Here is a 144,179-nt window from a genome sequence, read left to right on the forward strand (position 1 = left end):
AAACGATAGAGCAACAGAGAAAAAGAAGAAAGACTTGAAAGAGAGGGTGATGATTGCACAACTGCAAGGGGTGACTATAGGACGAGACCAATACAAGGGAAACTATCAGACGAACGTCCCTAGGACTGCACCTCCCAAGGACCGCACTTCGACTCCCCACATTGGACGTACAGACATTAGAGAGGACCAGTGTGCTTTCTGTAAAGGAACCGGTCATTGGAAATCCCAGTGCCCGGTTCTTTTGGAACTAATCAGAAGTAAAGACCCCAAGGACATAGCAAGTGGACCGAGAAATAGGGGACAGCAGCGAGGGCCCACAAATGACACGACTAACGATAGATTAAGCAGACCAAATACATTTGATCGACCCAGACAGAACCAGTGCCAGCAATCTGACTACGATGATGCCCACGACTTTGCATAGGACTGCCAAGGGCAAGGGAGGGATCCAGTCAAGCTCTATGTTGACCAGCAAGGCCCTTATGTCACTGCTAAGGTCTTGGGTACAAAGTCTCCATTTCTGGTAGACACTGGCGCAACACGTAGTGCGTTATCTAAACGACTGATTCCAAGGGCACCCTTGTCTGGCTCACTTATAACATCGACAGGTTTCGATGGAACGCCCTCCACTAACCCTTTGTCCGCTCCGATCCTCTTCGACTTAGAAAACAACACCACTGACACCACGTTTTTGCTTTCCTCCAATAGCCCTGACGCCATTATGGGGCTTGACTTATTGAAACACTTCCGAGCGACAATTAGATGTTCTCAAGACGGAGTTCGAGTTTTCCTTTACGACAACCCCGTTCTGCTTAGACATTGCCCTCCCCGACGCATGTTTTCCATCACTGACGCTGACACATCCCTGCTTGACACTCTGCCTCCGTATCTGTGGGCCAAGACAGATTCGGACGTAGGGCGCATGTTGATTGACCCAGTGCACATTACTGTCCGACCGGACGCGATACTCCCAAAACTCCCACAATATCGGATATCGCCCGAGGGCGAGAAGGCATTGGTAAAGATTATTCAGTCACTGATAGACGCAGGAGTGGTAGAGGAAGTGGTAAGCAACGTTTGCAACAGCCCTATCTTGCCCATCATCAAGAAACAAGGAGAGGGAGATGAGAAAGCATACCACTTTATCATTGACCTTCGAGAGATCAACAAAGTGGTTGTACCCCAGTACCCCGTGGTCTCAGACATCACCACCATCCTGACTTTGATTCCTTCTACTGCCACCACCTTCACTGTCATTGACCTCAAGAATGCATTTTTCTCTATCCCCATCCACCCAGACAGCCGATATCTCTTCGGCTTCACCCTAAAAGCCCGCTCATATAGGTTCTGCCGAGCACCCCAAGGCTACACGGAAAGCCCCAGCATCTACAGCGAGGCCTTCAAGAGACAGCTGGATCAAGTCCAGTTACCCGATGGAGTGGTGTTGGTGCAATACGTCGATGACATCCTTTTGGCGGCTGACACCACTCCGCTAGCAGTCACAACCACCATTCAACTCCTGCACTTCCTTGCGGAAAATGGCCACAAGGTTTCCAAGAAAAAGTTGCAATTCTGCCAACCCCAGGTCACTTACTTAGGCCACCTCCTGTCCAAAGACGGAAGGAAACTCACGCCCGACCGAATCCAAACCATTCTCGACACCACTGTCCCTAAGACTCAGAAACAGGTTCGCTCCCTACTAGGCCTCACCTCCTTCTGTCGACAGTGGTTACCAAACTTCAGTCTCATTGTAAAACCGTTGCTTTCTCTGCTTGCCAAAGATGTCCCTTCCCCCCTCCCTTGGACTACTGAATGCCAATCCTCCTTCACGGAATTACGAGATGCCCTTTGTTCAGCCCCTGTCCTAGGTACCCCCGATTACCTCTACACTCACGAAAGGGAGGGGTGCGCTTTATCTGTCCTGACCCAGTCCATTGGCCCAAAGCAACGACCTTGCGCTTACTTCTCTGCCACTCTTGACCCTGTAGCCAGAGCCTTACCTGCCTGCCTTCGAGCTGTAGCTGCCGCTGCTATCTCTATCCGACAGAGTGAGGGGATCGTACTCTCGAATTCCCTCACGGTACTAGTACCCCATGCAGTTGACACCCTCCTGAACCAGACCAAGACACAACACCTGACGAGTGCACGACTGACTGGATACGAACTGACTCTGCTTGCACCCCATATCACTCTGAAAAGATGCACCACTCTGAACCCAGCAACTCTGTTACCTCTACCAGAGAATGATCCCGATACGCCCCCTGTGCATGACTGTGTGACCCTTACGGACGAACAGACTAGAAGTAGAATTGACCTCAGAGACACGGCTTTTCCTGACCCCGACGGAGAGCTGTGGGTGGACGGCTCTTGCATCAAACTCCCCGATGGCACCACTTCAGCTGCCTATGCAGTCACCACAACTCGAACTGTAGTCGAGACAGCCCGCATCACGCAACGATCTGCTCAGGCAGCGGAACTGATTGCCATGACACGAGCCTGCATTCTAGCAGCAGGAACCACAGCGAACATTTACACCGATAGCCAGTACGCCTTCGGGGTGGTTCACCATTTTGGGCTCCTTTGGAGGGAAAGGGGATTCTTGACCTCAGACGGCACCCCCATCTTACATGGAGATCTAGTCTCCGCCTTGATCGAAGCTGTCCTTCTCCCCAAAAGACTTGCGGTCATCAAATGCCAGGCACACAAGAAAGTGACAGACATTATTGGACAGGGAAATGCACTAGCCGACATCACTGCTCGAACGACAGCTGAAAATAGGACGACAACACGTATGTACGTGACTAGGTCACAAGCAGAAAAATGGACTGACGCTAGGGACACTATTAGAGACATTCAAATGGCTAGCACACAACACGAATTGACTGAATGGGCACGGGTGGGACTAAAAGACGACAAAGGCTGCTGGCGGACAAAAGACACAAACAAATGGTTGCTACCTGACTCATACCTGATTCCCATACTGACTATGGCACACTCCCCTGCCCACATAGGATCAGCCCCCATGATTGAACTTGTCTCCAGAGTTTGGCACAATGATAAAATCGCAGACTCCGCCAAACGTCTGGTCCAACAATGCTTGATATGCCTGCAACACAACCCCGGGAAAGGAACTGTAGTACCCCGGGGAGGGTTTGGGGTCCCAAATCACCCGGTTGAAGTCCTGCAGATGGACTACATCCAGCTAGACAGATGTCAAGGCCTGAAATACGTACTTGTTGTGGTGTGTGCATTTAGCAAGTGGGTGGAGGCATACCCAACCCGTGACAACACTGCTATGGCCACAGCGAAAGTACTGTTAAAGGAATTCTTCCCTCGCTACGGCCTTTGTCGAATTTTATGGAGCGACAATGGCCCCCACTTCATAGCCGAAGTCATCCAGCTCATCTTAAAGGGGCTGGGTATCAAGCAGAAGTTCCACGCAGTCTTCCACCCCCAGTCTGCCGGACTTGTCGAACGACACAATGCCACATTAAAATTAAAATTAGCCAAGATAGTAGCTACCACGGGACTGAAATGGCCAGACGCTCTCCCCCTGGCATTGCTATCGATGCGTTCCACTCCCACCAAGCACCACTTGACACCTTACGAGGTCGTTTTCGGCCGACCCATGAGCGTCTGGTCTGCACCAAAACCGACTTCCATTCATGACGTCCCAGACGTCCTAATGTCTGATTATCTGTATAAATTGACTGAAAATCTGTCTGTCATTCATCAGCAGGTGCAGCAGGCCATCCCCGATGCTTCCAGGGGTCCGGGCCACAACATCCAACCGGGGGATCATGTTTTGATCCGGAATTTTCAGCGGGCGAAGAGTCTGGAACCCCGGTGGACGGGCCCCTGGCAAGTGCTGATCACCACCCGGACGGCTCTTCGAGTGGAGGGGAAACGGCACTGGCTGCACACACACCACTGCAAAAAGGTCTCCTCGACCTTGGCCACAACAGAAAGCATCGACAACCAAGAAGAGCTCCTGAACAAGGACCGACCGTCACTAACCTGCTATCCTGATACCGAGGCACTTCAACTTACAATATTCTCTGATCCCACTGTGCCATCCAGAGAAGGGTATTTCCTGCGTCGAAAGGAGGGAGCTTCGGCTAAGTAGACCACAGACTAAGTTAAATCTCAGAACGGTGACCTAAACACTACCAAGGGTCACCCGGAGAGAAGCTAAACGAAGTCTGTGGCTCTGCCCGCTACCGAGCACCTTGAAGATGATGGAAGCGCCAGATAAGAAGATGATGGAAGCGCCAAATGAGAAGATGATGGAAGCAACAGGAAATACCCACTACAGAAACCCAAAAACAGACAGACTCCACAGCTCAAAGACAATTGCACTTTTCATCACAACCCTTTTCTGCTTTCTCCTCATGACCACACTTTGGATTGTGGAAGAAAATGCACCTGCTCATGAAACATTCCTGACCACTGCTCAGCCTACCACCATGAAGGAACATTATCTGATTTCGCTCTCTCCTCAACTCAGAGAGAGACGGAAGGAGTTTTGGAATAACTCCTTTGTACAGCTGCTGCACCAGCACAATCTTGCCACCAATGCCACCAACTGTTGGATCTGTGGGTTGCTACCCAACGCCACTGGACATTCAATACCTTTCATCCCTTCGCTCTTCTCAATTCACGGCTCCTGCCTTGCTTGGCTGATCCTCCTGCAAGAAAGCTATAAGGACAATGCCACCTCCAGCAAAACCATAACGTATTTCTTCCACGAGGTCTGGCGAAACAAAAGCAAGACTCACTTCTGCCCGCAGACCTCCAACGACTCTATCCACATGGACATCCCTGCTAAAGAACGAATTGAAATGCAGGTGTTCAACAATCCAACCAGACCCACCTTCTCCTACCTACGGAAACGAACGGCTGCCACCCTGACTGTGGCTCTATCTGTCATCAACGTCACAGGCCACATGTGCATAGAAGGGCTTGGGACACAGTTGGTAGGCCGCAGTGCTTGCCGTTTTACCAGAACTTTGGACTCCGCTGATCCACCTTCCTTTGTATCGTCCCCAAACATGTACTTCGTCTGTGGCACAAAAGCTTACACCTGGCTCCCCAAAGGCTGGGGGGGCACTTGTTTCATCTCCTTCATCCTCCCTCCGACTTATGTGGCTCCAGCGAATCATCACAGACAAAAACGAGCCAAGGACATCGAACAAGCCGACTCAACAGGAGCACAGTTCCTCGATGCTATGAAGGGACTTGTTCCGCTCTGGGGCCCGATGGCAAACAGCCGTGCCATCCGACATCTGACTCAGGCAGTTGAGACAACAATGAACATCACAGCTGGTATCCTTGCTAACAACACCGCCGAGCTTCAAGCGGTCCGCTTGGTGGCACTCCAGAACCGCCTTGTCCTAAATGTGGTTCTTGCGGACCGTGGTGGAGCATGCCGCATTATTGGGTCCAGCTGCTGTACATACATACCGGACAATTCACCCTCAGTGTACAAAGCCATCGAACATCTCCACAGACTCTCTTCAGAAGTCCACCAGGAGCAGGAAGAATGGTCATTTGGTGGATGGTTCTGGAGTACTGTTAAGAACTGGGGCTGGAGATTGTTTACTATAATCCTGATTCCTGTAGTTGCAATATGCAGTCTATGCCTAGGAATTCAATGCCTGCTACCTCTGTGTTCATTATGTACAAATTGTATCTGCCCTAAGACTGTGGAATTTGGAAATGAACGCATGGGAGCATTGTATGATACCGAGGTCAGGAATTTAATGAAGATCGATATCGAGTAGGCAAGCTGGCTAGATATGTTGAAAAGGGAGGACTTTTAAAACTTAGGCTGCAGCATCAACATTATCGGCGCCATCTTGCCCCCTTTCCGAGCCCATTCGTGCGCGTAAGCGGCAGCCATTTTGAGTACCATGGCCTCTCTGCCCATCGTTGATAGCCAGCGCGTCTCTCTCTCTCTCTCCTGACCTCGCAAAGCATCCCCCGCACGCTGACAGCCCCCGCTCTCACATGCCTTGGGTCATAAACCCCTCTTCCACGCAGCTATGCCTCGGAACCCCATCCTGTTCCCAGCGTAACCTCCCACCATTCCTTTCATGGTCCCGGATCCTTTGATAAAACCCCCTTTCCTTTGTGCCCGTTTGTCTTACTCGTTCCCAGGCCGCCACCTGGCCCTGCGGATACCGTTATTGCCCCCCCCTCCTGTACAGTAGGAAGCTTCCCCCATCAAAGGATCCATGAGTTGATCAAAGCCCCCCACCCCATGAGATCCGATCAACCTCATACATTCCGTGAATCAGCGGAATGTCCAGCTGCGCGATAATCATCACCTGTTGTAACCGGGGTGGGGACTTCAACTGTAAATGTGTGTGGGAACGGGCCTGAAGCGGGGATTCCGAGGATGTCTTTCCTTACATCAAAGTAATGACAGAGATGTGTTTGACGTAATAAAACAATAAACTTGTGTATAAGAGGCCAGGCCTCAGAGATGCGGTTAGAGCACCTCGAGAAGATACCCTGTTGTCTGATTTGATGTGTTCTGCTCCGTCGGAATAAAACTTCTGTTTCCTGCCTTCCAGTCTCCAGCGCCTGCCTCTTTGTTTGGTAACTTGAGTGGGTATAGAGGCGGTTAACGCCGGGCAACTCTGAAAAAGGTCATCAGCCCTACCTTTTTCCACAGTTGTGCCTATTTACTACCCCCTCTCGCTCGGACCCTCAATTAAAGCTAGTTGTTGGCTTATGAGGCAATCCTGGTCAGCTGGATACAAATCCGAGGAGGGCTTCCATAATCAGTCCGCTGTATCTTTAGTGTATATAGGAATAGAAATTGAAGTTTAACCCCCCTCCTCCCCCCTCCCTCCCGGACTCTGCCATCGGTGCGTCGTTATTAGGTTAGTCATTGTGGGTCTGGAGCATTGGGACCGTCAGATAGGGAAACATGCATTGAAACTGTCGTATTACGGGAAAGCAGTCCGGTCGTTACATCAGCCCTCTGAGTCGCTTCCTGTGTCATAATCACGTAGTGCGTGTACCAAGGCCTCCCACGCCTGCGCAGACCCTAATGCCTTAACATTCTGCTGACGCCGCGCTAGTTGAAATCTCAGAGTGCTCTCCCTCTCAGTCCATTTAAGGAATTCGTTGCGCCACTTAGCATCTACTGGACCCGTTTGTGCCTTCCAGTTCCGCGTGATTTCGTGTTTCGCTAGGATAAGTCCCATATCTATAAATTTGCTAGTGATTTTGTTTTTGGGGGTATATGGGAACCAGTGGAGAACCCCAACCGCCATGTCAAACTGTAGCGCCCGCTCTGTCACCCCATTAAGAGTATCTCCCACCGAGTTCCAGTAGAGGGTCAAACTAGGGCAGTTCCACAACATGTGTCCAAGCTCCACTCCAGTAGCCTGACATCTAGGGCAAGCCGCGGTGTCTATGGCAAAGTATTTTTGTATCTTTCCCGGGGTCAAGTACGCTTGGTGCAAAATATAGAAGTGTACTAATTGGAACCGCGCGTTACGTGTACTCTTCCAGGCCCGGCGCATCAACTGAGCCCATGTTGTTTCAGGGATTTCCTTTCCTATATCCGCTTCCCATTTACCTCTAAGCACCTCCAGCGGAGGAAGTCCCTCATTAAGCATTATGGTGTACAGGCATGTGACTGCTTTAACCGTCCCAGCCGCCATCATAGTATATTGGCATGCCATTGTTGTCTTTGGTTCTTCAAGCCCCCCCTTCCAGTGTGCCTGTATAGCCCGCGTGATCACCGCGTGCAGTAGGAAGTCGCCTCTAGGAATGTCAAAGTGATCCAAGAGCGCTGGAAACCATAGTAACATCCCGTCTTCGTAAAGGTCACCCAGGACCTGGATCTCTGCTTCCTCCCAGTTCTGCAGTTGCGACCAGTCTCCACCATGCGGCAATGCTGTGATCATCCCCAGCGGAATTTCAGGGGCGTAAGGGTGGTTCACCCCCGCTTTACGCTGTGTTCGGTTCCAGCCTAGCCTAAGTGTATGTTCCTCTTGCGTGAGGCCCTTGAGATCTAATCTCTGCTGCATTACTATGTAGGAGAGCACGTGTCTAGGTATTCCCAGGCCCCGTGTTTCCTCAGGACCTCAAAACTCTTGCGCTATTTCTTGTGTGTATGTCTGTAATTGCGCTGCCAGGTAATACGCTTCGAAGTCGGGAACCGCCAGCCCCCCTTCTGATTTAGGTCTCATCAGAGTTGTAAGCGCAACTCTACGTCGGCCCGTTCCCCAGAGAAAGGACACTATCAATGATTTCAGGTGCCGAAACACAGCAGAAGGAATCCAAATCGGGAGCGTCCTAAAATAATATAGCAGGCGAGGTAACGCCACCATCTTGAGCAGCGCTATACGACCCGCTACCGACAGTGGGAGGGTGGTCGAAAAGGTCATACTTCCCTTAAACGCTCTGATGCTGCAAGAGATGTTTCCCTCTAAGACGTCAGCCGGGGTGTGATAAATATAGACTCCTAAATATTTCAGGCAGTTAGGTTCCCATCTGATTGCCCTGGTCATAGTGGGCTGGATTTCACCCTTGCGCATTGGGAATAAGCACGTCTTAGACCAAATCATCCGTAGGCCCGATATTTCATCGAAGGTGGTCAGCACGGTGTCAGCTCCCCTCAGAGCTCCGTCTGCGTCTTCTAAGAAGAGCAAAAGGTCATCTGCGTATAGGGAGATGAACTGTTGGCCCGACAGGGATTGTAATCCTTTATAATGGGCACCCATCGTCATTGTGGGGGGTTCAACTGCCAGTGCAAAGAGCAACGGGGATAGTGAACATCCCTGCCTAGTACCCCTTTCCAACGGATATTGTGGGGATATCAGCCCTCCCGATCTCACTCGCGCCAATGCTGATGCGTATAGCACAAAGTTCCACTGTAGATATCCCTCACCCACCCCATAGCAACTAAGTGCCCTGTGGAGGTATTCCCACTCCAGGCTTTCGAACGCCTTTTCCAAGTCGACCGAGAGTATCATGGGGTGGGGGGCCTCCCCATGGTCCTCCTCCAACAAGCGAATCAGACGGCGAATGTTCATAGTGGTGTTTCGCTTAGGTATGAAGCCCGCTTGATCCCCATGAACCAGCTTGGGCATGTGCTCCAACAATCTGGATGCTAAAATGCTGCTTAAAATTTTATAATCTGTTGTGAGCATCGACAAAGGTCTGTAAGACGCCGCTTCATTGCTCTCTTTATCGGTTTTGAGCAGGGGGATCACCAACGCTTCGCGCATAGTGCGCGGTAGGCAACCCAGTTGTCTCACCTCTTTATATATTATCGTAAGTCGTGGGGCCAACAAATCTATGTATTTAGCGTAAAATTTAATGGGTAGTCCGTCCAGCCGTGGGGTTTTATTACATGCCATCCGTTTTATGGCGCAACGGATTTCCCCTATTTCGATGTCCTTGCCCAAGTCCTGCGCTTGCTCTGGTTCTAACTGCGGGAAAGGGAGTCCTTCTAAGAAGTTAACTATGGCCGAGGTACCAGCCGTTAATGTACTCTGATATAGAGTTGCATAGTAACTTGAAAAACTGTGAAGAATTTCAGGTTGGGTATACACTTTGACGCCCTCAGATGTGCACATCGAAACTGTGGGCGAGCTAAGTTTCATGGGGTTGGCCAGCCAGGCCAGTAAGGCTCCCGATTTATCTCCCTCCGCCAGGGACCTGGTTATATAAGTCTTATGGTCGAAACTGCCCAGCCTTTCCACTTCAACTGCCACCGCTTCTTTCGCTGCTGTGCACTGTTGTTGAAGCTCAGGGTGTCCAGGCGGCAAGATCTCCACCTCTCTGAGTTTTTTATCTGTCTTACTGAGGTCGTCTAACAGCACTCTACGCATCCCTACCTTTTTGGCTATACAATATCCTCTTACTACTACCTTAAAGGCATTCCATTCCGTCGCTCTCTCCTTAGTCGTACCCTCATTCTCTGCAAAGTAATTAGTGATCCTCTCCCCCAGATCCTTGTGGAAAAGTGGATCCTCAAGCATTTCGGGGCGTAGCCTCCAGGTAGGAACACAATAGGCACCCGGAAACCATCGCACATCGACCAATAGAGGATTGTGATCTGAGATCGTCCTCGTCAAATATTCGGTGTTGGTGACTATGGGTGTCAGCGTTGTAGAGCACAAGAGCGCATCTAACCGCACATGAAGCTCGTGCATTCCCGAAAAGTAGGAGTAATCTCTGGTATGCGGGTGTTGGGCTCGCCAAATATCAATTAAGCCCCAATTTGTTTGCCATTCCAGTCTGCCCTTCGCTATTCTGTGTGTTGGGTAGTCCACTAGTGGGGGGTGTGATCTATCGAGGGCGACATCCACCACTGAATTAAAGTCACCATCCATCAGTAGTGGCCCTACTAGATAGTGGGCAAGAGAGCCCGACAGCGTCGCGAAAAAGGTCAACTGGTCCACGTTAGGTGCGTAGATGCTGCAAATGTTTATTTCCCTGCCTCCCAGTTTCCCGGCTATGGCCACAAACCGCCCCTCGGGGTCCACTATGTGTCTGGTCATCTGAAAAGGGACTCCAGCTCTAATCCAAATCAGCACTCCCCTAACATAAGCTGAATATGTAGTGTTGTAAACCTGTCCTCTCCATCTGTGTTGTAATGCTACTCCTTGCGTCTTTGTTAAATGTGTTTCCTGTAGTAACGCTATCTGGACTCCCCTGTGTACTAAGTAGGCATGCACTTTGTGTCGTCTTGTCATAGTGTGTAGTCCCCGCACATTCCAGGTAATGCATTTCAAGTTAGATACTTCACCCATTGTCCCACAATGCCATGTGCTCCTTTCTCGACTCAAATTCCACTTGGTTCAAACATGTAAAACCCCTTGCACCGATGGCGTGCCCACCCTCTAACAAAACAACATTTCCAAATCCCCCCACCCTCCCCAGAACAGGACCCAAAGATCGCAATCTAGTTCCCATCCAAACTCACCCAAAAACAATCAAGTAAACCCGACGGTAGTTGCCGCAGGTGTGCCTTAGGGGCAATGTGGGGGGTCTGGCGCCGACAGTAAGCCTCCCTCTGCTCGAACCTCCTGTGTGCGATCGAGCTCTGATGACTCATGGTCAGCGCGATGCCTCGCCCTCCACCCAACTATTAGCAGGTCAACAATCTCCGCAGGTCAACAATCTCCCCATGTGACACACAGTAAGTCTCCCGCAAAAGTCTCTCTCTATGGATATAACAGCTCACCAAGAGTCTTCATTGTCCATCTATTATTCCTACAGCCGTCTCCGGAGTGATCGTGGGCAAAGGCACACTGTCAGTTTCGGAGTACTCCGTGTCCGAGCGGTCATCACCTCTGCCTGACTCTGTGCCCTCCGACAAGGGCATCTTTTGTGACCCCGATATGCTGGACACCACCTCCAGCACTCCTCGCCTCTCCGCTGCTGTCTCCAGTACCGAATGTCGCCCAGCTCCTCTGCGACCATTGCGTATCCATCTGGACTTCCGCCGTGGTTGTTCTTCAGTGACTGTTGGAAACAGCGAACCAGGGCCGTCCTTTCCGGCTCTGTACAGTTCCAGCCAGCTACAGGCTTCGTCTGGTGTGTCAAAGAATTTTGTGGTGCCATCCACTATTATTCGGAGTCTGGCTGGGAACAATAAGGAGTACTGTATACTCTCGCTTCGCAGCTCACGCTTAATCGCCAAGAAAGAGGCTCTTTTGTGTTGCGTGTCATAAGTGTAGTCTGGGAAGATGTTGACCTTACTGTTTTCCAGCTGGAAGGGACCGTTCAACCGGGCATTATGCAACAGCAAATCTCTGTCCTGGTAGTGCAGCAGCCTCGCAACCACTGGGTGAGGGGGGCGGCCCTGCTGCCACGGCCTAGATGGGACCCTATGTGCTCGTTCCAGTGTGTAAAAAGAGGACAGTCCTTCTGGCGCCACACCGTCTGAAGCCATTCCTCCAAATAGCGGACCATATCTCCCCCTTCAATTTTTTCTGGTAGCCCCACTTTGTTATTATATTGTTATATATTGTTAATATATTATATATATTGTTCCGGCGATTGCGCCCTTCGGCATCCTCTGCTCTTTTCTCCAGAGCGTCTATTCGGGCCAGCACATCCCCCATAGTGGCCGAGAGTGACTTTTGCACCAGCTCCAGGGTGCGAACCACACTTTCGACCTCCTTGACTTTATCAGAAAGCTTGCCATGATCAGCCCTGAGCGGACTGAGACCCGTTGCGACTTGCGCTATGTCTTGTTGGAAAGCCGCTCGCGTATCCGTTATCACCGTCAAGATCTTGTCCAGCTGGTGCTGGAGGTGTGGGTCTCTAGGTGTCTCGTGGTCTGGTTGTTCCCCCTTGTTCGGCATCTCCACATCTGATGCAGATCGTGTACTGCCCTTGGCGCCTTTCGGTTTCCCCATCTCAGTCGTGTCGCCCAGAGTTGTTCACGACCGGCGAAGGGAAGAGCCACCAAACAGCAGGCGTATTCCAGCTGGTCTCTCCTCAGATATCGGGCCTCCTCTCTCCGATATGGACACCTCCTGGTCGCACTCTGCTCGAGTTCCAAAGATCAACCACAAGGGCTCCCCTGCTCATTCATCCACTCCGTTGAGCAAAAGCGCCGGGTCGGGGCAGTTGTAATCAAAGTCTCCGATCAGCGGGGGATCTCCACCCAGAGCGGCTGGTCAGTCAACAGTAGCGTCTGCGCTAGGCTCCACAGAGGGCATCGACATGCCTTATCCCCCGTGCCGGTCGCCCCTACTCCGGACAATGCTGCCAGCAAACTAGGCAAAAGTCCACTTCAGTTTCGCATGGTTCGGCCTTTGGTTAGGGGTCTGTTCAGCGCCACCAGCTATGTCAAACACAGTGTATTTTCGGGGTTGTCTCTTCCGCCCCACCCGCGCCCGATCCTCGGCTCTTCCCGCCAACCTCCTGGGCCTTAATAAGGCACTGGGCGCCGATCGCTCGTCTCCGCCATTTTGCTCTGCTCACTGCCCTCAGTTCAATATGAATAGGTAGACGGAGGAGCCTTCCTAGCTCCCACACACCTCCCCAGGCTCTGCTATAGAGGGGGGGGCAACTGACAATAGTCCGTGTGGTGGCGGTACCTGGCTCCGACCTCAGCACCCATAGCAGCAGCCCTCTGCCATGGTCTCCACGCTGGCCGGCTCACCAAAGTTTCCCTCCTTTCGCACTGCCCTGGAGGTCTGGCCGCTCCGTTCGAGTCCTTATCAGGGGGGGAAAGGCCCCGCACTCACCAACGTGCCTCGGGGCGCAGGTCGGCTGCACGAGACTCCAGCGAATCGCCCTCTCGGGGCCCGGGCCCGATGCGCAGCTCCCGGTGCGAGTCGTGCGGCGGGCATGTACGACTGCCACCGCGCTAAAGTCACCGCTCCTCCCCCTGCTTTCCGGGCAGCCGTCGCACTCCGCTTCAGTGGGCTGGGGGGTCCGGCACAAGGCTCAGGCTCTAAAAATCTGCTGGGCGCCTGTAAAGACTCAACACCTCTCGGCCACCATTTTGATCGTGATGCCGTCCTGGAGCTTCGGGTCCCACTCGGCTACTCTCTCTGTCCTCGGGTCTCGCCAAGGAATTCTACCGTCTGCCGCCAGTTGCGTGTCCCTTCTCACTCGATCTCCTGTGGATCAGGGATCGGCAGACGCCCTCTTTGCAGGATAAATGTCGGCTCGATCGCGGAGCCGAGCTCTCAGGTGACCTCCACCATCGGCGTCCAAACCGCGCCCCCCCCGAGTAATAGTGCCTTAGTGAAGGGAATAAAAGATATGATCAGAGATATCGATACATATGGGACTATTCCTAAAGATGAGGTGTTAGCTTATATCGGATGGAACGTGACTGGATATAGTGTTAGTCTGAGTGAAAAGCAGCAACGGAAAAAGTCACCTCCGATTTGGATCGTACCCCATCGTGGTTATTTTTGTCTGCAAGGCAATGGCAAGAATCGAGAGCTCAATTGGGGAAGAGTGTTTGTACGTATGTTTTTTCGTCCCAGACTTCCCCACCGTTTTTAGCAGCTAAGGGCACTTATTTTGTCTGCTATGATAGAGCATATACATGGTTGCCCCCTGATTTTTCGGGAACATGTTATGTCTCGTATTTGTTACCCCCTACGTATACTGCAGCCGCAGATTACCACAGAACGAGAGTTGTTAGAGGTGTCTTCGATAAGGAAGATACTGCGGGACAAGAATTGGGAGACTTTCTCAAGAGTTTCCTGCCATTTTGTGGACCTATTGCAAACAGTAGAAACTTGCGGCAATTGACGAGAGTGGTTGAGTCCACCATAAATGAGACTGCCGGTGCCCTTAGTAATTTGACTGCTGAGCTTCAATCGGATCGCCTTATGACATTACAAAATCGTACGGTTTTAGATGTCATACTTGCAGATCGAGGTGAAGTATGTAAACTGATCCAATCAAGCTGCTGCGTTTTCATGCCAGACAATGCTCCTACAGTGTACCAAGCCATTTCCAAGTTACATAAGATCTCTGAGTCTGTACATGTGGACGAAGGAGATTGGTCGTTGACTGGATGGTTTTGGGAATTGTTATCCACTTGGAGATGGAAGATTCGGATGATCATTGGGATGGCTTTAGCTATTCTTCTCTCGTTTTGTCTTTGTGTACAGTGTGCTCCTGCTATATGTAGCCTTTGTGCTACTACGTGTGTAAGGAGACCTGTCTCAAGAGAAGTACTGAGTAATAGGATGATGCTCCAGTAACATCTTGATGGTCTGATGAAGATTGATATAGACCTAGATTCAGATTGACGTGAGTTTAGGTTATTGCCTATGTAAGGGCAAAAGGAGGGTCTGAGGTTCTGTGAATTCTGAACCCGTTTCATAAATGTCATGGTTTCGTTAAGAATTTGATAGCAGCGAACCGTAACTAGCGAGTGCGGCAAGTACGAGTGATTTCGTCATGTTAGACCGATGGAATCACTGTGTATTTAGGGTATTCGTTCCGAACCTTGGGTTCCATTTTGTGTATGGCAGCCATTTTGTGGTTGCCCTCACATAGGCCTATGACTGCGGCCGAATGAGTCTTTAGTACACGTACACCTTAGCTGACTTCTGAATGACCTAAGTGAACTGACCCCGTTGCCTGAAGCTGACCTTGCTAAGCCAGTTCCTTGCCTGGTAGCTGATCGAGATTGAGGATCAAAGCACAGGAAATTGTTGAGTTTATTACACATGCACACACCCCTTATCCTGCTCCTTATCTGTTTCTGTTCCTTCTTTTATGGTCTATTTATGATATGGGTTGTGGTCTTTTATTATGGGTTTGTCCGGCTTGTGCAAGAAAGAATGTTGGGCTTCCCCGTGTAATTAATGGTGGGCCGGACAACTGAAAAGTGAGTTTGTCGTCATGCTCTACCTTTTGCAATGCTACCTGTGATTGGACATATTGTAAATAGTGGGTGTTTGTCCAGAATGTGATTTTTGGCATAAAAGAGGATGACTGGACTTACGAATTTGAGCAGTCTCCTACGAATCTACCTGTGTTGTACTTCCTGGACTTCTGTTTCTGGTTGCAGCCAATAAATTCGATCTTTGACGCCACCGAGAAGTATCCTGTGTCTCTGTATTCTAAGACAGGTGAACCCGGAGACTTTGGGCGTGCCCCTGGCGCAGCTGTGTTCTAAAACCCGGTTCTTCAACAACCCCTTCCTTAACCAATCAGATGTAGAAAAACCTTCTGTTCTGACATGGGTGTGGGTTGGACATCTGGGTTTTAGGGTATAATTGCGGTCCCTGATGGGAGGGGTTAGGTTAAGCTGTGGGAGGGGTTAGATGGTGGCTTGCTTTACTACCTGCATGAGGAGTAGCCTTGTTTTGATGTCTCCTATCCCTGAGCTGGCTGTTCCTGTCTCCTGATTCCTGATTTAGTCTTTGCCTCTTCAACTCTTTCTGAGGGGCCTTACTGCTCTCATGGCCAGGAAGTAGATTTCCTATTTCAACTGGGTAGTATAAACAGAATATTGAATTTACATAATAATTTCCAAATGTATTTATCTCTGAACCTTTTGTCTCTTCCCCTTTCCACTCCTTTATACACCGTCTGATGAGATGTGTTTTTGTCATAATTTCTTTTATATTGTTACTCTGTGATGATCTATGATTTTGTATTGTATGTTGCATTTGATGAGCATTTATTCACAATTTTTTAGATAAACATTCAAATGAGTCTGTCTTTATTAGAAGCATTTATTTAGATTTATTTGTATACTTAAAACCAGGTATGGTCAGCCAAACCTTGTCAACTATATAAAGATTGCCTCACCAAATTTGGTATATTAGAAATGAAGATACAATTTGGATTTTGGTAAGTTTGGTATTTGTTTAGAAATTCACTAACCCAGCGTGAAGGAACTTGTTGGGTAATGATAGAGCGCTTACAGCACTCTAAATTGTATTGGTGCATTATACTCATGGTTCAAACGCATTCACATGTATTTGTATAGTTTGATGTGTATTATGTTTATTAAATGCATTTATTCAACATCTTAAGCATAGAAAGCAATGTGCGCCTTTAAATAGAATTTATATGTATCAGAGACGCTATCATTCCTGTATGCATAATGTGCAGGACGACATTATATTATTAGCAATGTAACTGTGCGATGTTTAAGTTGCCTGCATTGTAGGACCAGAGCTGCAAGTTGTTGACAGTTTAAAAATCTGTGGTTGCTAAAGAAATAAATAAATGAATCTCTTGTGTGTGCCAGGACAGTATGCTCTCATCCCACTGCAGGTACAAGAATTCGACCTCGTTATACTTAGTTTAAGGAGATAACCGGAATGTCTTTGAAGAGTCTGAGAAGTGGGAAGGGAGGATACCTTCCGTGCCTGGCCCATCTGAACCTGAAGGCCACTGGAAGACAAGAAGAACTTAATTAAAGAAGCAATGGAAAGCTACAAGGGAACCTTGCAAGTGAAACAATTTGTCACGTGATACATTTAGGGGGGACTGAGTTTTGTCTTTTTGTATGATACACAGGGACAGAAAATCAGACTTCTACAATTTCGGAGGAGAAGGAGCATCTTAACCACATGACTGCTAAGGCAATTCCCCTCCTGTGCTGATAAACTGATTTTCCCCATTATTCATGACGAGCTCAGCTCGTCATGAGCACACGACCAGTGTACTGCATGACGAGCTGAGCTCGTCATGAGCAGCGAAGGGGTTAAGAACAAGCTCCATAGCCTTAACCTATTTTGAGCCATTTGACATGAGTACTTCTTAGGAAGTCTACACGTGCTCACACCTTTGGGAAAGAAGTTAGGGGATATCGCCTGGAACCTCAATGAGAGTAGTGTAGGGAGAGATAACTTATGCTTTCCTTCCTAATGAATAAGGATTTAGACTCAGCCTCAATTCTATGTTGTATTTTAATTCTGGAGTTCGTCACATTATGCCTTTTATGTCAAATTAATTAGATTTGTCGGTTTGGCTCTGTATTGATTTTTATGTACCTATATTCGCTAATTCTCAGATGTGTTTACATCCAATTCTTTTTGGCCTTACAATAAAATCCATAAACTGGAATTAGGAGTCTGCGGTCTTTTAAACATGACTAATTTGTAAGGATAATCTTGAAGTGTTTACTAACCCTGGGCAAAGCACTACACTATGCTCGCGTAGTTTGCGAAGTTTGCGCAACTTCACACTACGCGAGCTGCATGTATGACAGTACAAACATGCGTAGCGTAGCATAGTGCAGCGGTCATTTTTTGCTTGCTCGCCGTCCTCAACGTCAAGTAGGCGACCACGAGCAAGCAAAATGAAATCTTTGCGAGACTTTTTCCTTGTTTGCGATCGCGAGCATGGAAAATAAACCTCCAGGCGAGATTCTCAACGCGGGGAGGTCAGGTTTCTCTTTGCAAGTGGTTGCGCATGCTCACGACTGCTCACGATGAGAAGCTACCAGTCCGCGTTGAGAAAGCTGCAGCTCGAGTAAAAATCTACTTGAGCGGCAGAACAGTACAGCTCGCACTGTGCAAGATGCCGTTTTCAATGATTGCACAGTGCTGTATGCTTGTCCGCACTGTGCAATCATTGAAAACGACATCTTGCACAGTCCAAACATGCTACTACGCAGTTCGCGAAGTGCTACGCGTAGCTCGTGTAGTGCGAAGTGCACTTCGCGTAGCTTCGCGTATCGCTACTTCGCGAACTAGGCCCACCACTAGTGTTTACTCCCCTCAACCACTTTCAGCAGGCAAACAAAAGACCATCTGTGCTGAATTTACTAGAGAAGGCAAGGGCTAAATTTAGCGTAATCAGTAATAAAATCGGGCCTTGTCTGTAGAAACTTAATAGTACTGGATCGCTGGATCAAAGGCATTAAAAAAAACAACAAGCCTAAAGCAATGTAGCCCGAGGATGTCCTTGAATATTGTGCTGGGAGCAATCTGGCATCGACAGATCTGAACCTGGATGTCAGACAGTGAATAAAGCAGGCACTCCCAGTGCATCTTTCTTGCGGCAATAATAGTGCTTATAAATCTGGTACGGATGCTATTAAAGTCTGGCCTCTCATGCCTAACAATGATCAAATCATAGGCAATGGAATAAAGGCATCAAGGCTCACACAGAATAAAATAGCGAAGAGAGACTCTGATAGAGCAAAACTCAATTTAAAACTTCAGCTGAAAAAAGACGGAATCATTATTGATAAGTTTCTCAATTTTCAGCGACAAAAGTCGTTGAACAGACTAATCCAATATATTATATAAGCAACCATCTGCAAAGAGCAATCCTATCACTCAATACATTAACCTCTGAAAAATCTTCGACCTTCACGTGGCAAGAACCAGACTGCAAATTATTTGCTGAGAAATTAAAACAATAGAAGGAAAACAAAACAAAAAAGAAGGTTTAAAACGCACTCAAGAAAATGCAGTTTTGCCACTAAAAAGTCAATTTTGTATTAGCCTACGCATTTAAAAAGAAAAATAACACCTCGGATTGTTGTTTTCTTCTTACTAATTGGATTACATCACATATGCTTGGTTTATCAAATTGATCCAACATTCCATCTGGAGGTAATTTATTGCACTGATTCCTGGCACATTGGAGTGGGAGTAGGAAAGAGCTCGGCGATGGGAATGCACTGTATGCTAGCATTAATCAAAATGAAATTCATCCACACATACATAAGTTCATACATTGGTTGTGTGGCAGGTGGCTTGGCGTGTAGTCAGGAAGCTGCTTCACCTCAGGCTTCAAGTCGGCAGCAGGCCTGTCTCATCCATGAAGCATGCTCGCCTGTGCGGAACGTGGCACAGTTTTCTTTGTAAACAGCTTTCAAAAGAAGCTGTCCACATAGAAATGCAGGCACACTTTCTCTAGAAGGACATTCGAAACAGTCGCACCCTACAGTGACTCCTGCACACAACCCAAATACAAAACACTCAAACCAGGAGCAGTCAGTCTTCCAAGGCACATGGTCATTCACCCCAGAGACGCACAGAATCACGGAGAAGATCATCAGATTTTTATAACTTCTATTGCAGCCTTTTCCCGTGGCATGGGACTCATTCACGGGGTGGGGGTGGCGGTTGGATTACATGGGTGTGTGGAAAATTAATACAGTTTGATGAACATTATCTACGCCATCTTGCCTTTCTCCGATGCCACACTTCCCGTCATGCACATCTGCCATATTTTAGCCGTCACGATCAGAATCACCCTCACGTAAGACCCCCCCACACCGGTCATTCCCACTCTCACATGCCTTGCGCATAGGCAGCAGCCATTTTGAGCATCATGGTCTCCCGGCCCCTCGCTGATAGCCAGCGCGTCTCTCTCTCTCTCCTAACCTCGCAAACACCCCCCCGCACGTTGACAACCCCCGCTCTCTCATGCCTTGGGTCATAAACCCCTCTTCAGCGCAGCTCCGCCACAGAATCCCATCCTGTTCCCAGCGCGACACCTCCCTTCATTCCTTTCATGGACTCAGATCCTTTTGATGCAAACCCCCTTTTCCTGTGTCCCCGTTTGTCTTCCTTATTCCCAGGCCACCACCTGGCCCTGCGGATACTGTTTATTACCCCGTACAGTAGGAAGCTTCCCCTCCCCATCAAAAGACCCTCGAACCGATCAAAGCCCCCACCCTATGAGATCCGATCAACCCCATGCATTCCGTGAATCGGCGGAATGCCCTGCTGCGCGACAATCATCACCTGTTATGACCGGGGTGGGGAATTCAACTGTAAATGTATGTGGAAACGGGCCTGTAGGGGAGATTCCGAGGATGTTCTTTCAAACATCAAAGTGTTGCGAGAATGTGTTACGTGCAATAAAGGTCATAAACCCTAGTATAAGAGGCCAGGCCTCAGAAATGTGGTTAGAGCACCTCGTGACGATACTTGCTGTCTGAATTGATGTGTTCTCCTCCGGAGAGAATAAAATCCTCGTTTCCTGCCTTCCAGTCTCCAGCGCCTGCTTCTTCATTAATTAATATTGGTGGGTCATAGAGGCGACACCGCCGGGCAACATAAAAGGGTCTTTGGTTACTGGTTGTCTTTGAACCCCTTTTTACAATTGGCGTCCCAAACGTGGGGCCCATCAGCGACTCGTGGATCCAGTGGGAGAGGTCCTGACGACAGAGTGAACGACTGCAACGATCGGAAGGTACCCTGTCCGATAGACCCTCGTCTGACAGCCGATCATCCGAACTTCACTGGTTCCGAACAGACCTCTCTCGAGTGATCTGCGGTCCTGACTGGGAACCATCAGGAGTGCCACGTGGATTACGAAGAGAAGAGGACGATCGGGCGCTGGATTCGGAAGACAAGAAACTGTCCATGCGGTCCGGGTAAGGTCGTGTAAACACGACGAATTGCGAAAGTGATTGATAATTGAAAGTGATTGATAATTGATGAGAAAATACTAGTATTACTTTTTGTTAATTTATTTGGAGATTCGCTGTCTGCAAACGGAGAAACAACAGGCTCTCCCTTTATAAACAGCAAAGGATAGGTATGCATCCGTCGGACCTATCTTTCTCCCCCACTGAACGATTGCCCCTCCCCCATTGATTAACTGTTATAGATTGTTTTCTGGAGATTCTCTGTCTGCAAACAGGGAAGAATAGGTCCCCTCTTTGCAGATAGTGAAAGGGTAGGTGACGCGGACCTTTGCGAGCCTACTTATTCTCCCCATTGACCATATTGATTTTTTATTTTTGACCTAACATTGATTGCTCAAGATTGGTTCATGAGGTATTCACTACCTGCAAACAACGTAGAATAGAAATATTCTGTCTAGTCTTTGCAAGCAGTGATAAGATAGGTAGTGCTGACTATTATCCCATTGTGATCCGTCATGCCTGTCTTCTCCCCACTGGTTAGTAGCCTGTTTAGCCCGGACCGCTTATTAGAGATGAACCATCCGGCTCCGCTGGAAGGCACCCCTAATAAGGACATGTTCATGAAGCATGGATTGATCGCTATAGCCTATAGTGAGCTGTGGCATAATTATACGAAAAGGGATCGAGAAAGTCATTGGCCACTGAGAGGATCCTTCGATCTTGACAAAATAGAAACGGTAGAAATAGCCCTTCGTAGGAATGAAACAACACCTATTATGCTCGATAGTCTCGGTATGTGGCGCAAAGAAGCCACACGACGAAGGGAAAGCGGCGAATTCAGAAAAGGTGAAGGGACACGGCGGACAACCCTCCAAACGTCTAGTAGGCAAAGGGAAGGGCCAGCGATGGCACAGCTCCGAGGAGTAGACATGAAAAGGGAACGGTATAAAGGGATGTGTCGACAGGACAACCCCGGGACGCGACGACCCGAAAGTAATCCCCCGACACTATGCACAGGACGAACAGATTTAAAACAAAACCAATGTGCTTTCTGTAGACGTCTCGGGCACTGGAAAGCCCAATGCCTGACTCTGCAGAGCATAGGTAAGAACGAAGGGTCGACAGAAAGAACAGGCCGACAGAAAGGGAAAGGGCGCGAGATAAAAACCAATCAGACTAGTGCAGACGGAACAGATAGAACCACCCCGTTTGATTATGCTCGATGGCATAGATTTCGTCAGACCAATTTTAACGACATGTTAGAGTTCTGGGACTGATTGCTCTCTGTTGCTCCCCCCCACTCTGAAAAACAAACACAATTACAGGCCAGTGTAAACAACCCCCGTTAGAGAAAGGACTCAAGGAAGCCAAACGTCTATTATATAACTTAGGATTTAATTACGGTAAAGAAAACACACAACCAACGGTAAATAGAATAACTAGTAGAACTCTCTCTAAAACAAACTGTACTAATAGGAGAAATACAAAACATATTATGCTCACTCCGGAAGTCCTCGAAATGTAACAGTTCAATGGTCCCGCCCACCTGAAACACATAGCACGTGTGGGGCGGGGCCTGCCAGCAGCCATGGACCAAAAGAGATCACCGGCGAGAAGGTACCGGAGACTCCACAAAGCAGGCAATGAAATGGTCTTCCCATACTACCCTTCCAGGGATGGCGCCCCCCGGGCCGCGAGTAGGGAGGGGGCGGATGCAAATGACCCCCTCCCTCGTATCTCCTGGTCCGGCCATCACGAATTCCTCCATCGAACGGATGCAGGTTGGGTGGGGAGGGAGAGGCGACACGGACGAGCCCTCTCCCGCCTCCGCAGGTAGGAGGCCTCCCTGCCCTGGTCCGGCGCCGATGTCCTCCAGCCGGGCGACGGCCATATACCTGCGCTGCACAGAACTTACAATGTCCGACTGGTATATTTTCGCAGCACAGGACATACAATGTCCGACGGGCATACTTGAATAACACCGGACGTACAATGGTCCCCCAAGAGTCGGAATCAGGGGTGTAGGGTGGTCATCATGTGCACCCCTGATTCGAGGGGACGGCGTGGGATGCGCCGGGAGAGGGAGGCGGCACGGACGAGCCTCCCCCACCTCCCCAGATGAAGGCTCCACTGCTGCACCCTGGCGCCCCGAACCAAAATGTCCTGCTCCAACAGCATGATGTTCTGTCATTTTCGCCACAAGAAGTTTCTTCCACTCCTGAAAGATACGACGGAGGGCGGCTGCCGCAGGGTCTCAAAATGGCGTCTGGGCCCTCGGAAGGCGGGTCTAGGCCTCTGGAGTAACTTTGTCCGAAATTGCAACTCGGGCATTTGCTCACCTGGGCGCAAGCCCCCACCATCGACAAACATCCCCTCGACTTTGAAGATTCTACCAAAGTCCCAAGAGCCCTCAGCCCCTTCAGACTTCCGGTGGGGAACAGCTGCATTGATCACAAATGAAATAACCACGGCACAGCAACAAGATGGCGGTGCTCTCGTGTCTGCATCAGCTTCCGTCTGAACCACCCAGGAACATTATGGGCTAACGAACTCGAGTAAGTTCAGGCTGAACATCAACATGACCCGGTAAGAAAGACTCTACCCCCCTCCCTCTCTTGATTGACGGTCCACACCGCCAGCCCCTCTGTTAGCACAGGTTTTTTTTGAACTGCCGAAAGGGACCCTGGTCCAACCGCCAAATTATCGGAGACATTTTTGCCCCTGATGCTACTTCCGGACTAAACCGGCTTCGCCCAAAAATGGCGCCGGTATCAATAGGAACTAACAGATGCCTCGTGGTTTTCCTTAGCCACTGAAACTTGATGTACTAAGATTTATATACGAACCTTTGCGCACTTGATGAAAAAGGGAGGAGGGTTCACTTGACGAACATTTGAAAGGGGTCCCGTAAAAATGTTGATTTCAATGAACGATTTATTTTGATATTTATTTTAACTGGTACATAACGTCGCTTATGATGCACACCCATGGTATACATCTAGGAAATGTGATTACAATGAGCTTGACTGTGTTTCCATTTATGGACTGAAATGCCCCTGATCCCTCATCACGCAATGAAACGTTTTTAGTTACTTGCAAATAATTAATTAGGCCTTTTTAACATGTTCTTGTGCCGCAAAATAACCCCCCTACTGTATGTGCTTCCATCGTCGACATGTCCGACCAGAATATGATTGCGCTCTCACATTTTACGTACTGAACGATTATGCAAATAAAGGTTTTCCAAACTATGAATAGGCATCACATGCTTTTGTAAATGTGGGGATTGGTGGGAGGGCTTTTTCTGTGCAAAACCGTTCTGCTCTTTTTTTATCTGAGAAATGGTTGTTCGACCCTGAATTGATGATCGAATCAAAAGGTATGACACGCTGCCTCCAAAATATGCAACTAAGATGTGTGAACTAACGTATGAAGAAGGACCTCGACTTCTGAGAATGGGTAAAGTAATGCGGTGAGATTGTTAAAATGTTATAAAGGTATGGTGGTCGAAAATACTAAGGGACAGGGTTGACCGAAGAACTGATATGCCTTAGAACATCACAGCTTTGGGAATGATTTAAGGATCCCGATGGCCAGATACATCTACAAAACCGGGTACCTCGCGCTAGGCACCTCTGATTCCTTTTTTAGCGTTTCCCTACACACGATCCATAATGCCATCCTCGAACCCCCCCATGAACCACCTATCACACTGTCCGCCCCCTTGGCTTCAGAAACCAAGACCCTAGGGATTATATCCCGAGGAGATAAGTACGAGTATGCGGTAAGTAAAGGACTTTCGTGCCCGTACATTTGATGTGCTCGAATGTTGTCCCCCTCCCTTTTCCTCCTTTTTCCCTCTGCAGGTTACATTGGAGTCCCGATTGGGGTATCGTAAGGGATCTGGAGCCGCGTCACGTCCGATGCATGAAAACGGACTAACGCTGCAAGACGACACAAAAAGACGCCCTACCCAATGCGCGACCTTTTTGTACCTGACCTAATGCTCTTCCGTCCCAAAACTGCATGCTTTCTACATCCTAACACAGACCCGAAAAGACTAGCGTTGGGTAACGCACTGAATAGCCCAAACAATACACGGTCATTCTCCATGTCACACGTGTACTGTTTGGCCTATTGTTACTCTCTCTCTCACTCTCTCTCTCTCTCTCTCTCTCTCTCTCTCTCTTTCACCCCTCCACACTTTCCCTCTTCCTAGCGACTGGCACCTAATTGGCGAACCTGGTGCACCTCCTGATTGGCCCCAAATACCACAAGTATTTGCACAAATTCGTCCTAAATAAAACTGTATCGATACCACGTTACTACCTCGCCTTTTCTGCTAAATATGGATGAAATTTAAATTGGCCAAAAGGAAAGGGACAGGTAAGACGACTAAGGTTCCCTAAATTTGACCCACAGTCAGGGAGCTATTTGTCAGTGGCTTCTATGATAAAAACGTGTCTGTGGTAATGCGACCTTCCCCATTCCAAATTGTCTCCATACCCCAAGCAGTAAGAAATGATCGAGACACCCCCGTCTTCCCAAAATGCCCCCAGTTTGGTATCAGCTGCCCTGAACGAGAATCTGAAAAACGCTCCTTGCTCCAATTCGCTGTGTTCCTATCGTTTTCCATAAGATCCCACCCGCCCCAAGGATAAGTTTAATAATGATCGCAAGCCCCCCCCCCCGAGGTTTTGTAGTAACCAGGTTGCGAGAATTTATATAGAAAGTTAGAAAGATGTGTGCAAAGTTAAAATTAGATCGAAAACCGAAAGAACTTGTTGCAGTAAACCTTGTTGAAAATAGGATGTTTTGATGTAATGGAGAGTCGTTTAGCCTATGTTCATCCCTCAGAAGGATGCCTATCAGACTATGGTGAACAGCACGTTGCACTTTTTCGTAAGATACAAAGCCCTGAAGACCGGCCTAGCCTTGCAAGACTCGTACTAGGGAAATGGGTCTCTACCAGAAGAACTGACATCTACTGTAATAGACGAATGCAATGAATGGGTACCAGACCTCATACCACGACAAATGAATGTGATAACCAACAAAAACGCCAAAGAATTAGCCACAAAGGGAAGTTGTAGGAAATCCAGCAAACCCATCATCAATTGTTTATACGTTGGCTGCAAATCTCAAATGTAGCGGGTGTTTACCCCAGTTGCTTGGTGTTGGGAGAGAAATAGATTTATGTAATTACCTTCTTCTGCAAAATCTCTAAAGACTGTCTTTTCAAACTCATTTAAGGGTACCACTGTCGGAGGAGAAAGAGACCGGATGTGGGAGCACGCGGCCTGACTGCGGATCGTGGAACCTCAGCGACGGAGGCCAAGGCGAGAATACAGCAGTAAAGAGTCGCAGGATGAGGCACTGTTTCAGACAAAGCTAAGGAAAGGGCTGACCTGAAGCCCCTGCTCTATGATCGATGTGTGCCAAAAAGTCCCCGCTCTCTGAACCTGGTTATGGACCCGCCTGTCTCAAATTCTCCGTCCCCCTGATCTGTTCCCGACTTGGCCCTGCTCCATCCCCTCCTCCTCCGACCTACCATAAGGACTGTTCACACACACACCTCTCCACCTGAACTTCCAAGTTCCTTCAAATCCTACTGAGCTATCCAGAGAAGGGTATTCCCTGCGTCAAAAGGGAGGGAGCTCCGACTAAGTAGACCACGAACTATGTTAATCTCAGAACGGTGACCTAGAACTCCACCAAGGGTCGCCCCTAAAGAGAAGATGAACGAAGTATGTGGTTCTACCCGCTGCTGAACGCCTCGATGATGATGGAAGCAACAGGAAATACCCACCACAGAGACTCAAGAAACAAACAGACCCCACAACTCAAAGACAATTGCACTTTTCATCACAATCCTTCCTCTGCCTCCTAATAACTATGCTCTGGGTCACGGAAGAAAATGCACCTGCTCCAAAACCGTAACGCATTTCTCCCATGAGGTCTGGCGAAACAAAACAAAATGTACCCCTGCCCGCAGACCTCCAACGGCTCAATCCACATGAACATTCCTGTTGACAGAACGAATTGTAATCCGGGTGCTTAACAGTGCCAACAGAAGACGACAAAGACACTGTGAACTCTGATTTTTATTTTTATTATATCTCATTTCTCTCCCAACCACCATTGGACTGACTATGCTCTCGCCGAGTACAAAAAGGACTTACTTATATGATAACTTACCAGTTCCTATTCCAAATGACTATAAGTATCTATGATCTGTACCCAACGCCCTCGCTACATAATTCTAGTCTGATATTGCATTACGATGACTTTTTCTGCAACCAACTTAACGATGAACCCACCTACTAGATGATGTGATGGTTATAATGTGATGTTTATGTACAGTTCATTTGCCTAAGTCCCCTCTCCCTTATTTATGACCGCTGCAATAGGTATAGATAGGAAATAGGCCAGCAAGATGTCTTGGAAATGTTAAAGGGAGGACTGTGGAAAATTAATACAGTTTGATGAACATTATCTACGCCATCTTGCCTTTCTCCGATGCCACACTTCCCGTCATGCACATCTGCCATATTTTAGCCGTCACGATCAGAATCACCCTCACGTAAGACCCCCCCACACCGGTCATTCCCACTCTCACATGCCTTGCGCATAGGCAGCAGCCATTTTGAGCATCATGGTCTCCCGGCCCCTCGCTGATAGCCAGCGCGTCTCTCTCTCTCTCCTAACCTCGCAAACACCCCCCCGCACGTTGACAACCCCCGCTCTCTCATGCCTTGGGTCATAAACCCCTCTTCAGCGCAGCTCCGCCACAGAATCCCATCCTGTTCCCAGCGCGACACCTCCCTTCATTCCTTTCATGGACTCAGATCCTTTTGATGCAAACCCCCTTTTCCTGTGTCCCCGTTTGTCTTCCTTATTCCCAGGCCACCACCTGGCCCTGCGGATACTGTTTATTACCCCGTACAGTAGGAAGCTTCCCCTCCCCATCAAAAGACCCTCGAACCGATCAAAGCCCCCACCCTATGAGATCCGATCAACCCCATGCATTCCGTGAATCGGCGGAATGCCCTGCTGCGCGACAATCATCACCTGTTATGACCGGGGTGGGGAATTCAACTGTAAATGTATGTGGGAACGGGCCTGTAGGGGAGATTCCGAGGATGTTCTTTCAAACATCAAAGTGTTGCGAGAATGTGTTACGTGCAATAAAGGTCATAAACCCTAGTATAAGAGGCCAGGCCTCAGAAATGTGGTTAGAGCACCTCGTGACAATACTTGCTGTCTGAATTGATGTGTTCTCCTCCGGAGAGAATAAAATCCTCGTTTCCTGCCTTCCAGTCTCCAGCGCCTGCTTCTTCATTGATTAATATTGGTGGGTCATAGAGGCGACACCGCCGGGCAACATAAAAGGGTCTTTGGTTACTGGTTGTCTTTGAACCCCTTTTTACAGGTGCAGGTGGTTAGGACCAGGCAGGACCGACTGGCCTGAAACAATTATGGTGGTGGCCCAGGGTGCCCGTCCGATATCATGTCAGCATCACAGGTGAAGGACGCCCTCACCAGCAGCTGAAGGTATGTGTCCTGAGGCACTTCCAGAGAGCATAGTGGCACGGGAAGTCTGTAAAGCCCACCCTTCGCTCTATCACTTTATTTTATTGCTGTAACTGCGGAAGTCTGTTGCAGACTTGAGTGTGGTTACAGTTGTCATTGGTAGCATCGACTTCATAAGCTATTAGGGCAACACTGGACAGGAAAAAAAAACGCTGTCCATGCCGTGCACTCTTGGTTTGTGCGATGCACCTTTGGATAGCATGTGGCGGAGAAGGTATCCTGTTACAGGGCGTTTTTAGGTGTTATCATCAGGTATAATTGACAGTGTTATGAGTCAGTTTGCCCAAGCAGAAAAATATACCTGCTCTACTGTTGTAAAGATGGTCCATGGCTCCAGTCTTGTGTTGGGCTTTATTTCTCACACTAAGGGCCTGATTACGATGTCAGACGGACCTCCACCCACAGGCCGTCGATGGCGGTCCACCCGACAGACAGGCCATTGCTTTGTCCTCCGCATTACAATGCAGGCAGTCGGACTGCAGCGGTTGGGGAAAAAGCCCGCCACCTCTGCCATGATCATCTGATCCAGATGTGGCAATGGTCAAAATTGTACTCTCGATAAGAGGCGGTGCTGATGCAGGCACAACTGTCGGGATTATGATGTCCCTGTCCAACATCTTTTTAATGGTGGTCCAACCGCCATGAAAAGGCTGTCAGAAAGAGACTTTGGGGGCCCCAAACAGGACTCCTATCCCTCGTGGGCTACTGCAAAGTGGCCAAGGGGTCACAAGTAGTGCCCCCCTACCCATCCATGTACTGTGTGCTATGCACCACATGGTGCATGGCACACAATGCATGGATGTGCACAAAATGCTCATTTACACTGCAGCTTTTGCTGTGGCACGTTTCCTGTAGTTCTTAGTAAAATTCAATGTGTATCTGCTGTCACTCGCATATATGAATTAGACACGTTTCTCAAATACTACTTAAAAAATATATCCTGAAGTTCAAATTGCAAGATGTGGTGCACAGCCACTCATGTGCATTTAAACACTAATAACATACAGCTACACATATAAATGTATAGACAATGACGTGCACACGCTCACACAAAATTCATGTTATGCCAGGCAAATCGTGTTTTTCATGCTTAAGTCATCTATATAAAGACATCTATTATGTTTTCAGCTTAAAGAGATCTCTTCTCCACTGGCCTCATCATGTTGTTTGTGGTGAGGCAGGAAATGGTGTTCCTCTCTGAAGCATTGACTCGTTCTTTTTGCACAAAATACAGAAGCAAGCAGGCAGGTGGCACTATCACAGCAAAATGAGTCTGATATCTTTGATGACCCTTCATCTTATGTCAAGCAGTTCATATCAGAACAGTACAAACCTGGTGTTACTTTGTATCTTCCCTAATGATCTAACAATATTCAAGTTACTACAGTGCAGTAAAATGTAAACTAACTGAAACTATACAGTACTTTTTCTATGTTTGCTACAGACAGCTCTACTTGCCTTTTGGAGAGAGCACAGTATACAATACTACATAGATTGGGCATTTTATCACCCCATTGCTTTTGATTAAATTGCTTTCTTGTATGATTACGGTGCCTGTTTTTATGTGATGGCTTTCCTCTCTATTCTTGTTTGTGGTTGTCCCTAACCCAGACCATTTTTTTAAATTTAACTTCACTTTTGATTGGCCTAGTGGACACTTCTTCTACTGATGTCACAGAACTCATTTTATCATGTTTCATTTCTTAGTTACCACTCCGTTGGAGGTAATTTCCTGCTCCTTCCTAAACTTTAGAGAATGCTTACACTTTTTACTTCACTCCTAAAACCTTCCTAAACCTGTTTTCCCCTGCGCACTTTTCCTCTGAGTACTGAATGCTCTCTTCCTCTGTGTGCTCTCTGTGCCTGCCTCTGTTTCTATGTCCCTTCTATGTCCCTTCAACCTTGCCTGGCTCAAGAAATACTTTGAACAACCCAAGAGACTCTCTCTAGATGATACTAGAGACGAGATTGACTCCTCTGTGATGCTGCAGGCGATGAAATGAGTGCTTGGTAAAGCCTCGATGTTGTTTCTTTACCATACTACACTTTCCTGTTCCTCTTGGTGCCTCTTTTGCCAGTCGTTTGTGCAGCCCCCCATAATGCTACATGATCACTTCCACTTCATGCTGGCTGCTACTATGTATTTTGCCAAGGTCAGATGCTTTTAGAATACACCGGCACCTGCGAAGTCAATAGCAGCAACTGCTCATCTTTTCTCCCATATTGCATGGTACGATGTGGTGTGATGCAATACGGCTGACATCTTCATGTGTTCATACTTTCAAGATGGCTGCCACATTACATGACACAATGTGCAAACCATCTTTAAAGTAAAAAAACAATGTATTCTATGTTTTCAAAACAGCTGAAATTCTGCATGATTTCACATTGTTTCAGCAGAACCGAGTCACAAGAAAACAGAAAAATAAAGGTGAAAAAAAGAAAATAGGGCAGGGTAGAAACCCCCTGACCCCCTTGGCTTGCTCAGAGGGTCCCACATGGATAATTTTTTTAAAAATGTTAGTGAAATTTGCACTGAGTTCTCGAATCCCACTGAACTTAAAAACAAAAATGAAGTGCAGGCTCCTGCGCTTCATTTAAATGAGGCCCCCGGGTGGGCCAGGTCCCTAGGGCATCTGCAACAAATATATGCGGGGGCCGCGAGGACCACCAACCCCCCGGGGCTTGCTTAACATTATATGCGGGAGAGCACTCGGCCCTCCCGCAGCCCCGGGCACTGCCACCCCCCAGGGCTTCTATTCTAATGTGTGGGGGGTCTCTCAGGCCCCCCCAAGCCCTGGGGACCACCACCCCCTGGGCTTTTATTAATTATTCATGGGGGCACATGCCCCCCCCACTGCCCTGTGGAGCGCCACCCCAGGGCTTTTAAAAAAACAAAAAAAAACTTGTGTGGGTGGCTCGAGCCCCCCCACATGCTCCAGGGACTGCCACCTCCCTGGGGCACGAAAATGCAAATGCGGGGGTCTGTTACGGACCCCCGAGCCCCGGGTACCACCACCTCCCCGGAGCTTCAATCACATTGGGAGTGGGGTCGGCGCCCCCCCTCCTGGAGCCCTCCATAGCCCTGGGGACCACCACTCCCCCAGGGCCAGCTCCTGCAGTGTCCCGGGGTACCCACTATGGGACAATGCTGTTTGCTATGGCAGGGTGGGTGCCGTGCAGCTCCCATTCTTTCATAGGAAACACTGGTTTGGATTTTGTAAACGAGAGCAGCTCCCCTTGTGGAAAAGCAATGCCAGCTCCCACAGGAGGCGGGGAGCCGACAGGACCATTGGGGCATTGGGGCTCCCCCCATGGTCCCCAATGGAAAGGTTCGGCCCCGGGGATGAGGTCCCCGGGGCCAGAAGTATCCCAGGAGGGGGCCATGCGGCCCTCTCCATCAATCAATAAAAATATTTTTTTTTAAATGAGGCACAACCCCGGGAGATGTGGTCCCCGGGACCACTTGAGGTCTAAGGAGGGGGGCCACGCAGTCCCCCTCCTTTGAAAACAATAAAATGTGGCCATGCCCTGGGGGTTGGGGTCCCGAGGCCGAAATTGGCCTCGGGGAGGGGGCCCTTCCCTTTTTTTTGTTTACATTACTGGAGGTACCTGGTGGACTAGTTGGCCCCTAGGGATCCTCAGGACTTAAGAGGAATTAATCCCCACATTTACAATGCGACAGGGGGGGGGGGGCGCATTTGCACAGTGGTGTAGGGAGGGGGTGGCTCCTGACATACCAAGTGTGCAAATGCACCCCCTGGCACATTGTAAATTGGGGGATTAAGTCCCCTTCAATCCTGATGGTCCCCGAGGGCCAACTGCCCACCAGGTACCTCCAGTAAGTGCCAAAGAGCTGCATTGCAGAGAGGTTTAGAAAGGGGCGTGGCCTCTGAACACCTCCCTGCAATGCAGCTCCCTGGCACATACTGGAGGTACCTGGTGGGCTAGTTGGCCCCCAGGGACCCTCAGGATTCAAGAGAACCTAATCCCCTAACGTAAAACACGCCCCTGTCAACTTGTTTCAGCCCTTTGTCAAAAATGATGGGCCTTTTTTCAGGACCTCTCACACAAAGAATTAAATAGTGAAAGAGCAAAAAGTGAAAAGTGAGTGGGAAAAAAATGAAACCACGTGCATGCACATCTTCTAGCACACGTGCTAAGGTGTGCTAATTATGCTTAGTGGACTGACTGTAATTATGGTCCGCTACTGTGTATGTACCTGTAAAAGAAAGCGAGACAATACAATACAGTAAAACATACAACACTTTTTTCACTTTCACTATTTAATTCTTTGTGAGAGAGGTCCTGAAGAAAGCCCCAAGGCTGAAACATGTTAACCGGCAGATAACTAAGACACAACTAATAGTCTTGATACGTTTTTAAACATACCCTGGACCCCAAGGAGTAAAGTAACTATCAGTTAGAGTACCAGAGGTATTTTTAATCCACCACTTCATCACACTAACAAACAAAAATAAACTAGCTCCACTGTAATCAGGTGTCACAGCACAGCTGAGTAGCATTTGGCTACTCAGCTGGGAACTCGATGATGAATCATGACACTAACTAGGTTGGTGTGTGAGGGCTCTTTTAGCAAACCCTTGTGGTGCCAAGGCACTACAGAGCTGGACAACCTACCATTCTGGTCCGTCCAAGTTGTTTTTTAAAGAAAATATAGCATCAGGCCTACCTGTGTAGCCAGACTCCTCCAGCTTTTAAACCAGCAGGCGCACCTGTCAAAATAACCCTTTTTGACAGGAAAGAATCCTGCTTTTACATTCTAAGTGTCAAACTTAAATAGGCCTTATACCGAAATGATAGGGGTGGCTAGAATATAAAAGTGGTAAATGCAGAAAGACAATTTTTTTGGCATGTACCTACATTGACTAGACCCCAAAAGCTATATTCACTGTTAGGGGTTGTAGCAGTCCTATGAGGTAAATTAGGGTTCAAAATAAAATCCTATCCTTGCTATCTCCAGTTTGGATATTTCTGTAGGAAGAGTAACTGCCCTGTCCTCCTAGTTCTTCCCATTAATGAGATGTGAAAATTGCTCCCAGAGCGGAAACATTGGGTTTTTTCATAGGAAGACCTAACTTTGAAGTATGTGACACATATCAGCTCAAGCAGGGAAGCAGAAGAGGGTTACGGAACTTCATTAACTTTGTGAAGGTACTAGGGTGAGGCCTTCACATTCTAGCCAGCCAGTGTAGCATCAGCCCAGTAGGAGGGACAGCAGGTCCCAGAATACGTTTGGCATGGATGAAGGTGAGGGGATGCTCAATTCCATACATACACCTTTGGCTGGCACACAAGCACTCTTCAGAGGCAGAAAAATTCTGCCAAGTTGGACCACCTCAGAAGGGTGCAGTGTGGGATAGTTTACTGTAATTAAAACATGAGGTGCAGCTAAAGTGGGAAAGGTTGCCCCTGATAACTTTTTCTTTTCATAGTTAGGATGTGCCCAGGAGTCACCACGACCTACTGGCAAGTGAAACCTACAAAGCTAGCACCTCACCCATAACTCATTAGAAAACTCATTGGACCTACAGGAGAACAGAAGTGGACTGGACCCGCTATGTGAGACCTGTGTTAAGACGTCAAGTGCAGCACTTGGTCCTACTTGTTCCTATGACTAAGATATGGACTCCAAGGTCAGTTGGCTGGCCTCCTTTGTGGCTACAGGGGCACAACTAGTTGCAAGAGGCAGTTTTCTGAATTGAGCAGCTAACTAGTAGAAACTGGATGAACCATGCTTGTGGCTTCTACTGGCATGAGTCCTGGCCCATAAGTTCTGCCCCTGAGGTCCTGGAAGCCAGAAAAGTGACCAAAAGGAGTGGCTCCAGAAAATATGAAAAGTTGGGACTGAGAACTATTTTGGATTTGCAAGACGTTCAAAGATTCAGTGGGATCTCACAGCAAACTATGGCTGATTTTGAAAGGACTTCATCTGATACAGCTCCTGATTTGCCCCACTGGAGAATTTGGACCTAAAAAAAGACTGAGGGCCTGATTTAGAGTATGGTGTAAAGGATAATCCCTCACAAAGGCAATGGAGTATCCATTCCACCATACTAAAGGTCTGCTCACCTCATTTAGAGGCAGGCAGACCTTCAATATGCCAGGAATGGAAACAACTCCTTCTCTGCCACAGACATACACCTCTGATGGCCCAACAGAGTAAAGGTCACTGAAGGTTTGGCCATTTGACCACCCACTCTATTTAGAGTGGGTGTTCAAATGGCCTGTTTGCACTGTCTGTCACTGCCAGGTACAACACAGAGATGAAGGGCAGTGAAATTCTTGTAAATGATCCCCACACCATGGAAGGGGGTGATTGTTTTTTTTATTTTCAAAAATAAAATCCCCCTTTGGGATTTTGTTTTTAAAAGTAAGTCAAAAGGTCATATCTGTGAAATGGCAACTACAAGGACTTCTGAACAACGCGTTTCCTTTGCAACGCGGGTGGAATAACAAATGCATCTGAACCACGCATTACAGTTTCAACGCAAGTCTTTACAACAACATGCATTAGGTCAAGCGGCGTTGGACTTTAAAGTCCAACATTTTCCCTACTGTTACATTGATTGGAGTTGGAATAGTAAACGAAACTATTTCAAAGCCCAGCACCCCCACTAAAGCAAGTTGTTGTAACAAATTGTGTTGTAAATGGAATGAGTGGTTCAAACGCATTCGTTGTTCCACCCATGTTGTTAAGGAACACGTGAAAAATGAATGTGTGGTTGTGTCATACGTCCATAAAATCTTTGACCAGGATGGATCCGCTTGGGGTATCTGACCAGCACTCCATAATGGTCGGCTTGAAATTGTGCTTAGGTCCCAGTTAACCGTGAAGATTGACTATTGATTTGTGCTTTACTTTTCTTGCACTTTTTGCCTTAAATCTTTAAAAAATCATATCTCTGGTTCCTCATGTTTAATTGTTACATTTATGTGACATATTGCTCATATGGAAATGTGAGTGATGGGAAGGAAGATGGCGAACTAGAGCCGTCATGACTCAAACGCACCGCACGCAGTTCCTGTCCACTCTACCCGCCGCCGCCCCACCGGCTGCAAAATGAAAAAGGAGAAAGACAGCGGGTTCTAAAAACTAAACTGCAATAGGAAAATTAAGAACTTTTACACTCACAAGGATTCAGTGAGCATTCCGCAGCTGCGGATGCTCGGATCAGCAACAAAGAGCGTCTGGCGGCTCTGGCTGTCATTGCTGTTCGCATACTGGTTGGACAGCCCCTGTCTCTCTGGGATCCACTGGACGGGTCTTGCTGGTATCGCCGTGGTTTCAACGCCTTCGCCGGCTAGCAAGATGACCCCACCAAAAGTCACTGCAAAAGCAGCCCACGCAACCAAAACTTCTGGCATGCAAGGAGGACTCCCTCTGTGGGGAGAAGACACAGCAGTAGTTGCATCAAGTAATTCGGTAAGAGGAAGCTCATCCCCGGCTGGTAAACTGAAATTACGGCTGTTACAATCGGGAAAAGCAGTGAGTTGCTTTCATCGGGGGAGGAGACTGTGCAAACGGCTGATGCAATCACAATAAATACTATTCTGGGTGCACATAGCTCTGGTAAGAGTGTAACCCAAGAGGGATCTCCAAGGAGCAATTTTACTTTGGACACTGGCTCGGCTAGGAAGGGAGCTCAAGCTAGTGATAGATTGTCTTGAGCTGATATTCCTGCAGAAAATAGCAACCTCATGAATGGGGCAGTTATGGACAGTAATAAAATGCAAAGTGCAGGGGAGGGCTGGGCAGTGGAAAGAAAGCCCACACCAGGGGAAAACAGACCTTTTCTGGAATCCGGTGGGCTTGGAGGTGCTGCGCCGGTAGGGGATGGTGACCAGGATGGAGGCAATAGGAGGAGTCCTATGCCTAGTTGCCTAGGCCCTACTGCTCGCAGTATAGATCAGGATATTGATCTATCAGACACTAATGCAAGGGGCCAAGGGATGCCTACAACGCATCAAGAAAAAGGGACCAAGGACTGCTTACCCTTTCTTACTTAAGTAAGATCAGGGAACCCACCTTACTGGATATTACTAAAAAAAGAATCTTCACGCAACGGGGATCAAGTTCCTCTCCTGGAAGCAAAAATGAGCAACCTAAGGCAGGTAGGCGGTGCAAGAAAAGGGCAGATATGCTCAGAAACAGATGGCGTAACAGCTCAGGCACACGTGTGAAAGTTACTTCAGAAGGCAGCCCTCTCCGAAATTGGGTCCAATCGAAGGGAGATGTGAAATCTCTGATCTCTTGGATGTCTGGCTCAGGCTCAAGAATTGGGCTGAATACTAAGAGGACACGTGACTTTGAAAGGGCTTCAATGGATTCAGGTGCCCGTTCGAAGTATCGGCTACACCTCATCGCTCAATGCAAAACTACGTACTGGAATCTTCACCAAATGCTGAATTTGCTCGTGAACGGGTAGACATGGTTGTAAGTCAATCACCAGACATATTCAAGGAGCCATCACTTTCTGTAATTCTGCAGGCATTACAGGAGCAAAGGCGGGAGGCACAAGATCACTATGCGCAGGCCAGAGCTGACAATCTTAGTATTCAACAGTCACTGAATGAGGTGACCAGCATGGTGGGGGTACTAACAAGGGATTCGATGAGTTACAAAGACTGGTCACAGAGACAGAATATACTATTGCCGCAACGACAAAAACAGTACAATCCCACGGTGAGCAGCTATTCGCCATCCAAGCCAAAATAGAAGATTTGGAAAACCGGCAATGCCTGAACAATCTAAGATTATTTGGGGGTCTCAAAGGCAAGGATGGCTATGATATGCACACTTATGTAGTCCATCGGTTTTAAAAGGCCTTCCCGGAACTGTGCAGACTGGGACTGGGATTGCCAAATCCAGAGACCACACAGTCTGCCTATAACGCTGCATAGACCCAACTCCCGGTATCCAAGACCTATCCTGATTTTTTTTGGTAACTTTTTGTTAAGACAGGTCGATTTCTGTAAAGGCCAGGCCCAGTTCTCCAGTAGTAGTTGACTCCCTTTCTAATTTGGTTAGATTAGACTTAAACAGAAGGTTCCCGTGTGTTTCTGCAAGAGCAGGCTCGGCTGAAAGTCATAAAAGATGGACACTCACAGTTCTTTCTTACGGACGGGGAGGCTAAGCAAGCTTTGAGCCAGTGGCAGGCCGCTCAAGCCTCAGAAAGAGCTAGAATTTAAGGACAATGAGGTTGATATGTGCTTAACTTTAGATCGTCGATGTTGTCATTAGACACACTGGTGTGTTTTTTCTCTTCTTGTGCGCCTCCCTCTTTTTTTTCTTTTTCTCTTTTTTGTTTTCACTTTATCTGATGACCAGGGGATGGCTATACTCTTTATTCTGTATTAGTGAGGCTTGACGGTGAGTGGGGGAATGGATGGGGGGCCGCTCTTGAGGTGCAGTGAGTTGACAGCTGCCATTTCCAGTGGCAGCTTTCGGGGAGGGTGATTCCTTCTTTACAATACTGGGGCGTGGGGGTGGGCAGATAAGAGGCGCAGGGGTAGGAGAGGCAAAGGGTACAGGTGAATTGAGGTGGAGAATGGCAGGGAACAGGATAATGGTATACAAAGATGGTTGGAGGACAGACAATAGGTTCATACTAAAAAGATACGGCAGGTGGTGTACATATCAAGGGTTATGGCATTGATTAGGTGTCTGGCCTGGAATGTGTCAGGTTTAAATAGAAGATCAAAACGGCAACTAGTAAGGGAAGAACTTAGAGTATTATACCCCTCACGGAGACACATTTAGCATATAGGGATAAAGGCCTGCTTAAACAGCTGGGCCACCAAATAGTAACTTGCACCTCACAAAACGTGTCTGTAAGGGGTACCGCTATTTTGGTGTGTAAAACACTGGATTGTAGAGTCCTTAAGACTCTAGCAGACCAAAGAGGGAGGTGGTCTTTGGCGCAACTCGAAATTAAAGGTATGAAATACATGTTCTGTGCATTATAAGGCCCTAATTAAGGCGGCTACACTCATTACAAGATGCGTGGCATTCCCTATTCCCAGCTATCCAGGGATATACATACTACTCTGCTCCACAACGGCAGTACGCCAGGATTGACATGGCATGGGTCTCAGATTGCATACTGACTAGTTCTGATGTGGAGTTGTGCCCTGGATTACATCCGATCACAATTCTATTTTTGTATCTTTTCGGGCAAATTCAGGGCCCAAAATATTCCGGTCTTTCTCATTCCACCATTAATTGATCACTGACTCTGACTACCTGGCTTTCATTTCTAAAAAACTAGCTGACTATTTGGAGTGCAATGTGGATTTACCCTCTCCTTGTGTAGTATGGGATGCAATAAAGGCATATATTAGGGGGGGGGCAACCCAGCACTATGTCTGGCAGCAAAACAAGAATTGAGAAACGCTAGGCATAGTGACCTTCCAAAAGCGAATAGCCAGTGATCTTCACCATGCTAAAGCTGTCCGTCGCTGTGTGGTAGATCAGGACTCATTGTATGCTTCTTTAACAGATGAAAGAGTAGCAATGAATAGGTCTTTAAAGGAGAAAGTAGCTGCGAATTACATCAAACATAAGACACTACAATATGAATATGGAGACCACATTGGAAAGGTTCTCTCTCATCAGTCAATTAATAACCACCCCAAAACTACGGTTAAAGTTACAATAGGAGAAAATAATATATTATATTATTTTCCCACAAGATATTGCTGACCAATTCTCCATCTTCTATCAAAAATTGTACTCCCAAGAGGTGGGGTTGGACATGACAGATATGCAGAACTATCTAGAGGAGAACAACCTACCGTCTCTGAAGGAGGAAGATTCGGTCTTATTAGAACAGGAAATTACGCAGGAGGAAATTGAAGAGGCAATAGGGAAGTTGCTACCAGGGAAGGCGACTGGGGAAGATGCTATCCCAGCCGAGTTCTATAAGGCCTGTAAGAGTTTGGTGGCCCCATTGCTGAGGGAGGTAATTCAGGAAATTGGAGTAGATGGTCAGGCTCCTGACTCGTGGAAGATCCCTAACATTGTCTTTTTCTTAATAAAAGACAAGGCATCGAAGGAGCGGACCTCCTACCGGCCAATCTCTTAAATAAACTCAGATACTAAGGTATTTACCAAGATACTGGCCACCCGGTTAGCCCCTATGATGCCTGGTCTGGTTTCTCCCCAGCTGCATGGATTTATACAGGGGAGAGATACCACCGCTCATGTCAACACTGTTGTGGCGGCTCTTGATGCTGCGGGGTAATTTAACAATAAATCTGAGCATGGTCTTGTTAGACACAGAAAGAGCTTTTGACTGATTAGCTTGGGACTATCTGTGGGCAAAACTTACAGTATATGGAGTAAGGGGAAAATACTAAAAGTGGATACAAGCTCTGTATTACAGATCACTTGATAAACTACTTTATGCTAGTATACAAACAGCTCTATTTTCAATCTGTTGCAGTACTAGACAGGGCTTCCCTCTCTCTCCCCTTATTGTTGCCCTCTATATTGAACCATTTATCAAGGTACTACAGGCCAATGTACAGATACTCTCCTTGATTATAGGGCAGCGGCAGCTGAAATTCACTGCGTATGCAGACGATATAGCCATCTTTACTGTCGATCCAGCACTCACAATAAAAGGTATTGAAAAAGAAGCTAAGAAATTATGCCTTTTCTTGGGCTTTAAATTGAATGTTAACAAAGCACATATGCTCCTTAACTTTCAGCCGGAACATCCTATGACAGGGGTTTACCCAACTGCTACATATTTAGGGGTTCATATATCTCCTAAGATTGAATGCATACAGGCATTAAATTGCGACCCTCTGTTGCCAAATATCACCAAGCAATTGAAATGCTGATACAAACTACCAATTAGTATTCTGGGGAGGTGCAATATTATCAAGATGAAGGTGCTACAGATTTTTTTGTACCTATTCAGCTCAATCCTGTCGTGTATACCCAACTCTTTTTTCCATAAGCTAGATGGGATCCTGAGTAGTTTTATCTGGGGGTATAAAAAGTCAAGACTTGCAATAAGATTAATGAAACTTCTGTATGATCAGGGGGGTTTAGACCTCCCCAATTTCAAAAAGTATTACTGGGCAGCGTTTGAGGCGTGTTTCTGTAGTGTTTTGAGCTCAGACAAAATGGATTTTTGGGACCGGCTCGTTCTTGGTCCTGAGAGCCAAATGTTCTTATATAGAATCAATGACCCTCACTACTTTAAACGTGTACGCTTCAAGGCCATCAAGGATTGTCACATATATGGCAGGGCATTATGGCTAGGTCCTCTATCTCTCTCATTCATGATAAACTTCCTCTTTGGGGCAACCCAATGCTGCCTGTGGTATTTCATGACTTGGAGGGTGGGAAATGGGCAAAGTGTGGCGTTTATCATTTGTGTCAGCTATATGATAATAACGGCTTTCGATCATTTGAAAACTTGCAACTTACATTTCCTATCCCTCAGCGGAAGTTTTTCAAATACCTCCAGCCTAGGGATTATCTTACAAGACACTGTGCATTGTGAAATGTATCAATTTGAGCGATATGGGAGTGTTTGCACGTGCAGAATCGGAAGACAGCAATTAGTATGATGTATTGATCCCTGTGTCCGCTTAAAGTGAATGGCTGTAAAAAATTAGCAGCAAAATGGATTGAGACTTTGGGAACAAATGTCACTTTAGAAGAGGTCAATATGGCATTTGATGTTATAGAACGATCATTGCAGTCGGTCAGTCTTAGACTGCAACAGTTCTGGATGATTTGTGCACTTTACTATACTCCAGAGAGGATCGCTAGAAGGTCCTGAGGTGGGGGCGCACAAGGGGGGATATTTGGAGGTGCCCATTGTAAGTGCCCCAAATGTGGGCCATATGCAGCCAATATGGTTCAGATGTTCTTTACAGGCTCTGATCTAGTATCATTCTGGCAGCAGATATCATTTGCTATCAAGCTCTGACTAGGGTGCGAATATACTTTCTCGACAGCTGAGAGGATGTTGGGCTATAAAGAGGATATCATGAAACAATTAGAGACAGAGAGTGTAGGAGGCACTCTTAGTCCCCCGGGTTGAGTACGTAAAACAAAGGAAGAGTGTCATGCGAAAAGGGGTCTGTGTGAAAGCACAGAGGCAAAGACTGTAAAGAAATACCCTCTCATGGGCACAGTGGAAACCTTCAAGGGATTTATTGGAAGCCCTCACTCACCAACCTGGTTGGTGAAATGCTTCATCATCGGGCCCACCAGGAGAAGCCGAATGCCTCCCTGGTGTGCTACAACGCCAGATTACTGCGGAGCTGGATTTAGTGACAGTGATGTGAAAAGTGATGTTAAAAATGTCTAAAACTGTACCAACCAAAAAGATTTTATTCACTAGTCAGTTTAGACATAGTTAAAAGGTATGTGTGGGAGAACTACCACAGATTATGATGGGAGTTTCCACTTAAAGTGGGGTCAACATGTTTCTGCCCTTATAAGTGTAAGATTTACATGGGCATTCGTCAGGACCGTGTAGCATGTACCTCGGCGGTATGGGCACGCTAAGGCCCACCCTAACCAGAGGACGTGAAAGTTAAAAAATTGCTCTATGTGTAAAAAAGTGCAAGAAAACAACACAAACCACAAGTTGTGGGAATTACCTCAACTCAGAGGAACCTGTGTAGTTTGTGTTCTAAAAGATCCACGCCCCATGGGTCTCGGGAGAGGGTGGAGGCGACTATGGCACACCGCCCGCAACGCCTAGCACCCTCTCGGCACCTACCTTTTCCTGCTCCGGACCCCGTGGACTTTTTTACACATAGAGCAATTTCTTAACTTTCACGTCCTCTGGTTAGGGTGGGCCTTAGCGTGCCCATACCGCCGAGGTAATCTGTGGTAGTTCTCCCACACATACCTTTTAACTATGTTTAAACTGACCAGTGAATAAAATCTTTTTGGTTGGTACAGTTTTAGAAATTTTTAACATCACTTTTCACATCACTGTCACTAAATCTAGCTCCGCAGTAATCTGGCGTTGTAGCACACCAGGGAGGCATTCGGCTTCTCCTGGTGGGCCTGATGATGAAGCATGTCACCAACCAGGTTGGTGAGTGAGGGCTTCCAATAAATCCCTTGAAGGTTTCCACTGTGTCCATGAGAGGGTATTTCTTTACAGTCTTTGCCTCTGTGCTCTAAAGAGGATAATCATGGCCGCAAATTCATAATTTCAATAATGCTAGTAGCAGCCCGACTTGCTATAGACAGAGCCTGGATTTCATGTAAACCTCCCTGAGCAGCCGAGTGGTGAGTGATTGTGAGAGAAACTGGGGAAAGAGAGAAGGCTCTAGCCAGAGCTGGGGGAATACGAGCGCTGCTAAAATTTGATTCTATTTGGGGCTGTTTAGAGTCTACATAGTGTACTGGCTCAAGTGGGATTCATATGTATATATAATTGTTCTTTTATTTTTCGTTTTCTTTTCTTTGTCTCCGTACATAGCGAATCTATATGTATTTGTAATGTACTGGGTTTGCTCGCTTGGTATGAATCTGAATACTGTAAATTATCGTGTTATGTCGCTTTCTCGCTACCACACTCAGTCATTGTGAATTAGAATATCTTAATGTACCTTCTTTTTGACAGTAATTTTTTTTTTTTTAAAGACGTATTGCTCTTATTTTTTTTATAAATTGCTTGTGGGATTTGTATTGTGTTGTCAGTTTTTAACTTTTTTGTTACTACTAAATACTTTACACAATTTCCTAAGATAAACCTCTCTGCTCCGTGTCATAGCTAGCAGGGGTTTTTGATTGAGTTAAAATTACTGAAACTTTCTGGACAAATCTGTGGACTTATTCCTTGTGGAGGACTTACATTGACCCTAAATAATAACCCACTTTCTTACACTTGCCAGGCGGGATAAGTCATGCAACTAACGGTAAGTAGAGCCCTAATAGTATAGTGCTTGCAGCATCACCTGTGCAGTTTTCCAGCCATCACACATCTACTGAGCCCCACCTTGATATCCTACCGCACTCTAAATGCTCAGGAGACAAGCATCACCTCAGGAGTCAATTCGTGCACGCCTCTTCAAGTAGATCTTCGTGAGGTTATGCCAGAAAAGAGATGAATGAAGATGCAATCATATCCCTCCACTACCAGTATTATCAGTGTACTGCAGTGACAAATTGGCAAATACAGCGATAGATGATTGAAGCCAAACTGAAAGGTATTCCTTTCTGGTGTTCTAGGTTCTAAGTTAGGCAATGAATGTGATGCATGCAAGCGCAAAAATATCCCCTAAACTCATGAGCACAAGAAAGGGTGTGTCAACTATATGTTGTTTGCGTTTGTAGTCTCCGTTGAATGGAGAGATCTGAGGATTTGTGAGGACATTTCAGGAAGAAGGTTGAGTTTGGTAGTAGTTGGGGAAGAATACATGAAGTAGGCTTCATACTACAAAGACTTAGTCAGAACAGTGGGGTCAATAAGGAGGAAAGCGAAGTGGGGAGGGCCCAGATTAGGGCACCAGCTCTTCTGCAACACCTACTCTTCAACAAATCACTTTCTGAAACTAAGTGTCACTTTTTCCACCCACAGCACAGCACCTCTATGTATTTTTCCTACTATTATCCACTCACTACTTAGCTTACAGCATTGTGCAGCCTGGGCTGAAACTGTCCAATTTCTCATACAATATCATCTCCACATATCCAAGCGTGTCACATACATCGTATGCAGGACTACATCTAACTTTGGTTTCTACGGTCTTGGCAGAACTGTCTCGTCCAACTCTTAGCTAAATTGACCTATTTGCTGCCACTACCTTTGCACAGTTGCTCCTGACATTGCTTGCTTTCTACTTTCTATGAAATCCCTGGAAGTTCAAGCAGTGTAGCTTCTGCAACTTATAGCAAGCACTTCTCTTTAGGCCAGGTGACACATACACCTCACCCAACTATGATAAGCGTTTTCTATGCCTTTCTTCTTTTTCACTCTTTACCACAGGTTTAGTTTGAAGAATGGAGCTATGCCTATGTGAATTATCTCTGGGAAACTGATATAACACTCCTGTTTAATGTAAAATGGGTGCGCAATCTAGTGTAATATTGTTTTTAAAGTAGGGCGCACTTTTGTATAACCAAATATGCCTGCTCCTGGGCACCTCTGCTTCATGAGTAGGTGAGCGTTCATTTGCATGCAGAATGCACATGCAAATAACCTGTATATATTGCACCGAAAAGTATGTGCCTGCACATTTGTCTATAACATAAAAAAGTATGTTTGTTTGATAACATACCATACTTTTGTATTATAAGTATGTCCCTACGGCTGCAAAGGCCTGATTTCATGTACATATTGAAAAGCACAAATGAATTGATAGATCTTCGTGGAACTCCTATTTTATGATGTCAGGATTCAATTAAATAGGAGGTATATAGAGCAAATAAGATGTGTTGTTTAAGTCCCTGTAAGGACTGTGCTACAATTGTTGTATGTTGAAAATGATAAGCATTAGCATATGGAAGAATCACCCCAAAACATTTTGCACATATAGTTTGAATCTAAGTGCATAAAAGATGCCATCTACAAATGCAAATTGCAGACATGGATTAAGATCTGTCGATATAAATGCCTAGATATTAAATCCATAATCTTAGAAAATCTGCAAATTCCTGTGAACCTTCTGAAATCATGGGTTTAGGCTCTGGAGAGGAAGCCAAGGTTTCCCCTGGAAAGTAGTAAGGGTGCCCATCTATACTACTATTATAAAGAGAGAACTGTGTCCTTTGAGCCAGGTAAACTCGAAAAGTACACCACCAATCCAAACACCCAAGACATCTTTGAAAACCTCAGGGCAAGCAGAAGGACATAGGCTATATAAAAAGAAAAAATATAGATTCTTTGAAAAAATTTGGAATAAAAAAAAAGTAGTCCCTTGCAAGTAGCGCCGGCCGTGACGTGCGTGATGATATCGGGAGCGCGGGGAGGAGCTGCGTTCAGGAGCAAGAGGAAGAGAGGCGGACATGAGCGTGGGGAGGAGCTGTGGACAGGCGAGGAGGAGCGGAGAGCGGCGGACAAGCGGTGAGGAGCGTCAAGAAGCGGCGAGAAGCAGAGGAGCAGTGGAGCGGTAAACTCAGCAGCGCGGGGAGGAGCGACGGCTGAGGTAAGTGAAGCATCCGCGGGTGCGCACCGAGGGACGGGCGGAGGGACGGGCGGAGGGACGGGCGGGGGCCATGAGTGCTCGCAAGCCTTTTACTCAAAGTCGGGACGATGGGGGAAACAGCGGACAAGAGCCACGGGTGCGCACCGAGGGACGGCGGAGGGACGGGCGGGGGCCATAAGTGCTCAGAAGCCTTTTCCTCAAAGTCGGGACGTCGGGGGAAACAGCGGACACGAACGTGGGCAGAAGCGGCCAGGGGCAACAAAACCGGAGCAAGGAAACACTGTAAGTACACTCTGCTGCTCCCGGCCGCTCTGCTGCGCCTCTCCTGCTGCGATGCTGCCCCCAGCCCCCTTCTGCCCCGGGCAACGCCGGGGCGGGCTGCTAGTCAAGAATATAACCAATGCTTGTTATGCTTTCATGTACATACAAATGGAAACAAATGTTATGATTCACTAGCACTTTAACCATAATCCAGACCACTTTCCTGTGGAGAAGTGTGGCTCAATGGTTAGAGTGGCAGACCCTGATGCAGAGGTCTGGCCCGGGACCAGGGTTCAATTCCTGCCTCGGCTGGTCTTGGTGGGGTCTTGTGCTCTAAATTCCTCGGACCTGATTTCTCGCCTCAGTGCCTATTCTAATCATGGGTCCCACGCTGCAACTCTGGGCAATAGCTGTCTTAATTTCCAAAACGGCCCCAACAGCGCTGGGATGCCCAGAAGTAGACATTTCACAGGGAAAAGCCAGGAAGAGTTCCTTAGCAGTATGAGTACAAGTAAAAAACATTTACATTTACATTTTCCCTTGAACAAAGGGTATGAGTTTAAAATTTGTTGCATTCATGAAAATCGTAGGTTTTTCCTAAATTTGCATATGCACTGCGGTTTTTTGTGAATGTCACAACAAATTTACCTGTCATAATCGTAGGTATATGACCGACACCTACAGAGTACGTATTTTTAAATCTGGCTGAAGACAGATTTAGCTGTCTAGACACCTGAAAGTCATCAGTTCTGTAAAAAAGTGCAGTAAGTAGTAGAGAAAGGGATAGATGACTTTGTGCACTTCTCTTCAACCATTTGCTTTTGTGTGTTTTTTTATGCATTGCCATTAGTGGATGGATTTTCATCAAGGTCATAGACTTTTGTGGATGGTTATATTGTCCCACTTGGTTTCCAGTTAAACTTTGGTGATGGTTCACCGTTTTTCTGTTAGGCAGTAGATGCAATATAAAGTGCAGCTTGTAATTGAGGCCCTATGTGTGTTCTTTCTGCAATTATTTTTCTGATCCATTAGCTTTTTAAGTGATGATTTACAGGTTTTTGTTTACAAAGGGAATGTTGTTCAGATGAGTTGGCCTGTCATAAAAACACATAGCAACTCACTAATTGCCCTTTGTTGGACCTGACTTGCTTGGCATTGTATTACCCCAGACTTTTTGACTTCAGTCCCTATTTTTTCTGAACTTGTTTTGTTGGCATTAGGATTCAGTACACTTTCCTCTGGCAAACCAGTTGCAAAGTGCTTGTGCTCTCTCATTTAAACATGGTAACATTGGCATACACCCAATTGGCAAATTTAATTTACTTGGAAGCCCATATTCAAAGGTACTACAAATACCCGGGGACTGTAAAATAAATGCTACAAGTGGGCTTCAACACTCATTGTGCCACCTACTAAATGCTACAAGTGGGCTACAACACTCATTGCGCAACCTACTAAACCATCACTTTAAATGTGTCCCAGGCCTGCCACAGCAGCCTATAGTGTTGTTATAAATTGCCATTTTGACCTGGTTTAAGCCTGGCATTTTTCTGGGGCTAAACCTTATTCTAAGATAGGCCCTAAAGGCTCATAGGGCCGGGTATATGGTCTTTAAAGATTTAGGTCATGTCTACTTTATTTTTATATGTCTTCATAATGAAAAACTCCTTTTAACTGTTGCAAGGTTATCGCTCCCATACACTAGCATTAGGCTACCTTATTACACTTAATAAATGATAACTTCAGTTTGGGAACAGATAGAGAAATGCTTCTTCCACTTATTTGATTTGTAATTTAAAATCCTCTTTAATGGTAAGGTTGGTTTTTAAGTTATAATTCTCAACATACTACTTTTAGAATGTTTGAATTTTTCTGCCTAAATCAAATGAGCCTTTCTGCCAGTGTCCGGGGTCACGTGACCATGAATGGCTCTCCCATGGTGTTTTGTGTATTCCTTCCAGACATGAGAACAAAAGGGTCTTGGGCAAGTGCAGGGTGTTCCTCTATTGAGCATGATGTCCTGGGGGGTTGAACTCAGCTTTCCTGAGCTTTAAGGGGTTGAGTCACCTGCCACTGACAAATGTAGATCACACATAGACCTGGCCTTTCTTACCCTGAACAGTCTGGAGCAAAACCCAGGTAAAGGGGTTGGTTCAACAACTGACACAGGGAGAAGAATGGCGCCTTCAGAATCTCTCATCAGAACCCTTCTGGACCTATGGAAGATTCAGAAGGTCAAGCTTTTATCTGAAGAAGAAAGACTGGACCTGCTTGTCTTTAACCCAGGCTACCCAGAAATTACTCCAAGGGTCCGTTAGCTGACGTTCTGTTTGAGATGTAAGGGGCGCAACAAGCTTCCAGAGTCCTCCCTGCAACTGTCTAGCTGACCAGCACCAACTGAGCCTTCCTGGACCTTCCCGAGCCATGCTGCAGGCCTCTTTTGGAGTGATTTCTGATCCCCGAAAGGTGCCTTTCAGGTCTTGGAGCCTTGGCTGGCATCAGTATGTATTCCTCCTGAACTCATGGTGAAAATCCAGACATTTTAGGCTCCTTCGGACAGCAAAGTGGACTCTTCGCGCTGAACAAGGTCCGTCCGCGACACCCCGCAACACGAATCTCCAGCAACAGCTGAACTTCACATCACCCACAACAGTCTGCATCAGCAGTGATAGTCTGCTTCCACTATCAACACAAAGATCCAGCGTTGACCAACTCTTCATGCTAGAATTCTGTGTGCAGCATCTGGCATGCTCCTTGCCCCAACAACGACTTCCTGGTGGCTCCCACCAACGCAAATCTCCACCTGCAGCTCCTCTCATGGACTTGGGCTCAGAAAACTTTAGCAGCACAAATCTGGCCCCTGTATCCAACCTTCGCTCCATCACGGTCGACCTGAACTTCAGACTTTACCCAAGTCCAGGCTAAACAGATAACTGCGAGTGGCGCTTTGTGCTTCTTATCCTTATATTCACCTAAAAGTTTACAGATTTATAACTCTGGTTCTACTAATTGGAATGTTTTCATTTTTACGTCATTGTATTTATTATAATATACGCTATTTTTCTAAATTAGTTCGGGATTTTCCTGGTGTTTTGTTTTCAGTTTATTACGGTTTGTGGTTTGCATTAATACTTTACACATTGCCTCTAAGTTAGGCCTGACGCTTTTGTGCCAAGCTTTCAGAAGGTTGAGCACAGGTTTATTCAGTGACTTTTGTGGTTCATCCTGACAAAGATTGTTTTTATTACTTGAGTGGGGCTCCCAACCCTTTCAACTAACAACCCCAATTTCTTACACCTTGCACATTCATTTTGATTTGCTTTTATGATATGTTGATGAATTTACAGGTTTGTTTGTTCACAAAGTGAAGACATGAACACATAGGGATCTAGCATGAAACATTTTGCTGTGTATGCCTTACGTTCAGCATTAACAATGCAAACTTTATCTTCTGATGCCTTGTAATAACAGTCTTCTGTGAGGGTACAACTTAGCTCTGCTAAAAGAAGTTATTCAGCAGAGAATCACCCAGTTTCCTTCCTTGGATTAGGGTCCATTACCCCCAGGTCCCTCCTGTCCTCGTCCAATTCCATAACTAAGTGGAGATGACCATCTCCACAATAGAAAAAAAGAACAGGAGCATGCTGGGATACCCAAGCCACTCCCTCCCGCTGGGAGTACATAAGCAGTACCTGCCCAGCATGCAGCCTGTTCTTTTTTTCTGTCATCCGACAGAATGGGACGTGTTTGGACTTACCTGATGGATTCTTTGCTGGTCGTCTCGTTGGGGCTGCTTGGCTGTCCTCACTGTCCTCTTTCCGTGTTCTCCTGGCCTGCCGGGCTTGCCAGGAGACGCGTTGCTTGCTGCCCGGCCATTTGCGACTGGGGCGCCATTCCTCCCAGTCTCTCTTGGGTTGCAGTGCGCGTCTTCCTGTGGCTATGCCGGTCTGGGGGATGCGCTGCTGTGGCTGTTTGGCGGGTCCTGGGGCTCTGCTGGGCGATGCTCCTGGGCCTCCTGCCTGGCGTTTGGTGTCTTGCCGGCCTCCTCTTCTTCCTGGCACCCCTGATACTTGGTTGGGTCGATCCAGGTGCTGGCCTTGCTGTGGCCTCGGAGGCCGTTTCATGCGGGCTTCTCCACCCGGCGCTGGTTTCCTGGTGCGCGCCTGGGCTGGCTGATGGGGGGGGGGGGGCGGTGGGCTTGTGGTGCACACTACCTGCCCCCTTGGTGAGTACTGCATAGCGGTTCCCTTTTTTTTTCCTTGTTTCCTTGTGGGTGACTGTGACCTTATGGTTGAGGTGTCTGTCTCTAGCTCAGCAGGTTATATGTTCGACTCCAGGTGTTTCCATGGTTACATCTGCTTTCTTGGCCTCTGGCCATTCCTCCCTGGGTCCCCCTGATCTTGTCTACTTTAAATGGTTGGCGGGGTCAGGTCTGGTTCTTTCGTAGATGGGTGTTCACCTGGGTGTTCCTGGTTCGTGGGCGTTGGAGCTTTCCGTAGGGTTCGCTTGGAACACTGGCTGGTGTATCTTCTCACTTGCGCTCTTCAGGTGTTTGGGTTGATGCCTTGTTGTCCCTCTGGTTGCTGCCGTGCTATGCGCCTGGACCTCTAGGGGATGCCGGGGTTTGGTCCCTGGGTCTCCTACTTGTGCTACTTGCGCTCTGCCATTGGGCTGGGTTCGGCTGGTCTCCCTATGGCCTTGCCCTGTGGGTTCATTGCTTTCTTCCGGTGCTGTTGGATCCTGTCGTCCTCTGGTCTCTCCCGGTCCTGTACCTGCATGCTGTCCCTCTGTGCTTTGCTGTTTGCGTGAGGCATGGGTTCATTTGCTGTCTCGGTCCGGGGCCCTTGGTGACTCCGGCTTGGTTCTCTGCCTCCGGTGCCCCCTGCTCCTGGGATCCTGGCAGTCCTTATGCATCTTCGGCTGCCTGCGACATCGGCTCCCCTGCCTTCGCTACCCTGTCTTAGGCCGTGGTTTCCCCTGTGTTGCCGCCCTCTTTTTGGGGGTTCTGCCTAGGGCGGGCCTTCAGGGCTTCCTCCGTGTTTGTGTGTTCCCTGGCCTTCTGGCTTTTCACTTGCTTGGCGCTTGTTGCTGGTTGACGGTTGCCGTCTGAGCTGGGGGTCGGTCTCTGTGGATTGCTGTTAGCCTGTCCCCTGGGTGCATGCCACCCGGTGGTTTCTTGCAGCTTGTTGCCTTGGATTCTGTTCCTCCTCCTGCCTGCCCTGTGGTTTGGATGGGTCGGTCCTGGTTCCTCCCTGGAGTGGTGTCTGCTTGCTGGGCAGTGGCTCACTTTGGGCGGTCTCTCCTGGGGTTTGGTGGCTTCTTCTTGTGGCCTCTTTGCTCTGTCCTCTGGGCCGCCATCCATTCTGCCCTGCGGGCTTGTGTTGTCCCTGGTCGGCCCTGGTTGGTACCTGACTTGGGGTATGCCTGGGCTTGCCTGTTGCTGTGGCCTGTTCTGGTCGTCCCTGGCTGCTTGTCGGGCGTTTGCCCGTTTTTTCGGGTCCTGGTGCCTTGTAGTTCTTGGGCTTCCTTCGGCTGCCTGCTGCCCTTCCGCCGGTTGGTTCCTGCACCTTTGGTGGGTTCGGGCCTGGTGCGTGCCTGTCTGGGTGCCTTCCTGCGGTTTTTCACTGTTGGGCGCTTCTTGCCTCCTTCCGGGTGCTTTTGCTTGCCCTGTGCTCGGGGTGCCTTCTGCGGGTTTGCTGGGTCCTCTCCCTTGTTTTCCGTGGGGAGAGGGCTGTTGTGTCCTCCCTCTGTCCTGGTGGGCCCTTGCCCTTGTTGGGCTGTAGGCTCCGGGGCGGTGCTGGTTGGGCCCTGGTTGGTTCTGGCTGGTGTTGGTTTTGCTTCTTGCGTGCTGCCGGTTTGCCGGGGTTTGGTTTCTTGTTGTGGTTTCCATTCCCCCTTCTTGTGATTCCCTTGATGGCTTGTTGGGCTTGCCTTCTTGCCTACCCCTTCATTTGCCTCCTGTGGTGGCTGGGTGTCATTGGTCTTCCTTGGCCTCTGCCTTGGGTGGTCCCTTGTTCTTCGGGTGCGCACTTCCTGTGCCCTGCCCTGTCAGCTGTGCCCTTTCCCTGCTTGTGGGTGTTGGGTTTTGGCCTCCCCTTGTGTGTGGGCCACTTTGCTCCTTCCCGCTCCTCTCTTTCCACTTTCAGGTTGCGTTGGCTTTGCCTCACGTCTGGGGCTCTGACCTTTTCCCTTTGGGGGCCTCTCGTTGGGCCTGTGCTCCCGCGCAGGCAGTTTTTGACCTGTGGTTTCTGTGACCCATGCTCTCTTTTTGGCTCTGGGGTGTTTCTTCTGCCCTTATTTGAGTCTGTTCCCACTCCCCTGTTGGGTGGTGTGCCTTTGGCTTCTCCGGGCTCCTCTCCTTTGGTTTCTGGTGCCTGGGTTGTTCCGGTGTGCTCTTGGGGCCTGGGCTCTGCCTCTGTTGGGTTTGCCCTTGTGGTAGCTGTGTTTGGCCTCCCGTTCCCTTGTGCGTGTGGGTCGCTGATGCACCTCTCGGCTTGGATGTGTCGGGCTTTGTGTTGTGGGGCCCTTTTTTGCTTGGGGTCCTCTTTTGGTCCTTGCTTGGGTCCTTTCCTGGCCACTCATTATCTTGGGCTTTTGGAGCGGTCTTGGGCTGGTCTTCTGTCCTTTCCTGTGCCGCTCCTTTGCAGCTGGCTGTGGCGCTGAGTCCATTGCGTGGGCTGCTGGGCTCCCTCCCTCTGCTTCTCCACTCTCTGGGTGGCCTGGCAGTGGTTGGCTGCTGTGCCTTTTCCTGTGCCCCTTTTTGGTTGGAGGTTTTTTGCCTCTCTTTCCGTGTCCTGGTGGTGCCTTGTTGTGTGCCTGCTGCCAGTTTCTCCGGCTGGTTTCTTGGGCATTTGTGGGTCTCCTGCGGGGTTGGGCTGTTGGCCTCTTTGTTGGACTTTCCTATTCTGTCGTTCTGCAGATCCTCTTGGGGTTCACCTTCAGTGGGTCCTTGGTGTCCTGCTTTCTCCTCCTGGCAGGTGGTCGGCTCTTGCTTGGTGGTGTTTCCTCCTTTCCGGTTCTGGGGATTGGTTTCCCCAGTTCCGTGTTGGGCCTCTGTTGTTGACTTTTTTGGTTGTGCCCTGGTTTTTTCCAGGCCTGCTTCAGGTTGCGCTTCTTTGCTCTCCCTGGCCTCCGTTGGGCGGGTTGCTGGGCTTCGTGTCCCGGTGTCTCCTGCTTTGGGGGTGTACCTCTGGCCTGGTTCTGGTGCCCCGGGATCTTCACCCTGTGGGACGGACTCTTAGTTCCTGCGGCTCTTCGGTGTTTCGGCTGGGTTTGGCCATTGGTCGGTCCTGCCCTGTGGCCTGGTCCTTCCGTGGGTTTCTGGCCTCCGGGTTCCCTACTGATGCTGCTGTTATCATCTGGGGGCAGAGGGCTTGCTTGGGTTCCCTGCCCCCTTTTCTTTCTGGCTGTTCCTCTGGATGGGTGCCTGTTTGCTTGTTCAGTTCTGCCTTCTTTGGTCTTTGCAGCTCTGCTGGTGGCTTCCCCTGGTGTGTTGGGGTTGTCCTGTGATTTGTTGTGTCTTTCCTTGCTCTCTTGCTTTGGCGTGCCTCTTCGTTTTCATCTTTCTTCCCCTCGCTTTTGGGTGTGGTCCTTTGTGGGTTCCTGTGCCTGTGGTTCGCCTTCTTCCCTGTTTTCAGGGGGAGGGTCACTCTCTGTCTTGCCTCTGCTGTGTTCCTCCCTGGGCCTTCGACCCTGCCGCCCTGTGTGGCCTGTTCTCCTCTGCTCTTGGCCTTAGGGATGGGTTGGCCTGTTTGGTCCCTGGTTGTGTGGCTGCCTGGTGGTGCCTGGGGTTGTGGGCTTCGCCCTTGGGGGTTTCTACCTGGTAGTTTGCCCTTTCTGGCTCCGTTTCTCCGTTGGGATGCGTCCAATTCTCCTGGACTTCCTTTGGTCGTTCGGAGGGGGGGGTCGGGGGGCTTGGTTTTGGCCCCTCTGTTTGTTCCCTTGGGGCTTGGCTCTGTGTGTGGGGCCCCTTCTGACTTGCCTGGGTGGTCTTGTGGTTTTTTTCTGGATGTCTCTGGCTGGTTTTGAGGTCTTAGCTCTGTCCACTTGGTTGGGGGCATGGTTGGTTGTATGGTCCTACCTGCGTTTTTCTCCTTTCTTGAGGGCTCCTTTTGCTCCTGTGGGTGTCCTTTTTCAGTCTGGTGCCCTGGTGTTGCTGGGGTTCCGGAAGGCCGGGTTCTCTGCTTTGGTATTCCCCAACTAGTTACGGAATGGGACGAGGACAGGAGAGACCTGGGAGTAATGTCCTATTACTTACCGGTAAACTTCATTACTCCTGGTCCCGTTGTCCTCGTCCCATTCCTTACGCCACTCCCTCCCTGGCGACCGACATTCCGGTTGTTGGCTTGGTATTTTAAGGCTGCATGCTGGGCTATGTACTACCAGTGGGAGGGAGAAGTTTGGGTATCCCAGCATGGTCCTGTTCTTTTTCTCTGTCAAAGAGATGGTCATCTCCACTCAGTTACGTGGGACGATGACAGCGGGAACAGGAGTAATTAAGATAACCGGTTAGTAAAAGGACATTTTGCCCTTCCTACGTCACTGGTTCTGGGGCTGCATTTTGTTCCCAGTCGAGCCCCAGGGCGCCGGTTATCACCTCTACAGTGTACAAATAAAAACATTATTAATTCGACTATTCACCACGGAGTGAATGTCTCCACCCACAAAGATTCAAAATGACCCATGTTTTCAATCAGAAAAAGGAGATTGCTATTTGTTAGATATCTCACTTTTGTGCAAGGCAAGAAATTGACCCTGGCATTTCTTTGCTGGGACAGCAGAGATTTAAATTTTGCCCTCTGCTTTCCTAGAAACAGAAAGAACTCTGCTAGCTTTCCTTTTTATTGTCATTGATTGCACTTAGATTGTGTGCAGTATTTAAATTGCTCGGCAGACTCGGGCGCAGCATCCCTGAAGGCAGCAGTGGGAGTCCAGCATCTCAGGGGAGCGAGCGGCAAATTGCAGCGTGTCTCAGCATCAGGCGGAGGATGCGGAGGTCACAATAACTCCATAGCCTGGCCGTGTCATCAATCACGCCGATGGATCCGGAATGGCTCCCACATTGTCCCAGCCACAGGTCTCAGGGCCCCTCGGCCTCATCTGCTACATTCCTCGGCTTTTATGTCCCTGGAAATGGAAGCAGAGGCAGCTGTGGCACGGAATTAAAACCGGTATTTAAACTCTGGCTGATATCTCTGCCTTGCACTGAAAGCATCGTTTAAATGACAAGGTGGACACATTCTCGGGTTAAATGTGCACTCTGATGCGGATGTCTGTCCTCCGTAAATCGCTGCTTTTATTCCAGAAAGCGGTGGAGTGCCATAATGGGAAACTGTAATGCAGTTGTGTTAACGTGAACTGAATATCATGCTAGGCCTCCGTGCCATCCGCGCAAAAAGCAGAGAATTTCTATTTGGGTTTAATTTGCACATGTATCTATACAAATACTGTTGCGTGCAGGCCGCCCATGCCAAGGACAAAATGAAGGTTGTATGCTGTGAAAACGTTGCATTGTTGAGTCTGTCTGCGTGCTCTGGAAATGGTCACATTTAATATTGTATTTTCTAGACTAAAGATAGGCAAAAAACTTTCACTGGTATTAGCAAAACATTTTGTCCCATGTGTAATTGTAATTGGTAGTATGTAGCGCTTACTGCCCCTGACGAGGCGTGGAAGAGCTTTTCTACCAGTAGCACGCTGTTCCGCAACCCAAAAAGGATAAGAGGAGAATTAGCATAGGGGGATATGAAATTAATTTGAGCGATGGATAGGTTAGTCTGTTATTTGGATTGAAAAAGCATAGTGGAGGGATCAAAGAGGGAAAGGTTTGCATTTATATAGCTCTCGTTACCCTTATGAGGCGTTGAAGCACTTTTTGGTGAGTAGCACGCTACTCCAGAACCCAAACAGGATTATTGATGAATTAGTATAGGGAATTATGACATTTATTTGAGTGGTGGACATGTAAAAAAAAATTTAATTGATACTTGTATAGCGCACTACTCACCCACAAGGGTCTCAAGGCGCTTGTACGAATACCGCTGTGGAACCCATCTTGGCTTTCCCTGTGAGGCGTCCACTCCTGGGCACCCCCAAGGTGGAGGCCAGGCATCCTTAGCGTTGTGGGGGCCGTTGTGGAGATTAAGCAAGCTATTGCCCAGAGTTGCAGAGTGGGACTCCATGATTGGAATAGGCACCAAGGCAAGAATTATCAGGTCTGTGGAATTTTGAGCCCAAGACCCGCTGAGGGGGGGAATTGAAGCCTGGTCCCGGGCCAGAACTCTGCATCAGGGTCTGCCACTCTAACAATTGAGCCACACGTGAGTCTATTAGCTGGATTGAAAAGGATAGTCGAGGCATAAAAGAGGGAAGGGTCTAGAAAGTTTTTTTTTGGAGATCATAGCAGCAGGAGGAGATTTGGAATGAGTAAAAAAAAGATGGAGGGGGCAAGAATCTCTAGAAGTGGATTAGGATGAAAGATGCAGCCTCAGATGAGTCTAGGAGGGGTACACGAGGGAAGGGTGGAGGTAAAGGACTTATTGAGAGAGGCATATGGTGAGATATAGGGTAATGCATTGGAAAGAGCAGTCGAATGAGGTTTGGGATGAGTCAGGGAGTGGAGGTAGAGGATATATTGAGAGAAATATAGGGTGAGAAATAGGGTAGTGCATTAGAGAGAGTAGGAGAATCATAGAATGAGGTCAGGGGTGAGTTAGAGTGAAGGTGTAGGATATATTGAGAGAGGTATAGGAAGAGATATAGGGTAGTGCATTGGAGATGCTGAATTAAGAGTAAATAAATATATATAAAGATACATATTGTACATGGAAGGTATGTATGTATTAGGAAGGTAATAGCAGAGAGAGAGTGGAGAAGTGTGGCTCAAGTGGTTGGAGCGGCAGACCCTGATGCAGAGGTCTAGCCCGGACCAGGGTTCAATTCCCCGCCTCGGCGGGTCTTGGGCTCAAATTTCCCCAGACCTGACAATTCTCGCCTCGGTGCCTATTCCAATCATGGAGTCCCACTCTGTAACTCTGGGCAATAGCTTGCTCAATCTCCACAACGGCCCCTCGCAGCGGGATGCCTGGCTTTCGCCTTGGGGATGCCCAGTAATGGGTTATCTCGCAGGGGAATACCAGGACGGGTTCCCTAAGCAAGCACTGGGATGCTTTCGGGCAGCCATGCGCTAATCAAATTTCATTTCAAATACTTTTGACTTTGCTCAGTCCCTATTTATCAGAGATATACAAACACTGTTAGAATGTCGGATTACATGTTCTTCACAGTATTTTCACAAATAACAAATTAAATACCAATATTTTGTTTTATTTGCAAGCTCTGAAGGAATGTATGATGCTATGAGTGAACCCAACCAAGCTGGAAGGCCTGCATATACTGCACAAGAGAGAATGGGAAATTGTAAGGACAAAACCATCTATTACCTGGCACAAAGAAATGTGTTGTAGAGACTGCTTCATCCAGGTCACGTCATGCAGACCTTAGTAGAAATCTGTGGTATTATATGAGAGGCGTGTGCTAAGTTGGAAATGATCTTTTAGCGACCATGCACGCTCAACACAAAGATATTTAAAAAAAACAGGAGGGATGTCTTTACCTAATCACCTACTTAGTGAGATGGTTACTTACTAACACTTGAGTGCAAAATGTCCCTTGCTTTGCTGATCAGCTTCAAGTATAACAACTAAAGAGTGGTTCCAGATGCCAAATACTGGCCATGATGTGTACAACACAGTGGAGATCCATCTGGGGCAGCAAGATCATCCCTCTGTCTATACTTGACATCCATAAAGGGCCATGGACAACAGCGCCACAACAGAAGCTATGGGTGCCAGGATGAACAACACCCTCAAGTCTAACAAGGACACAGATGCAGCCACAAAGCACTCACTTATCCTTTAATTCCTGGTGAGGGGGCGTGCACATTATTTTTAATGTTCCTGAACACAAGGTCTGAAGCTAATGTGATTCTCTGAGTATTTTGGGTATCATGTAAATATTAATCGTCTGTAAGAACTGGATTATTATTTGGGGTGGGCGACTGCCCACTTCCAGGAATAATTACAACTCTTATCAGGGAGAACCCTTAAAGCCACTAACTTAACCTGAGCTCTATATACTGGTAACTATGGCACAAAACATACAGGCCTAACAGATTTTTCAAATGATTTTGAGTCACATATTTGTAGGCTTTGTCAATTGCTCCCTCCCCTTTAAGGGGTGTCCATATTCTGTAATGCTCAAAAAATGTGATTAATGTCATCATGTAATTCAAACTTTTACCCATGGAGTTAAAAAGGAAAAGAAAACGTGGCTTTCTACAATGCAGAATTGCACTGTGCATACAATTTGACTTTCGGGAAATCCTACAGCACAGAAAATAAATGCCTTTGTCAGGAGAATGCTTTGGAAGCCGTGACTGGTGTAGTTTTGTAAACAGCCACCTAGTAAATTTTTTCAATAGACTAAAGTCATAAATCTACACTTGTGCCTAGGAGTACATGTACAGGTTTAGATTTATGGTTATTTGTGAATCAGGTGCAGGGTTTCCTGTTAATGCACTATTCAGCTGATTGGGCAAGGAAATCATAAATCACCCCTTCTGTGGACGAATGCAACCCTAAGCCTTGAGCGAATGAAGATTTCTACAATGCCCTTAATGGGTCCAAACTCTTTTTTACTGTTAAATAACTTTTTATTGGAATAAAAAAAAGAATACTAAGATTACAGACAGCAGAAGGAAGAAAAATACCATATAAAAAATACACATCTTAAAGGGTAAAGGGATAAAACAGCAATATTACGATAAAAAACTGTAAAATACAATCTTATGGTATAAGGTAAGTAAAAAAATGAGCAGAGTACATGTCTAACATTAGTCACTTTCATATTTTAAGTAAGAACAAAGGAGAGAAGGAGGGGATAGGAAAGGAATAGAAGAAGAAGGAGAGAAATAGGAGAAAAAAAAGATAGACAAATCAAAATTAGGGTAAAGATGAGTGCGAAGATAAAGAAAGGTAGTAAAGAGTAGCCAAAGTAAATCAGATTTAATTTTCTGAGATAACGATGAAGATGACACAGTATATATTCTATGCTTATCACAAATACAATTCCCCCATTTTAATAAATATATTTTAGAATAATCTTTCCAACAAGTAAGAATAACCTTAAAAGCAAGTGCAATAAAAAGGTCAAATAGCATCAATTTCGAAGGCTGTCATGGAAATAATCAGACATAGTGCGAAGAAAAAACATTTTGATTGTATAATGGAACATGAAATATCTTAGACCATTTAGACCAAAGAGATTTCTAAAAGTTAAAAACATTAGGGCAATAGTATATTAAATTAAGTATTGTGCCATTGGAGGAAAGACATGACCAAAAAATAGAGATCGAGTAATATTGGCAGCTTTGGAAGCAGTAAAGATTTTGTATCATAATTTCTTCCGTTGTTGAGTTGAGAGGGAAATATTGGAGAGGTCGTATTCTCATGCTATTTTAATTGAGGATTTAAGTTTGCCGGAAATAGGAGCAGATAAGATTTTATATGTGAAAGAAGCTTTAGGGTTAGAATCAAAGGCAATATTGTATAAAGGTGTCTAGAGAGTAAATGGAATAGAATCAACAGGAAAGATTTTGCTTATAAAAAAAAGATTGAAGTACGAATAGTATAACAGAATTGTGGGAGAATAATTGATGAATATATAAGATATCTTTTCTTTCCAGATATAAAATAGAATGATTCATGATGAAACTTAATACATTTATTATACCAGATAGAAAAGGCAAGGAACGATTGATAAAAATTAGAGCCAAGGTTGAACAATGAATGTAATAGATGTTGGGAATATTGTAAGATAGGATGCTTGGAAATAAAAGTGCAGTTAATCATAAAAACATTATATTAAAAAGAAAATGAATGTATACATCTTTCTAATTAAAAAAGCAGTATGACATATTTTAAAAGTTGGAAGACGTACACCCCCTTCATTTTTTGGTTTCATTAATTTGGATAAAGCAATACAGGCAGTTTTATTATTCCAGAGAAATTTGGTACAGGGAGAATTATTTTGAGTGAAATAATAATTAGGAATTTTGAAAGGTACCATAGGAAGTAAAAAAAGAATAAGAGGTGCAATCATCATTTTAAGAGTGTCTAATCTCCCCACCAGGATAAATGAAGAGGTGCCAAGAGGAGAGTTCATTTTGAATTCTAAGTTTTAGTCCACTAAAATTATAATCAAGAGGGTGGGAAATGGCAGGTGAGAACCAGACACCTAAATATTTAATCTTACATGGATACCACATAACATTGGTATCAGAAAACATAAATTGATAACATAAGGAGCTTATAGGTAAAATCTCAGTTTTATAGAAGCTTAATTTGTAACCAGATATTTTAAAATATAGATTAATCTCCTGTTAGAAGGGAGGTAATCCCATATCATGGCCCAAAGTCAACAATTCAGGCCTAGGGAGCTCCTGCATATTATGTGATGTGACCTACTTCTGATCCGTGCAAAATATTGTGAATTGCTGAAGGCTAAACAAATATTTATATGAATGGGGGGGGGTTTTGTCCTACGGGTCCTGGCTGGAAAATTACATTAGTAAAGAAAAAGAGGTGCCAGGGCTCGAGTTTGAAACACCAAAGCTTATTTATTCAGCTGGTGTAAGCCTTCCTTTCAATGATTCAAGAAGGTATGTATTTATCATATTTCAACATTTCAAAACATATTTACATTTTCGTACAATCTTCAGAGTGAGAAACCTTCCTTAAGCTGTGGAAACAGTTTAAACACATTTTTTCATACATTACAATGCTTTCAATATATTCAAACACAAAACAAATAAGCAAAATTCATCAATAGTTACATTCAAACTTTTTCATATGTGAAAAAAAGAACTGTGAATCATGTACACCTAAACTCATTCGGGTACATTTGCTTATGAATACATTGCCCTATGCTATTATGCGTCTCTTTCGAACAGCCAGATAGCCGACGCGTTTCCAAACCCTTCTCTTAATCAATGGGGTTCTTCATCAGGGCTGGGCTGTGTACCTATGGTGCAAAATTAGGGGACATTTAGTATCTCCTTTTCCCTAAACTTTGTAATCTGATTAATGAACAGGCTAAGGCTTTAGATTATTTTTACCTGGTTTCACGTTATTGTTGAGCGCTGTTTTCTAGGCGGGGCATCAGGTAAAACATAAGTTTTCACCACTACCTGAATGGGGGTGAAGGTTAGCAAAGATTATAAGTATTTGAGCTTCTGTCACTACTTATTGTCTTTGGTTCTGTATGTTTTTAGAGCACTGACACTTACTTGTATATCTGTTCGTCTAATTCTTCACTACATCGGAGTGACCATGTCTAGAAGTCTACTGCGCGTTCCGCGGTGATTGTTATTCTGTGAGATCAGAAATTGAATATCAGTTCATGTCCGAAACTCATACTCAAATTTTATATGTATTTATTGTCTGTCCTGCTTACTTGTGCGGGATGCGGCGGGGGACCCAGGCGTTGCTATATTTATATCTGGTTGCGCGAGCAGCGGCTCAAAGGTGATTCAAGATTCTGTGGGGAAAAAGGCACAACGGTAGCTACTGTTACTACGCGATCATATTTCTCTTTGCTTAACGCTTCGGTTCAGTAACCGGGGAGAATCTTACCCTGGTCCGTGTCTTCAGATGCCGCACTTGGGGGTCTGTGCGCAGCGTGACTCTCACTCCGTTTGTCAGTATTCAGGGCGGGTTTCAACACTCAGCGGAACGCGGTTTCCTATTTAAATATGCTGCTCAGCATTGTGGGATATGTAGTTTTGCGGGTTTTCCGCGCTTGTTTACCAAAAAAAATATTTCTAAAGTTTGTGGTTCTCGTGGCTACGGGTACAGCGCTGTGATTCACGTCTCCTCAAAGAGTGTGTTTTTTGGGACAGGTGGGGTTCACCGGGAGCTCAATAGTTGGATCTTTGTAGTTCGGACATTTCGTTCAGGCCATCCATCACACAATTAAATTTTAAAATTAAATATGCTTCTTTTTGGAGTAGCATGGCATCGATGTTTCCTCCTCTTAGGGGGACTTTCATGGCTTGTAGTATTGTCCACTTAAAATCTGTCTCATTATGATTGTGTTCCACAAAGTGCTGAACCATGGGCGCGGACAGCACTTTGTTTTTGATTCTCCATCTGTGTTGAGCTATTCGTTGATTAGCTCTTTGTGTGGTTTTCCCAATGTACAACTTGGGACAAGGGCACATGACTGCATATATGACGTTAGTCGTTTTACAATTTGAGAACCCTTTATGTGTCCATTTTGTATTATTGAATAGGAATTCTTCACCTTCTATTGTGTTGGGGCAAGAGACACACGAGCCACATTTATGGTGGCCTGTTACGGGAGGTAGTCTCCATAGCGTGCGTAGATCAGTTCTAGCTTGGCTGATGCCCAGATCGGCTCTGACTATGTGCTGTGCAATTCTTCTATTCTTCTTTAGGGCAAACAATGGCTCCTCCATTGGAACTTCTGAATTCTTGATCAGATGCCAATTCTTTCGAATAATGGATTTCAACTTATTCGTATATAGCCCAAATGTGGTGACACATACGGGCCTTTCGAGGGGTTTGATTTCTTTCTTTGAGTTCAATAATTCCTCCCTTGGGGTGTGCCATGCCCGTGTGGTAGAGTGTTTCAATAGTTTGTGAGGAAAACCTCTCTGTTGCAGTTGGTCACTTAGTATCTGAGAGTGGATCAAAAAGTCTTCCTTCCTGGAACAATTCCGTTGGATTCTCAACATTTGTCCGTACGGCAAGTTGGATTTTAGGCTTTTAGGATGGTAGCTTGCATAGTGCAAGATGGTGTTCTTGTCTGTATCTTTACGATGTAAGGTGGTTGTCAATTTGTTTTCATAGGGAAAAACCACCACATCAAGAAAGGTGAGGGATGTTTTATTGGATGTTATTGTAAATTTTATATCTGGATGTCTGGTGTTAAGCCACTGATGGAATTGGGCAAGCATTTCTTCAGACCCTTTCCATTGACACCAGATATCATCAATGAAACGATACCATTTGGTGATGTTTTGTTGGAAAGGATTATTGCGGTAGATGTAAAGCTCCTCGTACAGGGCCATGAAGAGCACCGCCATTTCTGGGGCATAAGGACACCCCATGGCGGTGCCCTTCACCTGCACGTAGAACGTGTCCATAAACCTGAAGTAGTTCCTTTTGAGTGCTATTCTCGCCAAGTCAATAATGAAGTCTGTGGGGACTCTATCTGGTCTGGGTCGTGTGTCGAGGTAATACTCCATTGCTTCAAGTCCCTCCTGCTGGGGGATTTGGGTGTATAGGCTGGTGACATCAAAGGATACCATCAGTTCTTGATCTCCATCAAATGGGGTCCCTTCAATCTTATTAATGAAATCTCTTGTGTCTTTAAGGTATGATTTTACTTCGGGTAGAAAGGGTTTTAGGAACACATCCACGTACTTTGCTAACGGTTCCAATAATGAATCGCACCCGGAGACTATGGGCCTCCCGGGTGGTTCAGTCAAGCTTTTGTGAATTTTCGGTAGAAAATAGATCACTGGGATGCGTGGGCTCTTTTTGTCTAAATATTGAAACTCTTTTGTTCCTAATATCCCTATGTCACGACCCTCCACGAGTTTTATCTGAATCTCAGCTTTTATTTGTGGAGTTGGATCCTCTTTAACTTCTCTGTACCACTCAGTGTTTTTAATTTGACTGTTGGCCTCAGCAATGTATTTATGTCTGTCCCAGACCACAAGTGCACCCCCTTTGTCAGCGGGTTGTTGAACAAGTCGTTCTATCCTCCATCACGCAATTAAGTAAACAAAAAATGTTCCTCAAGAGGAACATTAGCAGAGATCAACAAATGGCTCTAAACAACTTATGTAAAGACGATTCGATAGTGTTAAAACCCGCCGACAAAGGGGGTGCACTTGTGGTCTGGGACAGACATAAATACATTGCTGAGGCCTACAGTCAGATTAAAAACACTGAGTCGTACAGAGAAGTTAAAGAGGATCCAACTCCATAAATAAAAGCTGAGATTCAGATAAAACTCGTGGAGGGTCGTGACATAGGGATATTAGGAACAAAAGAGTTTCAATATTTAGACAAAAAGAGCCCATGCATCCCAGTGATCTATTTTCTACCGAAAATTCACAAAAGCTTGACTGAACTACCCGGGAGGCCCATAGTCTCCGGGTGCGATTCATTATTGGAACCGTTAGCAAAGTACGTGGATGTGTTCCTAAAACCCTTTCTACCCGAAGTAAAATCATACCTTAAAGACACAAGGGATTTCATTAATAAGATTGAAGGGACCCCATTTGATGGAGATCAAGAACTGATGGTATCCTTTGATGTCACCAGCCTATACACCCAAATCCCCCAGCAGGAGGGACTTGAAGCAATGGAGTATTACCTCGACACACGACCCAGACCACATAGAGTCCCCACAGACTTCATTATTGACTTGGCGAGAATAGCACTCAAAAGGAACTACTTCCGGATTATGGACATGTTCTACGTGCAGGTGAAGGGAACCGCCATGGGGTGTCCTTATGCCCCAGAAATGGCGGTGCTCTTCATGGCCCTGTACGAGGAGCGTTACATCTACCGCAATAATCCTTTCCAACAAAACATCACCAAATGGTATCGTTTCATTGATGATATCTGGTGTCAATGGAAAGGGTCTGAAGAAATGCTTGCCCAATTCCATCAGTGGCTTAACACCAGACCTCCAGATATAAAATTTACAATAACATCCAGTAAAACATCCCTCACCTTTCTTGATGTGGTGGTTTTTCCCTATGAAAACAAATTGACAACCACCTTACATCGTAAAGATACAGACAAGAACACGATCTTGCACTATGCAAGCTACCATCCTAAAAGCCTAAAATCCAACTTGCCGTACGGACAAATGTTGAGAATCCGACGGAATTGTTCCAGGAAGGAAGACTTTTTGGTCCACTCTCAGATACTAAGTGACCAACTGTAACAGAGAGGCTATCCTCACAAACTATTGAAACACTCTACCACACGGGCATGGCACACCCCAAGGGAGGAATTATTGAACTCAAAGAAAGAAATCAAACCCCTCGAAAGGCCGGTATGTGTCCCCACATTTGGGCCATATACGAATAAGTTGAAATCCATTATTCGAAAGAATTGGCATCTGATCAAGAATTCAGAAGTTCCAATGGAGGAGCCATTGTTTGCCCTAAAGAAGAATAGAAGTATTGCACAGCACATAGTCAGAGCCGATCTGGGCATCAGCCAAGCTAGAACTGATCAACGCACGCTATGGAGACTACCTCCCGTAACAGGCCACCATAAATGTGGCTCGTGTGTCTCTTGCCCCAACACAATAGAAGGTGAAGAATTCCTATTCAATAATACAAAATGGACACATAAAGGGTTCTCAAATTGTAAAACGACTAACGTCATATATGCAGTCATGTGCCCTTGTCCCAAGTTGTACATTGGGAAAGCCACACAAAGAGCTAATCAACGAATAGCTCAACACAGATCGAGAATCAAAAACAAAGTGCTGTCCGCGCCCATGGTTCAGCACTTTGTGGAACACAATCATAATGAGACAGATTTTAAGTGGACAATACTACAAGCCATGAAAGTCCCCCTAAGAGGAGGAAACATCGATGCCATGCTACTCCAAAAAGAAGCATATTTAATTTTAAAATTTAATTGTGTGATGGATGGCCTGAACAAAATGTCCGAACTACAAAGATCCAACTATTGAGCCCCAGGTGAACCCCACCTGTCCCAAAAAACACACTCTTTGAGGAGACGTGAATCACAGCGCTGTACCCGTAGCCACGAGAACCACAAACTTTAGAAATATTTTTTTTGGTAAACAAGCGCGGAAAACCCGCAAAACTACATATCCCACAATGCTGAGCAGCATATTTAAATAGGAAACCGCGTTCCGCTGAGTGTTGAAACCCGCCCTGAATACTGACAAACGGAGTGAGAGTCACGCGACGCACAGACCCCCAAGTGCGGCATCTGAAGACACGGACCAGGGTAAGATTCTCCCCGGTTACTGAACCGAAGCGTTAAGCAAAGAGAAATATGATCGCGTAGTAACGGTAGCTACCGTTGTGCCTTTTTCCCCACCGAATCTTGAATCACCTTTGAGCCGCCGCTCGCGCAACCAGATATAAATATAGCAACGCCTGGGTCCCCCGCCGCATCCCGCACAAGTAAGCAGGACAGACAATAAATACATATAAAATTTGAGTATGAGTTTCGGACATGAACTGATATTCAATTTCTGATCTCACAGAATAACAATCACCGCGGAACGCGCAGTAGACTTCTAGACATGGTCACTCCGATGTAGTGAAGAATTAGACGAACAGATATACAAGTAAGTGTCAGTGCTCTAAAAACATACAGAACCAAAGACAATAAGTAGTGACAGAAGCTCAAATACTTATAATCTTTGCTAACCTTCACCCCCATTCAGGTAGTGGTGAAAACTTATGTTTTACCTGATGCCCCGCCTAGAAAACGGCGCTCAACAATAACGTGAAACCAGGTAAAAATAATCTAAAGGCTTAGCCTGTTCATTAATCAGATTACAAAGTTTAGGGAAAAGGAGATACTAAATGTCCCCTAATTTTGCACCATATGTACACAGCCCAGCCCTGATGAAGAACCCCATTGATTAAGAGAAGGGTTTGGAAACGCGTCGGCTATCTGGCTGTTCGAAAGAGACGCATAATAGCATAGGGCAATGTATTCATAAGCAAATGTACCCGAATGAGTTTAGGTGTACATGATTCACAGTTCTTTTTTTCACATATGAAAAAGTTTGAATGTAACTATTGATGAATTTTGCTTATTTGTTTTGTGTTTGAATATATTGAAAGCATTGTAATGTATGAAAAAATGTGTTTAAACTGTTTCCACAGCTTAAGGAATGTTTCTCACTCTGAAGATTGTACGAAAATGTAAATATGTTTTGAAATGTTGAAATATGATAAATACATACCTTCTTGAATCATTGAAAGGGAGGCTTACACCAGCTGAATAAATAAGCTTTGGTGTTTCAAACTCGAGCCCTGGCACCTCTTTTTCTTTACTAAACAAATATTTATGGCACAGTGCATAATGGCCACTGTGAGTAAGGGGCCTGCAGTTTGGACATGACACACTTTGAAATGGGAGGAAAATTAAATGAAGTTTTAGCTCAAGAAGTTAGGTAAACTCCCTTTCAAGTGTCTTCTATTTAAAAGCATTCAGGGGCATATTTTTATGCATACCTCAAAATTTGACTTAGCAAGGTTTTATGTTTATGACAGATATACCTCAGTTTTTCAGTTTTTTTTTCACTGTGTCTCAGCCCCAGTCTGGCCCATGATTCTGAATGAGCACTGCTCATTGTCAGGCCTAGTTATCTGCTGCTTCATGATCATAATGTCACATGAACACAGCCTTTCCTTAACTGTTACAGGAAAAAATGACATTGAGCCCATCTAATAAATGACCTCATGGCTGCGTGGTACTCCAAAGGGGTCAGGAAGCGACTGGTAGCTTCCATACATCTGTTTGTAAAGGCCTGATCTAGGCTGAGTGATTTTTGGGAGGTCTTCATGGCAGCAGTGTTATGAGGCAAGTGAGCTTTTTTTCCTCAACCACGGAGTACATTTAGACAACGTACGTGATCGTCAGCAAAGACAGACATAGCCATTGACCTTCGTACATAATTTTCACCAGTATTAGCCTATGGCTGTGTCCGTTATAGAGTTAAACGCCCACTAGGTGGTCAAATTCTTAGTTCGCATAGTAGCACTACGCGTAGCTACGCAAAGTGCACTTCGCACCACTTGAGCTACGCGAACTGCGTAGTGCACTGTGCAAAATGTTGTTTGCACTGATTGCACAGTGCCGAATGCTTGTCTGCACTGCGCAATCAGTGCAAACCGCATCTTGCACAGTGAAAGCGGTCGTTTTCTGCCACTCAAGTACATTTCTACTCGAGCAGCAACTTTCTCAACGCGGACTGGTAGTTTCTCATCGCAAGCAGTCACAAGCATACGTGACCACTCGCAATGCCAAACCTGTCCTTCCCGCGTTGAGAATCTCGCCGGGAGTTTTTTTTTTGCCAAGCTCGTGATCCGCAACTTGATGTTGCTGATCGCGAACGAGGAAAAAGTCTCGCCGGGATGTTATTTTGTTCTCTCGCGGTCTCCAACTTGCCGTTGAGGACTGCGAGCAAGCAAAAACTGACGCTGCACTACGTTGCTATGAGCAATCACGTAGTGCGAAGTAGCGCAAACTTTGCAAACTACACGAGCATAGCGTAGTGCTTCGCCCAGGATTAATTCAAACTTCGATGGACACAATAAAAAAAATAAAATAAAAATTTATGTGTAGTGTGTTAGTGCTCTGAAAAGCAATTTTAGCACGACACATCTGTTGGCAACATTTATGGCAAAATAAATAATAATTTTGTAAATAATACATTTGATTTTTAGGCTATGTATGTAATGTGTGAAAAAAGGACAAAAAGCAAACGTTTTATTAAAATATGTAGTAAAACCATATATATTTTGTATAACTGCATGACTTTAGTGTTAAATATCAAATACGTTGCTGTGGAAAATGTAAAAAATGTGCAAATGTTTTACCAATGTAGACATATAAACCTTGGGAGAGTGAGGAGATGACGGCCTCAGGTGTGCCGCCCATTTCCAGACCTTGAGTGATAGGCAAACAAATGATGGACAGAATGCTGAATAAATCATACATTCACCCCCAGTCAAGAGATCTGGGTTAAATCCATCATTCTTCTGCTCACTATGCCTCACCAGTTTGGACCAAGCCATATGCAAATCAGTCTTGACCCTGTTTCTCATGGGAACAGTCCAGCCCGAACTGCCAAGTCAGGTTATACCTGGAATGGAAACAAGCATCCTGGAACCGGTTTCAGGGTAGTGCCACTCATCAGCCAGGCTTGCTTGAATCCAGTGGCACATTGAGCATTTTCTGACCTTGCCATCATAGAAGAAAGGGATATAATTAGGTAAACTATAATGGATTTGTCATCAGCTGGATCCAGATCTTCAACCTTACAACAGAAATTCCACATCTATTATACCAATTCTCAAACGCATGGCAGTACTTCATTCTGTGGTCACAGGGTCCTTCCAATATACTGTGGAAGTATCTGGTAGAATGTCACAGCCAACTTTCAATGTGTGCTGCGCGAAGTTATATCTTCACTTATGAGACACATCATCAGCTTCATCCAGTTTCCACAGCAGCAAGATTTAGAGAATGTGAAGGGGGACTTTTATGGTTTGGGTCACCTACCACAAGTGGTTGGAGCAATTGATGGCCCATATAATGCCTTATTGCCACCAAACGCCAGAGAACAGGTCTACTGGAATCAGAAACATTTCCACTAAATCAACGTGCAAATCCCCTGGTTTCCTGATTTGCACGTCATAAGCTTCTGTGTGTGTTTCTCCAGCTCAGCCCATGATTAATATATATTACGGAACAGCTCCATAGGGGTTTCAGATTCTGAAAGGCCAGATTTTGTAGTCTGGACAAAACTAGTGGAGCCCTCCTCTACTCACCTGATAAGGTGTGCCAAATCACCATGGCCTGCTGCTTGCACCACAACATCGCCCTGCAGCAAAACATCCCTTACATCACAGAGAATAGAAACCATGAAGAGCCACCTGGTAAGGATCCTGAAATGTCACATGAAGATGACAGTGGTGAAGAGGAAAGAGATGACTTACATCAAGATGTCATTGACAACATCCTCTCATAAGTGTAAGTATATCTTTACATGTTCTCACTTTCATCATTACACCAACTATTGATGTGATAATGAGAGAAGATTGTCATGGTAATTTGTTAGAGAGGGCAATTTCAGGGAAATTAAGGCCAATGGCATTTGCTAATCAAAGTTTTGACACATTGACTACTCTGTTCAGTTACACTGTTTATCTCTGATTGTTTTTTGAACTGTTGTTATGTACCCCAATGTAAGCCTAAATAGCTAAATTACCTTTCTCTGCATAAACGTTCTAGAACTGACCTTTTACCCAGTTATGTGCTGAATAAATGTCAATTGGTTTCCTTGAAAAAAAGCCTCATTTATTATGCTTGAGGATTCTTAGAAAAGACAACTGCGCATTACGTGTAAAACAGGATTAGCATATTCTGTGTAAAAGTCATGGTCATCTTCATCCTAGAGCGAAAGAACTACTTTGCATAATTGCAGGTATTATTTTAGGCTCATTTGCATAATCATACTCACAACATATCAGTTGTGTTAGGAACCCAAGGCTATCCTTATGGTATAAAAGAACCATACCTACACTAGATAGACAGAGCAGAAGCTTCCACGCTGACACCAGACACTGAGGTCCCTGCACGCAGAAACTCCAGAATGCAGGGGTCTGACATCCCTTGTGGGGGTCCAACTTCAGACCAAGATGGGGTACTTCGTTCTCTCCCATCGGGTAACGGGGTTGGCACTTTCCTAGGGGATTCTTGGCTTTCCACCGACATACATGCTAGGTACACTTTGGTAGGGTTTGCATCGTAGGAGTACGTTTGATTACTGTCATGTCTATATGCTTGCATATATTTACTGTTTTAGCATGATGTTAGAATTCTACCTTTTATTTACTCTGTTGGTGCTTGTAATCTTATACATCTGTGTCTGTCTAATGGTTGTCGCAGCAAACATGCTTTATACTAGAATGACGCTGGTTCAATAAATGCTCATTGAAAACGTCCCCATTGTTCATTCTGTGTATCTCTCTGAGACTGGGTGAGCGCGATTGACTGAGCGAAACGTAATATGCTGTTTCTGCGATCCCTGAAGGATCAAGGGATATCATGTTCAATAGTTGCCAGGAACTATTTACTCATTAGTAGGGTTAAGGGTCTTATGGTGGCACTGTGAGCTAGCTGGTCCAAAGGCTAACATATCCTTAGGGGGTGTCTGGAATCAATCTGGACACTAATCCCTTAGTTGATGTTGTCTAAATGATCAGATCCTATGTATTTTTAGGAACTACATGACCCTGTGTCCTCGAAACGTTGACTCTGTAATGTGTCTATTATATTATGTTTGATTGGAAATCTTTTTGTTTTGATCTGTTTAAGATTCCTTCACCATATTATCTATATTTGGAAATTGCAGAGCTGTGACATTTGCAGGTATATGGTGCTGTTTCGAAGTACAAAGGGAGAATAGGTTGATCCTGGGAAAGACAGATACAGACTTTGGGTATACAAATCTTGTACCAAGGCAACTTGCACTGTGATTGAATGGAAGATTTAAAGATTCCATTGGACTTGTTCTTTGTCATGTGCTGGCACTAAGGCAATATGTGTGCCATCATTAGCTCAAACCGCATGTGGTTATGGTGCCAAATCATGCTAAACTCCATTCACATTGGCAAAATCCTCATTGTGTGTAAATTGTATGTAGCTATTTATGTTTCCCATCATTGTAGCACATACGTCATGTGGCACACAACTGAAACTTGGTTGTGACATTCCACCAGATAATGGAATAGTTGATTGGAATTATCCTGTGTCGACAAAATGTAGTATTGCCATGTTTGGTCTATTGATGCTATTGAATCCTTATGTGAACCATAAGATCTGGCTCCAGCTTATGACATGAGTCAAAGATAATATGCCTATTAAAACTGGTTATTTTGGATATATCCCCTTCTTCCATGTTGGCAAGGTCTGGAACTAGAAATGTGAAAACTGGTACTGAGTATTAGTGTCATGTATAGATTGTTATCAGTCAAAATGTTGACAGACAATTATTGGTCAAATGGAATAAACATGGTGGTGTATGATTTAATGGCATATTTTTTTGGGGAGTCATGCTTGGGAACTTGAGAAAATCATGACCTACATGCAAAATATCTATGTTTACACAATACTTTGATTTTTATCATTGTCAATGTTGGATTCGGAGTCCCAGTCCTGCACCACTGTCACCAAATGTGAGGCCCGAGACTCCTCACTCAATGTTAGGCCAAGTAAGGACACCGTTTGAGATAGCCCTGCTCACCCCCTTAGTAGATTGGCACGAGCAACTAGGCTTATCAACCACACTCACAGAAACCCACTGGTGACACCATAAATGGGCTCTGCGCGAGTTTGATAAAATGAGTATAAACTTTATACAAAGAAGATATACGATTAGACCACACAATACTAAAGCCAACATATAATAAAGGGTAATATTCGTTCTGGCTGGCTGGTAGGTTCAAATCCACACCACTGCTTTCAAAATGCTATGCTGGTTGCAATGCTAGAATCACACACGTTGTAATGGACAAACAATAGTGCACTGCGTAATGATACAAACCTATGCTTGCCAAAGGAGTAATAATACAATGCGTAACAATACACCCCAGTACCTTGCAATGGGAGAAATAATGCAAATCCATACCGCTACAATCATGTACTGCACAATGAAGGAATAATGCAATGCGTCATACCCCAATCACGTACTTTGCAATGAAGAAATAATGCAATGCGCACCGCTACAATCATGTACTCTGCAATGAAGGAATAATGCAATGCGGGCTGCTACAATCCTGTACTTTGCAATGGAGAAAAAATGCAATGCGTAGAGCTACAATCGTGTACTTAATTATGCAGAAATAATGTCAGGCGTCATAAGACAGTCCAGCAGTTCGTTAGCAGCAATATTAGCAATGTGTATTACGACAATCAGCATCTTCGATAACAGTTGACCCCCACATGTATCAATTGAGCAACATGGCTGATATCCAGTGGAGCTGCTAGACAGCTATTGAGAAGATTGGCCCTGGTTTCCCCCTCGACTGTCACCTACCGAGCTGGACATTGGGCACAGTTCTTCTTCGTCTCACTGCTATGACTCCTTCCTCCCCTTTCTCCTATGAATTCTCGCAACATTGTTTTTGTGTACTGTACCTTACTATGCTCTTGTAAATGATGTAACTTTTAACGCAACAATCCTAAATGTAAAGCGCTCTGATACCCTCTAGGGTCAAGTTTGCACTATATAAAACTTTATGTAAATAAATAAACAATGACATAAAGTACAGCTTCTCACTCTGGCCCCAGTACTGCCACTCCTTTGGTCAATACGGGCCCCAATCTGAGTCAAAGCAAAGGCTCATGTCGCCAGAAGGACTGAGAGGCCTAGAGAGTGTCACTCTGAGCCCGCACCCCGCCCAGGTAGTGACCCATGTTACCTGAGGGCGTGACCCCACTCTCTTCTCCTCCTTCAGTGAACTGGGCCTTCCGTGCAGAACATTCTCAACGGGCCTCAGCGGCTCGACCTGGCACCTCAGCTCTTCCCGGGCTGCCAGTCTGGGCTGCGACTGTTAGGAAGGTCTCAGGCAGCTGCAGGGCACATGTACCCCGTGCCTCTGAGATCACGTTACTCCGGGTGCACGTTCACCACAGCACCCTCTGGGTCTCCTCTGGCACGAAGCCACACACACAACACTGATGGGACTTCATGTCGACTCCGAGTGCACGTTCACAAGGCACTCCTTCCTGTGGTCTCAGTTGGCACCAAGACACGCACACCGCACTGCAGAGACTCACTTTCTTCCGGTGCACACAATGATCAGCCGATCACCTCCACAGTCCCAGGTTGCACCAAAGCACGCACACTGCTTCACTGAGACTTACTCCACCTCCGGAGCCCCAATATCCAGGCGCTCTTCACCAATGCCTTCGGCCGCACCATGACACTCTCACTGTTTCAGAGACTCACTTCTCCTCCGGTGCATTCGATGACAAGGCGCTCTTCACCAGCACCTCCGGTGCACCCTGACATGCACCCTGAACACATCCGAGACTCACTCCACTTCCGATGCACACATTGACCAGGCGCTCCTTACCAACGCCTCCTGTGCACCACGACACGCACCCTGCGCATCCGAGTCTCATTTCACCTCCGATGCACACGTTGCCCAGGCGCTCTTCACCAATACCTCCTGTGCACCAGGACACGCACCCAGAGCATCCGAGTCTCACTTCTCCTCCGTTTGTCCAAGATCACAGGGTCTCAAGCTGCCACAACACATGCCCACCGCATCGATTGAAACTTCTCCGGAAACTTTTATGTTCCTTTCTTTCCAAATAGGTAGCCAGCTTACCTCGGGCTCTCGGGGTAACAACACACAACACAAGGCACAGTCTTCTTCCTTAGCAGAGGTTCCTCTTGACCATGAAATAGGTCCAAGCCTTTTCAGTCTCAATCCATTTCTATTCCATTCCAATGTTCAGTGGTCTCAGCTCTTATAGTTATACCCCTAAATGTCTTGGAAGTTCGTTGTGCTCAGGTGTCCCTGACCCCTGCCTAAATCAGTTCTGGGTGTCTTCCTCCCAGTGTCACCTTTTTCCCTTTGATACTAGGGGTCTGGATCCTTAATCACTCAGCATGAGATGGGTCAATTGTTTTATACCAGCAACCCAGGCCTCTTAACCTCCCGGGGCTTCTCCTCCGCCTACTCTTCAGGCAATCCACATTCAGCAGAAACATACAGAAATGCTTAATGCACAAAACTCAGCCACTTTCTAAAAGAGTAGTTTCTGAACACACAGTGACAAAAACCACTCTCATAGAAAGATGTGTTATGACACTGTGAGTTCATACATACTAAACTTCACCTCTCCATTTTAACCTTATAGGGAACTAGGCTAACAATCACAATACCCAGCCTCACAAAGGAAAAGTAAGGCCTGACAAGTGGTTGCACTTGTCAGGACAACATGCTAACTTAGCAAACTGTGCACAGGCCCTACACTCCAGGCCTCAATTCCCTTTTCCACGCACCTTTGCATTACTAGCCCTGGCACACACAGTGCACATCACTAGGTACTTTACTAGTAAGGCAGACATAGCACTCATGGCCAACCAATTGCCATTGCACTTTACACAGGGAACACTTTTACTTTGACACTGATCAGCAATTCTGATAATTATTCGGTAAGAAATAATTCTCTAAATCGTTATCTAGTAAACTTTACTTTAAAAATACAGAAGATCGTTCCTTTTCTCCAATCCTATTTTTATAGTGGTTTGCCCAAAAATGTACAAAAAAATTTGCCTTTTGAAAATAACAAGTGACTCAAGAGACACTGAGCTTCCTGCCCTCTAAACCTTCTTTTGAAAAAATAATAAAAAAAAAAAAAAAAAAAACAAGTTGTAACATGTATCTCTTGTCTTAATGAGAATGTATTGTTATTTTTGTCAGTAGGCCATGGTTTTGGACTATATAGTAACATCTTTTTTAAATTTGTTTTCTCTCACTGAGAATGTATAATAAAAAGTTAGATTTTTTAATTGTAATATAGCACTGTATAATATGTACATTTTGTATATTTGTTTATTGTAGCCCTGAAGAAGTCCTTCGGACGAAACGCGTTGGCTACTTATGTATGAAGATTTGGAATAAAAACAAGAAAAGAGAAATTCCATGGCTTATTGATATTCTTATTATTGTTATTACATATTGTGTGGTGTGCTGTACCATTGTGTTGAATTGTATACAGTGCCTTTGGCATTGACTTTGGAGGTCTAGGGGTATGTGGCCTCTGGTTTCTGGCACCCATAAATAAAACTAGACCAAGACATAAAGAATGGAGTGCAGTCAAGTGTCTTACCCTATACCCCTGTCCTAGCATCCCTAACTGATCAGCAGTGGCAAAGTACCCAAAGCATCTAAATTGACAACTCTATGTCAGGAAAACGGTCTGGGGAAAGCAAAAAGTTTAGGGAACTTTAGCCTAAAAGGCCAAGTCCTACAATAAGGTTATGATGGAAGGAAACTCATGCATTGATAGAGTTGTGCTATGAGGTTTTTTTTGCAAATGTATTGAACTAAACAAGAAAAAAATAAATAGCGTAAAACTGATAAAGCAAACCAGAAAGTGAAGAAGTCAGTCATTGTGAATGAAACCATGGTTGAATAGCCAAAATTGTTTGAAATCCAATGTCCAAAATATAACTGGCTTCAGAAAGGTAAATGTGTCCAGAAATAGTCCACAGAGTGAATACTAGTTACACACTGGAGGAGGTGCAAGAAACACAGGGTTTCTTGCTGGTAGTGGCAGAGGTCTTGCCATCCTCCTGATAATTTGGATCACATCCCCTCCTGCGGGTGAGGGTAGATCCACAGTTGCACGACCTGGGATGGTTACAAGTGGTTCTTCCAGTGGCAGGGCCTCTTTCCAGTGGCTGTGCTAGATGTAGATGGGCCAGATGTTGTAGCACCACAGGAAGGGATAGAAGGTGTTAGGAAAGTCCTGCACATATGGGTGTAAATATCCTGCAGCACACCAGTCAGGGGTCCCATATTGGAGTTGTGAACCTCCATTTAATAATTGAGCTACCTCTGCAACTGCTTCATCTCTGGGGCCTCAGTGAGTACCTGGCCCATCATGTCTTGGGATGAATTATAGGCTCCTAAGGCTTGGTCAATGGTTGTCTGAGTGAGAGTGACCCCAGTGGCCTCACTATGCTGGCCCACATTATCTCTCCACGACCCCTAACCCCACTACCCTGTGCCCTCTGCCAAGAGTGCCTCAATTCGACTGGATCTTGGGTGAGCAGGAACTGGTGGTTATGTTGTGTCAACATTACCCAGGATTGGGGGGCACACAATTGCTTTCATAGTGGTAGGAACACAGGAAGTGGAGCCTTCAGTTAGCTGAGGCGTTACAGCGGGGGTGGGAGTTGACAGTGTGGGCCCAGTGAGACTCACTGGAGCCATCTGCTCATGCTGCCCAGATGGACTAGGATCCTCATCCTCATCCAGATTATCAGGAGTGTTTTTTTTAAAAAAAATTTTTATTGAAGTTGTATTCAGATTTATGCAGTATAGATCATAAAATACAAAAAATCACAGCAAAGTAAAATTACATTTGTTTTCAATATAACGTATTATCAAACCAATTTACTCAAAATAACATCCCCAAATTTGATCGAATTTTCTAATACACCCAACTCTTTGAGCGTATAACAATTCGCTTTTCCTAACCCTTTTCATTTTTTCCAGCCATTCCTGCAGCGTCGGGATATAGGTTGAAAGCCAATTCTGCAATAGTAAAGATCTAGCAACGGCCATTATAATATAAATCAATTTTGCCAAGTGACTTGAAAATGTACATTCAGGATCATAACCAAATAATAACGTTGTTGCATTGCATGGGACTGATAGCATACAATAAGTTTTTAAAAAAACAATAATTTCTTCCCAAAAATGCTTTATTTTAGGTCAAAACACTATAATGTGTGACCAATTGGCTTGTTCGCAATTGCAATGTCTAAAACAAAAAGCAGACGCATTATTATACATTTTAGCAATTATTACTGGTGTACGATATAATAGCCATTTGCTAAAATACACTAAACATATCAAATCAAAGAAAAAATTTATAAAACAACCAGTTGCTGCATTCCTATTCTTAAATCTCTCTAAGTACTGTGCAAAGTAAGCATAGTAATAATCTCTCAAATTTGGTAAGGAAAGACCGCCATAATCAGTTTCTGCAGTTAAAGTCCGTATGTCTAATCTGGGTGTTTTTTTGCCCAAATAAATTTAGAAAACATAAATTCTATTTTGGAGAAAAAAGTACCGGGCAAATAGACTGGAATTGATGCGAACAAAAAGTTAAAAAGAGGAAGGATTGACATTTTAATTAAATTGATGCGGCCGAGAATAGATAAAGGCAGAGGGTCCCAACGAGCAAACATTGATTGCCTTGGTTTTACTTTTAGATGCAGAAAAAGCTTTTGATTTGGTGGTATGGGACACCCTTTTTCTTATTTTATCTAAGTTTGCCATTTCTCAACGCATCATCAATTTGATAAAGAATTTGTATGTGGGCGCTAGAGCAAACATAATTATTAATAAATCATTAGCAGGCTCAATCTTAGTACAACGTGGCACTAGGCAAGGCTGCCCTTTATCACCCATTCTTTTTGCTTTTTTTATCGAACCATTAACTATTGCTATCAGGAATTGTTTTCAGATCACATCACCAGTTACCTCCATGGCCAAAATCAAACTCTATGCAGATGATATTATGTTACTTATTAAACCTGATTTGGAATCACAGACTTATATTTTTCAAATTTTTGAAGAGTTTGAATCTCTGGGAGGTTACCGAATTAACAAAAAAAAGACAGAAATATTGGTTTGTGGGGGTGCAAACCCAGTTTTACACAAAGATTTGCAAGGTTGTATTAATTCAAAACCTAAAAGATATCTGGGGATTCTGTTCTCTACCAATATTCTGGATTTATATATACTCAATTTCGTTCCATTAATAAAAAAAGTTCAGATTATCAGGAGTGTTGTTGTCACTGAAGGATTGATCCTGGGCTGGAGTGGAGGTCTCTTCAGTGACAGATTCCTGGCCACGTGCTCTGGCATGTGGACCCTTTGAGAAATTGAGAACATTCTTGTTAGCAAAAGTATCTATTATACCTACAAAATATTTGAGACAAACAATATAGAAACCTTGAATTAAAAAGAGGTAGAGAATATTATGATGATAGCTTTCAGTGGTATTGAACATATTACCATATCGTTTAGCAATTTCAAATAAACAGGTAATAAGATGTCCTGAAATGTTTATGAAGTAATTAGGAAGTATAGCTAACATCTCCCAACCATTCAACCCAACACAGTGGAGAGTTGAAATGTGTAATTGACAAATCTAGGCCTTGCTGACTTCAAAACAGACACTTACACAACTTGGATTGATATTTGGCATTAGTCATCAAGTGAAAAGTGCAGAGCCAATTTTTACAGCTACCACTTATATTCATCATTGTAAATTTCATACCTCACAAGTTTGTAGTCAACAGTGTTAGATTTCTGAAACTCATGACATTAATTCAATCGGTTGAGAAGAATAGGACAACATTCAGAAAACATCACAAACAATTTTCAGAAGAGAGCATTGAAAAGGGATTGATCAATACATGACACCTTACCATATATTGAAATCTGTTAGACAAGAGATAATAAGCAATATGACAAAGCAATATTCTTTGGACAAAAAAAACCAGGGCACCACAATAGGTATAGTCATTACAAAGACAACTTCTCAAAACTTGCACATATGGGTAATGGGTTGTTAGATGTTGTAACACCTACAGGCACCATATCATTCATTATATGACATGCAATTGATATTGACACTTGTAATCTTAGGTGCAACACAAAACATTCACACAATCCAAATGATCTGATACTGATAGTTTGAGGTTTATCTGTTTTGAAAATATGTGCAGAACAAATTGGTAACAGCTGAGTTGAGAACAAACAGGATATTGAGGTTTAGTGAGACTTTGCAAAGTATAACTTACCTGACTCCACTCCACCAGCCTTCAGGATGTAGGATCTACAAGACCTTCTCCTCTAAGGGCATGAGTTGTAAGAGTAGCCTGGCAGAACTATCACCAGTCCCTTGGGCCTTCATGTGATGCTTGGAAGGCAAGAAAAGAACCCTACCCACAGGTAATTCCACCTTTTCCTAATTTCCTCTTGTTTGCACAGGTTGTTAGCTACAACATTCCCTCTGTCGACTATTCTGGCCCATGTTTGCTTTTTCTGAGATAGGGGTGCATTTTGGACTTGGACTCCAAAGAATTATGACTCTACTCTTATGATTTCATCCACCATGACTGATAATTATCCCTCAGTAAAACATGGATTTTTGGGGCTGGCATTGATAAAAGAAATATCTTTAAATAAAAAATTAACCATGAGGTAATAAATTAAAGTAAAGAAAGGGACAAGAAACATGGAAAAGGAACAAAATAATCTCACTTAACTGGCCCAATCTCTGCTAGAAGATGTCATGGTGCAGTGGAATGGCAAAGGATCATGGTCTTAAATGGAGTGTGTTTTATAGTGTGGTATTTCCATTTGGCCAATAGAAAATGGGTGTGTTCTACTGGCATTCATCCAATGGCCAAAGTGATAGTGCATTGTTGAGCACGTCCTGCGACTGACTTCTCTGTCATGGAAGTGCAGCAAGGAGACTGCCATCACAAATGTGAAATCTAAATCTGCTCAGCGGGAACCCGCCAGCCTGATGGCGATGGAGTACTATTCGCCAGCACTAAAGTCTGCTATGTCGGCAGCGGTGTGCCACGACCGCGGAGGGAAACACTCTGTCGATGTGGACAGCGAGTCAACCTGCATACATCTAAATACATTGGGTGAATGACCATTGACTTGGTGCAATACTTGGGACCGCTGCCGCAGTGGGACTGCGGTAAGACCGTCAAGATCTAAATCAGGCCCTTAGTTCATGTTGTTCCTGTTACATGTAACTGCATCCAAAACACATCTGATTTACAACAACTTTGGTATTCGTAAATCACCCAATTTGCATACTATTCTATATATTCAAAGGAACAGACATATTGTACATTTTTTATTCAATGTTATCTGATGTTACTACTACATACATAGATATGTATTACATAAGGTTGTTTTACATGATGTCTCTAACATTTTATATCATATATCTTGTAAAATTGAGTATTAAAATATAGCTAACCTTCAAACGAGAAAGCCAAAGAAAGACGTGAATTTACAAACTGAAAATAAAACTGCATTTGGAACCCTCTCCCTGCTGTGGTTTTGCTGAACTTGAATAAAAGAAAAGGTTAGCCACATTGCTGGTTAAATGCCAAGGTAACAGCACGTTCTTCTCTGCTGTTTCATGCACTTGAATGACATTGTCTGCACTAAAAGCAGCGTATAACGGAAGTAAAAACAGGAACATTAAAACAGTAGAAATGAGAAGACATTCAGCTGACTGAAAGAGTGTTTTTTGTGTTCAATAAGTTTATTATTTTGAAAAGTATAAGACCGAAAGAGTGTTTTAAAGGCTAAACTTAAAACACTACTGTCTGCTAGGCTCACTAGGTTCAGACATAATATTGTGGTGAAGACAGGCACAGCTTGAACAGCACAGGCAAAGATAAATTCAGAAACAATATGAAAATACAGACATGGGATTCTAAGTGGATATTAAGTGAAAAATTGTAATTGTGAAATGTGAAGAATGTTATTCATACGAAACACATTGATGGGGCATGTAATTTTGTACAGCATTCCACTTGTTCTCTAGGATAAAAAAAGAATGGATTAAGTATTATCATATTACGAACTCACAGCAAAATATGAAAGTTATGTAGCTTAAGCAAATATTACTGACTGCACAATCTTCTTCAAACCAAAGGGGAGCTAAAGTCTGACAAACATAAATATATTTACTTGAAAACACACTGCAAAGCCAGCAAATACTGCTATAAAGAAATGTTGAACATATTTCAATTCTGACATCCGAGAAGTTTAAATAACAGGAATAGCAAATTTAATAGAACTACTACCAAAAACAACAAGGCACATCCACTGCCTATTCTACCAAAGGCGTGTTACAACCAAAGGAGCTGGCCCTGTTACCCTTATAACTATCACAATGTATCAAACAACAATGGTTCATTTTGGAGGAGGTGGTGAGTGAACCATTGTTGTTTGATACATATTCCATCAGCTGCAGCAGCAAATTATAAACTATACAACAGAACAAAGGAGCCCTCCATGTTGCTGAGAAAGGGGACGCTCAAATCAGTCACTACCACACACCGGGGATCTATTCAAGCTGTTTCGTGGTTCAGAATAAAACCCTGCATACAGACTACAGAGCAGTTTTTTATATAGGTATGCTAAACAAACTATTACATTGCTAAAAATACTTCTCCAATCTAATACAAATGCATACATAACTCAAAAATCCCAATAAACAATATGCAACCTAACCGTAGTACTGGTAAAACTCTACAATATAAAATACCTAACTAAAACACTTACATAATAAATAAATATAATACATGGGATTCTGTAATCCCTGCATAATGGCAGTTACTAACAGGTAGATTTATCAAAGACCCGTTTTGCGAGTCTTTAATAGCGATTCATAAGGAATAGCTATTACAGACTCGCAAAACGGGATTCATGTAGGAATCGCAAAATAAATTGCGATTCCTACACATTCCTTATTTGCGATTAGCAAATTGCTAATCGCAAATAAGGAATAACTCCCCATTCATTCCTATGGGCCTAAAGGCCCATAAGAATGAATGGGGAGTTATTCCTTATTTGCGATTAGCAATTAGCTAATCGCAAATAAGATAGCGATTTCAAGGGTGCCAGGGGTGTCCAAAGGACACCCTGTAGCACCCCTGAAATTCAAATTTACACAGGTGTTGCGCACACACATGTCCAAAGGACATGTGTGTGTGTAACACGCAACGGAGAAAAATGCACTAAAGTGCTTTTTTCTACTTTTTCGCTATTTACCACGAAGTCATACTTCGTGGTAAATAGCGACCAAATATTGCGAATTCGCAATTTAAAATTGGTTCATGAATTGCATTTAAGGAATCTCTAATAGAGATTCCTTAAATCCAATTCCTCACAAATATGCGATTTCGCAAATAGCGATTTTTGCATTTGGGATGAGGAATCCCAAATGCAAAAATCGCACTCGCAAAGGGCCAGATTCTCAGAATCTGGCCCTCTGCGAGCGCAATTTAGCTTCATGAATTGGGCTGTAATTTCTTTATAATTGGTGACTTGAGATGCACCAAGACACCAATTATAAAGAAAAGTTGTCAGAACTCAACTATTATGAGGGTATCACAGTCAAGTTCTGATGTCTGCCAGAGCTAGCGGCTGATGTGAAAGGTAGGTCAGGTCACTGAGCATAATTAACGCAGCTATTATAAGCAGAGAGCATATGTTTATTTTTTTAACACCTCAGAAAGAGAAAAGCTAGAATCGTTCTGCATGTGTCTACAAGTTCTGAGCAGCTGCATTTTTTTTACTGATTTGTATTGAACTGTTTCTAATATCTGTTTGAAACAAATATCTAGCAGGTTTTTGATGCGTTTAATTTTGCACTAGAGGTTTTATTTTTAATCTTCACGTTTGCAAACATGCTCGTTCTTTCATATAAAAGAGCTACACACGACAGTTCTAGGTGGTTTATGGGAAAGGATTTGGAGTAGCTATTTATTATATGTGATAAAGTACCCTCTGACATACATGATAAGGAGGTCCATAACCTTATAAAGAAACTCTGCCATTGGCCTCATTCCTCTATATGGTTATGGGACACCTCAGTGACTTGCAATATCCTTATAATGTATGGCAGGCGGTACTTTATCCTTTGTAAATATATCACTCCAACTTAACTCACTTTAAGAAAGGTGTTGGGCAGTAAAGGGGTCAGATTCACTATTCCCACTCCACACAAAACTATCTTGGGGAAAGTGTTGGACACTATAGGGGGGCAGATTTACTATTTGCACTCCAAAGGAAATGATCTTTGGAAAGGTGCTGGGCAATAAGCAGCTCAGATTAAGGGCCTCATTTCGATGTCAGGTGAAATTCCTTCTGCCCGACACGGACTTGGTCCTGGGACCGACTGACATCCGGTTGGCGGTCCCAGCCTACCCATTACAATGCGACCAAACACTGTCAGGTCACATTGCACTTTTCTCAATGAGAGCTCATGTTACGGCCGGAAACTGGCCGTAACACAAGCTCATATTGAGAAAACTGAAGTGCAGTTCATCACTGCACCGAGTGGCAGGCACCTCAAGGTACAGGGATCAACATTGGCCCCTCTGCCTCCAATCTGAGGTGGTGCACACAAGGGGGCCCTGCTGGGGGCTCAAAGTCGGGTTCTGACTGCCTTTCCATGTCGTAAAGGTCGGCATGGAAAGGCTCCCGAAACCTGATATTGTAATCTCAAAGGCGGAAATGCCCGCCCTTGAGATGACAGACCGGATTCCAACTGGCTGACGGGCTCTCCGAGCCCGTTGGAAGCCAACCAGAATGACCAGCAGGTTTAGCTTACATCCTCCTCCATCATAATGAGGCAGTTGTAAAGTAAACCAACCGTCCCATTACGATGCAGCCGTAAAGGCTCCTACAAAGGGTTGTAGTCTTTTAGGGCTGCATCATAATCGGCCCCTTAGTGTTCTCACTTCAAGATTTTCATGATATACACTGAAATCTGAAATCAGTCCATAGTAAAATTAAGGTACAACTTGATAGATGTAAAATACACACAAAACACTCAAACACAACCCCAAATATCCTTGGAATTTCAATCAAATACATTAAACACTAAATACAAAAATGTTTTAAATTTGCAAACATAGAACACCACCACATAGGAATTATTACAAAAAATATGAAGTTTAAAAGACTAACATACACTGTATTTTAGTACTATATCAAAATGTAACTTTAACATAATTATTTTTAAATTCAAATTCTAAATTAAGAAATAAAAGTATTTATTGATATGAAAAAATGTGAAAAAATAAAACTTTTGATGACAAAAAATAGTTACATTCTTTTATTGAAAATATAATTAAAAATATAAATTTCAAACTTATAAATAACCCATAAGACTAAACATTTTGTACTTTTTTTTTAATTTGCTCTGGGTACGATTTGATTTGGAGTCTGTAGTAGAGTGCAGGTGTACTTCCAATTTAATTGTTATATTGTGGGTATTTTGTGCAGTGGTGCTGCTGGATAACTTTGGCTGCAGTGATATGTGTTTAAGAAAGCTGTGGTAGGGTACGGGTGACCCCATATTTTTTCCTCAAACTTTAGACATTTTGTTGTCTTGGTGCTATGATTGTGGGCATCTATGGGAGGCTTGTATGTCTCTCTAATATTCAGGGCCGGACTGGCTACCGGGCATTTTGGTGTGCTGCCGAGCTGGTGGCTAATTTTGTTGATGGGGACCTGCATGTGCTGTACAAAGTTCGTTTTGCTTTTTTTATTTCAAAGGGCACGCAGGTCCCCATCATATAAATCAGCCCCCACAGCAGAGAAATTAGCCCCCAGCTTTGCAGCACATAAAAACGCCCGGTAGCCAGTCCGGCCCTGCTAATATTACCACATTGAACTATATGAATATTCTTAAATAAAACATTTTAGTTTCAAGGGCATTACATAGAAACTTGGATCAGTGTTAATCAAAATCAGAACGGAGTGCAGAAGGGCTTCTTACAATGAAATTAATCCTCTTCTTGTTAATTACCTTTTTTTACACTCAACATCCTTTTTCTCAAAACGAATTTGTTGAAATCAATCACATATATTTCCACAATCTCTAAGCATGTGGGGTCTCGTCCATGCCCTTCATTAGAAGCAAGATATCACAATCTTTCCAATTAGCCCAATAAATATAAATAAGTATATCACAATTAACAAATATCACCAAATCTCTTCAAAAGTCAATGTCAAAGAGTAAAAAAAATATTTGTGTATCAGTTCATGTTAGCATGGAAAACAGCTTTACTCGCTGTATGGCAACAAGCTTTTGGTGTTATTGATATTTCCAATAAGAACATGTTTACCCACCACGATTTGTCATCCAAATCATCTTACTAAAGAAAAGTCTCCCAACCTCAATTCCCCATCGGGGAAAACTACATCCTCAACACTCTATTTGGTGATAGGAAGTTTATTTCTCCATTTTGTAATTCCTATCCCCTCATCATAGTCCATCTTGTCATTGATTTTCTATGGGTGTCCACAACTGAAATATTTGATCCATCTAAATTCCTTTTGAAGCAAGTGTTTCTTCTTATCTCCCCATCCACAGTCAATTTCAACAATATCCCACATATCTAAAATCAGAGTTGCGCAATGTTGGTATTATTTAAATGTGTTGCTCAATTCAAGCACATGTCCTGTGAGGATATGCTCAGCTGGTGTTCTGTAATCCTCATTTTTAAGTTCCTTTAACGAGCCACATGTTCCAAATTGATTTGACTGAAATTTTTGCCAGATTCTTCAATGCAAAACGTCACTTGCTCAGTTTTTTCCTTGAATTGTGTGCATTTTATGCTCTTCGTGCTATAGGTCAGGGCCTGAGGACGGACAGGATGGCATCCAGATTTCATGAGTACATTTTGGGTATTTTCTGCTGTTGGTACTATGAAGAAGTAAGTATCAAGGAAATAAAAGGTACTTACGCTTCCAAATTAGGCTGGCTGGTCAAGTGTTAATAACTGAGTGTCATTACCACCATCATTAAGAACACTTCCCATGTGGTGCAGGTCAGCACTATAATTTTCCATTGTTCAGGAGCGTTTTGCAGAGTGACACACATAATTCACCCATACCAGGGGCTCAAATGTAGAAGTCCATGCATCAGAAAAAAACCTTTTTGGTGGAGCGGTGGTTTAGGAAATCATAGGAGAGTCCAAGGAACCAGTATGAGAACCAGAATATGTTTAACCTCTGGCAGCTGAAAAGTAGCTTGCTGTAGATAAAGATGGTATCAGTGGTGAGGAGGGCACTAACACATATACACCATTTCCAAAATAGTCCCCCAACTTCTCCAAGCCACCTTTCTAATGATGGCTGTTATCCGGCTGGACCTGTGAGCATTATGGGGGACATAACACTAGCAGTGAAGTTCTGAGAATGATGGCTGCCTCATGGGATGATGTAGTGATTTGTACAAATTGAAAGATATCCTGAGGCAGCTTGTCATTCTAGTTAGCTCCATTATTTGCTCCAGTAAAAGGTAACAGGCCACAGTAAAACTAAATGTAATCATAAAAGCAAAATACCATGAGACTGTGAACACCATGGCTTCTCTGTACCCTTATTTTGGTACCACTGACCATCAAGGTCAGTTAGCACAATCAGGAAGAACAGAGTCCTGGATTTTGGTTTTATTACCTTTACAGGAACAACAACCACAATGTAATCTGCACCAGGTGCAATACTGAAATGTATATGTGGTGAAGGGCAAACATCTTGGCAGAGGTGACCAGGGAAGTCACTTGAAAGGACATCTAAAGGAGCAGCAACTTGGGATGGCTATTGTTTAACCATCTGAATCCACAGAGCCTTTGGGTGGAAAAGGAGATGATAATGATGATGGCAACAAGGTCAGGCGTCTAATCCAGGTGTAACAATTCCAAGACTTGTCCCAAATTTGCCTACATCTACTACTTCAAACTGAGTCAAGAATGTCAAAACTTTCCTTTCACACTCAAGTTCTGTGGGTTCTATAGACAGCACCTGCATGGAAGTTAATTATATTCATACAAAAATAATCCACTCTGAAGCATCTGTTCAATAAGAAAACTAGGCCCCACCAAATTCATCCAATATCCCATTCAGACAAGGGGAAACAGTCCACAATTTTGATACTTAATGTTCCCATATTTTCGAAGAGGAAAGGGGGGGTTAGAATACATACCAGGGCCATTTGTTCCAAACAGGTGTTTCAGAGTCAGGCATATTTTTCCATTGCCAAAGTGGTAGAATTGTAAAGGTCATTTGCACCTCTTTCACTTGGATTCAGACTGAAGTGCACACATTTTTTATCGGACAGTGGATATGTACAACATATTACGCGTGCATCATAATCATGATCATTATGAAGAAATAGTACAGCGTTGACAACATCCCAAAGAATTTCAATATTTTTGATTGGCCTCAGTCTAGAGGCATACGTGGTCCTTCTGTGTTACCAAAAAAGGTACAGAAGACCTGAAGCTAAAATGTTGTGCTTTCATCTCCCCGAAATAGATGCCCAGTAGGGTTTTATTCCATTCTATTTATATTTATGTTTCTAAAAAACGACTTGGGATCCTCATCCACCTTAGATGGAATGTTTCATTATTGGGGTTGCTCCTTCACCCACAACACGTGTTGCAAGTGGGCTCACCTTGAGGTCTTTGTGTATTTTGTGAATGTGAGTGTAGTTGGGAGTCAAGGTGGTAGGTAAAGTGGATCCCTGGGTACATGGTGTAAAAGGTTTCAGGCTGATTTGAGCATTGGTGGGTGCAAAGCTAGAATGCTCTCTCTTGGAGCTATTCCCACCAAAGCCTATGGCTTCAGTGGGACCTCATCCAATGGCTATCTGACTTTGAGAGGACCTAGCTGGATGTAGCCTTCTAGACACACTGGTGGCTATTGACTTTCATAAAAAGGACTGAGGGTCTTAATTAGAGTTTGCTGGGTGGATTTCCCTGTCAGAAACTAGAAGGATATCTCATCAGCCTTATGACAAGTGCCATAGACTATAAAGCACTTGTAACAAGCTGGACCGGATATCTGTTTGTGATGGAGTAACCTCTCCACCAAACTCTAAATCAGGCCCTACGCCAGAAGGTAAAAACAATTGAATGGGATGACCTACATGGTGGATCGCTCCACAGTACTTGGCATGAGATCTTGCCTACGACCCAGTCAACCTCAAATAGTGATTTCTGATTGGCACGTTACTTACTCTTGGTACTTGTTTCGCTAAAAATATAAAGATCATATAGCTGATTCCCCCTACTGAAGTGCAATTATTTTGGGGCATTTTTCAAATGAATGTTTTCTGTATTTTTGGAAATTTAATTTGCGATTTTTGTTGTGCTGTATTGGTCCTTGAAATGCTTTCCATACTTTTTCTTAAGCTAAGCATGTGTGTTCTGTGCCATAGCTAACATGGTTTGAGCCCATGTTTTTGGTTGAACTTCTGTGTTAGACCTGACAAGAGTTTGGACATATTACTTTGTATGGACTCACATCTTTCTCAACTAATAAGCCCAGGTTTTACAATGTTGTAATCCATAGACTGGTTTTATTATATTTTTAAAGATGTAATGAAGTTAAAGGTCTTGGTGACAAATGTATTTACTTGATTGATTTTGAATTGGATCTATTGGTTTATGTTAGTATTTGTAATGGGTTGTTGGATTAAAAAGGAAATAGGGTGTGAAGTGGTTTAAAATAACTTATTTTCTGTAAAATTTAAGATACATTCAACAATAACATAATTTTGGATTTATCAATACCATTCTCCTAAGTCAGTGGTTCCCAAAGTGTGCGCCGCGGCAACCCGGTGAGCTGTGATGAGATGCAAGGGGTGCCGCACAGGATGTGGGTCGTGGAAACTGCAGCCTGAGAAATGTTCCATCCCTTCCCCTGTGAGGTGTGGCATACGGTGCACCCCAAGTGTCTTGATTAGGCCATAGTACAAGATGAATGCGAGGCAAAACGGCCTGACAAAGTAAAGAAGATGAATTATGGTAAAAATAGCAAGGAGGGCACAGGCAGGCCCCCGGAGAACCTGCTTGGGTTAAGTCTATATTTTAACATCAGAAAAGCTCAGGCATGGTGTGCAGATGTATTTAAAGTTCCGAAAGCTAACATATTTTGGAAAGTAAAACGAGTCACAGAAGCACGGAAGTGCTAAAACATAAAATCAAATAGTCACTTATTCTTGCACAAAATGTGCAGAAATGATTTCCTGACTTTCTCATATGTACCAAATCATGAAATGCTATTGTTGCAAAGGTGCTGAGAAGTGCCAGAAATCTCCCTACTAAAGCAAATAATTGCAGGTAGCCGGTATCAGACAGGACCTGCCCCTTAAAAAGCTTTAATTAGAACATCTTTTTGCTTTTACCTCAAAACATGATAAACATAGTGGCATGCCAGTTGATTGCCAGGACGTGGCCTTTAATCCATCATTAGAGCAATTGCCTTTGTATATATGGGATGATGTAGACCAATGGTTCCCAAAGTGTGCACCGCACCCCAGTGATTCCCCCCCCCCACCCGCCCACCGGTAAAAAAAATGGGGAGCCACGGCCAACTGCCAATTATGTCATGGGAGCCACGGGTCAGAAAAGTTTGGGAACCACTGTCCTAAGTCTTTGAATGACATGTCTTCAATTCCTAGCAATATTTATACGTTTCTAAACTATTGCAATTATTTCATTCATTTAGTAATTTAAGCCAATTTACATGTTTTTGGTTTTTAAAAGAGACTAGTGTAGAATGCATTTTATATCAATAAACACCTGTTTCTATTAATATGTTATTTTTGATTACTATCAATTCATATTTACATGAATTCATTTTTAGTTTAGTTACAGATGAAAATGAATTAATTTGGGAGCTAAGAGTCTAAACGTATTAAAAAGTGATTTGTAATAAAATATAAAAATACGTTTTAAATTCATTAATTGTTATTTTTTTTATCTTGAAAAATGAAGTCAAATATATATTTAAAAGAAGGATTATTATGTTTTTATGGCAACCGAGTGTGACAATATTGGAAAGTGCATAATTTTTAGTGGTAAATATGCATCTAAAACTGGCAGTAAACCCATTAACACAGTCTAATACTCAGTATAGGTCTCAATAAATTATTCCCATGCTCAACCCTCTGTAGCTTGGGATTGAGGTATGTAAAGCATTTACCAATTCAGTAAATAATTAAGACATGATAAAAATCCCAAAGCAATAGGAAGTATTATCTTTAAAATTACACCAAAATGGCAAATCTAATGTAGGGAAACGTATATGAATTTTTAAAGAATTACCACTTTCCAGAACATAGAAACCTATAGCGCCACTCTGGTACATCTGGTGCCCTTGACCAGGAAAATGTGAAAGTTTCAGCCCAACCACGATAGAGCCCTGCTTGGCTTGGATACACTAAGCGAGAGTCAAAATTGTACCTTTTCTTTTAGAAACTTTTCTGGAGCTTTTTCTTTCGAGGGCCCTTGTTGCTCTTCACCAGTCCGGATTCGGTGAGTGTTCGATGGCTTTCAGGAAGCTCCCAGTCAAACACTGGAAGTTGGACCTCTGGAGCTCTTCAGTGGGATGAACCTGCGTCTGGGTCGGGTCGCGATTGAAGGCTTGGTTCTCATGGTGGTGAGTCGGACACCTTATGAAGCTTTTTTCCAAAGTTGCTCCAACCTTCTCTAACTTCTTCCTGAATTCCTCTTGAGGATCAAAAGGTTCCAAAACACAATCCAAGTGTCTGGAAGCTCCAAGATGGCCCTTGAAAGGTTGGGACCAAAATTCCCACAATGCACCTCGCCAAAACCCGTAAAAGTCCACTGAACACACTCCAGGCAGGAGACTCTTGGTGGTGATGATGCAGGTGAACTCTGTTAACCTGTAGCTTGCAGTGAGTTACTCTTTAATCCTTTAAAAGCAAGATACATTTACAGGGCTGTAGTTCCAGATCGTGCAGCAGGCACAGTCAGTCAGAATGTAGGGCCAGGTGGTGCAAATCAAGTATTCAGCATGCCAATCCTTCTTCTTCTCTGAGTTTCAATGAATGAATGAATGAATGAATGAATGAATAAAATATTTAGTAAAGCGCACGATGGCCGAGCGGCTTCCTGGCGCTGGGGACCTGATCAGAACTCAACAGAGGGGACCCAAGGAGACTTAAGAGGGGAATGCCTGAGAGAAGAGAAAAGTTTTAAGAGCTTTGCGAAAGTGAGTGTAGATGGGAATGGAGCGGATGGAAAGGGGAAGGCTGTTCCAGAACTGGGGGGCCAGGACAGAGAATCGAGTGCCCCCTGTTCTGGATTTACGGAAGCGAGGGATATGAAGAAGAGAAAGAGAAGAGGAGCGAAGAGTGCGGGCCGGGACATGAGAAGAAACAAGACAGGTGATGAACAGGGGTGCAGAGCGGGAATGAGCCCGAAAAGCTAGACAAGCCAGTTTGAAAAAGGATCTAAAGCGAACAGGGAGCCAGTGAAGTGATTTGAGAACCGGGGTGATGTGTGAGGATTTAGGGAAAGAAAGGATAAGACGAGCAGCTTGATTTTGGATGGCCTGTAGACGGCGGGATTCGTAAGCAGGGATGCCCACGTACAGGCTGTTCCCATAGTCAAGGCGGGAGATGACAAGGGCCATGACTATGGATTTAAGTGCATCGGTAGAAAAAAAGCGAGAAATTTTCCGAATTAAACGGAGAGAAAAGAAACAAGAGGACACCACGGAGCTGATCTGACTGTGCATTGATAGGTCATGACTGACCTTAATCCCAAGAGTGCGGACAGAGGAAGCAGGCACCGGGGGGGGGGGCCAAAAGAAAGGGGCCAGTGTGCCGGGGACCAAGGGTTGGAAGGACCACCAGTGAGAACAAGTTCCGTCTTATCTGGATTGAGCTTCAGATGGTTGGCGCTCATCCAGTCAGAAATGAAAATTAAAGTAGAACAGAACTTGGAAAGGGAATCAGGAGTAGAAGAAAGATCAAAGACGAGCTGGAGGTCATCTGCGTAATTGTACACAGAGACCCCCAGCTCAAGAAGAGAGGTGATGAGAGGATGAATATAGAGATTGAAGAGAAGAGGGGAAAGAGAAGAGCCTTGGGGAACGCCACAAGTGACTGAGCGGGGAGGAGCAGAAAAGCCGGGGAGATGGACTGCCTGGGACCTGTCCCGAAGGAAGGACGCCAGCCAGGAAAAGGCCGCACCCCGAATGCCCGCTGCGCTGACACGGTCGAGAAGGATGGAATGATCGACCGTGTCAAACGCAGCGGACAGATCGAGGAGGACCAAAGCTTGGGGGAGATTAGAGTCGGCTTTCCTCTTGAGCTCGTCCAAGACTGCGAGGACCACCATCTCCGTGGAGTGGCCCGGGCGAAATCCTGCTTGATGGGATGCAAGAAGGCCATTCTCCTCTATATAAGTGGAGAGGCAGGAAGTGACATGGGCTTCAAGGATCTTGCCGAGGTAGGGAAGAAGAGAAATGGGTCGGAAATTAGAAGGAAGAGAAGGGTCTAGACCGTTTTTTTTTAGAATGGGGAGGACTACTGCAGATTTGAAGGAAGAGGGAACTGAACCAAGGGCCAAAGAGGAGTTGAGGAGAGCAAGAGGGGGGGCAGGACAGTTGGTGAAAAGAGTTTTGAGAATGCGTGCTGGCGCGCAATCCACGGGAGAGCCAGACTTGATTTTGACCAGAAGTTTTAAGAATGAATCGGTAGAAATAGGAGGGAAAAGAGCGAAGGAGAAAGAGGGACAGGTGGAGGGACAAGTAGGACGAGGTTGAGGTACTGTGGGAATGTTGGCTTTGATCTTCACGATCTTGTCGATAAAGAAGTCATTAAGAGAAGAGCAGAGGGATTGTGAGGGAACCAGGCTAGGGGTGGAGCGATCAGAGGTGGCAAGATTATGAACCAGAGAGAAGATTTCACGGGGTTTATTGGCCGCGAGAGCTACTCTTTCAGAAAAGTAAGCGGTTTTGGCCGCTAAGATCGCTTTTTTATATTCAGTAAGGAGTGATTTGTATTTGGCGCGCAAGGAGGAGCAATAGTTCCGTCTCCAGTGGCGTTCCGACCGTCTGAGGTCGAGTTTGAGTGTTTTAAGTTCTGGAGAGAACCATTTGTGCGCGTCGTGGGAGCGAACCGCCTTGATCTTTCGGAGCGGAGCGACTAGATCGCACGAAGAGGAAAGCCATGTGCCAATGGCGTTGACCTGGGAGTCAAGGGGAAGATTAGTGAGGTTAGGAACAGAGGAAGCCAAAGTGAGCGAGAGGGAATCAAGATCGGTCCGATTCCAACTACGGGCTAAGATGTTTTTCGGAAGGGGGGGCTTGTCGACCGCTCCCAGATGGATGGAGAAGGAGATGGAAGAATGATCCGACCAGACGCATGGGGATGTGAAAAGAGATGAGACAATGGGGCGTGAGGACCAGATTTGATCCAAAGTATGACCATGGACGTGAGTAGGGACTGAAACGTGAGATGTGAAGTTTAAACATTGGAGAGTACCAGAAAAATCTTTTGAGGGGAGGTCTTCCTTAGGGTCGCCCGGCCAATAATTAAAATCGCCGAGCAGAAGGACGGAGGAATTGTTGACCACAAGAGTGGCCATAAGGTCCTGGAGGGAGGCTACAAAAGAAGGCATAGATTGGGGGGGGCGATACACAAGGACAACAGTGAGGGGGGCAGAGAGATTGAGAGAACGGGCAACAAGGTAGTCTACATTGGATATGAGGGGGTGATTAAGAAGTTGAAATTTGAGGGTCGACCGAATGATCATCGCCACCCCTCCCCCCGCCCTGCCGTCCGGACGGTCAGCCCGGAGGGCATAATGGGTGTCAGGAAGAATGGCTAAGAGGTCGGGAAGGGAGTCGGCAGAGAACCAAGTTTCAGTCAGAAAGAGGAAATCAGGGGAATCGGTAGTGAGAAGGTTGAAGAGAGCTGTCTGGTGTTTGACAGCAGAGCGGGTGTTAAGCAATATAGCAGAGGCTATAGTGGGGGCAGGGGTGGGAAGGGATCGTGGAATAAGGGAAGAGTCAGCAGCGGGTGGAATGGGACTAGAAGGAGCCAGAGGAAGATGAGGAGGGGTAGAGACAGAAATGCCAAGTGTGTCAAGGTGTCGCAGGAGGGAGGGCGAAGGGGGGGAGGCAGCGGTAAGAGCCATGAGTTGAGCTGGGGTATACGCCAAGGAAGGGGCAGAGTGCATGGCCCCCGGTCCCGGTCTGTCGCGGACGGGCGCAGACGGGCTTAACTTAGGCGCAACTTCGGCGCGCCTTCGTCGCGCCCGCTGCGCTCGTCCGCTACGCGGCCGGGACCGGGCAACCATGATATGGGAACACATGGGGAGAAGGAACAGGGGGCGTGGCAAGGGGGGAGGGGCCAAAGAACAGCTGCACCGAGCCCAGACCCGCCCAAGATGGTGGAGCCGCCCGTCCCACTCCAGGAGTCAGGCGAGGAGGGGGCGATCAGCGGAGGAGGTCTGGGTCGCGTGCAGGGGCAGCCAGGAAGGACTGGAGCGCTAGGTCCAAAGCGCTGAAAAGCGGAGCAGGTAGGCAGATAAAAACTATCCCAAAGAAATGTCACAAGGATTAAAAAGCAGCGTTGCTCCCGGAGACGCCTCGGGAGTTCTGGGGTGTAGCAGGATAGGCGCGCATACAGCTGACCGCCTTAAGAACTTGTCGAGGGGGGAGGGGCCAAAGAACAGCTGCACCGAGCCCAGACCCGCCCAAGATGGTGGAGCCGCCCGTCCCACTCCAGGAGTCAGGCGAGGAGGGGGCGATCAGCGGAGGAGGTCTGGGTCGCGTGCAGGGGCAGCCAGGAAGGACTGGAGCGCTAGGTCCAAAGCGCTGAAAAGCGGAGCAGGTAGGCAGATAAAAACTATCCCAAAGAAATGTCACAAGGATTAAAAAGCAGCGTTGCTCCCGGAGACGCCTCGGGAGTTCTGGGGTGTAGCAGGATAGGCGCGCATACAGCTGACCGCCTTAAGAACTTGTCGAGGGGGGAGGGGCCAAAGAACAGCTGCACCGAGCCCAGACCCGCCCAAGATGGTGGAGCCGCCCGTCCCACTCCAGGAGTCAGGCGAGGAGGGGGCAAGCAGCAGATCCAAGAGGCTCTGCACCTCTCACATGTTTATTCAGTGTTCTCTGGGATCAAGCAGGAGAGCATGACCACTTTCTCTAAACTGTGGCATCATCCTCTCCCAGAAAGCACTATTCCTCCAAAATTCATCATGGCTGTAATCTCAGCAGAGCATAAAGAGCTAACTAAACCAACTCTCAGTATGGCTCATTTCCATAGTGCTCCACCCCCTAAAATCTGCAGAGTCCTTACTTAAGCTTCCATATGGTTGGGTCAGAGGGGATGGGGGTTAGGAAGATCAGGCATTTGCTGCCTGTCCTGTTCCCCCTTTGAAGCCTCATGCTTTATGTCCCCTCCCTCTGCTCTGGCATTCCTATGTAGCAAAGCTCTCTCCAGCAGATAGCCTCTCCCCTGGTGAGCCACTTATCACATCATCAAAGAAGTTTGGCTAATCCTGTTAACTCTGAACAATCCGGAAAGACTGCAGGAAGGCTGAATTATGGCTTACAGAAAAGAACGTGTTTTAACTTTTTTTCTGTAATATTTGGGATAAATTCAACAATCGCATAATGTTGGATTTATCAATACCATTTTCCTAAGTCTTTGAATGATATTTATTCAATTCTTAGCAATACTTATGCATTCATAAACTATTGCAATGTTGGAAGTTGGACCTCTGGAGCGCTTCAGTGGGATGAACCTGCGTCTGGGTCGGGTCGCGGTTGAAGGCTTGGTTCTCATGGTGGTGAGTCGGACACCTTATGAAGCTTTTTTCCAAAGTTGCTCCAACCTTCTCTAACTTCTTCCTGAATTCCTCTTGAGGATCAAAGGTTCCAAAACACAATCCAAGTGTCTGGAAGCTTATTCCAACTTCCATCTACAATGGGGAAACTGAAATGTGCAATTTCTCCATTACAAGGGCATATAAAAGATCTTTTATAATGGCCCGGCCTATAGTTACATGACACCACACCCCTGAGATACCTAGAGGAGTAAATGTGGGTCCTGGATATACAATAAGAGTGTAGATCCTCACTTCACAGTGGATATAGCACTAAAGTTTGGGAGGTACTTTACTACAATGGGGGAAGTGAAATGTGCAATTTCTTTGTCCTCAGGGCACATATAACATCTTTTATAAGGACCCTGCTTATAAAACATGATCCCCTCTCTCCTGGGACATTTAGGGAAGACCCTGGCGGTACGTAATATGTAAGAATATTGTACATATTTTAAATGCCCCTACCACCAAAGTCAATTTTGCAGTTAATTTACTTAAAAACAGTGCTGCAATACAGGGCTGCTTTTAAAATGACCTCAGGTGCTCAGCAGTACACAAATGCAAGTGCAGAAAGGGCTGCTGGCCTCTAAACCGCCATACACTATTACATATTAGGGACTTATAGGTAGTTTTAATCCCCCTGCTCTATTATCTACCAGGTACTTATAGGATAGGTCATGCCAATTGCAACTATACCCTAATATATAGGGGTCCATTAGGATGTAGGGTGGATTGACAACGCCATGCGGGCAGTGGCGATCTGCCCTACATCCTTCCCCACCATCCATTTCCCCCCCCCACCATATTTAGTATGGCGGGGTACTGCGGCGGACGGGAAGACCGGGCGGAAAAGGGTTAAATATGGTGGCAGTGTCTGCTAGACACCGCCATCTATATCAGGATGCAGGGCAGGAGGCTGCCTGGCATGCAGAGTTTGAAGTTGGAGGCCTGTTGCGGGCCCCCAGGATGTTGAGGGGTGAGGGGGGCACATGGGGGGTACCTTTGGTACCCCCTGCATGTGCATGCACAACATGGCAGGTACCGTGCGGTGCCTGACACTTTGTGCATGCATATGCACAACATGCATTTTTGGCATTGCGGCAGGTGATGCTGAAAGCACCGCCCGCTGCAATGGCAAAAATGCAGGATGTACCCACCAGTGTGGCAGGTGATTCCTAATCACCCCCACGGGTCCGCCGCCATCCTAATGATGCCCATAGTGTATCCTAATGCATGTCTGTGTTTTCACTTTGTTTTCAACATAGCACTGGCCCTGGGCCTGGTTAGACAGAGACCAAAGCTGGTCAGAGTTAGTTACCACCAGTACAGTCAGAAAAAAACTGGGGTTGCCCAGGGCACACAGGATGATTTTGCAACAGAAATATTTATAACAAAGTAATAACAATATTTTTTGAATTACAAATATAATTACAAATATTCATATATAAATGTAAAATTAAATTACAATTTATTTATATATTACCATAAATCAAACCTATCTAAATATATATTCCTGTAAATCAAAGTATTGGATTATTTATGTATTTGCTTAAATATTTAAAATATTAACACATTCCATAACATTTAAAACACAAATGGTTGCACAGGGAAGTATACATATTTTAAATAATAACTATTTTATTGATTAAAAGACGTTTTTATATTGAAAACTACAAAAGTATGCTGAAGTATTTATTGTGGAGTTAGCATTTGAAAAGTGTTGGACTTTGCCTTTTCTGCAGTGTCACCCCAAAATGTTGTTGGCTTTTAGAATTCTGCTCACTTTACCACTGATAACCAGTGCTAAAGTGTTTGTGCTCTCTCCTGTAAGCATGGTAAAAATGTACTTACATCCAAATGGCACATTTTATTACTTGTAAGTCCCAAGTAAAGTGGTACTACATGTACCCAGGGTCTGTAAATTAAATGCTACAAGTTGGCCTGCTGCACTAATTGTGCCACCCACTTGTGCAACCTTTTTAATCATGTCTCAGATCTGCTACTGCAGCCAGTGAGTGCAATTTAAATTGCCATTTTTCCATGCAAAATAACCCTAAATAGCCTATAAAGGGGGATGTATTGTATTAAAAATGTTGGAGATGTACATGTAACATTTAAATGTCCTGGCAGGGAAAAACTCTTACATTTGTTTTCACTAATGCAAGGCCTACCTCTCCAATAGGACAACATTGGGTGACCTTATTACATTTAATAAGTGATAACTTCCTATTAGGAGCAGGTAGGAATATTGAGTTTGGTGTCTAAGGAATTGTAATTTAAAACCCTCTTTAATGACAACATTGGATTTTAAGTCACAATTTTTAAAATGTCACTTTTAGAAAGGTATGTCACACAATGGAAGTGATCCTATTAAGTAAATAGGGGGAGGGATCCATACACTGTACAAAGAGAGAAAAAGAAACTACACCACAGATTCTTTAATAGTTGTAGTGGCTGCGTAATTACTCCGAGCCTACGATTATCAATAATGCTAATTATATTCTTCAAGAAGTTATCTCAAGCTTATCACACACCTGTACATAAACCTAAAAAAGTACCGAAAACATTTATTTGAAAACACAACAAAATTGGCATGTTGGAGATACAAACATTATGCACAATTACAGATAAATTACATTATTTAGATGTTTTCTTTAGACATATAGCACATACGCACCATATGCCTTTGATCACGAAATGGTTGTGGTGCATACCATAAAAACTTAACATACTCAAAGAAATGGAACAGGCATTTAAACATAACATCACAAAACTAACATTTATATGTGAACATGTATTCATGTAACAAAGATAAGAGTCCAACATGAATTTCCTCAACATAGGAGATGTATACTTGTCCTCCTTAGGTTTTTCATATGTCCAAAATGACCCTATAGGGTTGAGGCACACTGTTCCACCCTTGGCTGTTGCTTTAAGTGGCTTCAACTGTCATAATTCCCATTCACTGTCTTCCATTGCCTTTTTGACGGGTGTTTCCTCACTGCACTGAATTATGCCAATGCGTTTCAACCTTCTGTGGACCTAACAATTAAGTGTGAAGGTCTTCCTCAGGTCTTTCAATGTTTAAGAATGGACACTACTTATAAGATAAAAGTAAAAACTATATGTCAAAGATCCAAGGTAAAAATTCTAATACAAGTATTAGAGTTAGGGAGCCTTAAAACCCAAGGAATTTACATACCAGTCTTGATAATGTGAGGCACAAAAATGTAAGCACTATGGTGTGGCATATGTTCAGTCTTTACCCCAGGAAGGTATGTTTCAACCTAGAGTAAAACTCATGTGTAAGCTCAGCAGTAATACTGAGGCACTACTTCTACATCAAAGTTTTTTAAAGATTCTCCTTTTATACGAGCTCATACCTGTGCTCTTATTATATGGACGAAAATCTCCACTGCTGAGTGGTTGCAGTCTGGAAGGGGGTACACAAATGCATTCAGTTAGCGGCGACAGCGCTATTTTTGGTTTAGAGCTTGCTGGTCATCGTAGATTAATGTGGGTGTCAGGAGTCATATACCCTCTTATTTTGACCTCTATGCAGGGAGTGGAGCTCCGCTTTGAGGCATACTTCAAACTTGGGGACTAATCCCTCAAATGTGGACCCAGGCGGGTGCATGTCGATACAATACCTCCTCATTCTTCCTCTGTGCAAATGGCAGAAAGGAAAGGAAGCCTTTTATGCAACTGTCGCATGTTGCCCTTGCAGGCTTGCACTAAGTGCTTCATTCCTCAGTGGCATACCTTAACAATGGAAACAGATCCCTTGTGTCTGGCCGAGGGTCCATGTTCCAGAGGGGTATGCCTATGCGTGCATTGTTTGTGCAAAGATGTACGGTCTCCAGGAGACTTATTTGTGTGCATCTGCAGGAAGTGGAACACTTTGTTCTAGAGGTGCAAGGTACCATGGGGATTGTAGTTGGAAGCTCCCTGGGATGCCAGAAGTAAAAATTATTTCATGGGCTGAATTTGCTAATGCTGATGTGGCCCAGGTTCAGAGTGATGATTTAATCAAAATAATAGTTTTATGAAAAAAAAACACGTCTGTTGTCTCTTGTGACCTTAACCCCTTCCATGCGGCCGTGATTCCCCTGGTGTGGTGTAAACAACACGAACAGGGGCGGGCCGTGACGAACCCCAGCCGTCATCAGCACACGAGCACCGTAGTGCATGACGGCTGGGGTTCGTCATCAGCATGGAAGGGGTTAAAGTGGGCCAGCAGGAAGCAGAAAATCTTTGTTCTTGAGGCGCAAGGGACCATGGGGATTTTAGTTGGATGCTCCCTCTGTCTTGAATTGTAAAAGGATGCTAAATGTAAAAACTCTCTTGCTGACAGCATTAGCTAGTGCAGATGAGACACAAATTCAGGGTGATGATTTAATCAAAATGATAATTTTATAAAGGCATCAGATGTCTCTTGTGACCTTATGGTGGGCTGTTATCTAGCTCGCCTATTACTCAGCGCTATGGGAGTTGTAGTGTTGGGTGTGTACAACCCCAATGATATAGAGGAGATTGGTTTTTTTGTGCTTGAAGGTTTATGGGTATCAGATTCTATAGGGGCAGCCATAAGTCTGTTATGTCAAGTATTGCCCAATAATGGTGAGTGCCTAATTTGCACAAAAACATCTTAAGAGACATTGTGACAGTAATTAAAACATGATTGATATTACTGAGGCACACTCAGCTTATTGTGCAAATAAATTAGCAATCTCTGACAGTTTGTTAAGACCATTTGCTGCTGTACGCATTCTTAATATATTTTGTTCCTCAAGGGGTAATAATACAGGTTCTGCGTTTGTGGTTTTAACATGTCTCAACACTGTCCATCTCAAGTCCGACATAGCATGGCATGCATAGCATAGCATGGTTTGTTTCCATAAGGTGTTGTACCATAGGGGTATGCATTATTGTACATCAGATTCATGAATTGTGCTGAACAATGTGCTTCTTTATCTCTTGCTGCCGGCCAGCAGTATATTGTTTTGCAGGATTTCGTTTTGATAGCATTTCTTATATGTGACAGGCCTGTGAAACGCTCCGATTCACAGTGCACTGCTGATGCACTTAAGAGTGCGCGGTCAAGAGTGTGTGAACTCGAGTTTCCCTACTTTATATTTCCCTGCAATATTATATAGTGCGAACTCGACAAGATGGCATGAGCACAATTTACATTACAGAAAAACACATTCATTTCTGGTAGGCACGGGAAACAAAGCGATTTGCCTGGAATCACATGATGTTGAGCTGATGCCGAGATTTGAACGTAGCTCCCCAGCTCTAAACTTCGCAATTCTAGAACCTCTGGCGGCAGGTGTGTCTAAAAGTGTATGTTTGTGCTGGCCATCAATGAGAGAGACCTGTGCATTTTTCAAATGGGTGGTTAAAAAATATGAGTATGTTGCTGGAGATGTGGGCCGCCGTGCCACCAATGTACTTACCGGGGGAGGGATAGTCCCTTTCTTGCTATTTCCGTGGAGATGGGCCTTGTGTCCGGATGTGCGTGGCGCGAGGCCTGTGCGCAACAGAAGTGGAACATCCCCAGTGTGCGCTTCTGGCGTCACCGGAAGTTAAGGCGAGATTAGAGTTCCTGCACAATGGCCCCTGTTTGCGCTCCTTCCGGCCCTTTGGAATACCGCCATGCCTGACCTCCATACAGTAAAGCAGGTGCACGTCACTGGGAACGTGGGGCAAGCACACACGGAGCTGGAATGTACAGAACCTGGGAAGAAAAAACAATGAAATATTGGGCGCAACCCCCCCTTTTTTTTCGTAATCCCGCGCCCGCACACGCCCATGCCCCCAGCACATGCACACAGCACACGATATGAGACATGGCATGAAGGTCGGAACGTACCACACGCCCCCAGCATTTGTCACGCCCCCAGCACACGCCCACAGCACAACGCAGACACGCCCACGCGGGACTACTTTGCTGGCAGGGTTCTTTTACATTTTAAATGTATATGGTGGCCGTCTGCATAGCCTTTGTCCTTCAGCTGCAACTGCCCTTTCCAACGCTGTATTGGGTGTTGTGATTGGTGCTGTGGTTCCTGAGATTACCCGCCAACGGGTTTGGGCTCTCTCTTTAATATATTAGTATAGATATAGATTGGTCTTTCCTATATAGGATTTCTCGAAGGGACATAGTACACAATAAAACAACATATTTTGCGTTGCGGTTAGTGAATTCTGCATGTTTGATCTTAGAACCCCTGTAGTTAAATTCCTCGCCCTCAATTGTACTGTTGCATGTGGGACAGTTCCCAAATCTGTTGTGGCCTCTCACTGGGGGAAGATTAAGGTATGCCTCAAGGTGCTGCTCCACCCAATGCAAACTCATAAACAGTACTGATTGACAGTCTAACATCTGTATTCCCCCCCTGCATAGAGGTCAGAACAGGAGAAGTTGTATGACATCTTTTATGCAGGATTCCTCGACGATGATGCAGGACTTCAAGTGCAGCCCATCAACTTCTTCTGAACCACAGCTTCAAGTCACATCCTCGATGCAGGATCTCAATATGTTCTGCAAACCGGGGTTTAAGGTACTTTGTTCAGAAGGTTTAACTTGTTTCTGTATCCAGCCTATTTTCAATCTCAGTCAGACTGAACTTGTGACTTTGTCCTGGTCCGATGCGACCAGGTAACCACAGTTGTGACTTTATGCTTGTAAGTACTCCATCATCATCATCAACAACTTTATTTAGATCATACAACCATATATGTGCAGTGTGCAATCCAGCTTTAACATAAATACATGGGTATGATAAAACATAATACATCATAAAATCAGTCCAGTATAGGCTAGGAGCAGGTTTACAGTCGTCACAGTGAACAGACTGCTCTGTTGTCCAATTAGAACAGTAACAAAAACAGGATAGCCATAAAACACTAACAGGGTCCGTTCTGTTGTCAGTGTTCACTTAGTATATTGATACTACTAGACCTTAAATACATCCCCAGTTAAAAAATGTAAATATCATATTGGCCAGACGGATAAAAAAAGTTAGAGCCACCTGCATCACAACTTCGTCAGTTCCCTCCTGATGCCTCACATATGACTCAAAAACTGTGCAACGGAACAAGCACCAAAGGGTTCTGGGTCTGATTTAAGAATTCCCAGAGCTTCGCAGTGAAGATGTGTTCCTAGCTGCTTGCATACTGGCGTAAGCAACTTACCTCTTGGGCATTTATAGGCTGGACAAGCAAATATTACATGCGCAGATGATTCATTTGCATCAGTACAAATAGAGCAAAACTGTGATAATGCTGGGGTACAGTGTCAAGAGCTTGTGAGGGAATTCAGGGGAAGCGTGCCAAACCTAAATTGCATGTATAGTTTCCTGTCGTTGGGTAACTGGATGATATCTAAATAGCTTTCCAAGGAGCTAACTGATTTGAAATCCATAAACTGCAAAGTTAGCCCACACCACAATGGGTTGGTGGGTTCTGACTAGGCTACCCAATCCCAATACTGCTCTTTTATAAAATCTTTGGTGGGAAGAGATGTTGAATCCCTGTTTTCCCAAAAGCCCTCTAGCTCTATGTCAGCCAATAAGCGTTTACCATTTCTTAGCCAGCCTATTTTGTTGAATTTATCTAACAAGCTAACTTCCTGGAGAGCAAAGGCATATGAACATAGTTCGGGGTAGACTTAATTCTCTGCCAAAACAGCAGCTGTCACAGCTTCGCTTTGTTTGCAGTGGATTTCCTGCCCAAATCTAGCCTTAAAGGGAGAAGGGGTGTGCTCTGTTGTATCAAAACTAGGCTCCTCAAAAACGTATTCTCTGATCTAGAGAGGTCATCTATCTTATCAAATCCCCACAGTTCAGACCCATATAGGGCTGAGCACACTGTCTCATAGACCTGTAGGACAGCTGTCACTTGTTTACTAAAAGAAGTGCTATGTTCTTTGATCAGGGCCCTAGATATTTGCATATGCTTCAGGGTCGATTTGGCCACATGAGGCTTCCAGGTCATGTCTTCAGATAAAGTTATGCCCAAATAGTCGAAAGTGCTTACTCTCTCAAGTGGGGTATCTCCCAGAGTTGGTCTTTCTTTGTATGATTTGTGGGGGTTGATCATCAAGAATTTCATTTTAGATGTATTTTTCCCTAGCATAGGAGCATCAGCTGGCACTTGCAGTAAATCCTGCACTAGATTATTCATGTAGAGGGAAAAAAGGGCTGGAGCCAGAACGCACCCTTGGTGCACTCCCCTACTGGCGTTGATTGGGTCAGTGAGCTGGCCTTGGTCTCCCCAACAGATTTTGGCCTAATTTGCTTCATGGAGTCAAAGGACTACGGATAAAATCTATAGCGGAAACCCCATGTCTTTTAATACTTGCCACAGCTCTGTCTTGGCACGAGACCAAAAGCAGTCTTTAGGTTATGAATGCTTCATACAAACTCCCTCAACCAATACCCACTGTCTTCCAGAAAATAAGAAGGAAACGGAACACCTGAAATGAAGAAAATCCTTCGCACTGCATCCACAAGAAAATAAAACACAACCATTACAAACAACTGGTGTGATTTTGAGTCTATTGTCAATACAGCATATACATGACACATTGACCCTTTTATCCATTACGGATTTAGAAGAGGATCTTGTTAAAGTAGCCAAAGTACTTGAGGATTTGGATATACAAACAGACCTTATGGTCACTAGTGATCTTAAAACTAAATCACGCTGGTCTCCTAACCTAGCAAGTGGAAATAACATAGAGATCTTCCACAAACTAGTGCTTGGAGAATTGGATGACTTTGTTAACAAACTGGTTCTAAACCAACAAACAAAGAGGGACCTGACCTCCAATGAGCGACATGCACTCAGACCGCTTCAAGAGAATAGAAATTTGACAATCAGAGAGGCATACAAACGGGGCAACATTGTAGTGATGAACACATGGGACTACAATCAAGAGGTTTATTTGCAAGTACATGATATACAATGCTATGAAAGGATTGCACATAACCCTATGTTTGGCCTCACTACCATTTTTAACAAAACTTTAAAAACTTGGCATGATAAGTGTTTGGTAGACAAGAATGAATAGATGTATCTTAGATTTGACCATCCTAGGTACCCCTCCTTTTAAACACTTCCCAAGATCCATAAAGGCCTTCCTTTCCCACCGGGGAGGCTGATAGTATCAGGGATAGGAGGTCTGACAGAGAAACCCTCAGGATTTGTGGACTTATTCCTTCAACCGTTAGTTGTAAACTTACCTTCCTACATAAAAGACACAAGGCATATATTGAATATATTGAGAGACATTTCCTGGGAATCAGGAATGACACTGGTGACACTGGGCGTGGTGGCACTTTTCACCAGCATCCAAAATGAATTCAGCATCAAGGCATTATGACACTTTCTAGGTTGGAGATTAGCGAGTCTCTGGGAACACACAGAGATGCTTATTTCTATGTCAGAATTGATACCAAATAAATTGTGTACCTGATTGCATGTAAATGTGACAAACTCTATGTGGGCAGCACTATAAGACATCTCAAGGATCGAGTCAGTGAGTATATGAGGGCTTTCAAACAGAATGATGAGAGATGTCCGATAGCAGCCCACACACATGGCTGCCCTGCACAAGGAGCCACAAAGAACTTTAAATTTTATGGAACTGAACATGTGGCAAGGGACCCCCAAGGGGGTATTAGAGAACTGAAACTTTGGCATGAGGCAATGTGGATTATGCGTCTTAAAGCAATAGAGGAGGGACTCAACATAGACCATGAACTACAGTATCTTTTGGGTGACTGACTCCATTTACTGTATAGAGGCTAGTCACAGTTAGTCAATCACACATGGTCCTAGCAATGTCTTGCACACAAATATCTGCTCTACTCCTCTGTAATTTTGGGGCTATCTGGTAATCATCCTCCAGTATGTTCTCCTTCATTATATGCCATTTAATGTGACATAACATAGGGCATATTATAAGACCCCATTTACTAAGGACACTATGGGCTTAAGATCTGTTTTGTTATTTATATTGCAGTTTGAATTGAGGGGCAAACTCCATAAGGGCATCAGACTCTTGTATGAATTTTCAACTCTGCTCACGAGCATCGTTTTATTTCCTGCCACACAACAGTAGTGTGTCACATGATCGCATTATGAGACTAGTTATGCGACCACCAGTATTCTGACCATGCGCTGCGGTTGGGCAGGCTATGGACGCACACTGCCTACTTCTAATATACACCCCTTCACAACATCAGGACCGTCGTTCGAACGTTCTCTATCCGCTTATTTTCAACCATATGGCTCATCCTATCTGATAATGGTACACTATGTATTTGGGAGTACCTATCCCCACCATTGTCTCAATTATTAATGCATTACTTGTTCCCAGCACTGTCCTACACCGTCCACAGTATTCCACATCAAAAGATTGCGCCACCATCTTACACAAATTAGTTCCTCGCCATTAAGTCCTTCGTTGCTTACTTCCGATACTTAATGAGATTCCACGACATGCTCCTTGGCACTCCTTCGAAGGCACGTACATGCAGCAACAGGTAAGGGATCTCTTGAATTATAGTCATCCTATACCCTTATCGGTACCCTAGGTTGCTTAATACTTAGGGTTTGCGGTGGTACTCAATTCTGGCCGCATAGACGTGCGCCGGTATGTCCGGTTGACCCATTTCTGCTTTCTTTATTGTGGAATTGTCCTTCGCTACCATGCAGGATTTTAATTAGCAAATACCAGGGATTTATATTATTAATCTGTTTGATAGACCACACGCTTTTGTGGGATTACGCTTAAAAAACTGGCCATGTCATTAGAGGTTCACTACAATTTACCCCATTGTCCCCAATTGATTTATGTTCTGATTACAAGACTTGATTAGCCTTGCTTAATTTATTTTGCAATCCTGATCGTATTCACTTTTATGGAACCTATTACTTTGCCAATCCACCTGATTAATAAACGACAGGTGCCTTACGCCTCTTACACAGATACCTTTACTTCCTTCACATAAATTATTATGAATACTAAGCCCGTGACGGAAGGCAGCTGATACACCTGCCATCTAAACTTTCATGAACACTCAACCTTAGGTGCCCTATATCCGCACCTTAAGGCAAGTATGTGACTATACCAATATTGATTTTATACTCTGCAGCATCATTTCTTGCCCTAATCCTCTCTCTCTGTGTCTTACTCACAGAGAGAATACATCCTTCCGTGGCCACATCTTAATTGGATTTTGTGGCTGACTTTCATTTGGATTTTGACACACTTATGAAACCTCCACTGACGGCCTCTATATCACATGCAGGAGGTAAGGGTTAGAGCATTACAATGTTTTTTTCATATTTTGAAGCTTAGGGCCTACATGGCCTATACTTGTCTCACATTCCTTCCCTTCTCATTATTGCTACTTTCTATTTATTTATTCATTTGCACAGGCCTGAATATCAAACTTTGCAAAAAGACCAGGTACTATTAGATTACCCCACAATATGTTACCAGATCTATTTTAAGTCCTAATTTCTTATATAAGTCTTCTTGCTTAAGACTTGGGCTTTAAGGAATTAGTTGACAGCATAATCCACTCATGACACATGCTTGTCACTTATATCTAAATTATCGCTCACATGCATATTTCCACAAACTGCATCTGAACCCACTGTGCTCTACTGGTTATGTGACTGTTAAATGCAACTGGATTGTAGAATTAACACAAGGGTGCTCCTTTCCCATGCACATATATTTGCATGCACTGCAAATATATGTATATTGTGTCAAAATATCATGCAGCAAATGGTGGCATTTGTGTTACTTTTAGCCTGACAAATTCATAAGGAAATTCTCCCGCTATACAACGAAACACGTATTAGCTAAAAGAAAGTCACCTGGGGAGAGAATAAAACTCCATACCGAAGCAAAGAAAATAAATCTTCTTGTTCTTTATTAATATTGTTTAATATAACATACTGTAATTGTTCTACAAAAGCGCATGCTTCATATATTAATTGTTACGCTAATCAATCTCAGGATTGAATCAGGGGGAGTAGGGTGTTTCTCAACCACCATTGGATGCACCGCAGGTGAAAACCACATTGTTAAAAACCTATGTAACCAATGTATGAGCGCTCAACACCTCCTAAACAACTATTGCTACTGGGTAAAGACCTGACCCTTTTCTATAAATCGGAATCACCTAGGCTCCCTTAAATGACTATGGAATTGGGGCACCCCCTGCAATGGCATTAGACAGGGTCAAACAATAAATAGACCAATTCCTGCAGTCGTTAAAAAGCATATCACCAGGGATGCCATCAGGACCGGGGGCCTGTGCTTGCTTAGGTATGGCAAATTCTAGGTGAACTGCTCCCATGTCAGGCAGAACAATCCTGCATATAAAAGCTCAAAATGGTCACACCATGCAGTTGTTGTAATGTTGTGGCTGGAGAAGGTGGCCTCATAGAGTCCACCTTGTGACTGTGAGCCATCTGTTCATGTCCCATTCCCTTTTTGCTCTATCTTGGCCTTTTTTAGAGGACCTTTTCAGGTCTCTCACTAGGACACTGTTCTATGCAGTAAGTGCAGACGACAATTGATGTTATAACTGTCTGCACTCAGGGTTGAACCCTGCACCCTGCAATCTTAACCTAGATCTAAATTTCGTGGGAGGTGAGGGATAAACAAAATGCACAGCCAACTGCTCAAAGAAGCGGGGTGGCTATATGATATCACATCCAGCACTCCTGTTGCTCAAGCTGGGCTGTGATTGCTAAATTGCAACCTGATAATTCTTCTTTAATCAGCTGGAGCTTACCCTCTTCCAGGATGACCTTTCACCACTTAAGCCAGCAGTTATCATTGGTTGAGTATAGCTCCCTTGTTGTTAAATTAAGCCGGACTGCATTGTGCCAAGCTACCAGAGGGCTAAGTATAGGCTAATTTGGGGTTTTCTTGAGTTTCCCCATGACAAAAATTGTGGTTGCTGCTTGAGTAGGGGTTCACATCCCTTATCCAGTAATCCAATGTCCTACAAATAGTTAACCTGACAACGCATGAATTAATCACATTCCCAATAGGTACAGGTTTGGAGTTAGAATAGTAATTCCAAACACCTAAAATGTAACCACTTTCCTGTATGGGTGTAAAGTTAGAGAACAAAGAATACCTTTGAACTTCCCAATTCAAATGCTTTTTTTAATGAGTGTAAGATAGGAGTTGCTTACTTAATCAGCCAACAATTAAATAATGTCCCCAATAGGCTTGAGTTTGACTTTAGACTTGTAATTCTGAACCCTTCAAAATTACACTCATTCCCCAATGAATGTGAGTTTAGAATTAGAATAATACATCTATATGCCCCTAAGTAAAGTACTTTCCTTAATGATTGTAGTTTTAGAATTAGAAATGTGAATCTGAACTCACCAAAGTTAAACATGTTTTTCCCAATAAGTGTGTTTTTGGAGTTAGACTAGTATACAGGAACTTCTCTAAATTAATTTGCAGTGAAGATATTTAAGTTGATCATCTCAAATAGAAATAATGTTTGTGTAAGTGTGGTATTTTAGTTAAAATAGATAATATGATTTTGTAAAACTCAAAATATATATGCCTACATAACTTCAGTGATTGTTTTAAACTACTTAAAACAATATTAATAATTTTTCACCTCATAAAAACTATGTTAGAGAAGTTATATTCTCAGTGTATATTCTGTAATAAAATTAATTGTATATTTATATTTAAATAGAAAGAATTAGGAAACATTTTGAAACATTTGCATAATGTGCAATAAAATTGAAAACAATTGTCACATAGTGGCGTCTTTACTTAATTCTAAAACTGATGCATATTTCTTAGAAAATAACTTTACTTTGTTGTACAAAACAGTTATCATTTTATCAGCAAGCTTTTAAAAAACAAAATACGTGATTAATATATTCTTAAATTCTGAAAATGAATAAGGGTATGATTTATTTAACAATGGATATTAATAAATTATAGCAATAATGTTGCAAAGATGTTTAACAATGTTAACATTTAGAGACAAAATATTTATAGTTTAAAGACATTTTCGTATTTTAAATAATTTTTATACATAATTAGTTGAATGATATTTTTTATTTCCATTTCACTTCCACTTTTTTTATCATTAACTGTATTCTGCAGTGTTTTTTTTCTTCAGTATAAAGCAGTGGTCAAAGAGAGTAGTAGTTCTGGGATGCAGCTCTGCAGCTCAGGTTGGGGCAGTTCATTTTCTGACTCTTAACCAATAGCATAGGTCTGCGAAGGTTTGTTAGTTTAGCTATAGTTGTTTGGTTAGTTGGATTTGTGTGGTTATTGTATTGCTTGGACTATGCTTCTTATTTCATGCAGTATGTGTATGTATATTGTATTTCTGGCTTTTCTGTGTGGCAATGCATGTTTTCTGATCTGAGCTGTGGTTTCTAGGTAGCAAAGTCCTTGTTTTTTTTGGAAAGAGTAGCATTTTGGTAATTATTATTTTGTGGTTTTGGCAAGTTAATTGAGACAGTTTATGCCATAATTTGTGGGCTTGTGCTTGCCTACGGCTTCAGTCCTGGTAGCTATGTTCTTTTTTAAAGATATCTATGTTAGGATATAGGGCAAGGTTTCATCTTCCAAGAGTGCTGGAAAGTCAATGACGCAGGACCTGTGTTTGTGTTTAGAGAACAGACCTTTGCCCAAAAGTAAAATAGTGTATGAGAATTTAAAACATACATGATAAAGAATTAAATCTGTTTAGTGCTCACTTTGTATGTAGATATCTTATTTTTATATTTTTCTAGCGTAGAATATTCGTTTTTCTCAGTATTAGTTTTCTATGATATCTCTGCGTTGGTACTAAAATCCGAGTTTGGCGTGAAGACTGATAAGTGGCTACACTGAAGATAGCTCGCAACTATGTCTGCATAGCTCTACAAAATAAAAATAGATTCAGATAAATTATATGTCCCAAATGGGACAAATGAGGTAATTTAACCTATTTATGCGGGCAAATTGATGATCAAAGAATGGCAAAGTTACATGTGCTCGAGCTAATTTAAGCGATTGATGAAGAAGGCGCCCTTGAACGATATTGCAGCAGATGTTTAGATTCAGGAACTGAGGGGCAAAATCACCCGAGAACTAGTGGGTATGTCCTCATCACTCTAGGAGGTAAAGTTAATATCAAGTTGTGCACGGTTTAAAAAAAAGAGGAGAAGACCAGTGAGATTATCTGAGATTTCGATAGAAATTGGTCGTTGCTAATTGCCAGCAGGGTAATCTTACCTCGAGCAAGTGCTGTCAGATTGTGTTTGTAGACGCCATGCGAAAAGACAAACGTCTTCCGTGTGGAGTTTTAAAGACGGCTGGCATATCACGTGATCCCAATTTCCGTGCATGCACAACGATGGAACTGAAAGACAGACTCAAAGACTAGGGTAGTTCAGAGAAGCTCGTGTTTATGAATGATATTGATCAATTTGTAGTTAGTTCTGTATCGATAACTAAAATCGAGAAAAGCAATGAAATCAAAAATTGCTGAATAATATGGCGGTAAATCACTATTTAATCCCTGTTTATGTGTGTTGAGGGTAAATATCCAGTAAACCTCTGGTTTTCTTCGGATTTCCTCATTTCTGTTCTCATTTGAATTATTAATTATCTCCAGGATGTGCCATTTGATGACATTGGCAAAATGTTTGTGTTCTTGAAAGTGTTTTACCACAGGGGCATTTAATTTAGTAGTTCTAATCGCAGAGCGTTGTTCTGTAAATTGTGTCACGACGGCTCTTGATGTCTCACCGACATAACCCAGGGTGCACGGGCAAACAATTAAATAGATTGCATTGTCGGTTTTGCAATTACTCATCAATTTAGAATAAATGGTATACCCATTAAGAGTCAAAGTGTGTCCTTCTATTACAGTATCGCACGGGGTGCAGAAGCAGCGAGGCGGAGTCGCAATGACTTATGTGTTGATTGTGACAGGAGTCCCATTTGTAGGCGTGTGGGTCCCTAAATAGGTCGAGCTGAGTCAGGATGCATCTATCTGTAGAAAGAGATGGAAGGGTGAGTAAGCCGGTCAGGGTTGACAGAAAAAACTAAGGGGTGGTGAGGGAAGCAAGCTCACAGGCCTGGTGAAGTCAGACGAGGCTATGTTGGGAGGTCTCTGGAAGGGAGGCTAGAGAAGGTCCAAGAGATAATGCAAGGATCCGCAGTAAGGAAACAGCTGCTGGGTGTAGTCGTCCGGGAAAGAAAATGGAGGTGAGAGGTACTGAGCTCATTTGGGTACCCATTAGAGCAATTGTGGAGAACTGCTAGGGTTAGAAGAGGCTACACAGTGAGTGTCCTACCGCAAGGGTAAGTGCTCAGTATGGTGACTGACTGTAGAAGCTTAATCCAAGGGTGGAGTCCAGTGTGGCACTAAAAATGTGGATGCAGAGTAGAGCATCCTATGGGGATGGTTAGGAGGTGTAGTCCCTGTCAGGTATGAATAGCCCTGAATAGCCCTGAAGAGACAAGAGGCCTGGTCATCTATGTGGTGGGAAGGTGGATACAGGCCCCAAGAGGGTACGTGGACACCAGTTACGTTGAAAGCTACAGGAATAGCATGATACCGTGCAGGAAAGAATTAGAGTACTGAAGGGAAGGGTGTGTGCCTAGGATGGTGAGGAGAATCCCGGGCAGCCTACAAAGGAGGAGCTCAGCCACTATCACTAGTAAAACTATTGTAATCAGAGAACACTCACAATTTGAATTCTATGGACAAAACTACCCACTCAAAACATTTACCAATTGCAGATCACACAACGTTATATATGCTATACGTTGTCCTTGTGACCTTTTCTACATCGGACAGATGACCCAAATGATCAAGGATAGGATCATTCAATATCGCAGCCGCATAAGATGTGGCGTACTAAACGCACCACTGGTACCTCACTTCCAAGAACATGACCACAAGAAGACTGACTTCACTTGGTTGGTCATCAACCAACCAACCCTACCACAGAGGGTTGGAAATATGCACAGACTCCTGAACAGATGAGAATGCTGCTGGATAGCACGCTGCAACACAATTGAGCATGGCCTAAAAACCCTAGATGAGTTCCTAACACAGTTGACCTTATATGTCTGTACTTTCTGTGCATTCATATGGCATGCCTACATATACACTTCTCCAATTGTTGCTGTGCTTGTTATCCATATTAGATCCACCAGTCCATCATGCAATACTTTGACAGCATACCACAGTGATACTTACTCGTCCACATACACAGGAAGACCACCATGTCTTCGTATCTCTCTGCTGACAAACTGCAATAACCCACTTTGATTAATCACCAATATGGAATGGTTGTTGTAATTCTTTGAGTAATCAAATGAAAGATTCCATGCGCATTCCACTGAATACCATGTTATAAAGCATATGCCTGTATGGAGGAATCCTGGCTTTATTTGACATGTGTATGATATTCCACTCTTGTTCAAAAGAGTCCATAGAAAAATGTACATTGGTTAGGGATGCTTTTTCAGAGTTGTTTTAATTAAGTTACGAAATAGAATCAAATGAATGTTTCTGTCTCTGTTATAGTGAATAAACAAGACAGTCATCAGGACTACTCTGCACAGGGTATAGATGTTTGACCTAAAATATGTCTAAGTAGAAAAGAAACAATTATATGCAAGCCTGATATTAAAATTGTTAAAATGGTGGTAAAACACTGAAAACGTGAGCAGGACATGTGTCACAGAAGAAAATGAGTGAATGCAGTGTTCACCAGTGGCAGCTGCTAGGTAATGGTGGCAAGGTGAGGTTAGAAAAAAAGAAAAGACGACTTACCTGATGAACTTCAGCTGCCTCCTCTCCTCTGTCCTTCCTCTGTTCCTGGCTCCCGGCAATACCCAGGCTCCCAGACTCCCCAGTCAATCACAACACTGCTGTCAACAGCATGACAGCAGAGTCGTGAGTGGCCTAAGCGGCCTGGTTCAGTGCTCAGACAGGGAATAAGAGCCTGTGCATGTTCTCGACCCAGTCTGGGCAATATAGCCAGGTGAATAACATGCTAAGTGCACATGACTGTTTGGCCAGCCCAAGACGGCCGGCCTAACACCATTATACGCACTTATGTGCACCCACCACTCCTCCCCCTTGCTTCTATATGAAGCAAACATCGGGTTGTTCAAAAAAGGAGTATCATTATTTAACAAATGGCAGCGTTTCGAAATTCCTCTCTAGATTTCGTTTCACAAGGTACCAATGGTTGAATCACAGATGATTTCTTTAAGTTTCTCTTTAATTTATGGTAAAGATTATCTGGGATTGTACCACACTCTCTACATTGATCTCACAATTCCGTATGGTTAACAAGGAGTATTCATTTTATGGAAAGTTTTATAGCTTTTTGTTGCTTTAATATTAGCTTAGAATTATGTTCAATAGTAAATGCCTACATTCTTTATCACTTACTGTCCTGACATGGTACTCAGTAAAAATTACTTTATTTTTGACAGTAACTTTTATGAACAAACCAAAGGTGTGGAATTGGACACATTTTTCCACTAAACATGGTTGATTTTAACACCTAGATATCCCCTACAAATACCACATTGCAAAATAGGTTAAATGCATAGAAGATGTTCTCTTGGTATGACATGATGTCACAGCATATGTCCCCTACTGGCCAGACAGGCTCATTTCCCAGCTTAAAATCACGCCCTCCAACCTGCGCACCAGCACCTGTGTGTGTGTGCTCAAAATGTGTATGTAGCTGTGTGTTGCTCTGGGTTTGGGGTATATGTATTACTGCTTGACCATAGCCTGTTTGAGCTGTGTTTACATATATCACGTTCGGGCTGATGTAATGCGGCTTGCACGTTTAAATAGTGGGGGCCCTTTTGGGTGTGGTTTCCTCAAATAAAACAGACTCAACAGTTTAGAACTTGCTTTGCCTCAAGTCCATTTGTGAGTGGAACATTGGTGTGAACCAGAAGAATCTGACCTACACTTCTCGATCCACACTTACAGTGAGGAAGTCAGCTGACATCTCAGCAGTCATCCTGGTTTGCAGCTCCTCACTGCACAGTAACCTGTTAGCTGATCTGACCATCATGCCATCATTTTCAACCTCAATATTCCACATAAACTCTATGAATAATCCAAGTCAGTTGAGCCCACCGCGTGCAGAGCCTGGAATAGATTAGATTTTGACACCTTATCCAACTCTTGGCACAAAATCAACCTATCATTCCATCAGATGCTGAACTAGCATCCAAGTACTATTTAGACCCTCTCAAAGCCACGTTTCTTATCCTTGCCCCTCCAAATCCCTCACACTCCAACAGGACGAAGCCTTCAGCCCCATGGTATACTGAAGCCCTTAGGCTGGAAAACCAAGCCTGAAGAAGGAAGGAAGGGAGTTGGTGAAAGCATTACGGCACCCAAGAAAAACATTCATATAATTTAGCACAGGCCAAATATTACAATCATTTTATCAAAGAGAAAAGTAGACATAGATGATTGAAAAGGCCTCCTGCTCCACAATCGAACTTTATCAGTTGGTCACAAAGCGTACTTCTGCCCCCAACTCACACCCAACGGTTCTGTGATACCTTAGCCTTTACTTTTAATGATAAGGGTATTCACATTTTTAATAAATTTGACAACTCCATTCACACAGCCTCTGAGTAGACATCTCAGTTAGAGCATGATTACCACCCCTTCTCTGAATTCACTCCCATTTCTCCCAGTCAAGTGGGCTCCCACATTATGGAACTAAATCTGTGTTCCCCTACAACCCCTGCCCCCCCAAGATACTCATACTTACACCGGAGGTGATTGCCACCAATCACTCAGTCATTTTTATTACAATGTTTTCCACAGGTGGGTTTCCTTCTAGATGGAAGCAAGCTTCCATCCTCCCCTTAATAAAAAAGCCCAATCTCTACTCAACTGATCCCAATAACTACTGCATTATTTCTCACCTTCCCCTCCCCTCGAAAATTGTTTAAACAAATTCTGATCCGAGAACCTCCAATTTTATTCATGACAACCACATTTTGGACCCAACTCATTTCAGGTTTAGGCCAGGACATAGTACAGAAACTGCCCTTGTCAAAGCAACAGAAGAGATAAAGACCTCGCTATACAGAGGGGGATCTGCTTCCTACACTGACGATACCCAATTGGTAGGCGCTTCCTTCAAAAATGATCCTTCTGTACCCATACAATTTCAAAAAGGTGGTGGTCTTGTTTGAGAATCTCTCTCCCCCTGGTCTCCAGCCTGGTGGCCAGATGTGCTCGGCCCCCTTTCAATCCCTGTGCCCAAAGCAAGAAACCTGGGTGTCATTATCGATGACAAACTGAACCTCGGAGCCCAGGTCTCTGCAGTGGCATCTTCATCCTATCACACCCCTAGAATAATTAGAAAAATGTTGCCATACATTCTAGATATATCCAGGAAAAACTTGATCACTGCATTTGTCCTTTCAAGGTTAGAATACTGTAACAACCTCTACATGAGCCTACCACAAAAGCATGCTAGTAGACTTCATCTAGTTCAGAATGCCGCAGCTAGAATGATCTTGTGTCTCCCAAAATTTCACTCAATTTCCCCTGGTCTCCGAAAGCTGTATTGACTCCATGTTCACAGCCAGTTCAAATTCAAAACCCTCTGCCTGGCATATTAGGGCTTCACCACTCAGGACCAGAATTCTTAAGGCACTCCTTTCAATGGTACATCCCAATAGACCATTAGGTTCTTGGGGATCCTTGTGATCCCCAGAGTCAGAAAAGCCAACTGGGAAGGTAGGAGTTGTGTTGTCAGTGCAGTCAAACTGTGGAACAACCTTCTGGCCCACATCAGAGCCATCCCATCCCTCCTTGGATTCAGGAAAGAGGTCAAGACCTGGCTCTTCAACAACTAAATCGCTCAAACTTCTGTGCGCCCAGTGGCAATACACCCAAGGGTATTCACGCGCTTTAACAGAACACAACATAACATAACACCTCTCGGCCCTCCTGAATACCTGAAAGAAAAGGAACAACAACTCATTCAGGTACCCATCGCAAGCAAGTGCATGCAGCAGGCCTAAGGCGTTAATACTCACATTATGAACTATGCTTGCTCACACTAAGACATATACTCACACTACTGTGTAGCATGTTTTGGCACAAGTGAATTTAACTTGTGAATTTACAGTAAAGGCATCTATGAATGGAACTTGGGGCCAGATGTAGGAGCCCTAATACCGGTCGGAAACGGCCAATTTCGGCCGTTTCCGACCGGTATTAGGGTTTTCAGATGTAGGGGGCTGAAAAATACAGAATCGGTATATTTACCGATTCGGTAAAATTACCGATTCAGTAAATTACGGAATCGGTAAATATACCGATTCTGTAATTACAAATGTAGGTGGCACAGTTTACAGTGAAAAAATCTGAGAGAGGACCCCACAAGTTCCAGGGAACAGGGTACTATAACTTCAAGAGTAAAAGGGCTATCCCTGGAAAGTTAATAGGCATAAGAGCTATTACCTAAGTGTAATACTCTATTCTCACTTATTTATTTACCATCCACACTAAACAACTCATCCCAATCACTGGTCACAGACTAGAAAGCAACGTATAACAATCTATTTTATTTAAAATATTTCATAAAAAATGTCAGTGAGAATTACGTTGAAAACTACTGACTACATCAAAAATAGAGACATCTCATAATCTAAAAAACTCAGTGTTAAAAACAAGGCATAATGCAATTGAAAATATACAAAATATTCAAAAAGAGAACATATATACGCAACACATTTTAAAAAGACTTATTTGGAAACAAAATACATAAATTTCAAACCACAAGAATAATCACATAATATATCATCAGTTAATAGGACAAAACATATAACATAACCCCCTAGTTTCAATAGAGCACTCAATATTGCTACTGATTAATTGATTCAAAGAACCTTCACACAATTGACTGGGGATTCCCAGTATTTTACAATGCTATATCTTCAGGCTCCCCTTGGTTTTTATGAATTCTGTGCAGAAAAGTGCGTTGGCGCGTTTTGGTGTTGTCACCCGTTGATATGGTCACACCTTCATCAGGACATTATAATTATTTGGGGTCATCAGGTTCAAACGACCATTTCCTTTCTCTCAACTCTGTGAAGTGGGTCTTTATATTTTAGGTTCGTATACCATCCTCCACTCGTGTTAGGATGAACAGTTTATCAAGAATCTCTTCTTTATTCTTGTTCAAACATAGACTGGATATGCAGATCTGTGTTTCTTTTGGCTCCTACCGACTCCTGGTTGAGTATTATGATTTGCCTCAAAGTTTCAATGATTATGTGGTTACCTTGAGTAAATGGAGACACCTCCTTCCCCGTGGTATCACTATATAGCTGGATCGCTGCTCGCGTCCTAGTGTTGGGTAATAGAACTCAATGGTTTCTTTTAGTTTCAACGGTCTATCGTCCCACGGGTACGTCTCGTCTCGCTGATTATATTATAACTATTAACTTTCCATAGCCCTTTTACTCTTGAAGGCACAGTTTACAGTGCCACAGGCCGTTAAGAGTCGGTATTTTACCACAAAATCCTATTGTGTTGTAAAATACCGAATTCAGGTGTGCATGCACATCTGTGCATGCACACCTGTGCAATGTGACACACAGACATGCCCTTAGGGCATGTATGTGTGCCACATTGCACACAAGCCTGTACTCGGGGTGCTAGAGGGTGTCAAAGTGACACCCCCTGCACCCTTGCAGGATTCGGTATTTACCGATTCTGTAAATACAGAATCCGTATTTCCCATTGATTCCTATGGGCTTACAGAATCGGTAAATACCGAATTTTACAGATTCGGTAATTCAGATTTTAAAATTACCTAAATCAGCCCCCTTCCCATTTACAGAATCAGTAAAATTCGGTATTTAAGAGTCTGTAAATAGGAATTACCTACATCTAGCCCATGGTGCCTACAATAACAGAACTTTCGGCTTCAGAACATCCTGAAGCATCAGCAGTGAGTTGGATTGCAGTGTACTTGTGTTCTGATCGTCTTGTTTAACATAATCAGTACGTGTTGCTCATATATTACTTTCCTTATATGTTAAGCTATATGTGAAGTGCACTTATAACACATATGTTTTTTTCTTTCTAGACCTACCTTTATCGCCATCACCACCCCATCCAGAGACAGATCTCAGTGGATACACGACACCAAGGACATCACTACTACCCCTACCACTACACCATGGACGTCACAACTGCCATTGTTGCTCACAGGTACATGACCAAACTTATCCTATGGGACAACACATCAGGGAAAGGAACAGATACATAAAGGACAGTTTCCTTTACTTACTCGGTTCCTTATTTTCCAGGTTTGACAACTGTACATTGGCATTCCCTATGATGTCCCATCTCGACCGTTCTCCTAGACCCTACCCCATCTTCTTCATGTGAATTCTTATCATAGGCAGTAAGGTAGGGTGTATGGAACTGGAGCCCTAATGTCTCTGCGAAGCAGGCAGTACAGGCTGTCAGGTAAGTGCTGCATTGTTGTAATCTGACACATGGTGATGTCTCTTTAGTCCAAAAAGTTTGTGAATGCCTCAAAAACCCTTAATGAAATTTGTCATTTTCCGTCAAACATAATTTACAAACTGTCAAATTTCTTGATATCAATATTTAAGTAGATAGTGGTCCACTTTATACTTGACTGCATACAAAACCTACAACCAGAAATACTTTAATTAAATATAACAGCCGTCACTAGAAAAACTACAAAGATAATCTCTCATTTGGCATTTTTTATGCCTTAGGCACAATTGCAGCAAAAAAAGTGACTACTTGCCTGATGCTGAAAAGATTTCCATTAAATTTAAAGCCTGTAGTTGCCCTAAAAGATTTGTGACAAGATCAATGAGGGCAGCCTACGATCATCCCACAAAATCTTTGCAACAAATTAAAGAGAGACCTAAAGAAACTTGACTTGTCTGTGTTTCAACTTTTGGTTCCTGTGAAATACAATCAAGAAAATAATTCTGAAACACTGTCATTTATTAAATAATTACACTTTTTTTTTTACCAAACCCATGTTTGCTTTCAAGCGCAATTTCAATTTAAGAGATAGACTGGTTGAAGCCATTGATCACAACTGTTATCTATTGCTCAACGCTTCGACCTACGACCTATCATAGGCTACTTTTGTTGCAGTAACATTATGGTATGTACCACTGCTAGTGTACTTGAGTAATTGCCAGTCAATTACCTCACTTTTTCCATAAAACAGTTTTCCAAGTGCAATACGAAGGATGTCATTTACTGTATTCACTGTCCCTGTGGTCTCCATTATACTGGCAAAAAAATCAAGAGATCCGCAAACTCATTTTGCAACATCAGTCCTGAATCAGATGCCACATACAACATGCCTCCTTGGTTGACTGTTATTCACAAAAAAACTGACAAGGAAATGAAATAATGGCTAACTGAAGTAATAAAAATGATGCTACAGAAATATTGAGCATCTCCTTTCAGTACATGAGAAGAGAGGGATTACTAGACTAAACAGTGTTGTTACGTATCTTAATGTTGTTGTGGAATGGTCTAGATTAACATTACTGAAACGTTAATAATTTCTACAACTTGATGTCAAAATCTCTCTGATGGCATATACCCCATGTTGCATAATTTGTCATTTGCTGAACAAAGTATTTCTCTGTATGTAACCTAATTGAACAAAGTATTTCTCTGTATGTAACCTAATTTAAATAATTTTTGCAACATGTATTTCACTATCTATATACGATTTCTTTATATTATTATTCATATAGGTAATTGTGACCTATGTTTTTGTTCATCTCATTGTTTAGACTCACTGTTGTAAATTTTTATCTATGTAGATTAATGCTCACAATTATTTATTTTTCGACATCTAGTAACACTCCAATATGTCCACTGTTTTTTCCAACACTTGACCTGGCTGTTTATGGCATTTTATAGTACATAGTCCTCCAATTTTTGTACAAGCCTTGCTATTTTAGTATTCATAATGAGAAAGCCATCCTCCTAGCAACAGTGTTTTAATACATAATAAGCATAACATTACAAATAAATCAAACAGAATTTTCAGACACTCATTAATTAACACTGCACTGATGTTCTTGAGTGAGGCACGTGTGCTGCTCAAGTTTGCAGTGTTTTACGATCATTTTTAAAATCTTCCTAGTAGAAAACAGATATGTGTTTCTTTTCTACTTAAAAATATTTAGGGGCCTTCTTTCTATCACAACGCAATGCAGTTCTGAGGGTGGTCTTGTTCATTCAGTATGACGGAGACCGAAACGTCAATGGTGATTCCACTTCTTCTCTTAATATAGACAACTATTCTATGGACAATCTTTTCAACAAGAATGGAACATCATATACATTCTTACCAGATTTCATCCACATGCTTTTCTTTCATATATGACAAGTGTAAGTTGCTTGCTAGAAAATTAACCACTTGTTTATTTGTCTGTTTTTTCAGGGTTTTTTTCAATTTAATTCTAGTTTAATGATTAAATATTTTTGGGATGTGTACGCCTTTTGTTCTACTTGTCTATATCCTAAACAATGATTGATCGATATATTGGGAATATGTAAATACATTGATATATAAAAAATCCTCAAATATTGTTAGAGAAAACTAACAAATTATCCCCTTGATGGATATATACCTCAATAGATACTGCCACCCTAGCTCTGAAGGGTTATTGGGTCACTCGTTTTTTCTTTGTTAATTTCTGCACTGCGCTTCTCTTGAAAACAGAACTGTACTTAGCCTGCCAGGGTAGGGCGGACCGTTCTAATACTCCAGGCTTCTCTGTTGGGCTGCAGGGTAGGAGGCTCTTTCAGATATGGGTGAGTTGCCATAACCCAACCATAAAAGCTCCCTTTGTCCCAGTGAAGGTGTGGAGTCCTGCACAGTGGGGCAAATTTGACCATTTTTGCAAGGGCTGAATTGGGTTGCAGTCATGGCCAAACTGGCTCTTCAAATGAAATACAGCGCGCCTATGGAGAAATGAAGGGCACAATTGGAGGGTGATAGTAAGGGAATCACTGAAGGGCCCCAGCAGAGATTGTTGTATCCTGGTGCTCATTATTTGCTATGCTTTAAAAGCTAATTTAATTGAATGTAGAATGAAAAATGTGTTGTAAAATGCACCATCTTTGCCATTTGCCTCCTCATTTTCTTGAGAGAGAACTTACAAAATCCCTTATAGTGGGCAGGCTCGCTCACTCCGCTTCCTTGCTATGAAACATACAGAGGCTGGTCTGCCAAAATTTGCCACGGATGCTTTGAGTTCCAAGTCCAGCCCTGGCTCCAATCTGCACATTTTTTTTTACTGGTACTAGCAATCTTTAGATAATGTTTCCTGTGTAGCCCCTGTTGAGAACAGCATGGATGATTTAAGAGTGTACCGACTAGTGAAGTGCATTCTGCTGACAAAGTACATTTCATTGGCATACTAAGGTTGAAACGGTGAATCAGTAAATCACAAAGACTGGGCATAAACATTGCCTGCCTCATATTATGTTCCCTTTTCTTCCAGACACACTGCAGTGTGGATTCTTTCAGAGGGAGGCATTAATTTTGAGTTCTTGTGAGAGGGCTGGGGTACATCAAGGTGCTCTAAGCGTTTGGGATTGTTAAAAGAATATACTTTTGTAACAACTAAGATTTGAAAGACATAATAATACCAAAGCTAAACCAAGACGGACTGGTATAGAAAACACAGTATAACAATGTGTATTAACCAAGGACATTATATAAAAACTGAAATAGAGCTCTGAAATAAGGAGTAGCAAATGCTGATGCATGTGCTGTTCCCTCTCTATTCCTTTATACCCACCTCCACCCCCTTCATGCCTTAACATCTCCACCTTACACATTCAACACCTCCACAACTCCTTTTGTCTTTCCTACCTCACTAATCACTCCCATCCCACTGTTTGCTCGACCTCCAGTAGCCCCTTAAAACGTTTAGTCTACTGATTGGAGAAGGAAGATAGGCCTTCCACCCCCGACACATCTACTATTTCTATAGGTCTTAACTCCCCACATGCACCCAGGCACTTCTTCCTCTGTCTAACTTTCCTCCTTTTTTATTTTCAAACTAGAGACATTAATTTCATGACTAGCAAGTGGAGTATGTAGAGGGGCTACATGGAGAAAGTAGAATGGAGAGGATAGGTGTACAGGACAAGCTGAATTGGGCAAATGCACAGAGAGACACACTGGGGAGGGCAAACTGTAGAAGAGACTGGCTCTCCACACTTAAACATTCCTATTCTCTGGTCTGTCTCCATCTGCAGCAGGAGCACACTACAGTAGGGGACCCTCACTGCACAAGCTCACTTTCCCCTTCACACATACTGCCCTTGCCTCCCACAAACATTCCTCATCACACACACAGTGACCTTTATCTGTTCATGCAGTCACGCATTCATCAGCGTATCTATCCATCCGTACAGTCACTCTATAAACATCATCCATGCACTCACCCTTCCAGCCATGTACTTAGTCATGTTCCAGTTCACTGCCTCCACTCTATGCACTGAATCTTACTAACACTGGTTCTCCGCCGCCCATTGCCACAAAATCCTGCCCTTGCATCATTAACCTATCAAAGGCTTCCATCAATCATGAACTCACTGACTCATCCAAATGCAAATTCATTAAATCATGCATCCATCCAGGCAATCCCTCATGCGTTCATTGCTCGTACCATTACACTGGTCCTTCACTGACACAGCTTCCCTAACTGCTTCAATCTCATCCTCTGAAATCGCCCCCACACTGACCATGCCCCCTTCAACAATTCATGTGCTTACCCAATCATCTAGTCATCCATCCATGTACTCACAAGGGTAAACATCGTTTACCACGATGTTTTTATAACGCGGTACCTTTACCACGCGGCCGTGACAACGCAAGTCATTACCACGACTTGCGCTGGAGGGCGCTAAAGGATTAAAAATAGTTAATTTACTATCCCAACACCTTCCCTAGGGTCCACGGGGACTGGTGTTAGAATATTAAATTATACTATTCGAAATCCGCGCCCCCAACGCAAGTCGTGGTAATGACTTGCGTTGTCACGGCCGCGTGGTAAAAGTATGCGTTGTGACGGTACGCGTTGTACCGTCATACATCCACTCACAAGTGCCAGACTGACCGTACTGGGCATTGGGCATTTCCCCAGAATGCTGGAAGGTTGGTGGTCCGGTTTTGCAATGGTGGGGGCCGGTTTATAATTGGTGCTTCAATATCAGCCCCCAGTAACAAAAGCAGCAAGCAAGTGTTTCCAGTCTCCTGGGACCAGGCAGTGCTTCCTCAGAGGTTGGTCTGAGAAAACTTGCCAGGGCTGCTTTGGGTTACCAGTCCGGCCCTGGCTTCAGTGCATCGCAAATGACTGCAAAAACAAATCCCAAAACCAGAGGCAATGCTGTTCATTAGGAAGGAGTGCCTCAGATAAAAGGATATGTGCAGTAACTCTTGTTACGCAGAATAAAGAGAGGGAGAGGCAGAGAGCGGTGGGAGACAGGGAACCCATTTTAAAACTAGCATGAACAACATCCATTTAGTAAAGATTATCTGCTTTACTCTGTCTTGATCTGCTACAGCGCACATCTTCCAAAGTTTTATATTTCATGCAGAAATGAGCTGCAAAAAGACCAGGAGGTGATACTACAGGCTGTGCTGACACCTGTGTGTTGTGAGAATGTTATTGCGCAGGTGTGGGTTGTAAACACAAATGGGGTTAAGAGCCCGTTTTCTGACGCATCCTATTTCATTAGGGAGTGAGTACAAAACAAATGCCAATAAAAGTGTGTAAGGTGATGTAATGAATTATAGACGCTTGAGACCCTTATGGCACTGTTATATAAATAAATCGTGTGCGCAAAATTAGCTTTCTTTGCGCCTCCTGCAGACCACTCACAGATGGTATCTCCTACCGCTTTGCTACATCTCCTTGTCAGGCAATCAGGGCTCGTGCATAATCAGTAATCAGGCTGGTTCTGAAGAGGCTCGTGTCTGACTTCCTCTGGGAATGCGTGGGTACCAATCCATTTGCTGAAGCTGCATAAGTGCTACATGGACGAATTCAGTTGAGGAACATGTCGCCAGGCTGTTTGCTGCAGGGGTTCTCACATTATATTCTGAATATGATCGTAATCAGTAGAGTAGCTAAAAATATGCTGAAAGGGCAGTGTAGAGGACTTTTGACTGAGAATCTTACACTTTATTATGAGTTACTGTGATAACGACAGCTGATTCATATTTGTGACCAAATATTTTTTTTAGAATTCAAAGATACCAGAAACGCACAAAAAATGCTAAATATAAACATAGCCTTACTGGCATATCATAACATTGGAATATACATTTTTTTACCAATTGGATATGTGAGAAGCTGAAATGAAAAAATTAATAAAATGAGGTTCGGTAAATATATAGAATATAAGAAAGTAGGTAAAGGATTATCAGTCGAATGTCCAGTAGCAGCAGCAGCAATAACCTATCGCTAAACTTCATGCAAATCCTTGATCTAGACGATTATTGTCCCTTGCTTAATCTGTAATCCCATAGCTACATTGAGGTAACAAAAGCTTGTTAGTATCTTTGCTCACCATATGAAACTCAAGACTAGCAAATGATCAGCTTGTAAAAATATTATCAGTTGCTGGTAATATTTTCCCGGTAAATTACATACTTTTGTCCAGAAATAAGAAATGGCTGAAAAGTCATATAATGTATGTTTCAAAGACCAGCTTCAGAATTACAGTGCCAACATAGAGAATTGTCAGTCAACTTCGCTTTAAATAATCTATATTGTATCTACAAATAATTATATAAAACAGACTGATAGGTCTGATATAGGGCACTTGGTAGCAAACCTGAAAAATTAAAAACCATCATTTCTTCCACTGTTCAGGAGAAAATCATGAGGAAGTTCTGAATTCGAAAAGTTACCCAATAAATCCAAATTTTTAAAACCATAATGTGGCCATAATGGTTTAATAATGGGCTGTCGTAGGCCTCCCTCGCAGATGCTCTGCCAGAAATACCATCCAGAAGCTACACTGGCTACGTATTGAAGCCCGTGTTCAATTCAAGGCTCTCACCACTGCTTTTAAAATTCTTAGATCTGACTGTCCCGGGCTCCTACGCCCACTCCTAGTGCCTTACACCCCCCAGCATGCCCTACGCTCCTTAGGACAACACTTGGTGGTAGTCCCTCGTACTAGGCTAAGCAGAATGGGTGGCCGTTCTTTCAGAGCTTTAGGGGCGAAGCTCTGGAATTCTCTGCCTCCCCACATTCGCTCCTTGACCAACTTGTTGGCCTTCCGCAAGGCGATTAAAACTTTTCTGTTCTCCCTAACATAATTTTCCTGTAGTTCCTCTCCCTCCTCCCCCTCCCTTCAGGTTTCTGTTATGGTCCAGCGCCGGGACGCCTCATTGCTGGGGCAGCTGTTTGCGCTTAATAAAATATTAACCTAACATAACATAATGATTATATAGATCTAAGCAGAGCATAGAACCAAGCAGCTTGGCCACCAGTGGTGCATCAGGGAATGGTTGTAGAATAGTATTTCATAAGATTTCATATTTATTATAGTCTTAAAATTTAGCTTATATTTAGTTTGTAATTCTGCTTTCCGACAGCCTTTCCATGTTGGAAAGGTTTACATGGAAAGGCTGTCAGAAACCAACATCATAATCCTGATGGCAGAAATACCATTCTTAAGGGATTATGAGGAGCTTCTGACCGACTGATGAGCTCCATGAGCCCATCGGAAGGCATCAGTCGGTCCCTCTCACTGCTGCCTCTGACCGCACGCATCCTAATGTGTTGGTCAGACCACAGCAGTAGATGCGGTTCGGACCGCAACTAACAAGTCAGTTGCGGTCCGAACTGCATCGTAATAAGGCCTTAGTAGTAAATGGGGGAGACAGTAGGAAAAGAAAGCATACTTACTACTAAATGGGAGAGGCTTATGGGGAGTAAGGAAGTGTTCACGAAAGGTTAGGTAGGAGTTTAGTGAGAGACATTCACCCACCCACAAAAGTGTAAGCCCATTGCTATTCAGAAGGCGCACTCCTAAAGGTAGTACAGTTGAAAAGTACCAAAAGCAGTAGTAAATTTGCTCCAGGTCAGAGCTGATGCAAGTCCACATTAAACTAAAACTTCATAGTAAATAATGTTAAATTAAATTCAATTCAATTCAAGGATTTTAACGAATTGGATTAATAGATAATTGTAATTTAATGTTAAAACAATTATCGAAAAACAAAAAAAATATTATTTTATTTTAAAATGTTTTATTAGTTTTTTTTACTTTAAAATTCAAAATAACACTAATTTAGCTACAAATATAATTATAGTAATTTGGATTAAAAAGCAAAAAGGAATAATATAGGGGCCAGCCCAAAAACCACATTCAGGGGTCGATTCCGATTCAGTAAAATCCCCTAAGAATCGCCGTATGCAGCATTTTTGCCATACGAATCGTATGCCTTCAACTTCCCTGTACGTACGATGAAGTACGATCCGAACACAAAACAGATCTCCGTACGAATCGCACGAAAGACCATACGACTTAAAAATATGTACAAATCGCATTCGGAACACGCAGTACGCGACATCCGTACAGATTGAAGCAGCTTTTCACGAACCAGCAAGTACGATTCGTTACGACAACACTCCGTACGACTCTTTTTCTACAGGTGTTTAAAACATCCGTAAAAGCATATTTTGACTCGAACCGCGTGCGAAATGGACCCCCCCGGGTATGCGAGTGCACCCCATGATTGCAGGGGTACGATACGTAGGGGTACGGTGCATCGGGGTACGGTGCATCGGGGTATGGAACATGGGTGTACTGTGCATGGATGTACAGTGCGTAGGGGTATGGTGCATCGGGGTACAGTGGGTAGAGGTACAGAGCATAGGGGTACAGTGCGTACCCCCATGATTGCAGGGGTACGGTGCGTATGTGATTGTGTGGCTCTCCGTACGAATTGCTCATACGACGTTTTCCGTACGAATCGCGTTCTCGTTCCCCGGTCTGGATCGTACTTGTCAGGTAGTACAGCAAGTTTACCATTCGTACGGTTCACAGTGAGGGTCCGTTTCATACGGATTCTCCTTTGCTTTTCGTACGGTTTGCACACATTCGTACGTATTCTTTTCCTACGGATCGTACTAAGCGATTCGGACGGATTGGTACAATTCGTATGGAAACGGCTACGAATACAATTCATCGTATGGATTACTTCGCCGAATCGGAATCGAACCCTCTATAGTAGATGCAGAATGCAATTGTTTTGAGTATAAATGTCAACAATTTATTTATGTCATACCAATGACTTCTTATATATAATAAATCATTCAGAAAAATGATGAGATTATAGACAAAAAACATAATCATCTTAATATAATATTCAGAACACAGTCCTCTATTATGTACATTCCTCATATATAATACCAATGTTAATACAACCATAAGAAAATCAGCTAATTGATCAGAATACAAAGAACAATATATCATCATCTCAATTCAATATCGATATTGTACTTCTTCAACGTAAATATAGTCATTCCTCGTATATTTCTTCAAAATAGGTGCAGACAACTCGTGGTTTGCGAATTATGTCACTTTGTCAAAGCTGTAACGATACAAAGACAAAGTAAAAAAAAGAAAGCAAATACACATTGTGTATTTGGTTGATTTTATACGTACAATTAGGCAAAATTTATTGGAACAAAATGTATTCAAAGTTGTGACATTAGAAAAAGATTATTAAAATCTATTACCTCTCCACCACGATCCTTGCAAACTTGGCAATAGGCAACACATCGTATACTGCCACATGCATCAACATATGGAATTGCGATTCGTAAATAGTGACTTTTAAGGAATCACTACTTAGGAAACGCAATTCCTTATGCATGTTGGAATTGCATTACATATTTCAATTCCTAAACATTGCCTAATAGTGATTTGCAAATTGCGAATCACTATTAGGTAATGGAATGGGAATTCTTTCAAAAATTGTGATTACTAAATTGGTAATCGCAAATTATGAATGCAATTCCAAGAGTGCCGGGGGGCCTAAGGTTCCCCTGATGCACCCCCACAAAAAAGGTAAGTATGCACATATGCAGCAAAACCACTTTGAAAAATGCACTTTTGTGCATTTTTCAAAGCATGCGCAAATTACCATCAACTTGAAGTTGATGGTAATTAGCATTTCCTAAATGCACACTTTGCATTTAGGAAAGGCTTGATGCATCGCATTTAGGGACTCGCAACCTGTGATTCCCTAATGCATTTGCAATTTCGGTAATTGCAAACAATTTCTATTACCTAAGTTGCGATTGGCAAGCCGTTGAATCATTAGAAAATGCATTTTTGCCCTTGCAAACAGGCCGATTCTGTGAATTGGCCTGTTTGTGAGGGCAAAAATGCTTGATGCATGTGGCCCATAGCCTCTAGTGAAAAATTGGGGACATTTAAAAAAATATATATATATGGATTAGGACACAAAGTTTCAGTTGCCTATAAGAAATATAAAATATAGAAAACCTGTTCTACCTATCTAAGAGAGACTTATATTTCAAGTTCAAGTCCCATTTTCCGGGTTCATAGGCACAGGTAGTTCTGAAATGTGTAAATAGATATGTATTTAAAAGCTAAATTGGCTCTTGGATGAGACAATAAATGCATTTATAGGCAAGCCAATTTGCCATGTTTACTCAATAAACATTTTTTTTTAACAATTTACCTAATTTATACAAAAAATGTAATATGACATCACTATTATATCCAGACTGCTGCCCAGCAGATTCTTATGTTCTGTGCCCTTTAAGTACATGTAATTCATTGTATACATCAGTTTTAATATTTTTTAATAAATAAAAAATATATTTTTTACTTTACCTCAGAAACATATTTGTAATTTCATTAGAGTAATGCAAAATATTGTTTTTATTCAAATTAGGTAAGGCTATATCTCTTTAATTTTGTCCTGCATTTAAAATAAACATTAGAAAAAATTACATTATTATTTAACATTTTAAATATTGTTTTCATAGGGAAATTTCTACACCCGGGTGGAGATCTCCCTTTGGTAAAGAATAAGGAAAAGTAAAAAAGTTTATTAAACTTGAAAAAAATGAATAACATATTTTTATGTGAAATATTAATTTGCAATGATGTTATGTATTTATAATAACCTGTTCCATGTGTTGGACAACTGGGACCCGTCAGATGCTATGGTACTTGTGTGTGTTGGACGGTTCCAGACGTCCGCGCATATGGCACTGAAAATCCTTAGTCCAAAACAGCCTTGGGAGCTGGGGAGGAGCTTCCCCAGCATCCGAGGCTGTTCGAATTGTCCCAGTGAAGTGATGATCAGCGGGTATGGCACGCTGATGTCAACTCACTGAAACTGAAACTGAAATGAGCCGATTGGCTCGTTTCAGTTTCACTGCCTACGTGCTCGTGGGGCTGTCTCAGCTACCCGAGCACGTACGCAGACGGAAGAGGTATCATTGGAAAGGGGAAAATCTCTTCTTTCAAATGGTACCCCTTCCTAGAGGATCCCTGCTTGAGGATCACCGCAAGAGAGCGATCCCCAAGTAAAGATCTACAACTAGAAATCAGGGATCGGGAGCGGCCCCTTGGGCACGGGTCTTTGCTCCCTCCAACTATTTAGGCCATATGCAGTCTTTCTGCCCCCCTCCCCGATGGGAAAGATGGGGTCAATATCCCCCAATATGTGGGGGATCCATGCAAGCCTTATCTCCCTGAATTGCCCCGGGTGCCTAGTTTTCAGAAATGTGTGGGTTTGGTAGGTTTTCCTAGAGGCCCACCGAGCCCAGGACCAAAAACGCAGGTGCCTCCCTTGCAAAAACAGGTTGTCTTGTAATAGATAATTTTGATGTCTCCACAACATGTTTTGGCCCCTTGCTGTCGCGTGTACTTGGCCTACCTACACAAGTGAGATACCCTTTTTATCAGGAGATCTGGAGGAATGCTGGGTGGTAGGAGGTTTGTGTAAGCCTGGTGATCCCAGTACTTTTCCACATAGAAATGTGAGAACATTTTGATTTTTTCAGCTAAATTAGAGGGTTACAGGGGATTCTGGGTAGGAAAACTTTAGGGATCCAAGCAAGTCACACCTTTCTGGACGCCCCTGGGTATCTAGTGTTCTGAAAAGTCTGGGTTTGGTAGGTCTCCCTAGATGGCCACCAAGGCCACGATCAAAAACGCAGGAGCATCCCTCCCGAAACAAGGTCTTTTTGTAATCAATAATTTTGAAGTCTCCACAGTATGTTCTGGGCTGTTTCCTGCTGCAGGCATTAGTCCTACCCATACAAGTGAACTACCATTTTATCAAGAGACTTGGCGAATGCTGGGTGGCTGGAAATTTGTGACTCCCCACAGATTCCAGAACTTTCCATCCCAGATATGTGAGTAAAATGTTTTTATTTTACACATTTTGAGGTTTTCAAGGGATTCTGGGTAAAAGAACCTGGTGAGAGCCACACAAGTCACTCCATCTTGGATTCCGCAGGCTTTCTAGCTTTCAAAAATATACAGGTTAGCTAGGTTTCCCTAGGTGCCGGCACAGCGAAGGTCCAAAATCCACAGATAGGCACATTGAGAAAAAAGGGTAAATTTTCACTAGAAAAATGTGGTGTATCCACATTGCGTTTTCGCCCATTTCCAGTCATGGGCACTAGGCCTACCCACACAACTGAGTCACCATTTTTATCAGGAGACTTTGTGTAATGGAATTTCATGTACCCACGCAGATTCCAGAACTTTCCTTCACAGAAATGTGATGAAAATTTGATTTGTTTACACAGTTTGAGGTTTGCAAGGGATTCTGGGTAACAGAAACGGGTGAGAGCCACACAAGTTACCACATTCTGGAATCAACTGGGTGTTTAGTTTTCATAAATGTGTAGGTTTGCTAGGTTTCCCTAGGTGCCAGCAGAGCTAGGGTTCATAATCTACAGCGAGGCACTTTGCAAACAAGGGTCAGTTTTTACTGAAACAATGTGGTGTATCCACATTGCTTTTTGGCCCGTTTCCTGTTGCCGGCACTAGGCCTACCCAGACAAGTGAGTTGCCATTTTTATCGGGAGACCTTAGGAAATGCAAGGTGGGTAGACTTTTGTGGATCCAAGTAGATTCCCGAACTTTCCATCACGGAAATGTGAGGAAAATGTGTTTTTCTACTTAGTTTGAGGTTTGCAATTGATTCTGGGTAACAGAACCTGGTGAGAGCCACACAAGTCACCCCCTCCTGGATTTCCCTGGGTGTCCAGTTTAAGAAAATGTATAGGTTTGCTAGGTTTTCCTAGGTGCTGGCAGAGCTAGGGTTCAAAATCCACAGCTAGCCACTTTGTAAAAAAAGGGTCAGTTTTCACTGTAAAAATGTGCTGTGTTCACATTGCGTTTTGGCCCATTTCCTGTCACGGGCACTAGGCCTACCCACACAAATGAGGTATCATTTTATCAGGAGCCTTTGGGGAATGTGGGCAGGTGGAAGTTTGTGGATCCACGCAGATTCCAGAACTTTCCCATCACAGAAATATGAGGAAAATGTGCTTTTTTAACAAAGTTTGAGGTTTGCAAAGGGTTCTGGGTAACTGAACCTAGTGAGAGCCACACAAGTCACTACATCCTAGATTCCCCTGGGTGTCTAGTTTTCAGAAATGTATAGTTTTGATTCCCTAGGTTCTGGCTAAGCTAGGGTCCAAAATCCACACAAGGCTCTTTGCAAAAAAGGGTCAGTTTTCACTGTAAGAATGTAATGTATCCGCATTGCTTTTTGGCCCGGTTCCTGTTGCTGGCACTAGGTCTACTCAGACAAGTGAGTTACCATTTTTATCGGGAGACCTTTGGAAATGCGAGGTGGTTAGAATTTTGGGATCCACGTAGATTCCAGAAATTGCCATCACGGAAATGTGAGGAAAATGTGTTTCTTTACTTAGTTTCAGGTTTGCTAGAGATTCTGGGTAACAGGACCTGGTGAGAGCCACACATGTCATACCCTCCTGGATTCCCCTGGGTGTCCAGTTTTCAGAAATATATTGGTTTGCTTGGTTTCCCTTGGTGCCGTTAGAGCTAGGGTTCAAAATCTACAGCTAGGCACTTTGCAAACAAGCATTGGAAATGCAATAGGTCTCGCATCATTAGAGTTAGTGCTTTTAGAATTGTTTATGGGTTTTTTTTGTAAATCTTTAGCATTTTTGTTTCCTGTAGCCAATGCAAAAGAATTACAAATAAAAAAAGCCATAAACATTTCTAAAAGCTCTAACTGAAATGGTCTGAGACCTATTTCACTGTGTGAGGGTGAGGGGTTGAGGGTGAGTGAGGGTGAGGGTGAGGGTGGGTGAGGGTGAGTGAGGGTGAGGGGTTGAGGGTGAGTGAGGGTGAGGGGTTGAGGGTGAGTGAGAGTGAGGGTGAGTGAGGGTGAGGGTGAGTGGAGCACCTAACTAAAAAGAACAAAAAAGTAGTGCTTAAAAAAGGAGAGTCCTAACAATTGACCTCGTTTGATTAGGTTGACCAGATAGGGTTATAACCAATTGAGAACACTACCACAATATATACATTAGAATACTCAAAGAACCATTCAATAACCCAATATGGACAGTACCAAAGGCATCAGACAAACCAAAGATGTTCAACAGAAATGAATTGCCCGAGTCAAAGACTCTCGGGGCCTTGTCCATGATCTGGAGCATATGGGATGACAAGGGCGGTGACTGATTAAAGTAGGAAATGTGAGGATGCATGTGTGGGGGACAGAAATGGGAGATTAGGTAAAGATCAATGCACAGAGAGAAGGGGAGGGGAGGGAAATGCACGGAGAGAAGGGAAATGCAGGGAGAGAAGGGGAATGCACGGAGAGGTGGGGAGAGAAGGGGAATGCACAGAGAGAAGGGGAGGGCGGGTGTGGGAATGCACGGAAAGAAGGGGAGGGTGGGCGGGGGAATGCACAGAGAGGAGAGTAGGGGAGGGCTGGCTTTGTATGCACGGCAAGAAGCGGAGGACGGGCGTTTTATGCACGGCAAGAAGGGCAGGACGGGCGTTGAATGCACGGCAAGAAGGGCAGGACGGGCGTTGTATGCACGGCAAGAAGGGGAGGACGGGCGTTGTATGCACGGCGAAAAGTATGCAATACAAGAAGGGGAAGGCAGGCAGGTATGCACGGCAGGAAGGGGAGGGCAGGGGTCTGTGTACGGGTATGCATGGTGAGAAAGGAAGGGCTGTCACCGGAATTAGGTAAAAGAGTAGGGACTTGGGTTGACACGCGGGAAAAAAAATTAAAGATTTTTAACAACCATATAGTTATTAAAATAAAAAATTTATAGGCGCATGCGTGAAAAGTAACCCACTGATTAACTCGCAAGTTGCCGCCTCTAAGCACGAACGTCGTTCACCTGTTGGGCTACGAGCTTGAAGTAACACCTGTAAGGACAAGCTGTTTCTGTAGGAGTACCAGGAACCGGACATTGGCCCAACCCCTCCCATGGGACGAAGCCGGCAACAGAAAGAGCAAGCATTACACGGATAGCCCCTGCGCACGCCGACTCGGACGCAAAGCAAACAAGAAGGAGGGAAGAGAGAGAAGGGGGGGGGGAGGAGAAATGCGACACGGCGGGCAGGGGAGGGGGCGGAGCGGGGAGAGGGAACAGACGGAACAAGACGGAGGGAAGAGAGAGAAGGGGAGGGGGGAGGAGAAATGCGACACGGCGGGCAGGGGAGGGGGCGGAGCGGGGAGAGGGAACAGACGGAGGGAAGGCAGATAAGGGGAGGGGGGAGGAGAAATGCGACACGGCGGGCAGGGGAGGGGGCGGAGCGGGGGCCTGGAGTGCGGCTGAGGGAACAGATGTGCACGCGCCTTAAGCTCAATGCGCATGCGCATTGAGCTTAAATTTCTCGTGCACTGCAAGGAATCGCCACGATTCCTTGCAAGTTGGGTAAAGAGTGGAAAAGCCCCCATAGTCTCGCAAGCTCGATGCGCATGCGCATCGACAGGCGAGACCTAAAAAAGGGTTAGTTTTCACTGTAAGAATGTGGCGTTTCCACATTGCTTTTTGGCCCGTTTCCTGTCACCAGCACTAGGCCTACCCACACAAGTGAGGTGCCATTTTTATCGGAAGACTTTGGGGAATGCGGGACATGTGAATTTTGTGGATCCATGCAGTTCCCAGAACTTTCCATCACAGAAATATGAGGAAAATGGGGTTTTTACGCAGTTTGAGGTTTGTAAGGGATTCTGGGTAACTGAACCTAGTGGGAGCCACACAAGTCACCCCATCCTGGATTCCCCTGGGTGTCTACTTTTCACAAATGTATAGTTGTGATAGGTTTCCCTAAGTTCCGGCTGAGCTAGGGTTCAAAATCCACAGCTAGGCACATTGCCAAAAAAGTGTAAATTTTCACTGGAAAAATATGATCTGTCTATTTTGCATTTTGGGCCATTTTCTGTCATAGGCACTAGGCCTACCCACACAAGTGAGGTACCATTTGTATTGGGAGACTTAGGGAAACACAGAATAGTAGAACAAGTGTTATTACCAATTGACTTTCTTTGCATTTCTGCCTTCCAAATGTAAGACGATGTGTAAAAAAGAAGTAATTTTGAAATATTTGCTCTAATTCATATGCTATTATGTGTACCCACAATTTTGGAGGTGTGCAAATAGCCACTGCTTCTAAACTCTTTCCCATTTCAGAAAGATATAGATTTCCTTGATACCTATTTTTCAACTCTTTATATGGCTATACTTCCAGTACACAATGAAAAACCATTTTAAGATGTAACTCAGTTATTGGCTCTCGGTACCACAGGTTCTTGTTGATACCCATTGCAGGGGAAAAAAAACTGATGCTTTCTTCTGCAGCACTTTTTTCTCAGCCCCCTCCAGGGAAAGCAACAAAACATGGGTACCATTAGAATCCTCAAGGTTTTGGAAGAAAAGGATGCACATTTGACATGGATCGATTATGTGGACAAAAGGTTACAGGGGCCTAAGAGTGAACTACCCCAAATAGTCAAAAAAAGGCTTAGCAAAAGGGGGGCCCTACCAGTGAATAGGTTAAATTTAGAACAAAAATAAAATATACTATAGTTCTATTAATCAATGTATTAATTTTAATATATTAAATTAAATTCCAAAGTTCTTTTAAGATTTATTTAAAAATCCCAGCTAAAGTAAAAGTTTATGAAATATTGTCATTTTTTTGTTTTAAATGAAGTTATTTTTTTTTAATTAAAACGAAGGTAAAAATATGGTATCACAAACTAATATTAATTTTGTAACTATGTGTACATTTTTTGACATTTCGAATAATTCTATATGTATAACATATGCCTATATATATATAGATCTCTCTCTCTCTCTCTATATATATATATATATATATATATTCACTGAAAAAACCATAGGTTTTACACCAGTTATAGTTAGGAATTCGCATTTGAAATTCCCACGTTATAGTTAGTTGGACTCACTATAACTTGCGCGTGCAATGCACTGCTATCGCATATTACATCACTCATGACATGGTCAGTGACATCACTCATGACATCACTGATGACACCATCCAGTGAATGTGTGTCTTTCTGAAAAATAAATATTAGTGAGTAATATTTAAATATTTAATTATATGTATTAGTGTTTCACTTTGTGTATAAGTGTCTGCAGGGGTTGGTGAGTAGCTAAATGTGTATGTATATGGGTTATTAGATGTTTTTTTTAATATCAGTATGAGTATCTATATGGTTTGGTGGGGGTATTACTTGGCGCATAGATGCATGAGTGACTGATTCTGTGTTTGTATGTGTTTTGAAGACAGCATATGTGCAGGACTGTATGGGTGGATGAGTGTGTATATGTTAGTGAGTGAATGACTGACTCAGTAGTGTCTTTATCAAAAACTATATATGTTTTAATCTAGTATATGTGAATATTGATGTATATAAGTGAGTACATGTGAGCGTGAGGGATTGTAAGAGTTCCTGTTTAAATTTGTATTGTTTCTATAAGTGATTGTGTAAGAGAGTAAGTATGTGTAAGTTTCCTTAGAAGTAAAGTGGTAGTGTGTGTATAGCTGTATATGCAAATTAATAGATGTTCAATAGTTTATTTGTATGTGTGAGTATGTGTGTGAGTAACTTTTGGGTGACTGTTGGTGTGTAACAGGATGTATAGGTGTATCACTACATATCATGAGTGAGTACATGTATGATTGACTATATAGAACTGTTGGTGAATGAGTGGATGTGTATATAGATGCTGGAATTATTGATTTTGTTTTGAAAATTGTAGTTTGTATTTTTGAATATGTTTTTCAAGGGTTACATTACAGTGAAAGGAAGTCTGTCACTCTGTCACAAGGATGCTGTCATCAGTGATGTCACTGACCATTTCATGAGTGATGTAATATGTGACGTCATCAGCAGTGCATTGCACGCGCAAGTTATAGTGAGTCCAACTAACTATAACGTGGGAATTTTAATTGGTTTTATGCGAGTAAAACTTCCAGCTAACTGTAACTGGTGTGAAACCTATGGTTTTTTCAGTGAATTTCATAGATTTTTTAAATGCTAATTCCTAACTATATATAAGACCCCAAACCTATGTTTTTTTCCTTTGAATTTCACAATTTTGAGCAAATGTCTATAGCTATAAAATGTAATATTTTTGAAAATGAATGAATCCTATATTTTATTTATATTTAAAACTTTTTTTAATGTATATATATATATATATATATTTTTTTTTTTACCCTGGAGCGCTCCTGGGGCGCGCCCCGGTGAGCGGCCCGGAATGCGTAGTCTTTTGAAGCACCCCAGGGCACGCTCCGGAGAGCGTCCCGTTAACGCTATTGCCGCGAACGAAAACATCATCGTGACGTATCGCGTAGCCGCATCCACGTGATACGCACGGCGTAAGCGCACCCGGAAGCACTCGAGTGAATACGATCTCGCAATGTAAACATGTGACGCGCTTACGCGACGCACCCGGGGGCGCGCCGCGTAAGCGCGTCGGTCATGTGACCTGAAAATAACACTTTTTATTGGTGCAGAACAGTTTTGGTTTCATAATGATGAAATCCCTGGTCTTGTGACCTGAAAATAACACTTCTCATTGGTCCAAAACAGTTCTTTTTTCCAAATGATGAAAGACCCCACCTTTTTGCCTCATTCTGGCTTTGTCCTTTGACTGAGGAAGACCTGTTTCAGCAATTTAGAGAACTATTTTGTACTTTCAAATGGCTACTGTAGCAGCAACGGCTGGAGCATCTGCACCACCACCACCAAGAGGACCACCACAAAAGTACATTGGTGGTCAAGAAGAGGAGGAGGGAGGGAGGAGCTTCGCCGGCGATCAAGATGGCCGCGTGAGCTCGGAGCTCCGAAGACCTCCCGGTCCTCCGCAATAATCCTGCTATCTATCCTGTCCCACGATGGTGGGAATCGACTGCTGAGTGGGTCCTGATGCGGCGCCCGCTTTCGGAATGAAAATCGGACATTCCTGGACTTAGTTAGCTCGACGAAGCCCGGAGGCTCCTCCCGTGTCATTGCACATCATTGAGGGGTACAGCGGTGCTTCCGCACGGGCGCCTCTTTGTCTGAGCTTAGTTCCACCGGGGAGCGCCTCTGATATCTGCATGCCCCGCTACTCGGCCAACGTACCGGACCCTGGTTTTACCATCGTGTGTGTGGCGCGCCTACCAAGAGGATCCTTACCCCTGCTGACCGTCTGGCCCGAGGTACCAACATGGCGGGCAAAGGAGACCTGGACAGAGGCAAGTCCCAGCGGGTCACCAAAAAACCGTCCCAGTCCCAGTCTACTATCCCGGAACGCTTTTCCCAGTCAAGAAGCTCGCCGGTGCAGGTTGGCTGCACTACTGACTCGAAACGGGATGGATCACCGGACGATTCTGCCATAACGCTTCGGGACGTTCTGGGTGCGATCACGGGAGTGCAGACGGAGATGCACGCACTCCGGGAGGAACTGTCCAGTAAGGTCGACTCCCTGAAGATCGATATGAACCTCATCAGGACGGACCTCGGGAAAACCAATGACCGGGTGAAGTCGTTGGATCTCAAGACGACTAGCCTGGTCACTGATGTGTCCGATATCCAGACGGAGGTACGTGGCCTGAAATTGGCGAACGGAATGCTGGCGCGCCGACTGGACGAGTTTGAAGGCCGTGCGCGGCGCCAGAACGTCCGTATTACTGGGGTACCGGAGAAGGCCGAGGAGGACTCGGCTGAACTTTTCGTGGAGGAGCTGGTGCTTAAGAACTTAGCGCCGGGGGGCCTGAGTAAGTTCTTCTCGGTGGAACGGGCACACAGGATACCGGGGGGACCACCCAAGTCTGGCACTTTCCCTCGCCCCATCATCGCACGGCTCTTTAACTTCAGGGACAGAGACGCTATCCTGCAGGCGTCGAGAGCCGCGGGTCCTTTGCGATTCCAGAACTCAGACGTGAACTTTTTTCCGGATTTCACCCAGGCGGTGCAAAAACAGCGTCAGAGCTTTACCGGGGTGAAACGAAGACTGAGAGAAATGGGCCTGCGATACTCCATGCTCTACCCTGCCAAGCTCCGCATCGAGCGGGACCACCGGACTTTGTTTTTTGACTATCCAGACGAGGTGGGGCACTGGCTGGATACCCTGCCACAGGAGCGACGCGAACCGGCTGACCAGACGGAGGATTCCACCCGGGGCGCGGAAGCGCAGGAATGAATATTTGTTGTTTGACGTTCTGTGAGCTGGGTAGCCGTATGGGACTTTCACTTCAGACACTGCTGCTATGGTTTGACTCGTTTTGTCAATAATATGGGGGATGACGGGGGGTGATAGGATGTCTCCTTTCTCCTCTGTGGGCTTTTTGTAGGTTAGTTAAGGGGCGACAGGCACACTGCTAGTTGGGGTGGATTTTAGTCTTATGCAGGGGTGCAGGGTGGTGGGTAGTTGGGGTGTGTTTTTTCTACTTCTTTTCTTGTCTTATTCTTTGTCCTGGCTGAGGTCTTATTGCGCTGCTATGTTACTGCTGTGGGCGCCATTGCGGGCATGGGTGGGGGGAAGGGGGCGGAACGTCCCTGATGATGGGGGGTAGAACTCTTAACTTGTTAAGCTGGAATGTAAACGGGTTGGGGGACCGTATTAAAAGGGGTGTGGTGTTGCAAATGCTCAAACGTTGTTCACCAGATGTGGTTTTCCTGCAAGAGACCCACCTAGTGGGGCACACTTGTAAAGCTCTGACCAGACGTGGTTTCAAAATGGTGGCACACTCAGGGTTCTCTTCGGGATCACGAGGGGTGGGCATCATGGTGCGCATGTCCCTCCCGCTGGAGGTGGAGTCGGTGCTTGCGGATGAGAGGGGCAGATATGTTGCTGTGGTGAGCAAATGGGAGGGCCGCACGCTAGTTTTAGTTTCGGTTTATGTTCCCCCGGGGCTACAAGAGACTACCTTCAGGGATCTAGCTGGCGCCATTTTGGGTCTCCCTGAGGGGCTGCTGCTTGTGGGTGGTGACTTTAATTCTGTCATTTCCGGGGACCTGGACCGCTTCCCATCCAGAGATCTGCGTTCTTCCCAGTCCTGGCTGTCTGACTTCTTAGATTCCATGGGGATGGTTGACTGCTGGCGTCTGTTGCACCCCTCCCAGAGACAGTACACGTTCCTCTCCGGCGCCCATGGTAGCCTTTCTAGACTGGATTATGTCCTCACTCCGGCTGCCCAGGCGCAGTCCGTGTCCACTGCGCGTCTCCTGGCTAGGGGCATTTCGGATCACTCCCCGGTTTGGGTCTCCTTTGACTTTCGAACCCCCGTGTCCTCGCGGGTGGCTCCCATCAACCCTTGGTATTTTCGCGACCCGAAGACCAGGTCGCTCCTGGCTAAAGCTATGGATCGGTACTTCGTCGAGAATACAGGATCGGTTGCCTCGTCTGTTTCCCTTTGGGAGGCCTTCAAAACTGTGCTTCGCGGCGAGGCCTTCTCCCTGATTGCGGAGGTCCGCCGGCGGCGGGACGAGGTCGTAGTTCGATTGGAATCTGACATTGCTGCATTAAACTCCCAGCTGGAGCTGGGCCCGTCTCCCGAGCTACTCCACGCTCTCTCCCTCAAACAGTCTGAGCTTCGGGCGACCGCCACTGACGCGGCGAAAGCCCTGAGCAGGGAACAGCAAGGCAGAATTTATGACGCGGGTGACAAGGCTGGCAAGCTCCTGGCGTGGCTAGATAGAAGGGAACTCGCGTCTCGGGTGGTCCCGGAGCTGACCAGTGCGGAGGGCCTGTCCCTCACGGACCCGGCGGCTATAGTTGGGTCCTTCGCGGACTACTTTGGGGAGGTTTACGCCTCGGCGGACCCCCTCCCGGAGTCTGCGTCGGCATCCTTCTTGGAGGACATTGAGCTTCCCTGCCTCTCGGACCTCGAGCGCGACGATATGGATAGGGACCTAACGGTGGATGAGACGGCCTTGGCTATTAAATCATTACGCTCGGGCAAAGCGCCGGGGCCAAACGGCATCCCGGTTGAGCTCTACAAACTCAGGGCCGACGCACTTGCGACACCTCTGTTAAACATGTTCCTTGAGGCCCGCGAGGTGGGAGAACTCCCCCCCGACCAGAGGCTGGCCACCATTGTGGTGATACATAAGGAGGGGAAGCCTCGCGATCTTTGTCGATCCTACCGACCCATCTCCCTCTTAAACGCCGAACCCAAGATTCTGGCCAAACTATTGGCTAATCGGTTGGTGGGAGTGATCTCGGACCTGGTGCACCCGGACCAGTCCGGTTTCATCCCGCATCGGAATACGGCGCTCAATCTGAGACGGCTTCACGCAGTAATGGCGCGTGTCCATCTGCTCCGAGAACCCGCTGTCCTCGCCTCCCTCGACGCCACTATGGCATTTGATTCGTTGGAGTGGAACTACCTGTGGGCAGTTCTGGCCAAGTTGGGGTTTGGCCCCGCTTTCATCGGCTGGGTCCGGCTGCTGTACTCCGCTCCAATGGCCAATGTGACGGTCAATGGTCGGTTGTCTGCCTCCTTTGCGCTGCACAGGGGCACTAGGCAAGGTTGCCCGCTTTCCCCGCTCCTATTTGCCTTAGCACTTGAGCCACTGGCGGCCTGGATTAGAACGCACCCCGATATCTCTGGGATACCGTGGTCCCCGGGTTTCGAGGACCGGATATCGCTCTATGCGGACGACATCCTTCTGTACCTCTCCTCTCCATGCCACTCGCTCATAATGGCCTTTGAACTCTTGCGGACCTTCGGGACCCACTCGGGCCTGGCGATCAATTGGTCTAAATCCTCGTTGTACGTACTGTCCGGAGACACGCCGCGCCTCCCCCGTGGGTGCTCAATTCGGGTGGCCCAGCAGGGCTTTCGGTACTTGGGCATCTACGTGTCGCGGGACTCCCGAGCCCGGTACTCGCACAACCTCCTCCCGCCGTTGGAGCGATTGCGCCGGGACGTCGAAGGCTGGAAGAAGTTGCCGATCTCCCTGATGGGTAGAGCCGCGCTTTTTAAGATGATGGCGCTGCCTCGCTTCTTATATGCCCTGCAGAATACACAGGATCCCGTACCGGCGAAATACTTTACTGATATCGAATCACTGCAGCGGGCGTTGCTGTGGGATGGTAGGCCGAGAATCTCATTGGCTAAGTTGACTATACCAAGTTATGACGGGGGCATTGCCCTACCTGACATAAGGCGCTACTATTGGGCGTCCCAGCTGGCGGCAATCAATCATGGCCTCTACGGCCCGGCGGTCAACCCGGGCTATGCTATGGATCGGTGGCTAGTGGGAGATGGGAATTACTATAGAGCGTTGTACTCCGGATCTCTGGATCGGAAGCTGACAGGTCCCACTATGACGATGGTGCGTATATGGCGTACAATTACTAAAACTCTGGGCTGGCATAATAAGGTTACTATGGCCACCCCGCTGTTTGATTCGGATATACTGGGGAAGCTGTGGCACACTAAGGGCTTCGACAGGTGGGACACCATTGGGATTTCCAAGGTGGGGGACATGGTGGCCAGGGGACGGGTCAAGTCATTTGAAGTGCTGCAGTCTGAACACCAACTGGCGGCGACGGAATACTTCCGACACGCCCAGCTTAGTCATGCCCTCTCTCCCTATGTAGTGGAAGGGGAGCCTATCCCTGAATCATCCCCCCTGGAGGATCGGGTGCTGGACGGCCATATGCCGGACAGCGCTATCTCCCTAACGTATAAAAAACTTATTAATGCACGAGTGGACTTGCTGGTGCGACTGAGAGAGCTGTGGGTGCATGACGGTATAGAGGTGGATGACGAGGAGTGGCAATCGGCGATCTCCTCCCCTAGGGAGGTGGCCATATCTGCACGGCTCCGCCTGGTGCAGCTGAAGATACTGCACAGAGTGTATGTCACCGGCCCAAGACTTCTACGTATGGGGCTTTCTATGGATGGCATGTGCCGGCGGGGGTGTGGTATGCTTGGGACCTTCCTGCACATCATATGGGAGTGTCCGGATGTGGCCCGTTATTGGAAACGTGTGCACGAGGTGATGGAAGAAGTGACTGGTGTGGCCCTGCCGGCAGAGGCCCGGAGATGCCTCCTTAACATCTGGGGCCCGACCGACTACAATGTCGCACAGACCCGCTGGGTCACCCTGGGCAATATGGTGGCTAAGAGAGACATCGCCCAGAAATGGGGTGTGCCTGCTCCTCCCTCGCTCAGCCTATGGGAAACTAATATGGACTGGTGCATGCTGCGTGAAAAGACGGTGTATGTAGCCAGGGGTAAACCTAAAATGTGGAGATCTGTTTGGGGTGCCTGGAACACTTATAGAGGTGATATTTGCGACCCCCCCGTTGAACTTGATCCCGAGATCCAGCTTTCCCCGTAGTGCCCCCTACCTGTGGCTCCAGATTGTTTATCCTGCGGTACTACTTCCCACATGCCTCATTGTTGTCATTGTCAGTGTGTTACCTTGGGTGTGCAGCACCCGACCTCCTGCCGCCACGCAAGTCCGCTGAATCTGTATTGTCCTCAGCCTACCCTCTCTTCCCTTCTTTTTCTCCTGTGCCTCTTGCACACTTCTTTTTCTTGGCCTTCTGGGCCCTTTTATCTTATGGTTTATTTGCTTCAGCTTTGATGTTATTTAAAATTAA

At 44.6% G+C, this 144,179-nt stretch overlaps 1 protein-coding gene across 1 annotated transcript; it reads right to left on the reverse strand.

Annotated features, from left to right (window-relative positions):
• Window positions 1-51,983: 51,983 nt before the first annotated feature.
• Window positions 51,984-94,381, reverse strand: LOC147724356 (uncharacterized). Its single transcript, XM_086918028.1, has 2 exons — window positions 92,714-94,381; window positions 51,984-53,042 (listed from the first exon to the last, which is right to left on the reverse strand). The coding sequence occupies exons 1-2, from the start codon at window positions 94,379-94,381 to the stop codon at window positions 51,984-51,986; spliced, it is 2,727 nt and encodes a 908-aa protein (XP_086774154.1).
• Window positions 94,382-144,179: the final 49,798 nt, after the last annotated feature.

This window comes from Lissotriton vulgaris, chromosome 4_1 (assembly GCF_964263255.1).
Source record: "Lissotriton vulgaris chromosome 4_1, aLisVul1.2, whole genome shotgun sequence".
Classification (NCBI taxonomy): Eukaryota; Metazoa; Chordata; class Amphibia; order Caudata; family Salamandridae; genus Lissotriton; species Lissotriton vulgaris.

What these genes read in the sequence shown, in the direction of transcription:
- LOC147724356 (XM_086918028.1), bottom strand. Translation starts at nt 94,381, where the DNA reads ATGTGTTCCCATATCATGGTTGCCCGGTCCCGGCCGCGTAGCGGACGA. An exon ending in AAATCAAGTCTGGCTCTCCC is followed by an intron (nt 53,043 to 92,713) that starts GTGGATTGCGCG and finishes TCCGTCCCACAG; the next exon opens with GGTGAAGATCCCGGGGCACC.